Raw genomic sequence first — 124,868 nt, 5'->3', positions numbered from 1 at the left:
GAGAGAGAGAGAGAGAGAGAGAGAGAGAGAGAGAGAGAGAGGAGCCTAACATTAGGAATAGTTGGAATGTGAGTCATAGAGATCTTGGCTGCAATCGCCCACAAACAAACCCAGCTGGTCACTTAAATGTGATTGCAAAGTAATCGGCTGCATTTCAATAAGCTGTAAAGGCAGCCGTATGGACCGTGGGATGGCCTGAAATTCAGACTTAATGCAGACCTGTCAAGTTGCATCATTTCAAGCCAGCAGTGTTTCCAAAGCAATGTGCAGCCAGTCCAGGAGAGATTAAATGCCTGCACGCACATTTTGTGCATAGCACAAGTGGACCACCAAGCAGCTGAGGATAAGCATCTTGTTGCATGACTCGTAAATGTTCTGGCTGTTCCATACGCATTTTATCTTCATTATCCTCCATATAAAGCATCTAGGCAAGGGTGAATTAGGAGTTCCTAATTTTTGCCTAGACTGTGCATAGCATATCAAGGTGAGAATGATTTACCTTTCGAACAAATGATTACACAACTTCTTTCTTTCCTACTAATGATTCATGATAGCAAGGTCAATATTGCATCCATTTCCTCTGTATAGCATATTTATTTAAAATACTTACTCTGCCTCTCTGCCAGGTCTAAAGAACATAGCTAAAACTAATTTCAAGCTGTACGAATGCAGAATTCCAAGCTCTAAAGCCAGTACAAGCAAGCAGCATCTGGCTGTGTGTTTAGAGGCTTCACCATCTTCGTCCTATTCCCACCCCCCTGATCATATAATTTTGTTTTACCTGACGTTGGAAAGAGAGAAAGGAAAAGGCCAAATGGACATCACCAGCCTAGGGGCCACCGGAAGGGCCCTTTCCCTGGTTGCCCTCTGGCTGATGAGAGGCAGACTGGAGGAAGACTCCTGATTAACTTCTCAGAAGACACACAGGTTCTTATGGTGTTTCTGCACCAGGCATCCTCCAGTGAAATCTCCAAAGAGGTATCCAATGTTGTGCCCATGGACACCCATGTCTTCCATTTTTTACACAAACATGAATTTGTTTGATGTGCATACAATGTTCCAGCAATTGTACATAGACTTCAACAAAAAAAAAACACAATTAGACATATTCTCTTAAATTATTTACCTGTTCTTTGAAAGGTAACACAAGGTCAAAATAAATAGCTTTTCTGCACCTTGGAGGTCATCCAGGAAAGGCAAGTGCAAAATTAAAGTCCCACCTCTTGTCTGACACTTCTTGCTTACTGTTGTGATCCATTCAACTCCACACAAGCATCTGAATAACACCTTTGAATACACCTTTCTGAGCTGTAGTGATAGTACCAGAAGACCACCTGAGTTGTGAGCTTCCTTGAGGGTCTTTGGAACAGCTCTGTTCAAGGTGCAGAAGGACAACCCTCCATGCTTGCAATGAGTAATTATAAGACTGGAAGGAATAACACTCACCTCCTATAAAAATGAACTGAATACCTAATTATGTTTTCAGCATAAGACTTAATGTTTGGATGGGTGGTATTTAGATGCCACCTGTGAGTGGAAACTGCCCAAAGGTCAAATTCCATGACTACAGCCTCCATTGAGTTGATCAGTGCACCAAAGTATATAAACCATTCCAAATCGATATGACTACATGTTAGCCACTTTGCAGTTCCAAAGGCCAAAGCAAATTGATATGAAATATATCCATATGTCAAAAGACTAATTTCAAACCTTCAGGGACTATTTAGCCAATAGTCAGATGCTGAGAGAGAACATCCAATGAAGAGATTATATCAAGAACCTTACAGAAAAATTTGGGAATCAATTTGAATACTAATCATCAGCAAATCTTAATTCCTTCCATGAAAGATTCATACATTTTTTTCATGTACCCGGCATGATGTCACACCATATAGGATTTGAATTTCACATCCCAAATACACCATCTGCCTTTTTAATAGTGTATAGTCTAATGCTAAGTTGCTCAATGGTGAAATATAGACACAGTCACAATTAAGGTATCAATCGAAGCAGAAAAACTGGGATCAAGAGATGAAGTGAATTCTTTATCCACATTTTTAGAGTGTAACATCTGCATTCTGTGCCTAATCTGCCATTCTGTGCTACTCTTGAATTCCTGTAGAATCATGGCATACTCACTGTGCTCCTACACTGAGGTTTTCCTTTCAAATGCTCATCATTTATCAGCTACAATTCTTTAAATTCTTTAAATGCTCATCATTTATCAGCCCAAACTTTAGGTAGGCCTTTGGCTTAACAGCAAATTCCAATGTGCTTCTCTTAAAACTAGCCTTTTCCAAAAATCCGAAACTTAATGATCTGTCACTCCTCAAGGACATACAGGTGACTATTACTTCTGGCTAGCTCTTGAATTCTGTAACAAAAGAGGACCAAGGGACAAGATTTCAGATAAATACATCTAACTCTGGTTAACCATTCTATATTTGCAAGTTGAAGTGCTTGAGCTTGCTCCCTTGAACTAGGACTGCTGTTATTGCTATAGCAATGCATTTTTAGCCTCATTATACTGCGAGTTGTGGACACATATCTCCCCCTTTCCAGCAGAGTAAGGCAAAGGCTTCTAAAATACAGTCCTTTACAGAGCCAGGCAAGGTTTGCAATACAGAGTGAGACATAATAAAGCTGTTAACAAGAAGCATCTATCTGAGTGGTAGTCAACTCTTGCCTATCTTCAGAGTTGATTCCAAATGGAATCCCCCTCCTTCCTCTCCAAAAAGGACTGGCTCCACCTTCAGGGAGGTTCATGCTGCTTCTGGACCAGACGGTGGGAACACCAGAAACTACTTAATTGATCTGCTTATTTGGCTTGACAACAAACCACTGGGTTGATGAACTCACAGTCCTGCCCTCTCTCCTTCCTTGTTCTACAATATCTCACCCTGAGTCGGAAGAAACCTGGTTCTCACCAGCAACTTGGCAAATTTCATTTGTTAACCCTGGTATTTAAATAAGGCATTCCAACCCCCCTCTTCTTCATCTAACTCACCTTCACAGTTTAAGCTTTCTAGCTTGGAGTGTTTTGAGAAAAGTGGGCCCAGTTCCTACAATGGACTTCTTATATCAGTAAGGCATTTAACCCAGTTTTACTGGGGCTTCTTCCATTTAATGTGCAGGAGGAAGAGTACATCCTTTATATATTTACACTCAGCAGCCACCCTATCCCACCCAGAAATTTGTTTTCTCTGTCTGTCTACATGTTTCAGTATCCAACCAGTTGCCCTTGTGCTTTAGCTGCGGTGTAACAGAATTCTGACAATACACAAGGCTTTCATTCTGGTTTGTTCTGCATTAGAATTTTGGTAACTGATGTGTCACACTCTGAAAAAAATAACGTGATGGAAATGGCTGGAAAATATGGGAGAGGCTCTGGAAGATGACTATGTTATGAGAAAGACCCACATACTTCCGTGAGTCAGAGCTCACAAGCAGACAATGAATGCCTCATGTATATTCATCCACCTTTTGCACTTCCACTTTGCTTGAAATTATTTCAGTGTACTGTCGGCTACCTGTTCACATTATGTTCTTACAATTCAGCCACAGCTGTAGGAAGTGGAATGTGTACCTTCAGACTAGGTTCCACAGTGTGCTAATCCCAAGAGGACTTCTACATTCCAGTTGTCTCTCAGGCGCTGTTTGGCTTCCCTCATTGATTATCGCTCTTCAACTCCAGTGCATATCTCTGGGCACTGCCTTTGATATACCTTGACCCTCTTCATACTCCGTGCCCATTCCCCTCTCTCCAACCTGGAGTCAAGAAGTCCAAAGTGCTAGTCTGGAAATAACCCTATTGCATCCTACAAATTCAATGCAACTCAGCCAGAAACACATTAGTTTATCCATGGAGATGTTTGCCCTGTGGTAGCCAATGGGTCTCCTCTTGCCAACATTTTGAAGAACTCACCCTGCATATTGGTGCTTTCAGGTGGAGACTTCCTGATCTAGTGATATGGGAACAAGAATGCTATCTTGTTAAGAGAGAGAAACCATGGATGCTTGGGAGCCAGGGCATAGCTAAACTTCGCTCAAGCGTGCAAAACAACATTTGTGTGGAAGGAAGACAGGAGCCCAAGTTCTAGGAAACCAACAAAGAAACACCTTTCTTGCTCACCTGTTGGATCCCCAACGTACATTTTGTGTGAGTTCCCAGTAGAGTTTATTCAAACTCTATACAGTTCTACTGATGTATAGAAAAATATTTCTTCCATCAGCCTTCATTCTCTCCTCTCCATTATTTCTCCATTTTTATAACATAAGATTGTCTTCCATCTGGTCAATGTCTTTGAAGGACTTTGAAAACCACTGTACATATGGTGTTATTCCACTAATCGAATCACTAGGGAAATAACAAAACACCTGCATTCCCATGCTTAAATTAACACCATTGACATTTTATGACTAATCCAAGGTCCTATTTATTGTGTACCTTGCTATTATTTTTTTAAAAACAGCACTTGAGTCAAGAGGGCAGTTGTCAGATTTTCCTAAATCATGAAATGGAGGCAGAAAATCAGGTAAGCATCTGGATTTTGCTCTCAGAAGCAGTCTAAATAATGCAAAATATTTTCATTAATTATTATTTACACATAACTTTGTTACTTTAGCATAAAATATGAAACCAATTCCCCTCCAATGATGAAACACACATTCAGGCTCATGCATTCCATGTTCCATGTGTTGCTGGTGACGTGGATGCTTCTGGGAAGGGAAAGAACTTGTTAGTAGCTTTATTGGCCATTAAATGAAAATACATCATTTTTTTCAGGGCTGCCTACAGAAACATCCCAAGATTCTTTAGCATAAGCCTAACATCTTAAATGGCATCAACCATTTCATTTCCTTTCTGAACAGAGTCCCTGAATCTACACTTGGAACGTCTCCAGTTTGGCGGAGGGGACACTGAAGCTGAAGACCAGATTATCCAAAGTCTAAATGGAATACTTCAAGCTCTGACTGAAGACAGTTAAGTATTATTGAAACATAGTTGGTTAGTCTGGACTGTGATCCTACTCAAATTCACTAAAGCCCTGTAGTAATAGCACATGACCTCTTGAAAATAAGTTGTTCACTTTACAAATATGATAGCCCTCAAAACTCTCTTTGGTCCTTTTCCATAAAGCAGGGTGGGCAACTTGTGGTTTTCTAGATATTGTGACCAACAGGTCTCATCAGCACTAGCCAGCAGAACCAGTGCTGAAGTGATGGTGGGACCTGTGGACCTGCAGATGTTTCAGCCTGCAAGTTGCCCACCCCATCAATAAGGCGAGATACAATACCCAAGGCTGAGATGTTGGCTAGTAGAGCTGCAGGCTGATCCCATTAATGGTGGGTCACAGAAGGACATTACCTTTAAAACATGAAAAAGCGGCAACCATCATTCATGGTCCTCATGCTGCTTCTGGCCAGGGAAAGGCTGTGCCCTCAGCACACACACACAGAGATGTTGCACTACTGGCTGCTTGTGAGAGGGAGGGAGCATTGTGACCTCATGCTGATGTAGCAGCCTGGAGGAAACAGACTGGCCATCGTCACCCAGGCTGACCCTGCCTGCCTGTAAGAAGAACCAGGGAGGCTACATGTTACCCACTTTTCAAGGAAGGTGTCCTTTGCATTAAGGACCAGACAGAAGTGTCTTAACAGTCTTTCTTGCTCTCAGAGGAATGTTCCACCTCTCCTCTGGCAGGTAGGTACCTCCACTTTCTGGGACAGGCAAGCAAAGTGCCTTCCAAAATCCTTGGCCATTGGCTACCTTGGGCTTATAGAAACTGCTGTTTAAATCATTTGGAGGGTCCTTGAGGTGTCTCTTGCACACACATCAGTCCTTACTCACCATAGTTTGTGGGTGCTTTACACGATGCCATCACTAGGGATGTGCCAAAATCCCATGGACTCCACCCCGCTAGTGTGTGTGAACTGCCTCTTGTGCTTCCAAGGCCATGCCTTGGAGAGCGAGCCAAGCTGAGAGGAAGTGTGCGAATCCTGCAGAATGAAGGTTGGGCAAACAGCAACCTTCTGTGCCCTGTGCAGCAGCACAAGCAAAGGCCGTTGCGCATGGCATGGAAGGAAGATGCCACTTCCACCATTTTCGTGCAGCACTCGGTTCCTCATGAGGGCTCTGCAAATGTGTGTGTGTGTGTGGGGGGGGTGCTTACCAAGAGCTCAGACTCATGGCCATGTCAAAGCAAACCGCAGTTTGGGAAACAGGCCAAAGAATCTGAAGGGTTACCATAATCCAAATAGGCTTCTCACACATCCCTAGCGGCCCTTATCTGGGCTCTCCTGTGCTTTTCAAGCATTTCCGCAACTTTTTGTGGAGTGAGGAAAGGGCCGCATTACCAGAAAATGATGGAATGAAACACATGTAGTTCTGCAACACTGCTATAAAGGAGCATCACCTTGTGGCTGTGTAAGGCAACATACTGATAGGCAGAGGGAAAACCAGCAAGAACAGCATGTAAATGAGCCAATTAATATCCTGCTGAGAATGCAGAAGCAGAAATCTTAACAAAATGGAGCAATAAGAGCCTCACACAGAGAAGTCCCTGGCTTGTAGACATCATTAGAGGGTGAGAAAGCATTAGAAGGCCAACTTGGAAAAGGATGTCATTCTCATAAAAGGCAATGGGAGACTAAACCTATACCTCCTGTATAGTCCACAAGGATTTGCACCAGCTGTCCCTATGTGTTAGTTAGAGTCTAATTGTTGTCTTATACCTGTTCTTGCTAATGCATTCTCCCAATGTTATCTTCTGGGGATGCCTTGGAAAAGGATTTTCCGCAAGCTCCCAAATGAGCTCCAAGTCTCATCCTCTTCATCAGACCTCTAGAAATACCACGTACATGTAAAATGCACATGGACACAAAAATGCTGGTCGCATAGCAAAAGAATCAATGTACAAACAGGACAGGAATTACCTCTAGAAATGTGAAAGTAAATATGGCACTGATCCTACATAGAAGAAGAGTAAACGCAAGTGATGTAAAATGTTGGTAGGTATAGGCTTCAATCCTTTATTTCTGCATGTTACCCCTCTTAAGGCTGATGACAACCTACTGATATCATCTGGGGTTGTTATGTTCTAGGCCCTGAGGCGAGCAGGACAAGTCATGGAAGTAAGAAAGACTGATTGGCTCATGAGCATTCTGCTCAGGTACTGCCCCCAGTCCTTGGCGGACAAAACTCTTATCTCCATGTGGCAGCTGTTTAGAGATAAGAGTTTTGCCCTGCTATACCCTAAGAAGGGTGGATTTTTTTTTCCAGAGTCCAGCATAGCAGGGAAAAGGTCTTATCTCTGAGCTTTCTCTTGCTAGAAGATTGGCAGGGCTAACAGAACACCTGGTGAATGGATCCACAGGACTGCAGGGAAAAGGGGGAAGTGACTTCCAGTCACATATGGTTGCAGGTCATGCGCATTTGCTATGGAATGATTTTTTAATGCAAATAGAATGACAGCAAAGTCCAAAAGGATGTCTGGTCCACACTTTTGAACTAAGCATATGCCATCCCCATCCCAGAGGTTCTGCAGACAATTAGATGCAGAAAGAATATCTTGAAAATTCAAAGAGTTCAGAAAGCACTGGTTAAGTGGGAACATTGGCCTTCTACTCAGTCATTCATCCCGAGGAGGAGGAGGAGGAGGTGGAGTTATACAACTGTTCAAAGCTTCTAAACCCAACTTTTGGTTCATATTAGCTTCTCATTAACCTCTTAATCATGCCAACTAATCTAAAAGGTACAATAACAAAGAATTGAAGTTAATTTTCATATGGAAATGCCTGCCTTATGTTACCTTTGTTCTCTGGAAACACAATAAAATGAAATCAGTTGGTAATTAGTAGGGAGGTTTCACTGAAGCAGTTCAATTACTTATTGTTAGCTCAACCTATGCTTCACAGGGCTGGCAGGAGGTTATTTTATATGTCAACCTTCACTAAGCAGCTGTCACCTGATTTTTCAAGCAAGGAGGTGTTTTGTGTGGTTACCATAACAAAATAAGCTAGGACAAATGTTCTTTTCACAGCCCAAGAGCAGGAACTTTTCTGTAAGGATGTGCCAATCCTTGAAGGATACCCCAGCCTCTGCAGATTTGGTGAACATCACATCCCCTTTCTGGTGGGACATTAGAAGGGAGGCTCTGCCTCTTACCAGTATCAAAAACTCACAAAGGTGGTCCTGAACCCATGCAGTGACTAACAATGTCATTCATTTAAGCCCACACTAGAAGCTGGAGGCCACTGAGTGGTCAAGCTGATGCAAAGCAGGGCCAGTTCCATGATTTTGATTCAAGACCCACCTAAGCAAGAGAGTGGGCTTCATCCCTCAGTGAGTCCACCTTCACACCTCTGTTGTTCCTCACTGCTGTCACTCTCCATTCTCTTCCTCATCATTGTTACCACTCACTTTCTAGATGGGCAGTAAACCAATGTGCAAATAAGCAATAACATCTCTTGCTCCTCTTCTTCAGTACTGCCTTTGCCTTGGCCACACTAAGAGATAGCTGGAAAGCAGGAACAACTCCAAGGGGCTCTTGTCCTTGGACTTCTTCTAGAGTGTAGGTCATTGCCAGATGCCCAACTATGCCTCCCCTTGACACAACCCCAATAAAAAGCACACCCCTTCACCTCAGTCACCAGTCATGCATCAGAAGATCTGCTGGCCACCAAAGGAAGCCCTGTTCCTTACCAGCAACCAGCAATGGAGGCTGAGTTGCAACACCGTGCTAGCAATGAGCACAGATACAGGTCATGTCATTGTCATTCCATGCTGGTCACAGGAAGCCACCATGTGGGCACAAAGAACTGTCATACCCAGCATACATTACCCCTAATAATTGCTTGAATGACAGGGAGCCTGAGGCGAACTGGGCCTCCTTACCTTCCGTGTTGTTTGGAAGGCTACCAGCAGCCTTAATTTGATTAGGATGTGGACGAAATGAAAGTCTCCCTCTCTGACCTTTGACAGTTACAGCTGTGATTTCAAAAGCTACTCGAGGTATGCTCAAAGAGTTTGTGCCTGCCTGGAGGAGGAGGTTCTGGTTTCCCACAGCACCAGAGCTCAGAAGCACAACTCCTGTGCCATCTGCAAGTCATTTGCAAGAGATATATATGTGTCCTGTATCAGAAACATGTGTGCCCCAATGAACATGCAAAGCTCCATCCTGAAGGTGCAGGATAAAGAAGGTTCCTGCAGTTGTTGTCTAATTACTTACGTACATATATATAAAATACTCCTTCAATGTAACTCTGATCCCTAACTTACAGGGACATTTAACAGTTAAATGTTTTCCCTTGCATTTTAATCCTTGCAACAACTCTGAGAGTGGAGAGAGATCCAAGGGAACTCGTTAGGATACATGCCCAAGTGGGGATTTGAACTCATAATTACTCAGTTCTAGGCCAGTGCTTTGACCATTCCGGCCCTCAAAGGCCATCGACGATCCTCCTTCAGAGGATGGCCAATGAGACCATAAAACTAACTTTAATGGGACTAGCAAAAGTATTATTTCCTCCTGGCTTCACTTTTTTTCCCCAGGAAACCTTTGCAATGGATTGTGGCACCGGCACCACCTACTGCCTGGACTGGAGCAACTGGGTGGTAATGCTGAATGGCTCGCTTCCCAGTTTCCCTCCCCTTTAACCAAATTGTGTTCTGTATTGTTGCAGGCCACAGAGCCACTGCCTCTCTTCTGGCTGAGTGTGAAGTTTTGCAGGCTTTTGCCAGACTTCTGCAAAGCAGTCCACTTTCTGCAGTAAAGGCAGCGCAGGTGCTGGCAGAGATAGCTAAAAATGGTATGTGCCATGACATTTAGGAAAGAGAATCAATGTTTCAGGATTCCTAGACACCTCCAATGTAGCTATCTGTTCATTAGCACTGCCTCTGTGAAGCTGAGTCACCTTTCAGGCTTGCCTGCACTTCCTTGGTGTCAAACCACTCCCCCACTTCGATTGGTCTTTCAAAACTTTTTTTAATTGAATCCTGTCTCACTTTCTATGTTGCTGTAGGCTGAGTCTGAGCTTCTCTTCCCCCAGCATGCGGTGAGATTGTTCCTCACTAGAATTCAGCAGTGGGGGGATTATTTTACAAGATTGTAAGCTTTCAAAGACTGTGAGGAACAGCGGAGACATGGCTTTCTTCACAATGCCACAGATGTTTTGTGTCACGGGGATACTGTGGGGAAAACAAAGGACAATCATTTGACTGGTGGGAGGTTTTCCTGCACTGGCCCCACCGCTCACGTAATGGCCTGGACTGAGGCAGTTTCTGAAGTGTGCAGAAGACAAAATGGCATCTACCAAAAATCTGTAGGCTGTGGGGGTTCATTTTCTCAGGGAAAGGTGCAAGGTTTTCAGTGCGGTGTGCCCTGCTGAGGTACTCAAAGCCCAGAATTTGTCTAAGGATATAGCACACTGATGCAAGAGCAGAGTCACCAGAAGTATTACAAGCTGTCTAGGAAGGAAGTTTCCTGAACAATGGAAAGCAAGTGGGGGAGTATTGTAAGCAAGTGGAGGGAGGGACTGTCAAGATCAGTCCTGCAGAATCAAACCTCATTTTGATTTCCAAATCTCATTTACTTCACGTAGATTCAATTAATGTCAGGGGCAGTACAAAATCCCACAGTTAGCAGGTCTTGGCTCTGAATCTAGGTCTGTTGGTTTGTACCCATTTGGTAGAGCAGGTAGAAAGCTCCCTTGCTGGAATTAGCCTTAAAAAGAGCTGGAACAGGACAGGTCTTCCTAAAGCCCCTTTGCAGTCCATATGACATCAATGGACTCTCAAAGGGGCATAAAGGACTCCATATAGTCGTGTCAGAGTCCATTAAATTGGGCCTTCCCAAGCACCAGCCCAGTTCACTGTGCTTGAGGGGTGGGGTGAGGGTGGGAAACATCTGGCGCTTTAGAGCTCTTTGAATAATGCCATGGAATATGCAAAAGGGCCCAGTCAAGCTTTAACCGAGCCAGGAAGAACTGGGTTTGCTTTCTGATGTCCAAAAAATGCACAGGAAGTTAATTTTCCTGGAGTAAAGACCAGAATCCATGGGACATGAATGGTTTATTTAACATATGTTAATGACCATTCACCTATTTAATAGCACACAATGTGATCTACTTTCATCTTAAAGCAAGCGCCACAATCATCCTCTGAATGTGTCCAGATTTGGAACACCAACCTAGTTTCAATGCCTTTTCCTTCATGATAGTCCCGAGATTTCATTTCTTTGAATTGTACACAGTTGGCTTGCAATTTCAGATTGATGGGTGAACTGGACCTCTGTCTTTTGTCCATGCAGAGGAAATGAAGACTGCCTGCATAGATGCCGGCTTGGTGCCGGTCTTGGTTCCACTGCTGGACAGCACCAATGAAGAGATGCTGCTTCATGCAGGGAGGGCCATGGGTCGCATCTGCTATGACAACAGTAAGTAGCCACAGTCAAGTGGTAAGGACAGGGAGTGGTGAGGAGTGAGCAATGGAGCTGCCTCCCACCCACCTACCTGTTTCCAATGATCCAAAGTCTAAATCTAGATCCCAATGATCTAGATTCTACACAACCTGAGGACGGAGCATTGCCGTCTAGGACATCCAAAGGCAGAATTGTGGGTTGCTTGCAGAAGAACCGCACACAAGGTCAGGTGATACCTTTGTAGTTTGTTTGTTCCTTCCTTCCCTAACAACCCGCAACGCCATGTTCCAGTGTCACAGCCAACAACCCAAGCACAGAATGCCCCTGAGTAGTTTGGCTCATCAAGAGCGCTTGCCTGCTCTTGGGTAGCCAAGATGGTGTGAATCAGATCTACATTTTGTCAGAAATAATTTATTTTTAGGATAAGAGTAGTAATATTTGGATCCTTCTGAAGTTCTGTTTCTGTTCCACTTTGTCTTGATTTGTTTTGTGTTAACATGCTGCAAAGCCAAAATTTGTTCCTACAAGCACCATCCAAACAGTCATCAGATAAGGCCATTCGGCGAATGGGGCGGCATAAAAATGTTTTAATAATAATAATAATAATAATAATAATAATAATAATAATAATAATAATAATTCTTCCTTGGCTCTAAGCAATTCTGCACAGATTCCAGATTTCAATCCAGTTACCCTTCCTGTCTATGTAACAGCCTTCCAGCCATAGAAAGCCAGTTTAGCATAGTGGTTGAGTGCTAGATCAGGGTTAACCTAGGGTTAAATCCTCCATCAGGAAGGTCATTGGGTACCTTTGGCCAGTCACTGTCCCTTAGCCTAACCTACCTGGCAGGATTGTTGGAGGGATGGAATGGGAAGGGGGGTAGGCTGCATGTTTCCCTCAGCTCTCTTAAGGAAATAAGGAATGGACATAAAAAATAAATATTCCAGAAGAATGCAAAGAAGGGTAGGCAAAGGATTAGGCCAAGATCAGTCAGGAATAGCTGAGCTTGCACCTTCTGCTGCAGCTATGGGGTGTTAAAAGGACAGAAATGTTCTCTAGTTTGAAACATGGCCTTTTTTGGATCATTGGGTTTCCTAAATTCTCATGGACGTGTTACCTACGCCACTTGCAGATGAAAGAGGACGGTGGATGGCCTCAGCCAGACCATTTTTTATGGCAAGATAATATCTGCTGCTTCCTTTTAACAAGTCTGCACATTATTAGGTGACTGAGTTATACGATGAGCAAGACCAGACGCGTACGCTCAATTACACAAGCCACACAGAAGTGGGAAAGGACATTATCGTCCAGCAACCAAGGGGATCCAATCATTGGGGGCGGGTTGGGGAAGTGGATGAGTGGGTTGCTGGGTGGGAGAGTTGGTTTTCTTCATCATTTCTTTGTGGCCACCAACATCCCCATGTGGATCCTTTGAGTTGGTTAGATTCAATGGAAGACAGCTGTATTAATTGCTCATTGCAAGCATGGAGGGTTGTCCTTCTGTCCCTTGAACAGTGCTGTTGCAAAGACCCTCAAGGATGCTCACAACTCAAGTGGTCTTCTGGTACTACTACTACAGTCCAGAAAGGTGTGTTCAAAGGTGTTATTCAGATGCTTATGTGGAGTCTAATGGATCATAACAGTAAACAAGAATTGTCAAACAAGAGGTGGGACTTCAAATTTGCACTCACCTTTTCTAGATGACCTCCAGGAACAGCTGGTGGAGGCCAAAGTGATACCATCCCTGGTCAGGATAATGGCAGACTATCCAGACAATGAACCTCTTGTCCGTGTCGCTTTGCTTGCCTTATCCAACCTTGCAGATCTAGGTAAATAGTCCTTTGCTTTGACTGCAATTTTCCTGTGGCTGTATTGGGTTGTTCTTTGTCTGAAAGAACCTTAGCTTGAAGCATCACCCATCCACCATCATGTCCATGACAAGAAGCACAAGACCATAAGAGAGGCTTGGTTATTGGGCAGTAGAGAAATTAAATGAAATAAATAATGGACAAAAAATTCCCCACAATGGAGGGAGAATGTTGTGTATATGCTATCTTTCAATATGATATGTTCTCTCCTTTGGTCACGTTGCTCTGTGCCCTTGTACATATAGGTTCCTGAATATTATTTGGTACGGTTTTTACCCCACAGTCACAGAATACTATGCCAGTAACTGAGCTATTAAGGAGGAGACAATCTAAAGTGGCCACATGCAATGGTTTTTCATAATTGAATATACAACTTATTATAAAAGTGAAAGAATCGGTGCATAAACAGCATCCAGATGGGACAGGCAATTATTTGGTTAATTCTATAGAGATACATGGGGCAAGAGCAGGAACAGGCCAAGAGAAATGGAGCAAGCTGTGGGCATTATGGAAATCTGGAAGAGGAGAGGAAGCCGGTACTTCATAAGGAGATAGGAGGGTGATGGAACCGGATAGACAGTAAGGGGTTGCCAAGAGAAAATGCAAATAATGCTGTGGCCCAAAGTGACATGGGTAGCTCCTCCATGGACAGAAGAGAATTAGAGAGATGCTGCAGTGAGGATCTTACCCAAGCCAAGTAGGAGGTGAGAAGACCCATCCTTAGTGGTGGGATATGAGCCAAGTCTTTTCAAAAGCCTGGACTCTTTGGATTGCTCCTTGCAAGTTGCATGTGAGTGAAATCATGCTGTTCGTCACCCAGAAAAATACAGAGAAAAAACTGAGGTGGGGAACCAAGAGTAGTGGTAGCCTAGAGAGTTCCCCCAAGCCCTATATGGCACGGAATGTAGAAACCAAAGGGAAAAATGGGTTCAGCTTGAACCCTCCAATACAGTGTAAAAATAGAATGTACCAACCAGCACAGGAAACATAGAAACAGAGTGAGTCAGGGGTCTCCCAGGCCATCTAGTCTGACCTCCGGCACCAGCCGGCTCTGTTCATGACATGATGCTCACTTGCTCTCAGAGGTGGGTAGATAAATTGAACTTATTACTGAATAGGAGGCTGAATCTGATTTTGGAGGAGCCATCAGGGAGCATATTTCAGTGGTAACTCCTAACCATCAGTTGAAGACCAATGTTCTAGCAAACTCCCAGACCAGCATCTTTGTGAATTGGAATGGTGGACTCCACAGACCTTGGTCTGACCAAGCAAATAACTTCTTATTTTCTAAAATGTAGGAAATGATCCATCCTTCGCCACATGTTAGGTGTAGGAAGGTAGTCAAACTTGTTTTCCAAACAATAAGGCATAGAATCGTGGTGAAAGTATAGGTATAGTTCTGCTGAATTGTCAAAGTAGACCCATCAAAAGGACCATGCAACCTTTTGAAGTCACACCAAAACTCCCCAGTGGTCTTCTTCTGAGCCTTTGTAGACAGTCCTTTCCACCATTCCCAAACCATGGGTGACTCTTCCCTTCCTAGCCAATCTGCAGTTCACAAAACAATAAAGACAAAAAACTTGCAGAAAGACAATTCCCACTATCAAAGCAGCCATTTCCCACCTCTAGGCTTTCAGTGAATTATATTTAAAATCAAGTAATCCATGTACAAAATCTTTTTTAAACAATCTAGATTCTGCTAAGGAGGCGCTTAGCAAGACAAAAGTTGCAGAACTCTTGGTCTATCAACTGCGAAGCACAACCCACCATGAAAAAGTAGAAATTATCCTTGAAGTTCTACAGACCCTAGCAGAGAATGGTAAGGCCCAGGCTGATGTGACATCTGGTGGTTGTTTCATGTTTTTCCACACAATCATACAGACAAGCAATGTAGGCTAACTGAAGCAGAAATTGAAGCTATAATCTAAAAGCATGTTCCAAGCAAACTTTGCACATGTCTGTCTCCTGAGGTATCGAAGCAACTTTCTTCTGCTTTCTTTTTCATTGTTTTTCTAGGGAGCTATCAGCTCCCCACCCAGAAAATTAACAAGTTCTTTAAGGGCATTTTAACTACGAGTAGAAAAGCTTGCTGCTGGTGTTATAATTTTGGAACCTGGGTACTGGGCAATCAGACTGAAAGCTGACCAGCCACCAATAGCCCAAATGTTAAAGAAATGTTCAATTTTAGGACTGAATTGCACATTCTCTTAATAAAACCTGATGGGTTGTTTAACTTAAGTCCTAGTCATTTCAATGGGTCTCACATTGGGTACAGCCCAACAATTTCCCTGAGGCATCTACTGGTGTTGTATGCATGACATAAAACATGTTTGCAAACCCATTTGTTTATCATGTTCAACATATGATTACATGTTGAAAATGTTATATGAAAAGCAGCAGTGATGGTGAAAGGTTAGGTAAAAACTGCAAGCAAAATAAAGAGGTACTCAAAGAGACTGCCAGGTTTCTTTGTATATCCAGCCCATAGAATGCAATTAATTGCATGCATTAGATTTTAAAAGCGCCCAAAGTTTTTGCTTTGACCAGATCACAGTAGACATTAGTAGTTGATGAATGCAGCATGGTCAGCTTCAGTTAAGCAAATTAAGATTAATGTAACCACTTAAGAAAGTGTCCCAGTGGTTCATATTTGAAATTCCAACTCTTTCCTCCCCTACCATATTTGTTCATTCAAAATAGAAAGGTAACACTGTGTCCTGATTTTAACCAGGATTTTTGACCCATCTAGAATCTTTAAAGCTGCCTTTGACAAACAAGACTTTTTTAAAAAAAAATCTGTTATAAAGTTAATAGTTATCATATTTTCCCTTCACCCTCATACGGCTATTGAGGTGCTCTTGGTCATTCCAACAGAGACAGAAAATGAACTCTGTCCTTCTTCATTTGCCTTTGCCAGTTAATGGAGGACCCAAAATGGAAGAAAGCTAGTGCTGTTTGACAGCATCCTTCTCCACCCAAAAATATTTTAATGTAGATGTGTTGATCCTTCACCCACAAGAATCACAAGTAATAGGCCCATTTCATAGGTTATCCAAGCAGCCCTTATATAACTTTTTTATGGCTGGCATTCATATTCACAGGTATGAGGCAAATAATATATCCCTGCTACAGAATTAGATGGATTTGATAGCTATTTTCCCCTCTTTCTCTGGAGAATACTGGGAATTGTAGTTGGGGATTAACAGAGCCCTTTCTCCAGACTACAATTCCCCAGATTATTGGTGGGAATTCATAGCTTGCTCATATTTATCTGATACATATAAAGGTAAAGGTTTCCCCTTGACATTACGTCCAGTCATGCCTGACTCTAGGGGGTGGTGCTTATCTCTGTTTCCTAGCCAAGGGAGCCAGCGTTTGTCCGTAGACAGTCTCCATGGTCGTGTGGCCCGCATGACTAAACACCAAAGTTCACGAAGCGCTGTTACCTTCCCACTGAAGAGGCACCTTTTTATCTACTTGCATTTGCATGCTTTCGAACTGCAAGGTTGGCAGGAGCTGGGACGGAGCAATGGGAACTCACCCCGTTGTGCAGATTCGAACTGGCGACCTTTTGATCAACCAGCCCAGCAGCACAGTGGTTTAAACCACTGCGCCACCTGCAGTCCCATCTGATACATATAGGCATAGGTAAAAATAGTTCAGGAGACCGCACATGGTGGGCGAAGATCATGGGGAGATTTTATTGACTTGGAGAATGTTCTCCTTCCAGCTAGCACAACTTCCCACATGATTTGCACCTCCCATGCAATGTCATATCCCATGTTGCCAACGTGGCATGGGATAGGATGCAGATCATCATGTGGGAACAAGTCCTCACCCATCTACGTAATCAGGTTTATAATGCTCAGTGAGATGTGTTCATTGTATAAGCTTATGATGACCTCCACAGATGCTCTAAAACTGCAGTTGACTGAAGCTGGTATCCAGGAGGCTGTGGTGGAAATTTTGCAGCGGCTCCAGGACAGTTCCAAGCCAGAAGACATGTGTGGCTTAAAAGCCGCTTCAGATCTGATTGTGTCATTGCTACTTGGAGGTAAGAATGAGAACAGCAAAGGAAGTCCCGAGGCAGAACACAAGAATATCCAGAGAAGCATCATCTGGCCTCTTTCCTTACTATAGATGAATTTCCGTTGTCGCCACAGATGGCCTTGCTGTAAAAGTGATGCTACAGTTGTAATGTAAATGCAGTGCTCATGCATTGCACAGGCATTTCATTCAAAGAGGTTAGCCAGAGGTTGCAGGAGAAGGACTAAGTCAATTACTATGTCCAGTCAATTACTATGTACTATACTATGTTGTGCTATAGTATAGTATGATAACACTCACTCGAGGGCTGAATAGAGGCTGAACTGTGGGGTGTTGTTGAAACACAGGTTATCCTATTGTCTGAACCCATCTGCACTAAGAAGTCTTTGCTTGTTAACCATGACTGACCCTAAAGAGATCTCACGTTTGCTTGTTGGGTTGTGAACTAAGGGTTGTTCCCCATGCTTTGCTACCTCTGCTGTGTTCAAGCATCCGACTTTTCAACAAGAACCCTTGAATGCAGGTTGTTCTCTGAACCCAGTCAGCCCAGGTTTCCCGCAGCTTTTCACAGCCTTGCACGAACATATAGCTAAGCTCTAAGATAGACGGAAGAGCCTACACCTGCCCAGACGAGAGCCCAGTGATGCCTAGTCTGCTTTGCAGCAGCCTTTCTGGGATGTTCCTTAGCCATCCTACCCATCAGTCCTTGAGTCAGAGAGGGTGAAACTAAGAATGCAGGATAATAGGCACAGGAACCTTGAATTTTATCTCAAAACAAGGGTCCCACATCCCACGCTACCCAACGTGGACACCCATTTGCATTCTGCCTTTCCTCCAAGAGACTCAGGCCAGTCTGTGTGCAGGTATCCCCTGTTATTCTCACAGCGACTCCATTCAACTGAGGTGCAATGACTGCCTCAAAGTTGCCCTATAGCTAAATGGATGCATTATTTAATAGCATGCAATAGTGGGACTCTGAACCTACATCTCCCCAGTCCAATTCTCCATCCACAGTATATACTGACTGAGAAAACCAAAATCACACACAAAAAGCAGCCCCCAATCAAAGTAGTCAAATGCTGGTGCGCATTTGCATTATAGCTACAGTGCGCTCTCCTAAGAGCACTTACATGAGAATAAGATCCATTGTACTGAGTGGTACTTTCAGCCAAATAACGATGCGAAGGATGCAGTGGTTCAGCTGTTTCTATTCTTCCATATCATGGGTTAGTGACAGCAAACCAGCCTCTGCCACCACTGTTTTGTCCCTGTAATCCCGTGCAAGCTGATACTTGTTTACTCTTGCCAGCCAGACTACTAATAAGAAGGTTGCTAGGAACTTTTCTTGAAAGGAGAAATTCTAGTGTCTTATCTTACGGTTTTACACTTGGGTGATGTGTGTATGTGTGTGTGAATTCCTAGAAGGAAATCCTGCTGAGCACAGCAGGGCTTACTCCCAGGGGGATGAGTAACTGTTTGCACTTTTACTGGGCATTTTGTAATAAACATCATTTACAAGAGCACAGGCTGAGCAAATGAGAAGCAAGCATACATGCAGATATTCATTAGTTCCAAAGCACATCAGCTCAGCCTCTCCACACCGGAGGAATTGCTTTTGTCAGTGGCAAGCCTTTTAGCTACCTTTTCTTGTAAGCACCAACCACCCAACCAGGCAGGATCTTTCATTTGCCCCATTCAAGATGCAAATGCTTTTGTTCCCATCCCAGTAGCTGGAATCTTCCTGCGGTTCAAGTATTCTTGCCTATCAAAGCTGATTAGCTGGAACCCCACGGTTTGCAAATAATGTACAAAAACTGAGAGAGAAAGGGCCATTCTCCATAGTTTAAAATGCTGTATCATGAAAGGCAGGGCTGGGGGAACAGAAGCAAATCATGGCTGGAGTTCTTGCATTGGTAGACTCATCCATACCCCACTTTTTAATTAGCTTGGTAATAGAAAAAATATACCCAGGAGGCATTGCAGCTAAGAGGTGAGCTCTAGGTTTTGCATGAAGAAAGACCAAATTTAATCCCCAGCAAAAAAAATCCTGCCTGAATCCCCAGAGAGCCAATGCCATATTGGATTAGCTAGACCAATGCCCTGATTCAATATAAGGCAATAGATTACCACCTCTAGTTCCTCAATACCGATTTATTCCTAAACCAGAGTAGAAAGAAAGCATGAACTAGCAAGACCCCAAGGAAGATGTTGATACAGCACCAGTTTGAGAGCAGTCTGTGTCACATCCTACAGGAAAATGAAGAGATCCTTGGCTATTAGGTGGTATAAATGAAAATGAATCAAATACATAAGTATTAAATAAGAAGATGCTAGCCAGTTTTTGACCTAGAGGAAAATTCCTACTAGAACCAAGTGTAAAGGAGACAGAGACAGTCTGTGAAAACTTTCTAGCCATTAAAGAACAGCTGACATAATCACCCATCTGCATTTGGATTTTCAGAGAGCAAACACAAATACAGCTTGAAGAGATTTCCCTACAAAGGCAAACAGTGCCAACAGATCTGATATAAATCCATCTGGTAACAGTATGTACAGTATATGTTGAATTTTCCCTGATTTGATTTGCAGTTAATCTGAACAAAGATTAATTAATACCATGTCTGAAAAGCAATCTGATTTCTCAAGGACTGAATGCCAGATTGAGTCTGGTTCTTGGGCTTGAGCCCTGATGACATTTTTGATGACATCCAGGGTTCTGTGGATATCTCTTGACCATTCATGACTGTTTGCCAGTACCTTTGCTATCAAGTTACACAGAAGTCAAACAAGATCATGACAATAGTATCCACAGTCTCTGTCTTTGTCTCTGTCTCTGTCTCTCACTCATCCCCCCCCCACCCAATCCTTCATTGTATTACAGATGAATCAATGCAGCAGCTGTTTGCTGACGGACATGGCATTATCTTCCAGAGTGCTCGTGCATGGCTCACCTCCAAACACACCCAGTTACAGCTGACGGGAGCGCTAGTCATTGCGAATTTTGCCAGGAATGGTAAGCATCGCTACTGAGGTTATTCATCATTTGCCTGAAGCATTTTCCCTTCTGAAATTCAGCCCAAAACGGCTTTACATAAGTTCAAAAACAAAGAACAACAACAAAAACTTAGCTGGCCTGTTGTTTATCTGTTCGCTTCTGTATAACTAAGTTTTGTCTCCTGCCTGCAAGAACAAAATGTATAAAATGTCATCATTACAAGGGTTAACACCAACATTTTTTTTCCTTTGAATCGTATCTTCCACGTTGCAACAACCAAGCCCTTACCTCCAGATTATATTTGTCATTGTTTAGACTGTCCCCAAGGCCGCAATTCTGTGTGTGTGTTGAATCAGTGTAATATTTGTAAACTATTTATCTTTTCAAATAAAAGGATTACAATCCAAATGAGAGGACAGAAAAGAAAGGAGGAGGGGAGAGGCAAGAAGGAAAATAGGAAAGCACCAGCTCTATGTTTCAACGTTCTTATAAGGCCAGCTTGGACAAAAACCAATCAGGGAAGAGAGGAGTTGGTGGGAGAATTGATGGAGTGGCACTGAGGTTTTCTCTTTGCTACAGGCCATGGAGCCCTGGGGCTGGATTTTAGGGCCAAAGTTCAGGGCCACATAGAACATTACCATTTTATTCCCATAGCCATGGCAATCTAAGATTTAAGCAAGTTCCAGATGCTTACAATAAATGAGTAGAATAAAACAAACCTCACAGCATCCGACCATTAATATACTAAAACCCCAGTTAAAATCAATTAACCATTAGAATAATGGGAAAATAAAAAGGGGGTTGCCTGACACTGAAAAGAATATAACGTTGGCGCCAGGGAAACCTCTCTGGGGAGCGTATTCCATAGTCAGGGTGCCACCACAGAGAAGGCTCTCCTCCAGGTACTCTCCCTCCTAATCTCCTTCAGGGAGGGCTCCCAGAGCCCTGCCTCAGATCTCAAGAAGCAGGGGGCACACAGGGAAGAAGATAATCTTTTAGATATCCAGGTCCTAAGCCATTTAGGGCTTTGTAGGTCATCACCAGCACCTTAAATTGAGCCCAGACTTCATTTGGTGTAACCAGTAGACGACCGGCGTTATATGCCCATACCTGCCAGTCCCGGTTAACATCCTGGCAGCTCCATTCTGAGCCAATTGAAGTATCCAGACCATCCTTAAGGGCAGCCCCTTGTAGAGCATGTTACAGTAATCTAACCAGGAAGTTACCAGAGCATGGGTCGCTGTTGCAAGGCAATGTTCATCCAGGTAAGGTTAAATTCTTGGCCTTGCACAAATACAGGAGTAGCTAAAGCATCTGTTCTTAAGACCTGAGTTTATATCATTAGTATAAACCTGATTCTAATCCTTTGATGGCTTGCTTGTTTTCCCTGCTTGTTCAAGACATCAACTGTGTTCGGATGGTGCAGCTGGGAGTGGTGCATCAGCTTCTGGACCTTTTGGAGAAACACGTGGAAAATGGAGATGTCTCTGTGCAACATGCGGCTCTTAGTGCACTCAGAAACCTTGCTATACCAGGTATAATGAAAACCTTGAAGAAACCATCTAATTGAACTAAATCCACAATCTGATGATGTTGTAGGAAAGAATTGAAGCTGGGAAGGAAATGCAAAAGATCAGGGTGCTATTTTCTGGTTCCTGTTGCTGATAAACTCTCTTTGTTTATGTTCAGAAGGGATGTAGAGAATGACCTTTGGTTTTAAAAAATGGCGCAGTGGATACCTGAGCATTGGAGCAGTTTGGGTTTCAGGCTCCTCTTACACAGACATGTAGATGCTAAAACTCATGGAGAGAATGCACATCATGACATCCATGTGCACTCACGCAAGTGCACACCAATGGAAGCAAAATGCAGATATTACCTTTCCATCTCTTATCCATATCCTATAAAAGGGAGGATTGTGGCTCGGCAGCAGACCACCTGTTTGCATACAGGAGTGTCCCTGTTTAATATTTGGCCTCTCCATACCAGGTGAGACGCTTTCCAGCCCCAGGCTCTGGTGAACCATGACCTGTGAGAGACAATGTGGGGTGAACTGGACACTGGACAAAGTGTTTGAGATGGTCGATGTAGTTTCCCATGGCCTCTTGAGCCACCTATTTGAATAGGATGTGTTTCAGTCACAACTATTGTGCAGTATGTGCTTTGGAGAGCTTCCAGACATGATCCACTGCCTTGCATGCCTCCTATGCATTGTAGAAAGGGCAGGGGTGGTCATCTCAATAAAGCAGCAGGAAGGGAGGAAGAAGCAGGCCAGGGTGCTGATAGGAATCAGGGCCAGGCCTTTGCTCCGGCATCCACTCCCTGCCCCTCAGCTTGTCCCTTTTTCCCACCTCTGAGGCCCAGTTGGAACTGGGAAGGGAGTAGTCAGCACAGTTCTTTCTCTGTGAGCCATAGGGAAGGTTGGGAGAAGTTGGCCTTTGGAGTCACAGGACCTCAGATCTGGGACTCCGAATAATCCTATGGCCTTCCAGAAGATGCCAGGAAGGCTTGGGTTGTGCCCCAGGATTGTGCCTGTTCAGAGAGAAAAAAGCTCTACAACTCCAGCTACACTTGGTTATGGCTGGGATGTCTGAGGAATTCCTGGCTCCCTGGACTCTGGCCCACTTTGCAGGGGTCCAGAGCCCATGTTCCTTGTGAGTACACCCAGCGTTAAATGGGTGCTCACGAGCAATCAAGTCTCATGCACTGTGCAAGCAGCCGCTGCTCCTCACACTGAAGAAAGGTAGCCTCAGGACATCCACCAAAGAACCAGCCCCTGAACCCTGTACCAGATCCTCCTCATGACCCAGGGCAGCTGTTCAAATGGGGGCCGTTCTTCCTGCTGAAGAAGGACAGTTGTGGGGCAACTGGTTGTTGGGTACCCACCACACAAGTGCTGGTAGCCGCCTTTTGGGCTGCTGATGCTAATGCAGAAGAGGCGACTGGGACTCCACAGGCACAACTGGGACTCGGCAAGCCTTTGCAGAAGTTCTCTGGATTTGTCTCTCTTTGGAAGACCAGGCTGAGTGCAAGAGAATGCCCAGGAGTTCTTTGAAGAACGGATCCTTCCAGAGTTTGTCCCATCCGTAGTTATGGCATTGTGTTCAAGAAAACATTTGCCGAAGAATGGCTAAACCCATTCTGTACTGACAACTGACAGGCCCCACAAGACGGTGTCTTCACTCGCCTTCAGTTAATTGCTGCAGAAGAGCTGCGAAGAAATGATGCCAATAGGGGGAAGATCAAAAGTACCAAAAGTGATTTTCTCAGAGAAGAAAGATATGTACGAAAATTAACCCCGCAACACCCAATGCACTACTGTGTTGTTTCCAATCTAAAGCACACCATTTGTGCAAGGTACCTCCTTGGGCCTTCTGGTTTAACCATATTCTCTGTCCATTCAATAAACATCCTTTTTAAAAAGGATGAGCCAAAACGCAACTAATGATGAAAAAGTCAAGCCGAACATGAAATGAAATCAATTAGATACAGTCTTTTAAAAATGTATGGACAGGTACAGGGATTGTTATTAATTGATTAAACCTTCATCGTTCTGCCCAGGGAGATCTCTTTGAACATTCTAACACACTCAAGGGCCTAGGGTTTGAATTTCTGCTACTGAAGCTCAAGGAAATTACAAACAAATTAATTAACCATCAGATTCCCAGCATGATAAAGGAACCAGCAAGGGATGTCAACCTGCTGCACTTGCTCTAGGCCAGAAAAAGTGCACACCACCTGTCAGGAAATTGCTTGGTAGGTAATATACGTCTCTTCCCAGGGAAGTTTGCTCTTAATTATTACCTGGAATTGCTTCACCAAAAGAGTCAGGCATGGACAGGGCAGAAAACTACATTCAAAAGTCAGAGGAATAATCTCCTTAGACAAAGCGGAGGTGTTGACCTTGAAGCAACAATTATTGGGTTATTTCTCATTCTATCTTTTAGGCTATCTTTTTCATGTAAGTTCTCAAACCACCAATAGGTCTTCATCATTCCCAAGATGTAACAAAAGAATTCAAGCTTTTGACTAGCACAATTGCTTCCATCTCCACCAGGGCTGCTGGTGACTTATTTCTGAACTGGTAATGCTACTAGTCTGAAACTCCACTTCTTTCCCTGAACTTATACAGGACTCACAAAGCATGTGCAGAATTTTTTTATTTCCCCACAAAGAAACATCAACCATTCTCTACCCATCAACAGGCAGGAAGGACCGGCTTTCATGGATGGCCCTGACTCACAGAAAAAAAATGAGATCCACCTCTAGAACAGTTTCTGTGTAAAAATCATGACCATTGTTATGTGCCCTCAAGTTGTCTCTGACTTATGGAAATGCTATGAATGAAAGTCCTCTAAGGTGTCCTATCCAAGGCAGCCCTGCTCAGCTCTTGCAAATTCAAAGCAGCGGCTTTCTCTAGGGAGTCAATCTGAACTGCAAAAAAGAGCCCATGCTATAGGATGACTTAATTTAGGTATACTTTCAGGGCAATGCATACCAACCAAAACAAGGGAAACATAGATTTAAAATGCCAGGGAGCATCTGCCCTGTGGTTTTGTGCAGTTTGTTTGCTTTTCTTTGGAAGCCATTTAGCCTCCTGCAAATGAAAACACTTTACAAAAAGAACAAATTATTTCAGCCACATGGAAAAAGGGCAGGATTGGATCTGAGGCAGGCCAAAGCAAAATATACCTGCATAGTCCTAGCAATATGAAGTACCCTGATCATGTGCAGGGTACTTTCCATCACTGAATAATCATAACCAGCCGCCATATGCTTGGGACTCAGCGGGTGGGCTTCTTTCAAGATGGAGGAGAATAGGATGCCATCCAGGCAGCTGGTATCCCCTGCTTTTTATTTTAGAAATTCAGTGAAAAATTGCTGCTGAAGTAGACCCACCAAGTGGAGGAACTAAGCAAGCAACCCATGGAGAGCCAAATGAGCTGCGAAGCTGTGGGGAAACAGGCCTTCTCTGTGATCTTGGCTTACCTAGCTGCATTTCATGGACAAGAGAACCTGATCCCCCTCATTGGCCAGTACAGAATTGAGCAGAAGGTTAGGGTCAGAGACGAAAAACGAATTAATTGGTGATGCACTGGGCACTCATTTCAATGCATTCCCCTGCCATGACTTTTGCCTCCACCGTACCCACTCGCCTGCTTCACCACCTCTGGAAAGCACTCTGTGGGGTGTCCAGCGTTGCTCAATGGAAAAGTCGCATACAGCAAATGTCGGGAGTCGGAGAGCCGCAAGCAGGCACCTGGGGGTGGCATCAGCAGGCGGCAAAGGGCAGGCATGCCGTGGGTGGCAAGTGGCAGGGGGGTGCCGGTACCCATGGGCGGCTGCAGCAGCAAGCAGAGAAATAAACTGAAAGAGCTGCATGTGGCCCCTGAGCCGCAGTTTGGCCACCTCTGCGCTATATGAACGTTGGAGCTGATCTTGGGTTCAGACGCTTCCCAGCCCTCTGTTAATTTGGGTAAACAAGTCCCACAGCGATGATCAGAGATGCATTAAGCTGATCTTGAGATTATTAATCACACATCCATGTACCTGTATGTGCATGCATCTGTTTAGAGTTCCTGTTCCACATCACTAAATTATACATTGAATACAAGCAGCTAAGTCACTGGGGTTCCAAAATCAGGTTGAATTTCTTGAAATCATTGAGACATGAGACTCAGTTAAATCACTGATGAAAATTGCATTTTGTATTTGTATGTCAGAGGTTTCCCAAACCAAGTCCGTACTAGTTAATTGATATAAATCTTATAAAATGCCGAAGCTATCTGCATAGAATTGTCAGTTCCATTTAGCAGGTAGTCCAAACCATTTTGCTGCAGCAGCCATTGCCTGGACACATTCTGCAAAGCATAGCCATGGCTTCTATGGTCTCCCATCAGCTGAATGACAACCTGACAGTAAAATAGCAAGAACCAGATCACCAATCATCACACCTGTCATCTTGTCCCGTTTCCCAGTGGCTAACAAGGTTCAGATGCTGGATGAAGGGGTCGGCAAACGGATCCAGATGCTTTTGAGGTCAGAGATGCCTCCTGTGCAATTTAAACTTCTCGGAACACTGCGGATGCTGATGGATGGCCAAGGTGAGAGAATGCCAGGAACTGTCAAGCTAGTCCATCTTTTAAGATTTATTGGCAAACGTCACAAGAAAAGGAATAACTGTATTCTAATAGGGCAGGTGCAGAGAAGCAAAAATCAGGGGCTGGAGCGGCTCCCCTGTGAGCAGCAGCGACAAAAGCTGGAACTGTTCAGCTTAGAAAAAAGGCAAGTAAGGGTAGACATGCTGGAGGTCTTTAAAATAATGCACAGTGTGGAGAAAGTAGAATGGAGACATTTTTTCTCCCTCTCCCATAATAACCAAACTCGGGGTCATCCCATTAAGCTGATTGGTGGGAGGTTTGGGACAGATAAAAGGAAGGACTTCTTCACACAGAAAATAGTTAAACTATGGGATTTGCTGGCACGCGAAGTGGTGGGGGCTGCCATTAGGGATGACTTTGGACAGATTCAAGGAGGCCATCTGTGGCTACTGGCCTTGCTGGCCATGTGCTAGCCCCTTCACCAGAGGTGGCCTGCCTGCATGCCCCAGTTGCTGAGGGGCTTGGGCGGGAGGAGGTCTTGCACCCACCCTGTGGGTAGCTGGTTTGCCACCTTGTGTATGGAGAGCTCAACTAGAGGGTCTGATCCAGCACGGCTTTTCTTATCTTCTTATATTTTTGCCCATGTGAATGGCTCAGGTTTGGCACATCTTACCAACACCATAGGAGCCTTTTGGGCTTTCACCAGCAATGGAAGGCAGTGTTCTCTCCTTCACAGAGGGCACAGTTAAAGCATGGCTTTTGCCGTCACCAGAAGTAGTGGTGGATAGATTTAAAGGGACAAATTCGTGGGAGAGAAAGCTATCCAGAACTATTTGCGTTGCTGGCACTGCGTTACCTCCTATACCAGAGGCAACAGGCCTGCATGCACCCGCTCCTGGGGAACTTGGACAGGAGGGAACGGCTTGCTGCCCGCTTGAGGGCCCCCCGGGCAGGAGGTTGCCACACGTGAACATGTGCTAGCCTGGGGGACCCTTCACCGAACTCAGCACGGCTTTTCATATGTTCTTAAAATCAGTGGCATGAAATGCTGTGGTTGATCTTCCAAGGATCAGGAGGTCTGGGTCAGCAGTGTGGCACCGGAATAGGCAAAGAAGCTGGGAAGTGAGCATCGGACGGTAGAATCTTGCTCGTGTCCACACAAAGATGCAGGCCAGCCCTGAAATTGTAGTGTCGGACCAGGCCAAGTTGGACCCTTCTCTGAAGCTTACAAAGGACAGCAGAATGCAGTTCGTCCCCTGTCACACTTCCTCAGCCCAATTTCAATTCGCAGTCACCGTTCACAAGCTAACCAGGAAGTGATCCTTGGTGTGAGAATAGGGGCATTGTTGGTCCTAATTTGCACCTGTGAAATCTGTAGGATACTCTGAATGAATATTTTCATTTATATACTCCACTATCTGCTAAAAGGCATCACAAATGTCTGACTTCTTATAATTGCCACAAGGAGAAAACTAACATCAAAGGAGTAGGTTGACACAAGAACAGAAATAATACACCACCCCTTGTGCATCCCAACACCTCCTAAAGATAAACTACTTTTCTTTTAACTAAACATTTGCTTCCCCAACTTCATAATCCAGCTCTGGACTCCAGCCCATCAACATTAACTACTTTTGGAATTCAATGCCACATTAAGCTCTCCTACCTCACATAAAGCAAGGAAAAAACCCCAACTTGCTCTCAAGATTTATCCTTCCGTGGCAGTAAGCACAGAGCTTCCCACCTTAATAGCCATCTGTTCTATTTACCCGTGAGCCAACATTGACCTTAATTAACTCCGCACAATACCCTCCCATGAACATGTGTCTTCTAATAAGTCCCTGCTAAATTAGTTGATTGCATTATCTAATGTAAATTCATTACCGTGACAATCGCCGTGTGTGTTGATGCCTGCAGAATTTAGAAACATAGGTTCCTTTTCTTAATTATACAAAGCTGAACCCTCCGTGGAAGTAGCTAACTGAACAGCAGTCTAAGAGAGAAATTCTTTCCTGTCTGCCTGCTGCTAGAAGGGAGCTAGTCTTCCCAAGTGCATAGGCATTAATGGCATGCCACTGTGGCCTCCCAGCGTTGTCTGGGAAGCCCTGGGTTGTTTCAGATGCCAGCTCCAAGCTCCTGCAGCCTCAGTGCTGGACTTCCAGAGGCCAGGTCCCTGCCCTGGAGCAGCAGGAGCCATGCTGGCCTTCTCTCCAAGGCTGTAGCTGGGCCTTGGGGAAGGCAAAAAGAGGTGTGTCAGGGATTCAGGTTCAAGTTTCACCCTCCTTCTCCTGGACACTTTATCAGGACGGCTGAAAACGGCTCTCAAGAGGAAATTTGGGTACAAAATGTGGCAGTGGCAGAGTGCAACATGGACCTGGGCGGGGGGGGGGGTGTCGTAATGGAGCAACCCTATCATGGGTGGAGTTGGGGGATTAATCAGCTCCCCATATCCAAGGAGGAAGACAGATCTTTGAGCAGAAATGCCAGGTGGGAGGTGCAATGAGGCAGAGATGACCTCCACCATTCTGCACTGGATGTTTGTAAGCACTTGTGTTCAAGAACTGGGGCCTGAATTCCTCTTGGGAAACATCACTGCAAGAACCCAAATTCCATGTGCCCACCATAAAACTACAATTTCAACTCTAGTCACGCCTTCCTCATACTGGTGCCTTTTCATGGTAGCGTGTTTCTCATTTGATGGCTGCAGTATTTGAGTGACAACCCATATGTATGAATGGGCGATTGGATAGCAATGCTGCAGACAGGATATGCTCATGGGCTCAAAGGCAATGCTTTCCAGTAGAAACAGCTTCTGTGTTCGGATGCAAACAGTTTGGGACTTGTTCACACATGCACTCTGTCAAAGACAATGCTTCCCAATGAAGGCAACTTAAACATCCATTTGCAAGTCATGAAATCAGGAGCTATCCAGTGATGCATGTGAATGCATAAGCTGGCCTTTCTCCAGACCTCTGTAAAAATCATAAAAATCACCCAGTGAGCTGCTGTGATGTTTATAGGGCATTATGCCGTTTTTTCGATCCCTGGCAAAACATCCTCTAATTGTCTCTCTCTCCTGCACCAGTGTACACCCCCCAGGAAATGCCACTCAGAAATGAGGTCCCATTGATGCTAATAGAGGCTTTTACAAAGTCTAAATGCACCCAGGGAGGGAGAGAAAGGGAAAGAGTTTGTCTCTGGTTCCCCTGCCTGAAGCAAAGGAAGAAGCTGGCAGGATGGGGAGGAACCATGATAGAATTGCTGGCCAGGAGCTCCCCACCACCTTCTCCATCTTTCTTTCCTGAGCATACTGCTTTCCTTGGCTGAAAAACATAACCTTTGTGATGATCCAAAAGCTCTGTCCACAGTATTTTCACTGTAAAGACCCACCCACATACACCAACCTGTTTGTGCCCTTTGGCAGTTTGAAAACTCTCCTGGGCACCCCCACAAAAAGTTTGCCATGGGGGTGTGACAGAGGACACCTCACTTGCCAAAAGCCTCAGTGTGAAACAGGGGTGGGGTATATCTCCCAGTGCACCAAGTCATCCCTCGAGTCCCAGTTTGTAGCATTCTCCGAGCCTCTTTTGCAGCAATCTCAGTTACTAAGAAATTGTGTTCCTTGTTCTAAATTAGGGCTTACATTTAAATCACTGGCATTTCAGAGGGAGGGCACCTTGGTCAGTACTAAGCGAGTTGGCTGCTAGTGCCTGGGCACCCATGGACACGTGTGTGTGATTTCTGGTGTATGTAGACCAGTTCTTGATGATGCCGGCACCAAGCAGCTGGTACAAGAACATGTCTGGGAAGAAGTCCCATGTATGTAGGTATAACTGAGAAGGGAGTCTAGGATATGCCCAAGCTTCACTACGCTGCAGTCATTAATTAAAACGAAGGGGGAGAGCTGCCAGCTGCTGCCAGGCGGCCATCTACAAAATGTTTCAATCTTTGTCTTTCAGCTGATGCGGCGCAGGAACTGGGCCAAGAGCACTTGCTGCTGAGCAGGCTGGTGCACTGGTGTGATTCAAAAGACCATGCCGGCGTCTGCGGAGAAGCAAACCGACTCTTGGCATCGCTCATACGCCACAGTCGCTCTGAAGTACGCAATGCGCTGGTTTTGATTAGTTCTCGGGAACTGACGTTCGCCTTCAGTGGTCTGCTGTGAATTATTTGGATGGGACCTTTCTGAGTGTATCTGCTCACAACACGGGTTCCTCGCAGGAGGCAAAAAGGAGGGGTACAAATGCAATGTAATAACAACAGTATATTTTCCTGCTTGCAATAGCCTCACTCTCTTGGGAAAATCAGCAGCTCCTACCTTCAGCAATTAGTTTTGCTGGAAAGCAACTGGGAGGAAGGGACGCAGACTAGACCTGAGTTGCCACGCCCAGAGTGGACTGCCAGGAAGGTTTGTGGCTGCATCCACAGCTTCTTCCCTGCACATACTGTTTCTTCAGAGTTGGTACCTGAGCAATGGCCATAGTAGTGGAATAAGAACCAGCTCACATTTGTCCATCAGATTTCGCCTGAGCTCCTCTGTTTGCAAAAACTGTCTCCCAAAAACTGTCTCCCAAAACCCACATGCAAAAAAGCTGATGACTCATCATGTCCCTTTGATCACCACAATGTCAAGGGGTGCATAAAGGTCGCTGTCCCACCTCTGGGTTACAGGGACAAAAGATGTCACTTACCAACATTTGTGTTTCTTCCATCAAGCAGACATTGGTGTGATAGCCACGTGAATTCCTGGGCCATGTTTTCCCATCTGCTGGTCACAATCACAGCATTTAGTGAAGTGGAATTTTTGTTGGGTGTCCACAGATTACAGATTTTGAGACAGAAAAAAAGGAAATTCATAAAAATTAGTAATGGGTAGTCCAAAACAGCCATTAAAAGGCACCTGAATCATCTTTGATTACCTGCTATTCCTTTAATTATTTCTTTATTTACTTACAGTACTGTTTACTCTGCTCTTTAACTAAAAGGGGGCTGCAGAGGAACTTGCAAAGTTTACCATCCAAAAGACATGGCACAAAAAGAGGCAGAAGGGAGGCAGAAGAGAAAAAAGCAAACTGAAACACCAGTTCTTCATTTTGAAGCATTTACAGGCATTTTTTTTCTGTCAGAGGAGGGTGCAAATGTTTCCTGCAGCTGTTGCTTCTCCGACTGATGGGTGGTAGGTAGGCTGGTCTCCTTGTCCTGGCAGTCTTCCTGAGAGGCAGGGGTTAGCTCGCCAGGGAGCCATGGTCTCCGGCCACGGGTGAGGTCAGAATCTTCCATTCCAGGTTGCAATTGGTTGGAGCATGCCTTCTACTCTAACTGATGGTGGATTTGGTTGAGCACCTGCTATATACTTCACTGACATAATTTATGACAGCTAAATTGATTTCTATTTTTCACTCAGTGAGTTCCAAAAAAGGAAGAAGTTAAGCTGCTCTCCCTTTTTTCACAAGGCAGTTCACTCAATATTTCATTCTAACGTGTTTAAAAAGTCGCAATAGCTGGCCTCCTCAATAAAAGGAAGTTATTCCAAGAATAAACTAAGACAGGTTTGATGCGTGGTTTGCTTAATACTGATCCTCTTTCGGGACATAGGCATGCAGAACAAAGAAACGGAAACATACTCTGAGAAGAAACACTTAAGCCCCCAGGAAACCAGAAAATACAGGGACATGGGGGGAGATAGGGTTTTCATAGTTTTTAACAGCCCTTACTTTTACACTGATAGCAGCTTGATAAGGAGACTTCAGCAGCAACTTCCTGATTGCAGAATCTTCACTTGCTGGCTTGTATAGGCCAAACTTCTGGTCCAGAGTAGTCAGCCTGGATTTTTTTTTTAAGTGGACAATTCTGGGTGGGCAGCCAGCTCTCCATGTGGAAGGGGGGACTCTTACAGAATGCACTATAGGAGGCAAGAAGGTTCCTACTCCATCCTCGGCCATGGTGGACAGACACCACTTCCCTGTCTGGTCTTCAGAGTGGGTGATAATTTGTACAAAGCAAGCACACTGGAAACGTAAGGGAGATATTTTGGGACAATCAGTTTAAGTAAACCTTTCAGGGTATTCAGGCAAACTACAGAACTCTTGGAGCAGTGGCTTCCCTCTCCAGTGGCACAGACATTTGGGGCAGGGAGGTGCCAGGCTGATGATCTTCCCTGTTCTGAGACAGCCGTTCCATTCCCAAGCTGCCCAGATGGGGTCTAGAATGCCACTGTTACCCATAACTGCCTTTGTTGTTCAGTGTGAGCTGTTTTAAGAAATCTGATCCTCCCCCCTCTGTTCTGTCAACAGAAAGTCATCAGAGCTGTTCATGAGGCCCAGGCAGTGAAGTACTTGGCATCCATGGCAACCAGCGAGCACGTCATAATGCAGAATGAAGCACTGATCGCATTGGCTATCTCTTCTGCAATCAATTTAGGTATTCAAGCCCTTCTGCGACACTGTTCCTTAAGTGGGCATCCCATAGAATGTGGGGCATTTCAAATGGACTGTTTGCACAGACCTTTATCGGTCAAGCTATCCATTTTATACTCCAACCCCATCATCATGTCTTGAGTAGGCTGATGCTTTCCCACAGACCTGGGGCCAAGGTCGGCAAGCAAAGGTACGGGCTGAGCTGGCAAGACCAAGCCAAGAGTCTGAAGACAAATCCCTCTGAGAAGTTACCTCTGGGATGGTTAATGAGCAACAAAGTGCATGGAATTATGCATGGTGTGAGAGGAGAGGCAATTTTCTCCCTCTCCCATAATAGTAGAACCCGGGATCAACCCATGAAGCTGATGGCTGAGAGATTCAGGGCAGAGGAAAGAAATACATCTTCATACAGCATATAGTGAAACTATGGAATTCGCTTGCTCTAAATGTTGCAATGGCCACCATTCTGGAGGGCTTTGAAAAGGGATTGGAAGGATGTGTGGGGAGAAGACTTGATGTCTACTGGTCATGGGTGCTCTATGTAGTTTGCAGTATTGGAGTCAGGATGCGTACGCACATGCATCTAAGGTGGTGCTATTGCACCCATGCCCTTTCCACCAGTAGCAGGTTCGCCATTATGTGAACTGAAAGCTGGATTAACTTTCTGGCTGCTTTTATGTCCAGCAAAACTAACAGAGAAATAGTGGAGCTGCGCTACTGTGTCCAAGCTGTTTACAGACCAAGATGCGCTTTGTTTCACAGACAAATGATATTGAAGGGAAGAGGAAGTATCTACTGAAACTGAGAAAGGCAGAAATAAATTACTTTCAGAAAGGGGTGGTCCCGCTGGAGTTCATGCACTCTCATTAGTCCTAATAGCTCTAGACATTTTTTTGGTGTGAAAATTCTCCAAAAAACCAGCCTGTACTAAGGTAGAAGTCTTATGCCAGCTTAGGGTTGGAGTTTTGTGTCTGCATGTGGGGGGAATAAAATCCACCTGCAAGCATCTACAGCCCTAGAAATGTCTTACATGCCTTTAAACATTTCCTCTCCTTTGCAGAAATCATCAAAGAGGCCTTTAAAGAGGCAAGGCTAGTTCAGAACATACACAAACTTCTCCAGGATGAGAACACTGGTCCAGAGGTGAAATATAATGCAATAGGCTTGTTGTGCAGTCTCTTAAATTCAGGTAATTTAAGTCAAATGGATGCATGAATCAGAATGTGCTACTGTATAAGGTGAAGGAAATGTGCACAGTTGAGCAAGTCAGGAAGCAAACTAAATCTTTTCCCAGATGTCTTTCAATAGCCACCAACTCTGCACAGTGAATAAAGATCATGTTTACTTTATTCACACATGGTACCTTTCAGTTGTCTTGGACTGCAACCCCATCTCTGGGCCAACATCACCAGTGGCTGGTTGTAGTCTGATTTCTGGTGAACATTATTACCATTTCCATTATTACAATTACTGTTATGTTACATGTATACCCACTTTGCTTTACCAAAGATGTTATCCAGCCAGAAGTAGCACCATCCAATCAGTGCTTGGCATGGCCTCCCAGAAATGGGCTGGGAAGCTCAAATGGGTCTTCTGTAATTCAAAACAGAAGAGCTAACCAGGACTCAAACAAAATGTCCACAGGTAATTAGAAGGGAACTTGGAGGTCATCTAAGCCACCCCCCTGCTCAATGTATCCCTGACAGATGACCCTCCAGTCTTTGCCTCAATGCATCCAGTGAAGCAGAACTCACTGCTTCCTGAAGCCATGTTACTTTCTCCAACCTCTTTTAGTGTTAAGAAGTTTGCCATACTGTTAAAACGTTAAAGAGGCAACTCCTTTTGGACTGTAGAGACCTATTCATTCATACTTTGAAAAGCCTCATTCATATCACAGAAATGAGTAATTCAAGAATGGCCTGAATGACGATCGGCACTTTCTGATAACTTTCAAAGAGGTTGAGTGGGGCACATTAACGACATCACACCCACATCACATACAGAGATCAGAATATTCCTGTTTTGTCAGTGGGTCTTTAACATTTTTTACTGCGTATCTACACCTTTTGCTGCCCAAACTAACTCGGGCTTGAGTTTTGAAATGTGGCTCAACCCAGTAAGACACTAGACCAGAAGGGGAAATGAGCTAAAGGTGCATGGAAAATAAGCATGCCCAAGAAACAAGCTCTGGCACAAGAGGTTATTGGAATGGCTGATGCAAAGGAAGAGGAGCTTGGAATGGCAGCTGCCCAGGACCCATCTGAGTAAGAAGACAGCAGAGGTGGAACCTTCTTTCCTTCTCAAGCCAAACAAAATACAATCCCTAGTTCAGGACACCTACACCAAACTTTTATCACAGTAGCGTGTCACCTGAGTAATCCCATGTCACAGGCCGCTGCTGCTTTCCAATTCTGTCTTGTTGTCCCTCTCCTTTTATTCCAGAGTTTTCATGCATGTTGCCAGTTCCCCATATTTGCACCACTGTATTAGAGCCCTCATTACTCCATCAACAAAGAATCCCTAGACTAGATAGACCCTTTCGCTTCTTGACTTAGCATTTACTGTGACAGGCTGTCCCTCTTAAAAAATATTTTATCCCTTTCAGATGAACTAAGACAAGAAGCTGAGGAGGACAAGATGAAAGAGACCCTTGAGAAACTCTGCGGCCACACCAACAGTAACGTGGCCAAGCAGGCATTGATGGCATCTCAGATACTGAACAAAGGGCAGTAAGTCATGATATCCACGTGCATCCCCACCATCACTTTCTCCACAAAATGGATCACTGCAATTAAAGTCCTGCCTGGCTAACACGCTGCACTTCGGAGTTGATCGCCTCCATCCAAACATCCGACTGTTGCTGGAGTTCATCTTTACATAGTTGACTCATGTGCTGTGTGCATGCCCTCCCATGGGTGCTTTCCCTTAGGATGAATGTTTCAGGCTCTTTCCATCCGCATGCCTGTTTCACACACACTTGTTCAAGTCTCTGTTCCATCAAACTGTGAATATTAAAAACCATGGAGCCACATGGACATGCTATTTTGTGTTTCCCCAAGAACATGAGAACTACATTTCGATCCATGTTCTACTCAGGAAAGTATCATCAGGTTGGTTCATGGAAAACTGCAGGCAGAATGAAATCCTTGAGAATCCCTGTCTCCATCACTTTGGAACCTGCAGCACAAACAATGCTGGCAGTATTGTGCATGAGTGAAACACGCACACACGCACACACCCTCTGCTCCATGGGCATTCCTGCCCGAATGCTCTATACCTCAAGGCAAAACTACTCTGGGGCAGGAAATAGGAGCATGGCTACCCAAGGACACATCACAGTGGCTCTCTTTCATCGTGCAGACTTGCTACACACGAGCCAGAAATGTTGGCCACTATCAAGTGCACTTAGATCCAGGAGGTACACAAATTGTACAGGCAACTGGCCGTTCAAATCCAGGCTGAATCAATTTGACTTTTTTGATAGCATGTCTTAGGTTTCCACCCTTCTACCACTCATTTGTTCCTCAGGTACTTTCATACCTTGAATACCCCTTTCTCTTTAGCCGGAATGTAACAGCCTTCCCATTATAGCATCTTTTCTAGTCTGCAACCTCAGGATCCCAAAACACAAAACTGCTTGTGATCGCCGCATCATCCTGATGGGGTAGGTTGGTGCCTTCTTAGCTCACTCGTCTCTCGGCAACTCTTGCTTGAAGCCCTTTTCTCTTCTTCTCCATTCACTGCCCAGGGTGGTGATGTCCAATTCTTAAAAACAGAGCTAGGCTAGCAAAGGTCTTAGGCAGAACCTCGTGGACTGGAGCAGAGCTTGCCGTAAATTGGAAGTCTGCTGAATTGCAGCATGGCACTAACAGCACTGATCAAATGGTGTGTCTTGTAATAGGATGACTACATGGAAGGGTGCTGAACATCTGAACACCCCATGAAATTGCCCAGTAGATTGTTGAACTATATGCTGTGGATACAAGGTTGGATGCAGGGTTTGTTTTCTGTTGACAGGACTCTGCTCATACAAAATGTCTGAGTTTTGGGGTCCCCTCCCTCACACCATCCGGTGGGCTCTCCTGCTCCTCTGTGTGCCATTTTCAGGAGCTGAAGGAGGTCCCTTAGAGAGGAGGCAGCAAAGAAGTTGGCTTCCGCCAGGCCAGGTGCACTAGTTAGACATGGAGCCAATTTACAGGATGCAAGAACAGGGCTTGACAAATATGGGGCAAAGGACAGCTTCTGGAAGACATGTTGTGTGATTTTGCAGAAGACAGGTAGGTAGTTGTGAAGATGCTTGGAGGGTCTGCAAAGAAGCACAATTTAAATAGCTATACATACCTCATGTTTACATGGCATATACTAACTTCATTTTGTAGACTTCCATACTGTTTCCTTTGCTGCCACACTTGAGGATAATTATCCTTTTCATCAAAGGGCGAAAGCCATCAAAAACAATTCACTTCGTTTATGGGCTAAGTGATCTTTTCTTTAAAAAATGCTATAAAACAGGATTGCTTATTTTTCAGGTGCATTAAGGAAACTCTATCAAAAGAGCAGCATTTTCATGGGTTTGCCTACAAATGACCTAGAGTAAGGGTTCAGTACAGGTTGTTGTTTAACCATGGTTGTTGTGACATACAAACCCTGCACTCTGTTGAACTACGGGTTGTCAACGAGCAAAGAACACACGGTTTGTTGTTGTGTTGTAAAATATGGTTTGTGGTCAACAACCCATAGTTCGAGTGTGGTGCTCACACAGAACTCCACCCAACATAAAGGCTTACAGAAACCTAAAATAGCAACCTTCTGAATGACTGCATTGATTGATTGGCTGCTCTGGGCTTGCCTTCTTCCCATTAGGTGGCATGCTCAGAATGGTGACTCTGGAATTAACATAAATGGCAAATTTATGAGACGGATCCATTCAGAAACAAAAGCCACAGCCTTGAATTTACAAGGGCTGAGCAAGGCTGCCAAGTAGGGGCTACTTATTAAAGTCAGATGGCATGTAACCATTGCTAGAGACTTAAAAGGGTATAGAACCAGTGCCTCCTAGAAATTGTTGGGCTACAAGTCCAATCACTGCATGCTGAATGGGACTGATGGGAGTTGGAGTCCACCATACCCCTGCTTTAAAAAATGTTCTCTTTGACTTGAGTGAAGTACATATTATTTTGTTTGGGATACAGGAGTACATTATTTCATGAACTTCTACTGTCAGAAGTTCATGAAATAATATCACCAATGCAACCATCTTCAAGGAGACAGACTCAAGTGGAGCCCCTTCCACTTGTTCAACTATGATTTATTGCAACAACATCAGGAAGCACTTCCTGGGGATCAGGCACTGGTCTTGGCCTTTGAACAAGCACGAGGAAAGACTGGTCTTACTGGGGAGAGCTTTAGCCACACTGGTTGTGGACTGCTAAATACACATTTGTACTTTGTATTCATCTGCAGAAAAATTTGCTGTTGGTGGTTTAACACTTCCAAGCTCTTGCTACTGCCTTTTCCCAGACAGAGCTATGGAATTTATCCTTCAGAAGTCATCTCAGCATTATCATTTACAAGCCTCCCGCATTCTTTCTTGAACCTTCAGCCCATCAAACAGATTGCCATGAGGTCTGAAGTCCTGCAGAGTTTGTTGACGCAAGCTGTCCCTTGGTGAGAAAAGAGAGGGAGAGAAAGGAGTCCAGCAGAAGAAATAAATCAGTAACCAGGAAATGCTCTTAACAGCAAGTACGAGTTGTACCATTTTTTAAAGGCTGCGGTTTCAGTAAATCAATGTAGAATGGACAGCCTTCCCACCAGTCTTTAGGAGCACTATTTTTCTGAGCGGTAGAACAGAAGTTGAGACATATGCCTGGAAATCTGACCAGTGGTCCAAAGCTTCAGAAGCTCCTGCTCTAGAATGGGCTGCATCCCTCAGCCAAATTCCATGCAGCCTGTGGGCAAGGAGAGATAAACAAACAAAAGGGTGTGGGGGCACAGAGTAGAACCCCCCCCCGGTGCAGGCTGGCCTCATCTACTGCCAGCATGTGGCCCTGACAGATTGCCCTCAAAGGAATATGACCCCATCTGAGCAAATGGACCACTGTGTCAAGCCACTCTTGTTCATTACAGGGATTCCCACTGCAGGGGGTGTGGTCATCAGGGCTCCCAGGGCACCTCCAGAGACACCCGTAAAGTTCTCCACTCCCTGATCATCAAATAATAATGTTCTAATAAAATGTTGGACAAAATTAGGGCATCAGCTGTCCAGTGGGCAGGGAGAGGAAAGCAAGGTCCAGAGAGGAGAGAAACTGAGAGGCTAGAAAGAGAGATAAAGAAGAAAACTAGGAACCGGGGAAGGGAGAGAAAGAGGGAGGAAAGGAACTGCTGGAAGAGAGCAAAGTTAGAGGCTGGGAATGGAAAGAAAGATGGCATGGGGAAAGGTTTGGGCAGGGAAAAGAAGCGACACTTCCCATTTCCCCTTCTTCCCTCCATATAACGGCCATTACATGACCAGCCATATCCTCCATGGGAGCCATTTTGCAGTGGTGCCCACAACAGTGTCTCCCATTTCAGATATGCCCACACATCCAAAAAGGTTGAGGAACCCTGATCGCCAGTGCCTCTGGGGGTAGATCTACCCTCTGGCACATGCAGTCATGATCTTGTTGCTTTCACCTTGGCCCAAAATACCCAAATTACACAACCCATCACAAAGGGACTGTTCCCACCCCATGGAAAACTCCTCACATGTTACAGGAACCTTTGCTTGCAGCAAGAAATCGCTATGCGTTACAGTTCTGTTCTTAACGAGTTAGCTTTGTTAGTCCATGAAAAGCTCATAAAGCCTCAAGGTCATGTTTGTATTAAAACCAGCTTTATATAAAACAGCCCTGATAGTGTTTCCTGCAAAGAAATCTTCCACTCAAAACACAGTTTCACACAAAAATGATTTCGGCACGGTTGTTGAAGCTTATTCTAAACGTAGTAAAAAAATAAACAGTACAAAATTACACAAATACAGGTATTTTCCTGTCAGGCCGTGCAGGAGAGCCTCATGGTCCCTGAAAAAACAGGCAATATGAAAAGCGGTAGCAATACAGCCAAAGTTAAGCGGTTGCCATCCCATCAGCTCCCCACATCACCTGGGAGGCCATGGGTGGGTCCAGCACCTGTCATCTTGGAGTGGGGACAGAAAGACCCATGCCAGCTGCCCACCCCCAAGGCTGCAGTTGGGCCTTCAGTGGGGGCAAAGGGGGTCTGGCAGGGCAGGGAGGTCTGGGGCCAGAGAATTAAACCATGTTGAACTGGTGTCCCAATCTTCTTCCCCCCATACTCTCAGGCACTAAAATGCAGGCTGTCCTGTTTTGCACCTTGCACAGGGTAAGCTTGGAAGCTCATGAGCTTCTGCCACAAGAGCTCTTGGATCAAGCCCTTTGTGTCCCGCTGCTTTCCCAGAGGGACTTTAGAACCTCTCCCCTTGCTTTCAACTGATGCAAAGTACTTTGTTTTCAGGGCAGTCCTATGCGTGCCTACTCTGAAGTCAACACTAATAAGTTCAGTAAAGCTTTCTGTCAGATCTGCATGCATAGGATTGTGGCCTTTGGCTGCATCAAGCCCTTTCACAGGACCGAGTCCAAAGCAGGGTTATTCCAATGGGCCTTCAGGCCTATCACTGACTCCATTGTCCAGTGCTGTATTCTACCAAGGCATCTATGCAGAAGGACCAAAGAAAGGTCTGAAAATCAGAAGGCACATGGCATCCATTTCGGTGAAGCTGATTGCATGAAGGACAGGTCACATGGCCCAAGAGCCCAATACTCAACTCTACTCTTAAAAGAGAAACACAACAGTTTTCACTTGCATTTTTGAGCACACTTTGCAGCTGCCCTCTTCATTCGGTGCTCTCCAGATGTGTTGGACTACATCCCCCAACATCCCCCAGCTAGGGTTGCTGGGAGTTGTGGTCCTAGCACATCTAGACAGCATCAGGTTGTAAGAAGGCTGTTGAAAAGCAGAGCTGGACAGAAGGTCATCTTTTAAATGATCTGGACTTTAACTCGCAGGCACCTCCAGCAACACAGCCAACAGTGAGGAATGCTGGGAGCCATTCCCCTACCAAAGAAGGTGCCTGGAGTGAAAATGAATTGGCACCCAATTCGTCATCTTCTGAAAAGCGCCTTGCATTATTCAGATACTGCTGTATTGCTAAATGCATTCAATAATATCTGGTATTTCCTAAAAAGGCATTCTTCATGTATCTAGCAAAACAAGCAACTTTAGTTCAGCACATAAATGATTTCGGGAACAAGCACTCCGGCGAAAGAACACATTTGCTTCTTCATGAGTTTATAAATAAAACCATGTGACCAAAGTCTGAAAGGAAGAAAGGGTGTGAGAATCCAGCCTTAGCCTGATCCTACTAAACATACACATTACTATGTCTTCATAAAATCCATGTAGGCAAGGATTTTCCATACGATGCAAGTCCTCCAGAAAAAACTCCAGTGTTCTTTTCAGGTCTGTTGCACCTGAAATGGATGCACCAGATTTGGCCTGAGAGGAAGGAACTCCCTTCGGCATGGCTGAGACCTCCGTTAAGATTTGGGGTAACTTTCCAAGTCTCTCCCACCACCCAGGTGTACAAACATGGCTTCGCATTAAAAAAATTGTAGACTTCGATTTATCAGCATGCATGATGTTCCCCGAACAAGTTTTCAATATCAAAGGTGATTCCTAATTCTTCCCCCACCCCAACCCCGCTAAGATGCAATCATTTGGTATTACTGGACATTCTTCTAGGCAATGTCAACATTTGGAGTGTTATCATTCTGATCTAACTAAACAGGGCAGCTTTCCTTGGACAGCATTCGCCTTAGGATAATGTTTTTAGCATTTTCCATTGTGGCCCACTGAAGTTGGCACATCTTTGTACAGAAGGCTGAAGATAAAGATCTGATGTGTAGATCACATCCAGCTATACTTTTTAAGACGAATTATCATGGCTTCACGTGCTAGATGCGTCTAATCTTTCCTGGGTCTCAGGTTTCATTTCCTTTCTCTTTTAAACATCGGTCTGTCTTTTATCTTCAGAAGCGAAAGCCTGCCTTCACAGCTTCAATGTCAGAAATCAATGCCCTGGCCAGGTAAATCCCAGCTATCTAAACAAAGGAAAGAGAAAAAGCAACACATGAATAAGTATTATTGGGAAGAAAAAACGGTATGACTTGTGCTTGAGAAGGACTTGGGAGGTGCCACCATGAGAATCTGGACAATACGCCTGGCCTCTCCAGCCCTCTCTGCTGCTGGAAAGCACCTTTGAATGCTTCTCTCAAATGGAATCTGCCTCTTGGGCTGGGAGAGATTCTGCATTCCTGGGATGAAGCTATCAGCCGCTCAAAAAGCTTATTAATATGACCCACCCTACAGATGTTTGCCACTCCAAGTGCACAGGAGGAAAAGGGGGGTTAGATGTGGGTACGTGTTGTAGCTGGGCTGCTAGGAAACACTTTAGACTTGCAAATTGCCAATGACTTCCAAATTAACAGGTTACAATACTCACTGCTCAGCCAAGGGTTGTATTTATGCTGGCATTTGGCTCAACAGTCTTAGACCTTAGGGAGAACTGCATGACCCAAGAATGATTCGACGGACATGCTCAGTCAAGAATAAGCCAACCCCAGCCACTTGGGTGCTTCAGAATGATCTCCTTGTCTGCTCCATCCCCGAGTGACTGTGAGACTCAGCGGAGTCTCACAAAATCCTTTGGGCCCCTACTGCAGAGCACATAGAGACTTGACTTCAGCCTTGGCACTGCCTTCTGTCCACGTCTGGAGGTTTTCTGAACTCTGGCCTAGCTCAGGGGGTACAAAACTCTCCCATCAAAACTCTCCCATCATGAACTTCCACATGACAAAGAATGGTCAACACCAACCTTCTGGAACCTTGCATCCAACCTTGCATCCAAACCTGCATCCAACATATGCATCAACTTCAATTCCTATAATACCCAGGCCACATGGCCAAGGTGGGATTTGTAGTCCAATGCATCTGGAGGGTTCCAAGCTGGGGAGGTTGATCAGTACAGCTTGACAAACTAGATCTATCATGATGGTGACAAAGTTCAAGGACAGAATGGAAGAAGTCAAGGAGCACCCATACCCCAAAAATTCCAGGGGAAGCCACAAAGCTAGCATCAAATCTATCTTGGGTGACATTCAGGAAGAGCTTTAAAGAAAATTAAGTGGAGACCATTCATCAGCTGTTTTATACTGCTCTTCTTCTCTAAAATATGAGATCATTCTCAAAGCATGAGCTACCAGAAAGAGGAAGATATGCTCATAAGCCATTTAGAAATGAGGTGTATTCTCTGAATAGACCAGCTGCCACTCACCTGCAGTAACGAAATTGCGACAAAGACTCCTGCCACAATGTAAATATTCCGGGGCAACCAGGCTTCCAGGGCAGGGATACAGCCTTTGGTGAAGATGCGTTCATGCAAAAGAGACTGGGACTAGCAGAGGAGAGTGGAGAGGTGGGAAATTATTAGTCTCATATATTTCATGGTTGGGGTTCATCCCATTTCAGGAAAGTGATTCAAAAGACAAGAATGGGAATCCAGCTGCCACAGGCAGGGCTGCGCTACAGCAGTTTAAATTCTGCACCTAGAAAAGCCGAGCAAGTTGCAAGGTTTCTTCCTTTGCATATAATGTTGCCGTTCTCATTCTCCTGCTACATTCATTGGAATTATTTGACTTCTGCCCTGCTCCTTTGCAAAGACCCAAAAACAGCTTGCAGTGAACGAAAGAGAGACATATCCTTATCTGTCCAAGTTATGAAAGATGCTCAGCCCTGGGAAGCTGGAGGTTTTATGCAGCCACTTCTTTGGCTTCTAGATTTCAAAAGGCCTTATCCATACTCTTTAAACCATTTCTTCACAAATGTAACTGCTGGAAACTGGCTCTTGAAAAAGGGAAGGGAAGGGAGGGGATATCCTAAGTCTAAACAGGAAATCTGGACAAATGTATGTGCTACAGGGCTGGGCAACATCTGTCCCCAACCTTGCTGTGTTGTGCAGTAAGATAGGTAAGGGGCTTTTATTGGTGTTCAGTTGAATGTGGGTAGAGTCCATTGAGCAACTGAGAACTTTGCTCAACCAGGTGAGGAAGAAAGAGGGCCAGGTGAGTGGATGTACACAGCCCTGCACCCCCTACACTGTATATTGCCTGTTCAGGTGTATCAGCTGAATAGGACTCCAGGTATGCCGAAGTCTGAATTCCACACTTGTTACTATCTGGCCTGTTCTCCTGCACTCCTGTGGAATGACAACTTTCACACAGCCCTGATGGTAGGCTAGTTCACTTTATTGTGTCCTCAGTTCCCGAGAACACACACTGATGAGAGATGGCCATATAAGGATAGTGTGCAAAGGGAAGATCTGCATATGCAAATGAGCCACCACCAAACACACACCATAACTAAAACTTTTACATAGGCATTACAATTTTTTCAGCACCAACCAAAGGCTATTCCATCACAGCAATTCTTGCTGCTGATTGAAACAAAGCTTTGTTTTGTTGCAAACTAAGAGGGGTAGATAAGGATGTATAAGAAATTCCTTTTAGACTGAAGTTGAAGTCTGTACATCTGTGTTTGCAGTGTAATACACCCTGCCCCCCCCACATGCACAGTGTAAAATGCATTTGACAGCCATTTCAGAATGAGTGCATTTTTAAACATTTGCACAGATATGCATTAGTCATGAGAAAAAGGTCCATTTTCAAAATGCACACAGTTATGTGTGTTTGGAAAACACATGTGGAAATACTTGCAGAAAGAAAAGGCAAAGCTTGCAGTTGGATAGGGAGCTGAGTCAGAGCAACCTTCAAGGAGGACTTTGCCAAGCTCGTGCTTTGCTGATCCACCCCTCCTCGGGGCACAGCAAGTAGGTGAGCACCAAGGAAGGTGCCCCAGTCGCCTACACCTGCCGCGTGGAGTCTTCAGAGCATGGAACAAGACCACCCATCATTCCTTTGCAGTTCAGAGGCCAGAGATGAAGTAACATCTTGCATCCACACATCCTCTCTCTGCCAACTGAGTAAGCAACAGAGCCCTGGAATGGAGCCAGGCATCTACTCCCTATTTCCAGCACAGGTTGGCAGTGGACAGTACAGATAAGCAACGGAAAGGTGGACCTGCCTGACTACGACATGACTCTGGAAAGGCTGCTGCTATGGCCGTGGATACAAAAGGATGTGTTGCACCCCTCCTGGCTTCTCACACAAAATCTGTGTGCTTCACTGGCTGATGCTTTCTTTAAACTGGCCGTACCTACAAAGTCACTGCAGGTTAGCAAAGGTGGGGAGGAGGAGATCGAAAAGGCTTACCATATTCCTGACATCATAGCCACATTGTGTGTTCACAACATTTTGCTGGAGAGAGAGAAAAATGAAGAGTTGGAAGTATTTATCAGCCATGATGCGAATTGTATTCTTGTTTTCAACTTAGACATATAGAGCATCCTTTGGGAGGAACCATGCATTCCAGAGTTTAGAGGACCCCCCACTCTCTCTTTCATTCTGGGAAATAATCCCCTTCCCCATCTGCTGTGTTACTATAGAATCAAGAAGACAGGAAATAGCTTACAGCAGGATCTGGGACACAGCAAGAGAAAGGGACTCCACACCGCTCACGGCTTTTGCTTGTGCTACTGCAGTTGAAGTAAATGTTAAGGTTCCAATCATTAGGATTCTCGGCACCACAGCATTGATTCTGCAAGATATAAATCACTCTGCGTAACAATAGGGATGTACTAAAGTATTCAATACTCACAACCGCTCTTCATGACGGGAATCAAGACATGAGCATAAACAACATGAACAAATGGGCTGTAAACATTCTCCTGTTGCAAAACATGGTTTGATGGGGAGCATTTGAGATCGGCATCTAGCTTTCCTATTAAAATCATCATCATAGCCAGTGTTGTGTAGTGGTTAGAGCAAAGGACTGGGGATGCAGGCAGTCAGGGTTCTAGTCCCCGCTCAGCCATGGAGCCAACTGGGTGACTCTGAGCCAGCCAAACACTCTCAGCCCAGTCCAACTCACAGGGTTGTCGTTGTGGGGATAAGTTGGAGAGCAGGAGGAGGAGAATGATGCAAGCGGCTTCGAGTTCCTTGTAAGAAAAAAAGCAGGATCTAAATCAAATAAACTGCCCCACAGTCAAAGCTCTCTGGGTGGTTTACAACAGTGCATGAAACAAAACAATACAATGCAACACAAATATCATAAAAACAAACAACATTAAAACGAATTCAAGATGAGTTCAAAACAGTAATAAACATTCAGTAAAAATTGAGCTTGCAAAACCTGCAAAGAGATGCAGCCCCATCAAGCACTGGTCACACCCCCATTCTGGCTCAGTGGCCCTAGGGGACTCTACCTTTCTGGAGGAAAACTCTGGTTCAAAAGGCCTCCTGCTTCTTTAGCATCAGAGGAGGACAAGGGGTGAGCGTCAGTGATCCCACCAACCCCGTACTGCAAGACTGTCTCCCACTGTGCTTTTGCATGGAAGTTAATTTGCACCATTAGTAAGACAGAAGCCTATGGGGTCCCATTTGCAGATAGCCAAGGGGTCCAACAGGAGAGCCCCCAAAAACCAACCTGTGGGATGTGATGGTCAAGTAAGGCCACACCCACCACTTGGCAGTGCCACCGATTCCCATCCTGGACATGTGCCTCAGAAGGATGGAGACGCTCCTGCCTCTGGACACAGATTATCAATTCAAACCATACCACTTCTACAATTCCATGGACAAAACTGGCCAGAGAATCTGACAGATGGCACAGAGATAAAGAACAGTCATTTTCTAGTCCTTTTCCTGCTCCTTCCTCTCTCCCTGTACCACTCCCTCCTTTTTCTCTGCGGCTTTGGGGAAGCACTGATCAGAACTGGTGCTAGGCCTGGCACAGGAGGTGGACTCTTGTTTTGGACTGAACAGAGAGTTTTGCAAAAGTAACTGCAGAAGAAGAAAAGCCTGCATGCTTCGATGGCTGTGCCTCGCCTTTTTGGCTTCTGCCATGCTGCCAATATCATCTCACTGGCTACTCGACCTTGCCTACGCTCCTTTCACCCACGTATGTTCAAGGGAAAAGAAAAGGACTGCCCTTCGCAGCTGGTTTCTCACTTTAAAACTGCTTGGGGCCATACAGGACAGTTCAGCAAGACAGCTTACCAATTTCTGCAATGAATCTATGAGGTTCTGCAGGTCGATGTCATCTCGATAAGACTTGATATTGTTCTTGAAGAATGTCTCCACCCGAGCCCTCACCCAGTCTTGGAACAGGAAAGCCAGAACAGCCACCGTCAATTCCATAAGGAAAATGAGCCCAATCGTGCCACAAAACTGAAAAGGGGACACGGTGAGAGTTAGGGGGTGATGAATGAGGCTTAAAAACAGAAGCAGGCTGCTTGTTTCTCAGCTATGTTCCAGGGACAGGGAGTTAAGCCTCCATAAGATGGGTAATGGTATCCTCTTGTCCACAGCCTAGCACTGATCTTCTGCTCCAATAGAAAGATACAGGGATGGGAGTCATTGGGTATACACTGAATCCATGTGTACTTAGCAAATTCCGCAACAAGCATCTTAAAACAGGCCCAGAAGCCTTCTCAACACACTGCAGTTCCTTGGTGTACAACAACCCAGCTCAGACACGTTGAACAAATCCAACAACAAACCCTGGGTTAAAATTCTGAGTAGCTTAACCCCAGACAGCCCATAGTTCTGAGATCACACACCATGACATCCCAGGAATAGGGTTGTTTTGGTGCAAGGATGCAGGCAAGCAGATGGGAATCGGCATGCTTACTTGCCATTACCCATGAGTTAAGAACATACAGGATTGCTAACCCAGAACTGATTCATTGTCAGAATGGGGTCAGAGTGAATTGGATTTTTTTTCTTTTTTTTGGTGGAGAGGTACAATACCCATAAAAACAGCTTTAACAAAAATAGCAAAACCAGAAAATGAAAGCAAAGGCTAAAGTACTCTTGCAAGGGCAAGAGAAACTGTATTTCCTGTGGCTGTAGCAATCTGTGAAGTGTGTTCAAATCCTGTGACCTAAAGCACAACTGTACTTTACAACGAAACAAGCAAGTGAAGCAGAGAAAAAGGTATCTTCTGAAATATGTGAACCTGCAAATCAAGTTAACACTTTTGTTAGCTCACATACCACATTTATTTGAGTTTTTCAAAAAACAGCATTTGTTTTTGCTCTTTAGAAAGATTCTCAGCGCTCTTTGACCTCTTTTTCTTCGTAATTATTATTAATTAGTGTGGATTTCCAAGAAACAATATGTTGCATGTATGCTTCATGTTTTACTGTCTTCCGTGTGACTGAGGTTAATTTCAAAGAAAGAAGGCAATTAAAGATAGATGCAATTAAAACAAAGATATATTTAATACACAATCCAGAAGACTCAAGTAACATATGGATCTTTAACAACCTTAAGTGACCACAAAGTGAAAAAAATGTACTTCAACACCCACTCTCTGAAAATATTTCTTCTCATTAATCACTTTTAGTTGATTAATAACCTGCCATCTTAGCTATTTTATAGGTCAACCAATTATATAAAACCAATTCTAATGTTTATTGCTGATTGCCTTTGATGTTATCCTATAGAATGGTGATTCATACATTGTATGTATAAATAAAAATGGCAACTTAGAAGCCTAAAGATTGTGCTGGAGGGAGACAAAAGATATTTAAGACTTCCATCAGGAAGGAAAGAAAAAGGGTCATTCTTTAACATTTTTTATGTTATTACACTAATGCTTTTGTAAGTTATACATTACTATATTTTATATGTTATTACACTAAGAGTCCCAAACCAAAATGAACTCTTAGCTCACACCTGCCCTTCACTGACCAATCCACTAAAGCTTGTTTTGATGAACCTTCTGTTATAATTTGGAATGCTTTGGTTTAAACTAGATCTATCAGAATTGCACAAAAACCAGTTTAAATGCATTTCCACATACCAGGCCTGGACTAATGGGGACACAGCCCTGTCTTTCTTTGTGGCTTAACCTTTTTCCCCATAACTGCACCCCGAAGCAGCATAGTTAAACAGAGAGCACACACCACATAATCTGACAACTTACGAATTTCAGGAGGCAGATGTTCTCTCGCAGGGCTCCTATGCAGCCAGCAAATCCTAGAATGAACATGATTCCTCCAACAAACAAGATAAGGACCACGGGGTCAAAGCCAGGGAGACGAGTAATTTTGGATAAGTCACCCAGCACACCCTGAAACAGAAAGAGAGAGATCAGTCATGTGAATCTGTTCTGTCTTACACAATCAATTCTGAATTTTGTTGCATAAACACTGAAAGAACACCAAAAGCATGTGAAGGCTTCACAGAAGTGTCCAGAAAGAGTCCAGGAAGTGGCAGGGAAGGCAGGAGACCATTTCCTTAGGTCAGCTCACTCACTTGCCCTTTAAAAATAAATATAAAAAACCTGGATGCAAGTATCTAGCCCTCATGACTGCAAACATTTTCCTGGAAAATGTGTAGGAATGCATGTCGTTATCGCAGACAAAAGGGGTTGAAGAAGAGGTCTCTGGTTGGAAGCGTAACTTCAGTGCCATTGCTCTTTCTTGGAAATGCTAGATTTACACTAATTTGTATAATTTACACAGATCTCAACTTGGCTTTCTAGCTGGAGCATTTTTGATTGCCTGGGCATTGAACTTGGTGCCTCCAAACAAAACAAGCAAAAATTCCACCCCGCCCCAAAGCCATTGTTTTAATGAAAAACAATGTAAGCTGGATTTTTTCCCATGTATCTTTATTTGCAGTTATAACAAAACAAGCCAAAAAGCAGGGGAGAAACCACAAACACAGATGGAAAGAACAAAACAACACAAGAGTAACCATTTGCAAGAACAATTCCTCACACCATTTTTTTAAAAGTAGGGGGAGATTGACACTTTTGTTTCAACTATATATATTAAAATAAGCCGACGAGATCACCAGACAAGCACTCAGGTGAAATTGAAGAGATACATTCTAATGTGGTGAGATTAGCAACATCCTCCTGTCACTGAGTGAGAGGGAACAGACATTTATCTTCTCAGGCTTGAAGCTTTGCATCCCGGCCGTGCTGGGACTTTCAGCGTCCCTTTTTGCTATCTATTGCCTCCACATCCCAGGAATCTCTCTTAAAAGGTACCTCTGCAATTATCTCAGATTTTTCGAGAACAAAAGGATGCGGGCAGGTGGGAAGTCCAGTGGGAAGGCAGCCAGCACAGGGTCTTCGCTTTGTGATGAAGTGTTGCAGAATCTGTCCCTCTTCCACTCAGACTTCCTCCAGTCTTGGGAAGTGAGCCCAGCCGAGGGGAATTCTGCACACCCAGCACACTTCTTCCACAGCTTAAACAAAGGCTGCTGCGTGTGGAAGAAGAGTGGTGGCAACCGAACCGCATTTGCACAGGGCTCGTTTCCTGATACACACATCGCACAAACGCTGGCTTGCTCACTAGAAACGTGGATTCACAGCTGCAACAAAATGGACCAGAGTGCAGGGAACCCAGGGAATTCGATGGATTCTCGCTCCCAAAACAGATCCCTTTACATTTGTAATCTACGAGAACAGTTTATACGGAAGGTGAGGCGAGTACATAGAAATGGTGCTGCACAGAACACCTGAGGTCCCTTTTCAGCCTTCTCTAAGGTGGAGGGCATCTGCTTCCTTGCATCCCACAAGACATTTAGAAACAACTCGTTTGTTCCTTCAGCTGAAACACACATTGCTGAGGGGGCACATGGAGACGCCAATGGCTACCGCAACTGGATCCTCAGCGTTATCAGCCTGGATAAGAGTTTTCTGCAGCACAGTGCCAAAAATTATAAACACTTGCTGTCTGATGCAATTAACTGAGCTACAGCATAAATTCCCCTATCAACCCAATTCCTCGATAAAAAGGAATTTTTCAATCCATTTTTTAAGATCAGGTTTCCCCCTTCAAATTAATTCAGCATGCAAATATGGATTAAACTGCAGCTGACAAGAGAGTCTACAACACCCTGTCCCGTTCCTTCTTTTCACCTAGATCCTAGTGCCACCCAGTTCAAGAAGTGTCAAATAGCTTGACTTCAACCGACTCAAGTAAAACCAGCAGAGCGTAGTGGTAGAGGTGCCAAAATGGGACCTGAGAATCCATGTTCTAGTCTCCAAGTTGGCCATTAAGTTCTCTGGGTGGCTTTGGGCCAGTCACAGATTCTCAGTCTAACCTACCTTGCAGGGCTGTTGTTGCAAGAATAAAACAGAGAGGAGGAGAAGCTTATCAACTGACTCAGGTTCCTTGCAAGAGGAAGAAAGGTGGGCTTTAAATGTAATATCATCATCGTGGAGGCATATTAAATGAAAATGGTATCTTTCAATCAAAGGCATGAGATAACAAAAAGATCATATGCGGTAAAGCTAAGATCTGGAAAATGGAATCCTTCCCCTCTGATTGGCAACTCTGTCCCTTAACATGAAAAGCAGGGAGGAACCAGTGTGCCAGTGTCCTACTCCATAACTTTTCTGAAATGACACACAGAGTGATACATAAAGGAACAGAGCACAATAGACAAATTAGCTCTGGTAAAACATTCATTAAGTATATTAACCTTGTCCTTGTGCACTTAATTAAATGATGCCCCTCTTACAGGATCTGCCTGCAACATATGCAGATTCAGGCTTATAATTTGAGCCCCTGTATTCCAAGATACATTACGACTTCGAGACACCAACAGTTATTACCGCTCAGAAACCCAAAATGGTAATTTAGTACTTCCTACTTAGTAGGAATCTTATGAATCTTCCTATTCATACAATCAATAGTATTACCTGAAAGTACACTAATGGAATCAATTAAGCTTATTAATTTGGCAAGGATGTCTCTAATCTACTGATCAATAACACTTAGTTGTTCTAATAATAAGGTTCAAGATGGTGCACAGCTTTGTATGTTGTTGGAAGCAACATAACTGAAACTTAGTGCTGATGTGGGTAAGAACTGAAGCTGTAAGACATTAAGTTAAAGAGGTCCGCCTGGCACCGTCGTTACTGGTTTTTCGGTGCCAGGTAAAGACCTTTTTATTTAAACATCATTTCAATTGTTAAAACATATGATCTGGCCTGGGCAACTTCTTCTTCCTTCTCTTTCTCCTCCTATATTTTTATTTTATACTGATAATTTTAATTTTGTATTTGTAAATCAATGTATTTTTTGTATTGTTATATTTAATGGTAATTTATTATGTACTATTGTATTTCAATGTATTTTATCATGTTGTAAGCCGCCCCGAGGTTTCGGCAAGGGGCGGCATAGAAATGCTATAATAATAATAATAATAATAATAATAATAATAATAATAATAAGTTCACCATATATTTAAAAACATTCCATTCTGCAAATTGACTGTGTATGAATTTAATTCTATAATTCAGGGATGTGTGACCTTTTCAGTACCCTAGAAATGCATCCAGTGTGGGTGTGTGGCATTCTTCCAACCACTACATCTCAGCACACAGGGATCTTCAGGTTTAAATCTTTCCTCCCTACAGAAATCTAGGGATCACCAGGGGCTGGAAGAGGGTTTCATCTCCCATTCCCCCACAATCTATGTTTCTTTGCTGGTACTAGCAATGAGAAAATCGCAATCTCAGAAGCAGGGTTGGGAACCTTTCACTTCTCCAATCACCCAGTGATCTCCACTGAAATTGCTGCCTTATCCCACAAGCGGCAGATTACCTGGCCTTCACAGAGAAATGGGCTGGCTGGCACAACCTACGGGCCAAAGTCCATTGTGCCTGTGCGGCAATGGAGGAACTAATCTTTTTGACCAGGATATAATGGATGAAATGTTTGTGTAGTATAATAGGTAACTTTATTTTTAGAATTCAGGAAGAAAGAAAGAACCTTCCATTTGCAAAAGGTGCATTCTGGAAATTGCATCTTCTGGAAATATTCTTAGGCAAGAGAAGAATTTGGACACTTACTAAATCTTCAGGTGATCAGAATTGGACTTGGGGGCAGGGGCTCCCCAAGCAGAAAAAGTAAAGAAGGATATCTCTTGAAGTTGTTATATCAGCAAGTGGTGCATGAGAGAGAGAATGAGAGAATAACCAGATGGGGCATTTAATTACAAAAGCCTTCATAGTGATCCTTATTTCAACAAGAGCAATTAAAGATCCCTTCACACATTACACTGTGCCAGGTGCCTCCTTAATTATGCACCTAAATATGCAAATGCATGTGTAACCAGCATGTCTGGAAATATATGCATCATATAGGTAATCGTTCAGATCTCTGTCAATATGCATCAGGTAGCAAAACATAAGAGTCACTGTAAAACAGCTGTAAAAAGGTCTGCTCTTCCAGCCCCTTGGCAAAACCTGCAGCCAAAAGGAAGCAACTTCCACTAGGTGGCACTCAGAGGCTGGGCAGTCCAGGCATGACTTTTTCTCTGTTTCAAAAGCAGCAGCTGCATGCATCTGTTTGCTGTCCCGAGGAAAAGAGACACAGGATCCTTTCTGGGCAGAATCAGTAGCTGACACGTATCACCAACCAAGCCATGGGTTTGCAAGGCAAGGCCAAAGGCAGGCTTTTGCTTTCAGACTCCTAAAACCAGAGCATATACCTAGTTGCTCCATCCAGCAGGGCAACTGTTAGAAACTCGGAGAGGGTGCCTAGGTGTAATGGGGTGAATTGATTAGTTAAGGACGGAGGGCTGGCTGTCCCGCTAATTGTTCCACAGCACCAGAGATGACCCACTTCACAGGAAGGCTATTTTATCAAGAGCACATTCTTGGCACCAGGCTGGGGTTTCCGATAGTAGCAGCTATCAAAACAGAGCATTGGTCCACGTGAGTGCTAACCCAAATGACGCGGGGTGTTGACTTGACTGCAGGCAGGATGCTCAGGGTTAAGATTAAGCGAGGACTTTATCAAAGCACACATGGAGATAAACACCCACAGCATGATGCAAAGAAAAGGGAGTGGAAGCAAAATAGTTCTCTTTTCACAGAACATAGCACAGAATAGTACAATATTCACAGAAGCTTTTGCCTTGTACTATAATAAGAAGAATAAGTAGTAGCAGTAACGGTAATAGTAATAATAATACTGTTATTATTTGCATCAAACTGTGGATGTTAATCTCCGTGTGTGTTTTGATAATGTTCTTCATTTAATCTTAACACTGAACATCCTGCCCGCATTCTAGGCTACACTGTTTCATTTGGGTTAGCTAATAATCTTAATAGTAATAATAATAATGATGTGGAGGAGAGGGGGACACTTCTTGTATTTCTGTTTGCACAAGTGAAAGAACATCTTTGGGTGTGGCTTCGCTTTCTCCAGCCTAATGCAAGGCTTAATACATTTCCAGTGGTCGGAATATGCCTTCCCCTTGAAGCAGGGGACCTCTAGACCCAACCTTTGCAGTGAACAGATGGCTGTTTGCAGGAATAGGGCCAGTTACTGGGGGTGGGACCGGTTATATGGGAACCAGTGAGATGTACCACAGCTTGGAGCCTATATACTAATAATCCCCATTTTCTCCTTGAAAAATGGTTGCAGTGTAAGAGGCTGTGAAGCCTTTTAACTAGAATGCTGAGCTTCAAGTGGAGGCACATGGGTTGGACCTAAGGTCAGCAACTGGGAGGCTGTACCCACATTCACCAACTGGGACTCCTGGAAGGGAGGGTAGGAAATCATAAATAAAATGAAGGAGTTTGTTTTTAAAATTCAACACATTCCTGTTCTTTCAGCCTGGTTTCTACTCCCTTTCCATCCTCTCTCCTCCACCCATCACACATAAATAAATTTCCTGCACAGATATCCTCTTTTGCAATGTCAGATTTCCTAGGCTGCAGCTGTTTGGGGAGGTGCCAGTGAAGTGGTGAAGAATGGCTGACACAACAACCGCAGTTCACAGGTTACATATTTCTTCTACACACGGGGACAGTAGGGAGAAATCGCATATGGGCAGGGAAGCATTCCATTAGAACATATGTGGTTTCCTGAGCTTTTTTAGCACAAAGCCCACCAGGTAAATCTTTATCAGAACTAGCAAAATCAGAAATTGAAAACAAAGATTCGATTGCAAGAAGACATCAGTTTTACAAAGGAGAAGACAACCATTTCCAGTCCTTGCTCCCTAAAGGCTAGCCAATAAAAACATTCATCTCCCTGTTAAAGGGCTAAATGGAGTACGTGTATGTATGCGGAACTGGTGCTTGGTCCCTTTAAAAAGAGCAGAAGGAGGAAGAGGAAGAGAGGAGGAAGGTCACTATGGCAGCTGTTTTCTCCTGTGCCTGAAACTCTGCCTGCTTTGCATAAGGCTTCAGACAAAACCTCTAATTTAGCTTAAATGTAACTATGCCAAATGTCCCTTTGCCTTTTTCTCTTCCCTACATTGATCTGCAAATGCCACCATTGCCTTGGGCTCAGCTGCAGAACAGCCAACATGTTTAACAAACTCAAAACCCACAATGCTATAAGAAGGAGTCACTGAGAAGGGAATCACTGGAACACAAGCAAAAAGTAAAAAGAACTGAGAAACAAGCCTCACAGATAAACGCCAAGTGGCCTGAGAGGTGAAAGAGGCTGGAAAGGATCAGCTTCTTCATGGTACCTCCAAGACTTCAGATTTTCCTTGCAGGAGCTTGAAAGAGGGGCAGGATGATTCCCCAGTTCCAAAACTGCCATTTAATTTTCTACAGTCTGATCCTCTGATCTCAAACATGCTCCCAGTGACTCGAGTTTGTTTTGCACCACCGCGTGGCATAACAGGAACACATGTTGCTCAAAATTATGAAACGTGTGTACCTACAAAGCAGTATAGGAATCCAGGTATCCCTGTGTCAGGATAATTCTATCATGCACATGGTGGGCATGTCATGAGCGGAGCAGGCTATTGCTGGAGTTCAGACGAGATGGCCCGGGAGGCCCCTTCTGACTCGCTCTGTTTCTATGTTTCTATAATGCCAAGCCTCAGTTGAAGCACTATCGTGATGCAAAGAAGCCATCCGGGGGACAGCCTCTCATGCCACCCCAGTAATCACTGGCTATCTAAGTCACCCACAGGACAAATATAGCAGGGGTGGGATTAAGTGCACCGAATCACCAATCCAGCTAAGAGGTGTAGGAGAGAAGAAAAGACTGTGTGAGAAAGGTCTGAACGTGCCTGGAAACATGTTCTTCTTCAAATCTACTTAGAAGAAAGCCCAAACGAATTCAGTGGGGCTTATTCCCAGGTTTGCAGATTCAGGATCGCTCTTGAAGATTACAACTCTGTACACTCTATTTGTTGAACTTCATTGCATTCATTTCTGAACAGACCTGTATAGAATGTGAGTATTCCTATGTTGCATTAAATCCAGCCTTTCCTTGCTGAGGAAATATCACACATTCAAATGATTTCCTTCTACAGAAAGGCTCACGTGTGAAGAAATTTTCATTGCTCCTTTTTTCTCCCTTCTTATTTTTGATAAACTGGAGCAAAATCAGTTTCGCTTTCAAGGAATACATGGAGAGCGATAGCTCATTTCCTTACCTTTTCACTCCAAGCCCAAAGACCAGCTCCAAGAAAAGCAACTCCGGCTAACTAGGAAAAGGGGGAAAAAGGAAAGATTTATTATTTGCCAGAAAGCATTGACGTTTGCTGGAAAGCATTCCTGTTCCCCACCCAGAAACAATCCTCCTAATCCAATATGTGCATGTTTTCCTAACACATGGACAAGATGCATGGTCATGAAGTACGGGACACATGCCAGCTGGCACTCTCGTGAGAAAGCTTCATCTCCAGATGTCGCTGTTGGAACTGCTGTCCCCGCCTTTAGATAATGAAAGGATTCAGTACAGAGCTAACCCACACACATTGCTCGAAACTAAATCCAAACTACATGCAGAAGAATGGAAGAGGCTGGGCCAGTCCTGAGGCTACGGCGAGCAGTTCAATAAAAACATCAGTTCAGAGGGAGAGCAAAAAAAAGAGGAAATCCATGTTAGAAATGATTAGGAAAGGAGTGGAAAACAAAACTGCCAGTGAGTGATGACTGCACAGAAATTAATGATGCAACTGAATTTGGAATACTGTGTGCGAGCAGCTTCAGGAAGGTTATTGGAACTGGGAAAGGGCACCCCGCCCCCCAAAAGGACAGTGAACAAAGGAAATGGGAGCCCTTCCTTATGTATCTGGGTTACCAGGCTCCCTGTTTTCAAAGAGGATCCTCTGTATGAGAGTGGAAAAGTGGAGGGAAGACAACCAAAACAAGGATTCCGGTACAGTTGGAGTGAAACAGAGGTTCTTTCCTCTTGATATAGAGGGAAAACAAGGAAAGATATAAACTGCGCTGAAAGTCCACGCCAGTTCAGTGTAGTGTGTAGTGTGACCGAGGGTGAAACCTCTGAAGTGGAGGGAGCTGATGGCCTCCAGCTTGATTCCCCCTCTCCACCCAACTGCACAGTTTAAGGGGCATCTGGCCAGCTGAAGCCCAGACATGGGGCCCTTTTGCCTATGGGCACAAAGGGAGTCAAGACAGGTCGTTCAAGTCAGGCACAGGCTGACAGCGGCACTGAGGTGATCCATGGGGCTGTGAATGGTAGAAGGAGGTTATCCACGGGGCTGTGAAGTGGGCGGTAGAAAAAGGGGAAAGGGGACAAGACCCCCTCTTCGCATTCCTGCCTGGGAGGAGCAGGGGATGCTTAGATTTCCTGATGGAGATGCAACCTCCAACTTGGATTTCCCCGTACTAATGCAGGCATTGTCCTCTTGACTATGCAAGGGGTGCTTATTTTCATCTCTCAGATATGGATGCTGATGCTGCTTATTGCTGTGGTGCAGCCCCGGGTGCAAACACTTTCACAGGATACATGGCTGGAATGAAAAGCAGTACGGCTCAAGAGGGAAAGCAGGACAAGATACGGCATGAGCAAGGTGAAGCTGCATCACTGGGCCCATGGTAGAACCAGGGCAAGGATGTCCTGAAAAGATTACTTTATGTAGGAGATACCAGTTTAATGTTCCCACAGAACTGTTTGCCCTAAGTGTGACTAAATGACCCTTCCATGCCCTTCATGGCTTTGTTGGGACCAGTCTCATTTGCTAGGCACTTATGCAGAGCTGAGAAAAGGATTTCTTTTGCTTTCTGGTTATAGAAACAAAGACGATGCATGCATTTTATATTTGATTTGAACAGCAGTCTGGTACTCTAGGGTTTGTTTTGTAAATGCAAGGCTTTCATGATGCTTTGTTGGGGGGGGGGGGGAGGGACGACACACAACAGGATCATGCGGACTGTGTGTGTCCAGTTCACACATTAGACCCAGCTAGTGTCATGAAACACGCCACTTCCTTTGCTACACTAAATCACGACTGCACCCATCTGCAGTGGTTACAGGCAGTGACCTCAATTTAGGAGACTCCTTCAAAGTGTTGTGATGTCTTCTGGGCTACTTTGAGAATAATTTTGTAGAGCTGAGTATCCTTTTCTAGTTTAAAAAAAAGGTGGGGTCCGCATGAAATAAATGTTACTAAACTGGTGTGGTCAGCAGTGGGTGCTTTCACATGAGTTAAAAACTATGACTCACTGCCAAAACACCGAACACCTCTAATTATGACAATCCCCACCAGAGTATGTATTTATATTAAGGTATTTTTTTTAGAGTCTGTCAAAGCAAAATACAATAAAGCCAAACAAGGCTAATGATTTGGACAGCTGCTTTCACTTCCACATTCAGTGGGAATATTTTGCTCCAGGGTTTTGAGGCAGATGCTGGGAGCCAAGAAAGTCACTGAGAAGGTGGAGAAAAGCCCTTCGCCAGCTTTGGGATTGCTGAGCAGTCTTTCCACCTGCAGCCTTCCTAGAACTGGTACCCTGGCGCCAGGCACCTGCCTGCAATCTTGGAATTCACTATTCCCGATGTAGGTGGAAACCAAAACAGGGTTCATCTACAGATGAAAGTGAAGGGCTACATGCTGAGATGCTGTGACACAGTTCCCCAGTGCTCCATCTTTCTTTTCTAATTTTATTTTAGCAAAAACAAGACTTGGAGTTTACACAAACATAAAACAGTACAAATAATATGATCAATAATGATGGACCTAATCAAACAATACAATCATAAGGGTGCTACCTTCCATCAGGACCAACAGATATGTGCTACTTAATGTAAAATCATTTATTCATTCAGGTTGCTTTACTCCCATTCCCCTTCCAGAAGTGTACTGAATCTTGTGATGGCTCACACTCCTTGCTGCAGTATCTTTCTAACATAGAACACATCTCCAGCATACAGTTCGCAGCATTTTGTAAGTGTATAGCCCTTTAGAATCCTAGAATCATAGAACAGTAGAGTTGGAAGGGGCCATAAAGGCCATTGAGTCCAACCCCCTGCTCTTGCAGGACACGACGTTACACCATCCCACTCAGATGGCTGTCCAGTTTCTTTCTGAATGCCTCTAGTGTGGGAGTGCCCACCACCTCTCTGGGGACATGGTTCCATTGCTGTATTGCTCTGACAGTGGGGAAGCTTTTCCTGATGTCCAGCCTGAATCTGGGTTGTCGCAACTTGAGCTGATTATTCCGTGTCCTACACTCTGGCATCAGCAAAAAGAGATCTTGACCTCCTTCTTTGTGACAGCCTCTGAGGTGCTTATAGAGGGATATCATGCCCACCCCCCAGTCTTTACTCAATAAAGAACGCATGCACACCAGGGGGTGCATCCAATTGTGGCCACTTGATTAGGCATACTCTAAGTGGGACAAACATTCCATACAACTCATTTAGCATCAACCCAGCTAAGCTGTCCAGGTGGAGAGATCAACTCTTGGTAGCTTCAACCACCCAAAGCATGGATGGTGGCCCAAAGCGTCTCAAATGACTACCTGCTTGAAAGCGTTTCATCTTTCTTCCTTTTCCTTCCAGCACACGGGAAAGTTTCCACAGCCATGATCTAACCCTTTCTGAAAGCCAAAACTAGCACTGCTGCCCGGCAGAGATGCAGGAAATGCTGACAGTGTGCTGTCTTTGATAAGGATGAGGAGGGAAAGAGGAAGGAAAACACAACATACTTGTGCTAGTATTAAGCCAGGAGAGGCCTGCATTGGAGACCCCAGCCCAGCTCTAGATGGTGGGTGATGGGCTAGTAAAAAAAACCTCTCCACTAATATGCCTACTCTAAAGCATTTTCCACTCACAATATGACAAGCAACCTGGCTTGGCTACCATAATTCATGTTTTTTATCATAATTGACCTGGCAGACAGTCAAGCCGTTTCTACAGTATCACGGTTTCCAGCCTCCTTGTTCAGTTCTCCCACTGTTGGCATAAATCTCATCAGCCACTGCACCTGAAATTCATTCCCAAAGTGCTGTGCTATTTGTCTGTGCCACCAGCCTCTTCTGCATTAGTCCACGCGGAGAGGTTGGATCGCTGGAGAGACACCTGCACTTGCTACTCTTTCCAGGGAACTCTGTTGTAGTTGCAGACCAGGACTTTGAAAACCACAACCCTGGGTTCAAGACATCACAACAAGCCATGGTGGTACAGAGAAACCATAGAACAAACCATTTTTTCTTACTGTGGTTTCTAAAGACCAAACTTACCATGGTGAAATAACACAACTGGGTTTCGATAACATGGAATACCAACCATGGCTTGTGTTGTCTGAATCCACCCCATTGACACTTCTGTGGCTGTTCTTGCCAGCAGACTCTATGGTGTTTCCACACCAACAATGCTATCGTGGCAATCCCAGGTACAGAGGATTGGAGAACCACCTTAGACCAAATCATGAATTCTTTGGATTAAGAAAACTACTCCTACTATACAGGAATTCCAGAACTGCGGCGGGACAACACCATGGCTTCTTCTTCTCACCCACCCCCTGAGTAGGTTCATACGATCACAGTGCCAAGCCATCAAGGCTTGTTTAAACCATGGTATGTGCCATGTACCATGGTCTGTTGTTCCCCCTCCAACAAGCCTTGACCGTTAGGGTTTGATAATACACTAAGCTTCACCCAGGCAGGTAATTAGGTAAATGGTGCCCAGCCTGCCATGGCTTTTTAAAGCTTCAAGACCTCGCTAACTGGGTCACGAAGACTGGAACACAACTCCAAAGTCTCCATACACTAGGAAACGGCTTTTCTGCAGACTCAAAACACATCTTCCTGTGTCTTTCAGGACAGAATAGCAGGGGCCTATTTACTCTGCAAGGCTTTGTGAAACCAGCACGCAAGCGGGCACTGACAAAACGGGGTGACTCCCCATGCTTGCTCTCATTTGCAGCAGAGCTTCCACTGCTTCCAGCGGAGCCTGTGCAGCCACCAATGGGACTCACCACGTGCTTGGTAACCCCTTGTTTTCACAATCGCGCACACCCAGTGAAGCCCGGAGGGTTTATCAAGGCGTGGTGGCTTGGTAGACCACAAGATACATAGGCCTGGCTTTTAAAAGCCCAGCTCCCTCTCCGTCTTCTCTGAGCAAGGCCTAGGTGTTTTTAATTTCATGAGCACAGAGACGGCTCCCACTTCCTTTCTTCTATGCACAGCAGAGCGTGCTGTACAGGCGTGAGCAACAGTTCAAAAGTTTAAAGTATTGTAAATGGTCCTTTGATCCGGGAAAAGATACTGTTTCAGTCACATTCTGTGGGTAAAATAAGGGACTCGGAGGAACCGCTTCCTTTTGTTTATCACAAAACGTGTCCTATTGTGACATCAAGTGGCACTGAGCAAAGGTCACTTGGGGCACAAGGAGCGTGCACGTGAGGGAGACAATGCGAATGTGCAAAGCCGTAGCAGCCGGGCAGGGGGCTTCTTTCTTTTATTATTTGAGGAAGGGTGTGTTGTTTTGTTTTACCGAGAAGGCGTTGATGATGAAAATCCAGCCAATTCTAGGCAGGGATTGCCTAAATATGCATGTTTATTTTCTTTCACAATAGCATGTTCAGAGGATTTTAAAGAAGTTTTAAAGCACTTCTCAGTCCAGCCTCCAATATTCAGCATGAGCGGGGTGAAGCTGAGAGGATGCTGGCCTTGCTAAAGATTCTCCACCATGTGTTACCTGACAAGGTGAGAGCTGAACCAGGAAGTTCCTAGCTTATAAATGTCCCTACAGGGTTTACGAGTCGTATTCTAAATCCTGCCATTAAAAAACATTTGCATAGTTTCTCAGTACATTATTTTTCTAGACTCAAAGAGGGGTGCTGCCACCCCAGAACGTGTAGAGCAGACCGAAAAGAAGAAAGATGTAGTTTGGATCTGGTTAGGACTGCTCCCTGGTGCACGAAGAGCGGTATGTCCTGGATCAGCCTCCCAAACATGGCACCCTTCCAATCTTTTGCCTGGAATTCCCACTGTTCTTGACCAGTGGTGCATGAGCGCTGAAGTCCCAAATATCTGGAAATCACCATCCCGGGAAGGCTCGACCAGTATGTTATGGAATTGCCTTAAGTTCCCTCTCTGAGAAAGGCTTATATGTGTACACAGGGGGTGTCAATTTTGGAGAGGCTCCCAAGGGCCCTATTTTAGTAGCAGCAGGACCAAAGGCAGAAGGGCCAAGGTACAAAATATGAACATATTCTAGCTTAAAGATCTTACTTGTCAGTAAATCAGCCTTAAGAGAGGTCTTTCCACCTTTTAGAATGGAGCGGGCACACAAAAGCTGGGGTACCAAATCAATGGTTGGTGGTTAGGGGGAAGGTGAGGCAGACCGGGGGAAGGGGTGGCCTTTGGGGGGACCCTAGAAGGCTGGATGGTGACTCCCAAGTCACCATCTGAGATCTGAGGCTTTGCACCCCTCTTTTAAAAACAGCCGCTCACCATGAAAATAAGCAAGTGAAATGTTCTGAAGCCTGGAGAAAAATGAAGAGGAAAACACCTCCAGCTAAGCTTGTGCTTGCAACAATGGAGCCAGAAACAAAGAAAGGGGCAGAGCTAGCTAACCGGTTCTGGAAACCTGGAAATCCAGATTTTGGGGGGGAGGATGCTCCAAGCACGTTCCTTTGTTCTACACATTTGCTTGGAAGCAAGTCTGATTTCCAGAGGGTCCTCTTTCAAGTTAAGGGGCAAAACACCAAGTAATGGAAAGAGTCTGTACTTACCCAGAAGATTATGTTGTAACTGAAGAGCAAGTATTTGTACCAGCAGTTGATCTCAGCAGAAGAATACCGGTAATAGTGCATCTTTTACCGAACTGTGACTGTACAGAATCAGAAAAAAAAAAGAACAGAAAGTTCTATTTAGAAAAATGCAGTAGCAATCAACTTTTCCAAGGCTACAGAATCACAGGCTTTGTGTAGTTCATTATTTGATTTTAATCGGTTTTCAGCAAAGAGCGCAACCTAGTTTCAATGGAACAGACACCCACTCATACGCCAAAAGTACAGGTATGAAGATGGCAGATTCCGTCTTGCCCACACCAGTATTTGATACCCTTGCAGAACCTCTTACTATTTTACAAAAGAACTCCAAAGCGGTCAACATTCAACATAAGGCTGGGGTTATGAGGTGCTATTCACTCAGTGTACATACCTGTAATAGAGAACATAATCTTAATGGATATTCTACATTGCTCACACTTTTGGCCTTTCATAGGACTGCAGACTTTGCCCTGAATAATGCCTAACTGGGGGTTGTTTTGAAGGGTTATGACCAGTTTTCTCCTGCTTTCAATATTCAACTTGTTCCTCTCTCACGAAGCAAGCTTCAGCCCAGGAAACAATGATTAGCAAAGTCTCTGGGCTGATGGGAATGCAGTGGGCAAGCTGGCCACACACGTCTAAATCATCCTTCCCTATTGCTAGAAAAGTGTTCAGCACACCACTCGGAGCCAGTTTCCTGTCCCCTCCTCCCCACAGCAGCCCTGCCCTCCCTTGTCCAGCCACTGCCCTCCTGACCCCACAACAGACATTTCCATGGGTCACAGATCGCTTCAGGTAGAGGAAGGGGCAGGAGACTGTCCTTCCCTGAATTTCCTTCCGTTAACTGATCTTGGGATCCATGCCAACACCTTTAAATTAAAGCACTGCTCAACCATAAAGAATCTATCCTGATAAATTTCACTTCAAAGGCTCTTGGTTTCCCAGGAGGTGTTTTGATTTCTCTCCCAGTAATTAATGGCTATGGTTGATTTACATGCAATACTGGCCTACATTTTGAAGCAGTTCATTTTTTTAACACATAAAAGCTGAGAAAGTTGCTTTCATCATCCACACATTTACAAGCACCCCAAAATCTTCACCGTGATCTCACCAAGGTAGCCAGGACAACAATACTCCTGCAACTAGGAATAAACTATCCTGAGCAAACTTTGATCACAATTGATGAGAGATCTATCCTTTGTATTCCATCATCGGTCTATTTGTATAATTATGAAATGTAAACATTTCATTCCCTTGATGCAGCCTCCCATCTCCAGCATCCCAAGAACCAGAAACTTCTGGTTTCTGGTGAACTCAGGATATTCAAACAAAATATGAATACAGCAAAATGACAAAGACTCAGAACCAAATTCCTGCATTTAATGGTTTGGGATGAAAATATTCCAATCCTTTATTTTTTCCATGGGAAATCTTCCATTTCATAAGATCAGAAAGAAAGAAAGAGAAGAAGGGAGGGAGGGAGGGAGGGGATGGCCATTAGAAATACAGTACCAGGCATGCTTGGAAGTGCCAATGTTGTGAATTAATTACAAGTTCCTTGCTTTTAACAGTGATATAGTTTAATAGAAGGCAATTCTGTCATGATTGACTCCATGTTTGGAACTGCTGTACCTATTGAATAGAGCTGGATTCAGATTGGTGAGAATTCTGTCTGGTTTCAAAACAAATTTACCAAACTGCACAAAGTTCTTCGTATTCAAAAGAGAAAGAAATTGAGATGTTAAAAAAAGAAATCTGAAAAGTGAAGGAGAAATCAAAACTGACTGATTTGCCCAACCCCAGTTATAAACCTGACGGGTTTATCCTCACTTCTGAAGGTCTATTCATTTGTTCAAGATGCTATTCAATTTTATGTTCTGTGGCAGCCGATACTATGAATCTGTGAATCTCAGCTAACTCCATCCCTCTTGAGGGTTCCCAGCTAAAATCAGATCTACAAGTTAATTAATCTTGTGCAGTTTGAAATGAGGAAAGAACTATTTTTCATTTTTTAATCCCACCTCTCTTTCCCAAAGGCTTAATAAAGTACACAAAAGTACGAAACAATAATAAAGCTGTATATGAAATAGTATGTTCATTTATGAATAAAAAGTGGGTGCTTTGGCAATAGTTCCAAATCATCTGGATGTGTTTTTCATTTCAGAGGTATAATGGTTTTATACTTGTTTGGAATCACTCTTACATGGGTATCTGCATTCCATTCAGACTATGGAGTAGTAACGCACCTACAAGCCAAGCAGTCCTTCTTTAAAGGATGTACTTGGGTCAAGAGAATACTTTGTAGGAGAGAAGCAGCAGGTGAGAGGACAGATACTTAACAGATGCTTAGATTCTTCTTCCTTTCTAAAACTTAGAAGAGCTCTTTCTACAGTCCTCGTTGTGTAAGTTGATAGAAGGCAAAGGAGCAAAATGATCAAGGCAGTTCTAGAGAAAAAATGAAGTGGTGGCAGAAAAAAGAAAGCGGAGTGCCCCACAGCGAAGGGGCAGAACGCAAATTTCTTTGGGCCTTCTCAATCCTGATGGTGTTCTTAACTACAGCAGTAATTTCAAGGAACAAGATAGTAGCAGAACACATTTTTTGCATCTCATTCACACTGACAATCTCTCAGATGTAGCTATCATACACTCAGGGTGAAAAGTAAGGTTTAGTAGCAGAATATATTCTTCATTTTTTCAGGCACAAACACTGATGATCTTTCCTGAGCATTATCTGAATTTCAGATAATATGTATTTTGCTGAACAGTTTTTATATTTTCATTGTGCCCTGTAAATCACAAAAGCAGATCAATATCTTAGAAAAACAGCACCGTGGCCACCATGAGGTCTCGCCAATCTGTCTGGAGGAATGCAACCAATATAAACCAAACCCACTTAGAGCACAGCATCTTAGTAGCACAACAGGTCAAGTTGGAGTCCCCTACCTTACAAGATGCAGGGGAGGCCACAATTTTGACCATTCTAAGCCAAAGTCTAGCAGTGGAGAAAAGTGTGAAGTGTGACCAACCATATCTGTGTATGAACCTTTAGTTATGGCCCATCAAAGATCTTGACTTGGCTTGAAGTTGATTTAATGGCTATTCCCCAGAGAAATGTAGTTTTGGGAGAAGGCTCTCTAGCAGAGAATGGTCAGCATTCTCACAAAAGATGGCAATTCCTAAGAGTCTTTTGGGAAAGCCATGGAAGTACAGTGAATCTATACATCAGCCTTCCTCAACCTGGCACCCTTCAAAATTGCTGGAGTAAACCTCACATCATCTAAAGACAGGATTTCCGCACGGGAGTTGTGGTGCAAAACTTCTGGAGGGTATCAAATTAGAGAAAGCTGTCATCTGTGGTCATCACACAGACTTTTAAGTCTCCTCAGGGTTCAGAGGAGGTACCATTACATCAGGGTACCTTCATCATATAGACAGGCCACTTGCCTGGTCACTCCTCTAACTTATTTTAGATTTGGATTTATTTACACAAACAAGAAAGTCCACAGCACAGTGGAACAGTGGTGAGACAAGAGATAGGCAGTTGATATCATGTGTTGTTTATATATTTCGCCATCACCACAAAAAACTTTTCTTGACCACGGATTTCAGCGACTGAATCACATGCACAAGGCAGGCCATGATAAAAATACAAGGTCATGACTTGAATCCAGGATCTGTCTTCTGTTGGTTCTCATGAAAGATACCCCCCACCTTGATTTTGGAGGGTCTGTCCTCTCACTCACAGCACAGTGCACCCCCATTTGGAAGGATCCCCTTTCCTTTGTTATAGCATTTTAGGGGACTAAGGTCCACTCTCCAAAGCTTAAAAGTACATGACTAAATCTGGATTGAAACCTATATATTTAAGAAATGGCTTTATCGGAGAAGGAAAAGACTTCCCAGCAGATGAGTCGTATGTTTAAGTAGGACTCAAGCCATCTCTATCATCAGCAACTCACCTCTGGATAACCAGGGGTGAGTGGGCAGAAATAAAAATCGCTAAGCCTGCATTGCATGCATATCATCAGGTGTGGAAAAAACACCTGTAACAATTTGACAGGATGTTGCTGACAACCGTGTCTGTGACATCCTGTCTAAAGGTTACAGGTGGTTTGCCCATGTCTGATCAGAAAAATGCGATAAAACCAAGGATAAGCACAGCACCTCAGCATGACAGAACCTTGCAGGTGGCAACATATCACAATGTTATCTCAACACCATAGCAAGTTCCACAGCTAATTTGCTGGTATATTTATGCAACACACTTGTGGTTTCCTCCACACCACCTCTTTTGAGATTCCAACTACTTCTGAAAGCCCAAAGTGCATATTGAGAATGTTGCTTCAAGGACAAAGCTTTCCTAAGGAGCATGAGAACCAGTGCATCATGGCAGCTGGAGTGTTGGATGGAGAACTGGAAAATCTGGCTTCTACTCTCCACTCAGCTATGAAGCTCACTGACGACTGTTAGCCTGTCACGAATTGTCTTCCTGAACTACCTCAAGGAATTGTGACCAGAAAATGGAGAGGGAGGAAAGGGTTCTGTAAGCTACCTTGGGTTTCTTGCAATATAAGTGCAACAAGGAATCCAGTTATGCTCAATAGCATGCACAATAAAAATGAACCCACCACAAGCCTTTGAAGCAACTGGTCTCAATTTTGATCAGAGTGCACCCATCTAAATCAAGAGGGAATCAATGGAGCAATTTGATTCTGGCCAAATCCAAGACAAAACGGACACATGGAAGCTATAGTCTTTATTATGCTGAGAGGAATTTCAGAAAAAAGATCTGTCTATGCTTTGCTTACTACAGCAAAGCCTTTGAATGTGTGGATGAGTAGAAGCTGAGAATGGTCCTGAAAGAAATGGGGGTGCTTTAGGACTTGATTGTCCTGATGTATAACCTGTATCACAAACAAGAAGCTACTGTTAGGAGAGGATACAGAGAAGCAGGATGGTTTCCCATGGACAAAGGTATCAGACAAAGATGTATTTTATCTCTGTTCAATCTATATGCAGAACATATCATAAGGAAAGCTGGATTAGAACCAGGGGAAGGAGTGAAAATTGGCAGAAGACACATCCATAATTTCAGATATGGAGATGACACAGTACTACTGATAGAACACAGCAAAGACTTCAAATGACTCCTGATGAAAGTGAAAGAAGAAAAACAAAAGCACGTCTGCAGAGGAATTACAGAACTTAACCATCAACAATGAAAAAACTGAAGTTGTGAAAGATGTCACATATCTCAACCCAGTCACCAATTCAAAGGGAGACTTTGGCCAAGAAATTGGCAGGAGACTGAGACTTAGAAGGGCAGCAATGAAGGAACTAGGAAACATCTTCAAGTGTGTGGACTTTCACTGGAGATCAAGGCCAAGATCATCCACACGGTTGTATTCCTGATTATTATGTATGGGTGTGAAAGGTGGACAGTGAGGAAAGCTGACAGGAAGAAAATGCTTGAAATATGGTGCTGGAGAACTTTGAGAATACCCTGGACTGACTGAAAGAAGAACAAGTGGGTCCAAGATCAAATCAGGCCAGAACTTGCCCTACAAAAGGAAACTTCATGCCTCACCATGAGAAGGCAAGGTCAATGGCACTCATGCTAGGGAAAGTCAAAGGCAGGAGGAGAAAGGGAAGACTGAACAATGATGGTTTGATTCCATAATGGTGAAGTTCACAGCCTTAAACTTAGAAGAGCTGGACAGGGCTTTTGTAGACTGGAAGTTTTAGAGGTTTTTTCTCATTGGCTCACCATTAGTCAGAGATGACTGGGCAGCATGTGACAATAGTATCAACCACAATTACATTGAGGAGAGCTGGCTGAAATGCCAAATTTCTGTAAGCAAGAGAAGAAAACGAAGGCGCAACCCCAATTAAAATTGACAGAATTTTGATGCAATCTTCAGTTCCAGCGTCCTACTGACAATTTAAAGTGACAACCTCTTTGTTCAGTAACTGTACAGTGTCATCCCTAAGCAGATAAATCTAAACTATCCGAAGCTGGGAAGGCCATTCATGTTCAAACCACTCTCTCTCTGCCACAGCCCAAAATAGAGTTCTTATCAGTAAGGGGAGGCTTGTTTCAAGCCACGGTGGCTTATTTAAGCCATGGGTAGTTGTAAAGAATGCCAGGTGACTTTTGAAATATTCAAGCTCTGATAGGCAGGCCTCCCACCTTATCCTGTTATGCTGTTGTGGCTTATGCAAGGGTTAAACTACCCTAACACAGCCCATGGGTTGTGTGATGATTGTTTATCCCTCACACAAGCCACCTTTGCCAGGTTCACAGAACTCATGGCTTGAATACTCAAACTGACTGCTGGCGTACAGAGCAATCTGGTGACTTTTGAAAGTGAGCCCTAATGAATGAATGTGTGAACCAGTCCATCAATTACATGTCCCTAAATGTTCCTGGGGTTTTCCCAGTTGCAATGTATGGCTGTAAAAGTTGAACCATAAGGAAGACTGAGCACTGAAGAATTGAGGCCTTTGAATTGTAGTGTTGGAGGAGGCTCCTGAGAGTCCTTGGGCTGCAAAGAGATCAAACCAGTCAATCCCAAAGGAAAGCAACTCTGACTGCTCTTTAGCAGGCCAGATACTGAAGATGAAGCTCAAATGCTTTGGCCACCTAATGAGAAGGAAGGAGTCCCTGGAGAAGAGTCTAATGCTGGGAACAATTGAGAGCAAGAGAAGAAGGGGGCGGCAGAGGATGAGGTGGCTGGATGGAGTCACTGAAGCAGTCGGCATGAGCTTGAGTGGACTCCGGGGGATGGTGGAGGACAGGAAGGCCTGGAGGAATGTTGTCCTTGGGGTCATGACGGGTCGGGCACGACTTTGCAACTAAACAACAACCAAATGTTCCTGCGCTTCAGTATCCGAGAGAGACACGCAGATGGATCGATGCAACTGCTTGCATTTCTAACTCTCCTTAGGTGCACAGCTATGGAGATGGCTGTGGTGAGCGCCCATGCCCACGACATCATGCTGCCAATCAGTGCAGAAAACACCAGGCTAGATCAACTATTGGCTTGACTCATCATGAGTCCATTGGCCAATCTGTTCCACAGCTGGATACAGGGATAGATGCAGCTAACCCTCCGCACGTCACTGCTGCCGCCTAAGCAGCCCAAACCTGCAATGCTGGAAGGAGGGGAATAACACAGTAGGACATTTATAAGCTCTTCTCAAACCACAAACATCCAAACCACTGGATCGCTGCTCCTCCACTTTCACCAACCCTTGGATCTTGGACGGCTACTGCAGAAAACAAGTTGCTGAACTAGGCTGACCTTTAGTCTGAGCCTGGAAGGCTCTCCTTAAATCCGTATGTTTGTGGCGCCACCCTTCCCTCAGGCCACAAATGCCTCACATCAGAAAGGGATGGCAGACAACTTTTTACAAGGCACTGCAGACCCCCAGCTTTGGAGGTTTGTTTAAATAGCTAAAGCAAGCCCCAAAGTCCCCCCCTCCCCTCCCCTTCTCAGACTGCCTTTCAAAAACACTAGTCTTCCAGGTCTGATACACTCTTTACACCCCCTCCCTGCAACATGGCTTTGTCAACTGCTCTGAAATGTTATTCTCCAGAAGGCAGAAAGTAGCTCAAACTCCATAGGCTAAGAGTGTAAATAAAACATGCGCTTTTACAGGGTGAGGGATACGGCAGTGTGGCTGTTCCAAAGCAAAGACAGTTCAAAATAGCCCAGAGGAAAGTAAGAGAGAGAGAGAGAGAGAGAGAGAGAGAGAGACCTTAAAACTTAGCTCTGTGAGCGTATTCAGAAGCTGGCTCTCTTCTGAAGGCACTAGCTGGGATAGACTGTCCCCCAACCCAGAGTTGCTTTGGACCTTAACTCTCCTCAGGCCCACACAGCCAATAATCAGGAGCAGGGAGCTGGGAACGGAAGGTGCCAGCTCCAGTAAGGCTGCTGGGACAGAAGGAACAAATGTGAAATTTGACAAAGTCCAAGTACATTTACCTGCTCCTTGGCCCCTACCGAGATGCTTCACAAGTGACAGGTATCAGAAGAATACTGGCCCAGAAAACGTGCTCTTGCATCTTGTTGTGAGTAAACAGTTCAGCTGAATTCCCCGTCACAGTTTATGCAAGCTCCTTGACCCCCCCACTGGCCAAAAAAAGAAAGAGGACAGGCGGCAAGCAACCTTTGTTCCTCATTTTACATGTTGGCAAAAAATATGCATGCAAAGAAGAAGTGGCTCCCAGAAAGAGAAGGCAGGTGTGCTTGTTCACGGCAGGAAGTGGCACATATTCAGAGAGCAGTAAGGGCAATAGAAGGTCTTTCTTCTGGTTCCAGGCCCATGGAAAGACGTTTTGGCTTCTGTACTTTGTGGTGAATACCCTTCTCTAGACAGATCAGCTGGGAATACAGATGAGCTCATTGACCTGGTTGCCACTGACGGACAGGCAAATGTCGGGGCAGGTTTTGCCTTCCTGTTTTCACACTTCTTAGGCCTTGGGATGAGACATACGCATTCATCCAGGCATCGCTGGGCAGCAACTGCCACCACCTCTTGCCACTGGCTATTCTGGAAAGAACTGGTGGAACCTGCATCCAACCTCACCTGGAGGGCTGCCACATACTCCCCGTCGCCGCCCGAACCCATCCAGCCCTACCCTAGGCCAATCAACTGTCCTTTCCATTTGCCTCCCAGGATCCCGTTTGCCCTCAGCTTCTAAACTCAGATGGTTCAAAACTCGCACTCATCAAACGGAGCAACCTCCTAAATCTCAGATAAACAAATACTAGTTGTAGCTGATGAGTGGCGAGGGAATTACATGGTAACACACCTGGAAAATGCTCACCGTTCCAAAACAGAGACATGTTATCAGCAAATTGCTCTGCTCTGATAAAAACGTGCTTTTCTGCAGAAGTATTTAGGGCAAAAGCGCCAGCTTTGACACTCCATTGGCCAGACGTGGCCTAAAAGAGTGGATCTGGCCAAATCCTTTCCCGCTGTTTTAATATATAAAGGAACTGAGCTTGCATAAAGGAATTAGGCCTAAGTTATACACTGACTGTATTTAAGAATGCAGTATTAGTTCACAGATGTTCTGTCTGGCCATGGACAAGTCAATTGTGTATTAAGGCAGGAGAGGTACGTAGATGAGAGGCTGTGGGTGAATGACAGGAGGAAAGAACTGGAGGTGGTGCGAAAAGCACCAACTGGAGAATGGCAACAAAAGCTCAGCTAAAAGGGCCTTAGAGGAATACAGTTTCTTCAGCTACATCGCAGCAACCACAGAAACCCCAAATGATGAAATGCTCGCTCTCTTTCTATGCTTTACCAAACCCATGTTTCAAAAAGGAGGTAAGTCAAGTTTTTTCCAACACCCTCCACCTAGTACCCAAGCCCACAATACCAGAAAAAGAAACTAACATTTAAAACAAGCAGACTCTGGTACTGTGTTGTTCATCCTGGCCTTCTGCCAATTGAAGGTGCAGTGGCCCAAAACATAGCTTGAAAATGAACTCAAATTCAACCCCACTAAGTGTACAAAAAGCCTAGGGTGCATCCTTTCAGTCCTAAGGTGAAACCTTTGAAATTAGTGGGACGTAGCTAGGAAAGTGGTCCTCCAGTAACAGGGAGACCTCAGTAGTGGGAACAACTCCTTTGTAACAGCAACCCCTCAGAAGAAATCAAGTAACTAGCAGGACATCCAAAGCATTTTTGAATAAAAGAATGACTTCCTGGATTCAATGCACAACTTCACAGGAATTGCTGCAGTGCCTTGGATGGAATGCAAACATGGCCACAGTTATTTAATTATCTGTATCCTCTCGTGATCCCAGCTCCTAGTTGGTTATCAACTGATATCTGGAAAATGTTGCCTATGTCAGCTAGGGGAGACACGACGGAGGTGTTCGCAACTGTGCACGCTGTAAAGAAAGCCAAGGGGGAGACACTTCTCTCCCTTCTGTAATCCTAGAACCCAGGGTCATTCCATGAAGCTAATTAGTGAGAGATGAAGGAAGGACTTCTTCACAATGCATACATAGATAAACTATGGAATTCACTATCATTGAACGTAGTGATGGTCACCCATTTGGCTGGCTTTAAAAGGGGACTGGACATGGTCATGAAGAAGGCTACCAATGGCTGCTAGCCATTATCAGAGGCAGCACGCCTGCATACACCACTTGCTGAGGAGCCTGGGATAGAGGAGGTCTTGCACCCATCCTGCATGCAGCTGTCTTGTATGAACAGAGTGCTGGACTGGATGGGCCACTGGGCTTGTAATAAAGAGGAGGGGAGGTTTGATTCTATGCAAAAACAAAGCAGGGGCAGGTGAGGGAATCTACCATCAATACAAGGGAAGAGGAAGAAGGAGAGAAAAGAGAGAACAGAGAAGCAGCAGGTGCAATGCAGAAGATGGGGACATGGGAACAACAGCTACTGTTCAGGACCACTCCACCCTTAGCTTCTTCCTCTAGTCTGCTCTGTTGCAACCTGATGACAAACAGAATGAGAAACAGCAGAAGCCACAGAGAGGAAGGGAGAGCCACAAAGCAAGAGGCTGTGCGGGACGCAGCAGACGTGCAGAAACTCTTTCAGCTGCAGGACCAAATTCTGTTAGGGAGAAGCCCTCTGGGTGGCATTTCAGTGGTAGGCAGGGCCAAAAATTGAGCTGAACTGTTCTTCCTGCCAATAAGCAAGCCTTAAGAGAAGCATTTCAACCTTTAAGCATGAGGAAACAGCTGCACAAAAGCTGGGAAACCACCAAAATAGCAAAGGTTGGTGAGTAAAGGGGCTGGACCGGGGAAGGGAGTGGCCTCCTAGGAACTCAGAGGGCCAGATGAGGTTCTGCACCACTGAATTCAAGCTATGGAAATCAGTAAAACCATGTTACTTCTCCTACGGGTCTGGGAGCCACTGCCCTAGACAACTGAAACAGTCATAAGCTACACACTTGTGTTTTTCTGCACTTTTTTTTAGAAATGCATCATAACATAACTGATGAACCCAACACAAGCCAAAACGGACAGAAGGGCAGCTGAGAATCTAGAAGACAAAAACAACATTCAAGATGAAGCTGATAGGTTAGAAAACAGAGCAGTGGAATGGAAGATGGCATTCCTCACTTTGTAATCCTACACGGCATTGCAGTGGGCCACACACCGAATATGACTCGGGTGCATAATGTGGCTGCAGAAACAGCACGTGCAAGTTTAGCTTGTGCCAACACAATCATTGTTTCTAAATCACTGGAAGGGAGAGGTCCCTCTACTCTGAGATGGTCAGACTTCACCTGACAAACTGTGTCCAGTTCAAGACATCATACTTCAAGAAACCATGAACCATCCATTGAATTGGATGGGAGTACTGGGTATGCTTAGCCTTACCATAAGAAAACTATGGTGGATATGACAATACCTATCAACTACCTAAAAGGTTAGCCCACAGAAGAATCATAGACTCATAGAATAGTAGAGCTGGAAGGGGCCATAAAGGCCACAGGGTCCACCCCACTGCTGTTGCAGGGCACCATGTTACACTATCCCACTCAATGGCTGCCCAGTTTCTTTCTGAATGTCTCCAGTGTGGGAGAGCCCCCCATCTCTCTAGGCAGCTGGTTCCACTGTCGTGTTGCCCTGACAGAGAGGAAGCTTTTCCTGATGTCCAGCCTGGAACAGAGACACAACCTGTTCTATGAGCCTCTGAGATTCTAGGTGATCATATAATGGGGTTAGGTTAAAAGGTAAAGGGAAAGGTTTCCCCTTGACATCACGTCCAGTCATGCCTGACTCTAGGGGGCAGTGCTCACCTCCATTTCCTGGCCGAGGGAGCCAGCGTTTGTCCACAGACAGTTTCCGTGGTCATGTGGCTGGCATGACTAAACACCGAAGTGCACGGAACACTTTTACCTGCCCACCGAAGTGGCACCTTTTCATCTACTTGCATTTGCATGCTTTCGAACTGCAAGGTTGGCAGGAGCTGGGACGGAGCAACAGGAACTCACCCCATTGTGCAGATTCGAACCGGCAATCTTTTGATCGACCAGCCCAGCAGCACAGCGGTTTAAACCACTGAGCCACCTGCATCCCTGGGGTTAGGTTACAGGAAGGCAAATTTTGAGTATCAGAAAAAACTTCAGAATAATCAGAGAAGTCAGACAGTGGAAACAACTACTTAGGGAGATAGTTGGTTCTCCATCGCTTGGAGGTATGCAAGCAGAGACTAGACAGCCCTCCATCAGAGACGCAGTAAATCAAATTCCAGGGTTGGACTGGATGGCCTTTATGGACTCTTCCAATTATGATTTCCAGTGCCAACAGACCTTTCCCTTTAAAATTAAAAAAAAACATAATGGAACAAGCATAAATATATACAAAACATAAATATAGAAACATTTATTAGTATTACAAATATTTATAAGTATTACAATAAAATGAATTTAATGCATTTATATGCTTTTACGAATTTCACGAATTTATACTTGAGCATTTCATCCACATTAAGTGCACCTCACTGATTTTTTTTCACCTTAAAATGTCGCTTACCTATTTTTGGCTACTGGAAAATCTTTTTGTACAACATATAAAATTAGCATAACATACTCCAGTGTGCAACCATGCACTTTCACTTGTCCCTGTCAGAATATCAGCCTAGAGGTACCCTTGCTCCTTACTTACACAAGAGTAGAAACTACCAGGCCTAATTCATTCCCATTGTTGAGCTGGGGCTACTCCTAAGCTGAGGAAATACTGGCGCGCCGGGAGAAAAACACTTGCTAAGTCTACTAGTCTCTGCCAGCCCTGAATCAACCTGTCAGTCTTGTTTACCTTGGAAATATTAATGCAGCCGAGTAGTTAGGTGTGTGAGCAAGATGAATTCTGAATGCAATGCTTGAGGATGTTCACTTCAGTCTTGTTAAGGGACCCTAACAAAGTTGTAGGGAAGCTGCAAGTGGCATTAAAAAAGATTTTAGTACTGTTCAACTAAACGAAGATTGCTTTGGTCTTAAGCTACTTTCCAGAAATTGTATGCAAAACGCTCTTGCTTGATATTTTCAGTATGGGACCGCCCTTGGAGGGGAAGTACCTGAGGGTTCCCACCAGGTCTGACCAAGACTGACCAAGCCATGTTGAAGAGCTTGCTGTTTTTATGCGGTAATGGGTGTTTTTCAGAAAATTTTGAGTAGAAAGATCTTCTGGATAATTTGCATAGGATAATTCACATCAGAAAAATGTTCAGTTTGCAGATCTGATTTTGTATGCTAATTATACTTGCATTTAATGATCACAAAAGTATCAAAGAGTCGCATGTTAATTTCCAGTCCCAGGAAATCGAAATATTGGGCCTGAACTATTGGGGGGGGGGGTGGAAATTAAAGCACAGAATGTGATTTCAATGCTATATTATGCCAATTTTGTACACTGGAATACTTATGAACATAAAGAAATAGCACACACTTTCCTTACATCATCTAAATTTAAGAGGAGACATAAAAATAAGGAAGGCTGCTGACATGCTAATTCATATTAGCAAGCAAAGCAACTGTGCCTGAGATGCCAATTCATCTGTTTCAACAAAATTTTACTCACTTCTATGGAGATTCTCAATGCACTTTCTATTTCCCTCTCACTATTAGTTGTTCTTCAATCTGAGATGTATATAGATTTCAATGTTATACATGTGTTCTCTCACAGGGCAGTCATTTGAGAAAATACAAATTATCACTTTGAATCTACCAAGGTTTCCAAATATTATGTTTGCAATTAGCAGACTTTGGTATTAATGAACTTACAAAGGGGATATTTCTGCCCTGCAGACAAATAACACACTGGAAAGTTTTTCAACCCACATTAGTGTTTTTAGGAGGCGACTGAAGTCTGAGGGTAGGAGACGAGGATGCAACCACCTGGATTCTGTCTGTATCTGCAAACACAGATACTTAACATATTCTCCTGGTTTACTGAGAGACAGTGTGGTATAGTGGTTAAGAACGTGGGACTAAGGCTCGGGCAATCCAGGTTCTAGTCCCCATTGAGCCAGTGCTGTTGTTAAGGGGATAAGATGGAGAGCAGGTGGAAGAAAAGGATGTAAGCCACTTTGAGTTTGTTAAAGTGGGCTATAAATCTAATAAAAAGTGGGCTATAAATCAATAAACTTAAGCATGGGTCACTGTTGAATCATGGGTTACACTATGGGTTAACTATAAATTAACTTTGAACAATCCAGTTATAGAATCGAAAATTTGTTGTTGCGTTGTGAACTCCGGATTGCCGTTGTTAACAGCCCAATTTTAAACCACAGTGCAGGTTTGCCTGTGATAACCTACAATTCAACAACAACCTGCACTCAATCCAAATTCTGGGTTGTCGGTTCATGCAAACCAGGTTGGTACTGAACTCACGAAGGCAAGCACAATTAAGATTTTTTTCTTCTTTCCTTCCCAAATGTACTAAACACTGTGTCCCCCTGAGGGTTTGGATCGCAAATTGTTGGGAGAGGGAGTCCCTACGCAAAAATTGAGGATTCTAAAAAGAACAGCCATTCCAGCTCTTCACAAGCACTACCTTGTGTTCTGTGACTATAGAAGGGTCTCTAGCCCAATGCCGATAGCACCAGCTGACCGATCAGAATTTCCGGGAAGAGCCATCTCACCAATGAACGCAACTAGCATTGTGCTAGGGGTTTCTCACACTGGTGCAATGCATTAGTGGCCACGACGACAGATATTTGGGCTTTACGTTAATTACACATATACCTCGTAAACATTTTAAAAAGTCAAACAAATGTGTAGAATGTCCAAAATGTTCGAATAGCCCCACATTACCACTGGCAGCAGCTTTGTGTGTGATGTTATTTGAGGATTTTGAGTTCACCTTTGTTTCTAAATGTCTTTTCTGTTGTACAGTACAAAGGACAGGATACAATTGTGATGGTTGCTCTGAATACTTGATGGAAAAGCAATTTATAAATAAGGTCTGGAAATAAGACTTTTTGATGTTGTAGGCATCAAGGAAGGGGCATTCTTTGTGGAAGCTATTTTTGTGTTTTCCCTCTTTGTGGAAGCTATTTTTGTGTTTTCCCCTTGTCAATCATCAGCAGGAGGTGTATCTGTCCAACTTCCTCTCCGTTTTCCGCAGTAGGTTAAAATCTCAACAAACAAGGTGGCCATCTGGCTACCTCACTCAAACTAATCTTGTAGCTTTATTATTTATCCTTTAAAGAAAGCATGAAGGGAAACGGTTCCTCGCAAGACATCTTACCAAAAAAGCTGTTCTAAAAACCATAATAAAATATGCACGAAACAATGCACAAAGCGAAAATACGTGCACTATCGTCAATCTGCTGTGCAGGGCAGAACAAAACACGTCTTGGCTGCCTAAACATCCCAAGTCACTGGGTTTGGCAGACACTTCTCAGGAAGGACTTTCGTAACCATGGTCCCATGACACTGAAGGCACTGCTCTGGGTCACCAGTGGTTCAATGCCTGGAAGGAAAACATAGCATGGGCTTATCCTATCATACATTTGTAAAAAATTGCAAATGTCCCCTGTCTCCATCCAACTGTTGTTGGACTTCAACCAACTGGACCCTCAAAGGCTAGGTAGCAGACGCAAGTGGACATACCAAGCTCGCTGCATCGATTTGACTCATCCACCCCTAGAAACAAGCTACTGGTGAAAAGATCTGGCTTTAGCCATCCGATCCCTGCCCGCTCAGAAAGAGATTCCACCACATTGAGTGCCAGGCAACTTGTTATGGGATTACAGCCGAAATATGGGAACTGTCCAAACAGATGGACAGAGCTCCCCCCGCCCCATTTTTTCCTCTTTTCAGCTTCACTCTTAGTCCAGTCTTGCCCTCAAAAACACAAAGTAGGGAACAAAAGTGAAATGCTCGTGAACAACGGCTCAAAGCCATGCAGACGCGCTCAGTTCATCCTCATGCTTGGATTGGCCCTGCAAATAAAAAAGGCTTCACTGCACTCAGTTTCTCTGATACAGACTGACTCAGTGGAGAGATCAACTTGATGGCTAACAGTCTTCCATCCAGATTTAACCGAGCTACTATTTAAAGGACAGTGTGGTGCAGTGGTTAGTGTGACGGACTGGAGATCAGGATTCTAGTCTCTCTTTATTTCTACACCACCCATCAGTCCATTCAGACATTAAGCTCACCGAAGAGTGACTTTGAGTCACAGACTCTCAGTCCAGCCTACCTCACAGAGCTTACAGTCCTTACAGGGCTGTAAGGATCAAATGAAGCTATGTGCTCTATTTTGGGTTCCTCACAAAAGAAAAAAAGGATATATATAAAATCTAATAATATCTAAGACAAATTCAGTAGTAACATTTAAAAAACCAACAAAAACTCAAATTTGACTTTTGAAAAATCCTCTGTGTGTGTGTGTGCATGCATGCATATGTATTAATGTATTTTTATCCACCCTGAATTATAGCCCCCACCCCACTTCCACCGTTTACAAGTATCTTCCAATGATGGTGGCAGGAAGGCCAAGTTCATTTTCTCAAGACATCAAGTCGTTGCCTGCAGGAGTCTTCAGCTTGGAGAAACACAGAACAAAATCTTGCAGGCAGAAACAGTCTTGGCTGTCCATTGAGAATGTGTCGCAAATGCTCCCTTTGTTTCATCTATGGATGGTCCACATATTTTCATACAAGGTCATCAGAAAATGGACCCTTGATAGGATACTTAGAGAACCACTTCAGCCCATTTCAGCATCACAAGGTGAAATCTCACATCTCAGGATGACAGTCCAACTTATTATTATTAATAATAATAATAATAATTACATTTCTATACTGCTCATAGCCAAAGCTCTCTGAGCAGTTCACAAAGTATAAAATGGATAAAAACATTAAAATTAATTTAAAATAGATTAAAAGCATTAAAAAGACAACAAACTACTTAAAGTTTGGCTTGTTCCAAGGCTGGTATAGTGAACCCCAAGTTCCTTGAAATGCCATTAGACCTAAACAACAAAGCATAAATGTATAAAGTACAGAGAAAGGAGCTCAATGCATAGAGCATGGATGCCAGAACAATGAATGCTTCCAACCTTTGAATAAATCCCATTTCAACAAGCAGGAACACTCATAGAATCATAGAAAACTAGAGTGGAAGGGGCCATGAAGGCCACCGGGTCCAACGCCCTGCTGTTGCAGGATGCCAATTTACACCATCCCACTCAATGGCTGTCTAGTTTGTTTCTGAATGGCTCCGGTGTGGGAGAGCCCACCGCCTCTCCAGGCAGCGGGTTCCACTGCCGTGTTGCTCTGAGAGTGGGGAAGCTCTTCCTGATGTCCAGCCTGAATCCGAGTTGCCTCATACCCTAGCTGAGCCCAGTACAGATCTATCTCTCCTCTTCCCACACCCCAGAGTTTGCCTCCAGAAACTGCAAACCTTCCAGTCACTCCTTCAGCTTGACTCAGGTCTGACACACAGCACAGACCTTCGCTTCTCCCACAAACAGATGCTTCTTCTGCGGACACGAACTGTTTCTCCAAGCAGCTTGCTGTGGCTTATTTTCCTCCTTGGCTGCCTAATCAGTGTGGTCACCTTTGCTGGGCGTGGGTTGCCGTCACATCTGAACCCAGCAGGGGGAGAGGCTGGCTGGCTGGCCTGGGTTGCAAAGCACCCAAGCAACCTGAGAACTAGCCACGGGTTCCAGCATGGCTTGTAAACCGCCCCAGCCACACAGCCTTGATGGGTTTGGGTGTCACAACCTCCTGTGCTGGCTGAGGGTAATAGTGCTATTAGTCAGCTGGCAACCGGCCCATGCAGGGGCGGAAAATAAACCCCCAAATTGTTTTCCAACAGTGCAGACTTGGTTTCTCTTTAAAACCTTGCACAGTCAGTCGCTGCTGTCTCCGATGCAGCTTCTGGGTTTGTCCCACTGTCTCAGGAAGCCCCTCAACCAGCCATGACACCCTCTTAAATGCAACTCAGGCCAGCATGGTGCAGTGGTTAAGAAAGCAGGACTGGGACTCAGGAAATCCAGGTTCAAATCCCCACTCAGCCATGACACTCACTCACTTTGGGCCAGTCACAACTCTCAGCCTGACCTACCTCCCAGGGTTGTTGCTGTAAGGACAAAATGGAGAGGCGGGTTCATTTCACCCTCCATCAGTCTGGCTGCCCAAAAGATCAGGGTCACTGGCAGCTTCCATCCTGGACATCTGTAGGGCAACAGGTTGGGAAAAGCTGCCATGGAGATTCAGAGATGCAGCAAAGGAAACTTTACTCATCTTTTCCACTCGATTCATCCCCCCACTGCTCCTGATGCAGGAGGGAGAAAAGGACAAGCAAGCAACGAAGACCACAGCATCTGGGCCATCCCCGTCCCCCAGGAGGGCCATCTGCAACCCGCTGCCCCATGGGAAGGACCGTGTTGACTCGCTATACTACAATATTCTTTATTGTATTTTTTAAAAAAAATGTTTTGATGTCATTTGTAAGAAACCTAGGAAAGATCTGTGCCGAGAGAGAGAGAGAGAGAATAGGACAGCATAACAGTCATAGGTAAATAACAAACACAGGACCAAGAAAATGCCAAATTGACATACAGTCCTGCACTTCGGATAACTCAGCGGAGGCTCACCCTTATGGAGCTGTTCCACAGTCATGGGTGGAGTGAACAGCTGCTTGACTGGCATTGCTTATCAGTGAAAAGCAGCATCCAAGTCCATGACCAGCCCATGGCTCAGGGAGTCCACCGACTGGCAATCACTCAGTTGCCAATCGCTGTGTCCTCAGTCATGGCAGCTGTTGGAAATGGGGTAGAGCCATGATTCAGAATTTAACAGGGGAACTCACACACCGATCTTCTAGGAAAGATGAGGGTTGCCTGCTGGGAAGAACCCATTCTCAGTTGCGGCCTTTCTGTGCTTCGGTGCCTGCCTGGTCCATGGGAGGCTTCCAACAGACAACTCAACAGGCTTCTTTGAAGCAACTGCAGAATCCAGCATGCTTTGACGCAGCCTTGTAAGTGTGCCCAGAAAAACTAGTAGCCTGCACATAGTTTGACTAGCCTGCTACCAAACTAGTAGACTGTGCTTCTTTATTTATGAAGCAGCAGCAGTTTCTTCATTGTCCTCTACCAACATGGAAATACAGAGCTGTTCACACTTCACAACAAACCTTCAGTTGAATTACAGCCCCGATTGGCTACCATGCATGAACAACTTCACAACATAACCCACGATCCGCTCATTTGCAGGTTGTGCAGCATGACACCTGAACCTGGACCACCGGGTTGTTTAGGGGCTAAACAGCTCAGCTGCTAACCCAACAATAAGCCTGGACTGGGGGCTGGGCTGCTTCGCCAGCCCCCAGGGAACCTGGCAGAAGGGATGACTGCACTGCACCAGCCATGCAGGAGCTGATCATGGGTTGTAGCCAAAGCAGAAGTGGGTGCGCCGCAGACAGTGGGCCCGTCCATGCATAACTACATGTGAACTGGATTGCATAGCAGACTAGAAGAAAAAAGAGAAGTGCTCTATGAAACCAGGGGGGAGGGAGGGCAGAAGAGAGGCAAAGCAAGGTCTTTTGCCTCCAGCAGCCCAGAATACTTCAGTGGAGGAGAAGATATCCCTACCACTGTGATCAACATGGGAACCAAGCAATCCGAAGGAAGAAAGATCTGTTTGACCTACCGGCTCAGTAATTCAACTGCTTGGAACTCATTGTCACCTACGGAGAGCAAGCAAACTGCTAAATCCACGGCTACTTTAACCCAGACTATCTTCTAACCTGGGTCTGTTGGAACTTAGGATGTTCCACCTCTAGTTCAAAAAAATAAATGGAAACTGCCAACTAAAAGTTTCAGGACAAGTCACTTCCAGCAAACTAGGAAACAATCAGAAGACCTGATGAGTCAATCAGAAATGCAGGAAAAGGAGTGGCTGCTTGTCCGGGCAACTCTGGAGACTCCTGGAGCACCCCGGCCTAGTCAAGAAACCAGAATGGCCACAGATAAGGAGGATGTAAGGTTTTGTTTGCTTGTTCACCAAATCACACCCCTCTACAAGCAGGTGTCATCGACACATTAAGCCTCGGATGCACAAATGCAATCCTGAGCAGCAGCAGTGCCTAAACTGCAAGCATGAATCTTTGTGAGAGCCAGTGTGGTGTAGTGGTTCAGAGCATGGGACTGGGACTCAGACAATCTGGGTTTGAGTCCCTGCTCGGCCAGAGAGCCAACTGGGTGACTTCGGGCCAATCACAGGCTCTCAGCCCAACCTACCTCACAGGGTTGTTGTTGTGGGGAGAAGATGGAGGAGGAGAATGATGGAAGCTGCCTTGAGCCCTTTGTAGGAAAAAGGCAGGATAAAAATTGGAAAATAAAGAAACAATTCAGCATAGGTTGGATCCCTCTCCTTTGACCTGCATTTTGCCTATCCAGGAGCATCTCCTGAAGCTTCCATTTGTTCGTCCACATTCCGTCCATTACAGATATCAGAACTTTACAGGGTTCAGAACTAGAACAGCATCCTTAGATCTGGATAGAAAGGAGATAGAATGGGGTGTCATCAGAACACTGGTGGTACCAAATTCTAGAACTCCGAATTACCTTTCCCAGTGGTTCCATGTACATGTTAAATAGCATGAGGGACAAGAGCCCTGAGGAGCTGTGAGCAGGAATCTCAGCTAGAGACCTCCAGAGCTATTACAGGCACCAAACTCTCTTAAGAACGGTGTATCAGGTCAGCTGGAAATTAGGGGGTTTAAAACAAACCAACAAGCAAACCAACCCTCACCATTACTTGTTTTAAGCACCCTTCCCACCCTGACTACTTTAATAAGCCAAGAAAGGCTAAAGTCCACAAGTAGTCAAATTGACGCAGTAAGCGCCTCTCCACCAAGAAGCTTGTATAACTGGAAAAGCATCCATCATAACCAGACAAGTCCAGGCCAAAATGACATTCATCAGACTTGCATCAACCCTAACACCCAACCCGGCATGGAGATGGTCAATTTTATCTGCAAGTGTTGGACGAACTGGGCTACCAAGTAGTCCACTTTTTTCTCCTTGGAGGTCAGAGGGCAACCGGCTCCCAAGCACCCAAAAAAGCCCAATTGTTCTACATATCGGCACTCTGTGGGTCATAAAATCCTCTTCATCACCCAACAGGACAAGCTGTTGGAAGCTTGGTAAGCTGTAGAGTCTCACAGCCGAGGTCCTGCCTATACCATCACAGAAATCGGTGTTTTAATTTTTCCCACCTGTTGAGGTGTACAATGGTGATTTTAACACAAAGCTTTGCAACCGCATGCAGTTAAGTTTTAGGGATGAAAACAAAACGCTAGGGGATTTCAGCTAGAGGACTTAAGCTGCAGTCCGGAAAGGAGTCCCACTGCACTCAGCGGTGTTTACATATAAGTAGACACATCTTTGCAATGTACGGCTGTGAAAGCTGGATCATAAGGAAGGCTGAGCGCTGAAGAATTGAGGCCTTTGGTGCTGGAGGAGACTCCTGCAAGTCCCTTGGACTGCAAGGCGATCAAACCGGTCAGTGCTAGAGGAGATCAACCCTGACTGCCCTTCCGAAGGCCAGATACTGAAGATGAAACCCAAATACTTTGGCCACCTTCTTAGAAGGAAGGACTCCCTGGAGAAGATCCTAATGCTGGGCACAATAGATGGCAAAAGAAGGAGGGGACAGCAGAGGATGAGCTGGCTGGATGGGGTCACTGAAGCAGTCAGTGTGAGCTTGAGTGGACTCCGGGGGATGGTGGAGGACAGGAAGGCCTGGAGGAATGTTGTCCTTGGGGTCACGATGGGTTGGACACGACTTTGCGACTAGCAACAAGACACATCTAAGGAAAAGTTTTGAGTGTACTACTCTCGGAATGGTCATTCTCTTACAGACATCCTTCCCTGCCTTGTTCTTGGATGTAAAGTATCTAACCCACATACCACTAATGCACTCGTCCTAACTTATCAGACTCAAGATAAGAGATCACATAGCAGCTTTCACCTGAAACCAACCCGGTGATTAAGCAGTTCAAAAAGACAGAAGTCAGGGTGGGGCAGAGAAGAAATAACTTTCCAATCAAGCAGCTACACAATGCTTCATGGGACAATAGGAAGTTTGTCCAGGAGAAGGAGAAACAGGACTTTGGTTTTATGGGAAGGTCAGTATGAGGAGAGAAGTCCCCTGTAAGAAGCTCTCACGGCATCTTAATTTCCCTTTAATTAAGACTGCTGAGTTAGATAGTATTTTAGGAGTTGTCTTAAAATACAAAGAAGAGCTGTCTTCCTAAGCACATCATAAATGAAACATTTCATGCCTACTTATATTTCTAGCATAAGATTTCCAGAGATATTGCAGCTTTATTTGTAACAGCGTAAGCACTTACGCGCAATTAGGCGATCGACGCCGTTTATTCTTTAAGATTACAAGAGAAGGAAGGGCCCCTTCACAAGTGCCCCCTCTCCGGAGGGGCCACAACACACCGAGTACGAAAATGTTTTTGTTACTTCGAGAAGCCAGGCGCAGCTCTGCATAAGCGAACTTGTTACACCGACCTCTCCGAACGGCGCTTCATTTCCTGAAAGGTTTTCTGGCTTTTCGAAAGTAAATCCCAGCGGAGCGGAGCGAAACGCACGCACAATGGAAAGCTTGGATCGGCCGCGAGAAAGACGGCAACGCGGAGACTGCCCGGCCGGCCTCGTAGGAACGGAGAGCGGAAGGATGCCCCTCCGTCCGACCTCCCCCCAGCGGCAGCGAGGAGGGGGCGAGGAGCGAGGAGGGGGCTCCGGGAAGGGAGAGCGCCGTGGGGCTTGCAAGCGGGGCGGGACGCGCAGGCTTTTTCTCGCGGAGCAGGAAACCAGCCTTACCCGCTCCGTCGGAAGCGAAGTTCACCAACTCGGGGGACGCCAGCCCAGCAGCGGCGCTGGAGGAGCGGGTTCAGTTGCCGCCCCGCGGCCGGGGGTCCATGAGCGCACGCGCTCCGCGGTGCACGGCTGGCGCACGGCGATCCGGGCAGGCGAGAGCCGGGTCCCCAGGCGGCGCTGCGCTGCGCTGCCCTGCCCTGCGCCGCGCCGCGCCTCCCTCGGCTCCCTAGCAGGACAGGAAATCTCCTGCGCCGCTGGCCACGCCCGTTTTACGAGCTGTCCGCGCCGGGGCGGCTCGCAGCGAAAGGGAAGTGCCAGCCAGGCAGCGCGTAACATCCGCCAGCCTGCTGCGCCGCGCTAAGGCTCGGCGCTCGAAAGCGGCAGGGCGGGCGAGCGGGTCTGGGAGGCGAGGCGAGCCACGGAGGGCTGCGAGCCACGGAGGGCTGCGCGCCCCTTCGCCGCCCGCGCAGCTCTTCCGAGCTCGCGCCTGCAGCCCCTTCCCCGCCTGCCTTCGACTTTCCCAGGGCGGGTTGCTTCCCCCGCGCGTCTTCTCTCCATATGCTGTGCCCCGAGGACGGCGCTCTCAGGCTTGCCCTGTTTCCTTCCAGGGAACGTTCCGGGCTAACCGATGCAGGATCCACCTGTTGCTCCTCCTCTTGGTCTCTGGGACTGGCAAAGTTCTCCTCCTGAAACATGTTTCCAATGGTCCATTTTCCTATCCTAATCAGATCCGGCTGTTTGCGAAACACTCAACAGTGTTGCAATATTTGTGAGTGCAAGACAGTGGTTTTGTTTTTAAATAGGAGTTTGTGGAGGTTTTCAAAAACAACACACACTCAAGGAAAAGCTTGTATCAGCTACCAGAAAATGGCTGGTAGTTGATACAAGCTGACCTTTCCTCGGGTCACTGGCTTTCAGTCCGGCTGTTTGGTGCAGTCAGAGGAGGGAGAGTGGCTAGGACTGCCTGGAAGGGGTGGCAGGCAAGTTGATCCGCTCAGCCCCTTTTGCAAGAGGGGAGCTTCTTCCCTTTTCTTGCTTTGGCCTGCAGATCATTTCTATTCTGGACCTATGATTGGCTATTCAAAAGGCCTTCCCTAGGAGGAGCTGATACACAGCCTTAAAGGCCGGTCCAGGTGAAACCTGGAACTGTTACAGGATCACTCAGCAAAGTCCTTCCTGTGCAGGTTTTGCCATGTCTGAATCCACCTTCCTTTCTCCACCTGCTTTTTGTAACCTCTTCCTTGGCAGGACTCCTTGCTTGCATGTTTTTGTGTGTGTTTGGGGGGTGGGCTTTTAAATTGGCCTAATAAAGAATTTGGTATTTTTCTTACTGCTTACTCTGCTAATTTTTAGTTTTCTTCAGCAGCTGCCTCTCTCAAATGTAGCGATGTGGGGTTGTGATGGGGAAAACAACCTACGCTGAAATTCAGCATCCCCTCAAAACCGGTGCCAAAAATGCCTGCAGCTTCATGCCACTGATTGTATTTTGTGGCCGCACCTCTATGTGTGTGATTGACACCTCTTGCTCAGGGCCCTGCTGAATGTTACACTGTTTAAAATAAGTTCATTCTGGATTTATATTGTATCTGTATTTTTATTGTACTTCTGTTTTGTATTTTTGAGAAATTGTTGAGAACTGCCCAGAGAGTTTTAGCTACTGGGCAGTATAGAAATAAAATATATTGATGATATCTCTGCAATATTTTGTGACATTCTTGGCTCTGAATGGCATATCCAGTTGGGACTTAGCTGGGGATTTGAATCTGGAACTGCCCAGATTTAGTGCAGTACTGAAACTACTTCAGGGTAGGCAAATTTGATGTTCTGGGCTACTAATCCCCATCGGCCCCAGCCAGCCTAGCCAATGGTGGGGGTGATGGGAGTTGTTATCCCAAACATTGTAAGGGCACCAGGTTAGGGATGGTGGAGTCAATCTAAACTTGCAACTGGGAAAGAGCCGATCTGCCTTTTGCAGTGCTGCTGTACTGCTCTCATGAGAAACTCACATGGGCTGGATGATTCCTCTTTCCTGGACTGCAGTAGAAAAGCAAAGATGTGAACTCAGCAGAAAAGGGGTGTGTGTGCAACAACTCTATGGAGAGGTGGAAATATGGCTGTACCAGAGATGGGGTGGCTTGCTGGAGGGAAAACAGGAAAATGTGTGAGGGGGAGAGGGAGACAGATGTTTCAAAACATTTTCCGCTGCCGTGTTTGGAATATGCTGTGGAGTCCCCCCACTTTTCCCAATTTCTTCCCATGCTTTCACTTCTCTGTGGGGGTCTCCTCAGTAAGGCCTTCCACACCTCACCCTCCCACAGTCACCTGTAACATCTTCTATCATTCTTTTCTCACAGCAGAAAAGCCATTAAAAGGAGGGGCAGGAAGTGAAATGTCTGCCTTCTGATCAGGAGTGTTAGGTGCCCTTCATCCAAAAGTACCTTTGGAAAAAGCAGCTCCAGGTTGGAGTTCAGAAGCAGCTGGGGAAAGGGTCCTAAACCTTCTCCCCATATGCCATTCTTCTTCTGCAGTTCCTTCTCCCTGCAATTTTTCCGCTAGTAGCATTTCCAAAGTATGTTTTCCAGGTATGCACCTTTGTGGTACCACCTGGTGGGTGATGAATGGGAGGTAAAATCATAGAATAGTAGAGTTTAGAGGGGCCACGAAGGTCAACAGGTCCACCCCACTGCTGTTGCAGGACACCAATTTACACCATCCCATTCAAGGTCCAGTTTCTTCTTGAATGTCTCCAGTGTGGGACAGCCCACCACCTCTCTAGGCAGCTGGTTTCACTGTCGTGTTGCTCTGACACTGAGGAAGTTTTTCCTGATGTCCTGCCTGAATTGCTGGGTTGTCACAGCTTGAGTTGAATATTCCATGTCCTACACTCTGGCATCAGCAAGAAGAGATCTTGACCTTCCTCTTTGTGACCGCCTTTGAGGTACTTCTAGAGGGATATCATGTCCCCCCTCAGTCTTCTCTCCTCAAGGCTGAACATGCCCAGTTCTCTCAGCCTCTTCTCATAGGGCAGGGTTTCCAAACCCTGGATCATTATTGTTGCCCTCCTCTGGACCCGTTCTAACACTTGTTTGTCTTTCTGTCAGTCCAGGGTATTCATAAAGCTCTCCTCCAGCTTCTTAGGCACCAAGTTGCTGGACATTTTATAGAGAAACACAATTTTCCTGTATCCTTATTTTCATCCTTGGGCAGTTTTATATATTCCATCTACATCTCAAGAACTACCAGCTTCCCTCTTCTCCAAGTTTGGGAGGAGGAGGAATCATAGAATAGTAGAGTTGGAAGGGGTCATGAAATCCAGCCCCCTGCTGTTGCTGGACACCAATTTACACCATCCCACGCAATGGCTGTCCAGCTTCTCTCTGATTGTCTCCCGTGTGGGAGAGCCCAGCACCTCTCCAGGCACCTGGTTCCCCTGTCGTGTTGCTCTGGCAGTGAGGAAGCTCTTCCTGATGTCCAGCCTGAATCTGGGTTGTCACAACTTGTTATGTTGGAGGAGGTGAGTTAAACACCCTCGTTTTGCTTCTCTGCCCCAAATTACCCCTTGAATCTGCTTTTCCCTCAGAGGCCATGGCACTTTGATGAAAAGGTAATACACAAGCAGTTTGTACAGATGTTGTTTGACTCCTCTGCAGCAGCAAAGAAAAGCAAGTGCACTTGGCCAGCAGAGGTCACTGTTGTAACACAACTGCCCTGAATATAAAAAGATTTGCTACTGCTGATGTTTTAATTCAAGCAAAACTGAAAAGAGCTTTCAAAATGTTACTAATCCAATCCATATTTTGGCTCTTCCAATAGAGCACACTGTTAATGCATTCTTCAGCTTAATTTATTCCATTATCGCTCAGATATCTTTGTTTCCTGTTCTGTAGCAGAGAAGTTGTAACAATTCAATGAGCAAGCCATGAATGTTTAGAGCGGAAGAATGCTTACTGGGAAATACCGGCCATGGACAACTATGAGTTATAAGGGACTATTCCTGTCTACATTTATAGGATTGTGCCTGGAAATTGTCTTATTCTGAATTTACAGCTCCCACTTGGTTAAACCACAAGAGCTCAAGGCAAACTCATATCAGTGAAGTCCTGCAAATTGGAACAGTGTTTAGGCAGAAGAAAAGCTGGCCAAACCACACACGGTATCTCCTGGCAGAATGGCATCCTATAGTGTAGTTATAGGGCAAACTTCACATTGCAAAGTCAGAGCCCCCTTTCCACAGCTGGTCAATGTTTTTGCACCAGAGTGTGCAAACAAGAGTGTGGGAATGCAAACACGTACCTCTAAATCCAGAGCTTTACAACAAATCGACAGACTGGCAGGAATACAAGAAGGCATTCTGCCTGATATCTGCTAGTTCAAGCTGATGTTTCGTATTAAGGAACTGGTGTGTCAGCAGCTGTAAGGTCAACATGAATATTGGGGAGCTTGTCATGACAAAGTTTGAGGATCCACCATCCTGTACTTCTGAAGCCCTAGCAGGGGCATAGTACCAAATGTTGGGATGCAGGTGCTCATCTTTCCCCAGGGCTGTGTGCCAGAGAAGAGTCCCAAATCACAGGTAGCTACAAACCACTTCTAGCAGACTTTCCCTCTCCCAGAAGTGGATAGAAGTTGCTTGTCTGTTCAAGGTCAAGGCACCCCAAAATACTTTGCATGGCAACAAGGAATACACTGTTGCTGGGAGAATTCTTTCCCCAGCTCCTGTAAGGATCGCAACCAAGATGAAAGGAACAGGGATTTTTAGCGGGGAGGGAACAGATATGGTCAAGGCCTCTGCTGAGAAAAAGTGCCAACGCTAGATCTCTCCAAGCTTTGCCTCCATTGCTCACAGCTTAATAGCTTTTGCTCCGGATTTCTCTTCCCGTTTACATGCAAAACCTCCTGCTGCCAAAGGCTTCTGCATCAGGGACCCCACATGGTTCCCAGGGCCGTCTTGACAGCATGATGGGCCCCAGGCAAAGCAGTGTACTGGGGCCCCTACGACAACTACGGTTAATTTTGGAAGTTTTCCCATTTTCCAAGGGTTAACATACACAAATTAGTATGGGGCCCACGGGCAAGTGCCCATTAGGCCCATGCGTTCAGACGGCCCTGATGGTACCCACAGGGGCCTCCAAAAAGGCCCTTCCTCTTTCAAAACCAGACTTCAGATATAAAACTAAAAAACCTTAGGCTGCCTGGCTCTCTCCTTCTCCCTGAATCAGCTGCTTTCAGCAAGCAGGAAAAGAAGGAAAGAGCTTCTTTCTGCTCCATCCAATCATCTTCCATCATTCTCCGCTCCTCAAGAGAACCATTTTGTGGTGGTGCCTACGGCTGTTCCCAAATAGAGTGACAGGTCCAGAAAGCTGAGGGATCCCTGCCCTACAATTTAGGGCCTGCATCTAGGTAATCAGCACACTTCTGGCCTGCACTGTTTCTTGCAGTGTGGATTATCCCAAAGGTTTTCTTTCGGTGGGAAAAATGTCTCCTGTATGCACTTAATTTAAGCCACGCAACCTAGAAGTGCAGTTTCTGATAGATTTGTTCTCCTGGTGCCCACTCTCTGTCTGTCCTGATTTTTATTCCCTGAGATTTGTTTAAAATTAATTCTTCCTTATTGCACCTCTAAGCTACCCAAAACCCGTAGCTCTTGGGAAGGTTAATGTTAACATCGGGAAACACATTAATGAGAAAGGTGGCATTCTTGTTGTGAGCCAAAGCGCTACTTTCACTGCCAGGGTTCCGTGTGGTTTTGTCTTTTGCACCTCAGGCCCAGTTCTGTCCTGCATTTGTTTTGGGGTATGCAACTTTCCATTTGCCTTCTGTTTTGTGACTAACCCGGACAGCTATTTTTTGAACTAGCAACATCTTCCCATGGCAGCCATGTTGTGTGTGCACCCACAACTTTTTCAACATTCCAAATATGCCCACTGACCCGAAATATTGGGGAACGCGATGGAGAACCATTTTCCTGGTCCACTGTTTTTTCTGTGAGAGACCAGATGGAGCATTGTTGTTTATGCACACGCAGTAAAAAGTGAAGGTGATCTAACATAATAGACAATGCCATCAGCGGGGTTCCTAGCGGGAGGCTGCTACTGCTACATCAGTCCCAACAAACAGGATGGATTAGGCCCATGCCAGATGCACCTACTTGGCTCTGGCCTTCCAGCACCTGCAGGAGCCACCTGGCATCTCAACATGGAAAGCCGCTGTTTCGCTATTGGGGCAAGCATGTATGTCCCACAGACCAACCTGAACAGGTTCTTGGTGCCCTCAAGCAGACAGTGGCTTGACCTTCTGATGCTCACCATCTCTCCAACGGTGAAGGCTTTGAAGATGGACAAGATGGAGGAAGGAAATGCTGGGGAGAGAGGAGCTCAGCTCACCCCACTCCCCAGGGAGCACTCCTGATTGGCTACCGAGGCAACGATCTCACAATGAGAAACTGTGACATCAGCCCATGAGGCAGGTCTGAGGTATCTCCACAGCCTCCCAGAACAAAGCAAACTCAGCAAGCAGCACCTGGAGAGCATCTGGACTTTTTATATTTGTGGAAACAGAGAACCTAGAGGCTGTCTATGAGGTCTTCAGGTGTTGCCACCACCAAGACGATGGTCTGTTAGTGGGGAGTACACAATGCAGCTGAGACACACAGGCGAGCAATGGGTTTAAGTAGCACACATAACTACACTGCAGCTATGTGTTTACTCAGAAGCAAGCCCTGTTGCAGTCATCCAGGCTTACTTCCAGCAAGCACAGGCGGGATGGCAGCCCATGCATCAATCACACAACACCCCTGCATGGTCGTCAGTGTAATTAATATCATAAACTGGGTACAGCCTTGCCTAAAGGGATTTAACAGAGGACTTCCCAGCTTGCGCTCTTAACAAAGAAGTGCATGTCACATGTAAGGATTTGGAAGTCAAACCCTGTTGGCAGTCCTCTTTCAGTTTTAGGGTATTGGAAAGCAGCGCAGCACGTGTTATGTTAAAGAGGTTGCATGCAACTTTGTGTGGCAGCTTTTAAAATGTAATAGTAGGCAGAAACAGGGGTGGGGGGTTGTTCTGAACAGGAGCAGAGAAAAAGAAGAGTAAACCCCTCTCTCCTCCAAGGAAACCCTTTCAAAAGCTGCCCCTTTGCTTGCTACAAGTTGCAAGAAAACTACTCCTGCCCCTGCCAACCAATTACAGCATGGAGGTTGATTCTGGTCAGGAGGGAAGGCACTGCAACTCCAATTAAAATGATGCATTAACAAAAATATTACTTCCGAATCATGAGTAGTAGTAGGTCCTTCATACTTCTCATTAATCAGAACTCATCTGGAATACTGTGTCCAGTTCCGGGCACCAAGATTTAAGAAAGATGCAGGAAAATCAGAAAGGGTCCACAGGAGGGCAACAAAAATGATCCAGGGTTTGGAAACACTGCCCTGTGAAGAGAGACTAAGAGAACTGGGCACGTTCAGCCTTGAGAAGAGAAGACTGAGGCGGGACATGATATCCCTCTATAAGCACCTCAAAGGCTGTCACAAAGAGGAGGGTCAGGATCTCTTCTTGCTGATGCCAGTGTAGGACACAGAATAATCAAGTCAAGTTGTGACAACCCAGATTCAGGCAGGACATCAGGAAAAGATTTCTCACTGTCAGAGCAACACGATAGTGGAACCAGCTGCCTGAAGAGGTGGGGGCTCTCCCACACTGGAGACAGAAACTGGGCAGCCATTGAGTGGGATGGTGTCATGTGGTGTCCTGCAACAGCAGGGAGTTGGACCCAATGGCTTTCATGGCCCATTCCAACTCTATGATTCTATGAATTCTCCAGGGCTTCCTAGTGACTATGTTTACACTGAAAACAGTGCACCGAAAACCAAGCAATATTCACTTTTGTAATGATTTTGAATGTCTTTATTAGCTTTCTCTCATCCATTCTCTGCACAGATACCCAGATACTCCTGGCAGTTTTGTTCCAACTGGAAACCATCCTGGCCTGATCTTAAAATTTTAGATCAAGCCCTTCATCAAACCAGTAAGACAAAGACACAAAGAGACACTGGATATCTGGAGCCAAGAGAACTAAACAATGGGACCTTGTGCTCAAGGTATTTGCAAACAATTTAGTGCCTAGCATAGATACAGTGTGAGTTTATAACCAAACATTCTAGTCCAGTTTTATAACTAAGAGGTCAATGTGTATCTATTTTTTATCTTCTGAAGGTTGAGGCTTGATTTTCTTAAGCGCATCAATGACCACATCAAGGCTCACTTTGTCTCCAAATTCCTTCTCACGGTGCTCCAGCAGAACACCCTAAAAGGGAAGGAGAAAATATGGGTTAGAAATGCACCTGTGCACAAGATTTTATTACAGTACTGATATTTCCCTAGCTATCTGATTCTTGCCCCTGAAGGATCTGATTGCCAAAGGACAGATCCCCAATCCTCTTTAATAAACCCAAAGTTTTCTAGTCCTTATTATTGAGATTTAAGAGCAAAACAGAACGCCAGTGTTCAGAGGTTCGCATTGTTGCAACGTATCCAGTCCTACAAAAGTCACGATCTATAGAAGTTTTCATCCGCCAGTCGACGGACCAGCACCGTTCTGCCAGATACCCCGTCGGTCCATGAAAGAGCTGCATCCTGCTCACCGCAGACCAGTGCGGGGGCTCACTGTGCTCCACCACCTCTTCCTCAGTTCACATCATGTTCGTGGGGGGTGTGCTGGTGCTGCCAGGAGGGCTGGGGAAGGGAGACATGGCTCGAAGGGAGCCAGCGGGGAGCTGCCCAGCACCAGGTCTGCCTCTAGCCAGGGCTCCAAAGGTCAGGCCTTTTTCTGCTATGTTGCGGTAGGGGAAATGTTGCGGCAGGGTTGTGTTGAGTGTGTTCTCTTAGCCAATCTGTTCTAGTGTGTGTGGCGGTTTGAGTGGGTGGGATTAGTTGTACTTCACTATTAAAGCAAGTTATTTCCGGTGTCAATGTCAATGTAGCACTTCATCTATCGGAAACAACACTGCAGCCATGAGGATCAAGTATTCGTAAAAGAAGCAACAGAAGATTTCGCACTAGCCTTAGTAGAATTAAATGTTACTCTCTGAAAATTTCTGTTGTATTTGATTACATTTAATTTCAACATTGTATTCTTCTATTAGTATTTTTACCGCTTAGTTTCTGGTTATCTTAGAGAATTTTCATTTTTTGGTATTTAAAAATGAATCCACAAAACACTATATTAGGCATATATTGCTCTTTCTTTCTGCCTCAGTGGTCCTCAAAATGATTTTCTTATTTTCGCCAGCCCCCAACTATAAAAAGGTTGAAAACCGCTGATCCATATGGAAGCGGGCACACCAACGCTCTTCCCACTGAGCCCCAAACTGGTCCAGCCGGCAGGTGCATCGGCGGGCCTTGCATCCACATCTCCTGGGGTGTCAAGTTCTCCCGAGAACCCCTCCCCAGCCTGTTCTCCGCTGGCTTCTTTCCCACCATCAGGAGTAGAAGGGGGCTCTGTGGTTGCCCTTGAAGACCTTTAATCCAGAGCTGGCTCAGGTGGGAAAGTCTGGGCAGCCGAGGCCTCACTAGTCTCAACAACTCCCATATCAGAGTGAGAACTCTGAGCCATGGCTGGTTCAGCTCTCCACTCCCCCTCCTCCGAGTCTGAGTCGCCATTCCCACCGGAGCCCTCCATCTCTCGTGCGCACCTGGGAATCTCATCTGAGCGCCTGCGTAAAACAGACAGCATGTTTCTGCTGCAAAGCACAGTGTGATTCTGTTGCAAAGAAGGCACACTTATTCTCCCATGCAGTGTGTTTCCCAAAAGATTTAGCAGGATTCCACGGGGGAAAGAGGACTCTAAACATTGCTGGGGAGCCATAAGTTAGCCGTACCTGCTCTGCAGAGATATTTGCCATCACGATTAGTTAAGTGGCACCTTACCCAAGTATCAGTTCCTCCATGCAAACAAACAAAACTACATTTTGCATGCCCTCCAATTCATGATTGCGCATAGGAACGAGGAGTGCACAATGCACACACATGCAAATACCTGTTTCCCAGGACCGAGCACAAAAACGCCTCCCAGGATAATGCCTTCTCCGTCCAAGTTCCCCGTGAAGCCACTCCTCCAAGCACGGAAGAAGTTCCTCCAGACATTGTAGCGGATCAGGCCCATGAACAACATCTTTCTCTTTTGAGGTCCGTAGAATCGTTTCTGCAGAAGGGGACCAGACACAATGAGCCAAGACAGAAAGATCAAAAAGAGAAGAGGAAAATGAGAGCCATCCAGGGAACTATCCTGACACGGAAGAAGTAGAGGCAGGTGTAGTTACCACAGCACAAACACGGTTCAACACGCAATACACAAGACCGAGCAAATGCTGCCGTGCTGCAAGAGTGCAGAGTGGGCAACATGGTACTTGGCACACACAAAATTCACCTCCCCAGCCATCTCTGCTTTTGTGAGAAGGAGGCAAGGTAGAGTCAGTGCAGCGCAGGGCCACAAGGTTGCTGGCTGGGTTGCAGGGGAAGCCGTATGAGGCGAGATGGAGGGAGCTGGGCCTCTTCAGCCTGGACAAGAGGAGACTCCGAGGGGATCTGTTGGCGACATGCAGGTATGTGAGGGGGTGTCACACGGAGGTGGGTGGAGATCTGTTCTCCCCTGCAGAGGAAGGCAGGACGTGTTCCAAGGGAGCCAAGCTCAAGGAACCAAGGTTCAGTTTGGATCCCAGGAAGCACTTCCTGACGGGACCCCGAGGGTGTGGAATGGGCTTCCATGAGAGGTTGTTGAGGCCCCAACGGTGAGGGTGTTCAAGGACAGGCTGGACGTCCACATGGTGGGCATGTCGTGAGCGGAGTCAGCTGGAGCCGGGGGTCAGACTAGATGGACTGGGAGACTCACTCAGTTTCGATGTTTCTAGCCCTAATGGCTACAGACCTGCACTTAGGTTGAAGGATGTGCTGAAATCAAAGACAGCAGAAAAACGATTAGGTAAGATCTTTCATGCTTTGGGGTGTGACTTCAAACTGCATAACTTGTGTCAGTTGGCACCGAATTTGAATTCCCTGGTTGCAGAATATTAATTCCCTTTCAGCACACACTGTTCCAAGCCCAGGCAGTTTTTTACTGACACAAAACACACCTTCTTCTCTGAACATGTCTCTTGATGCTTGTGTGCCCATCTCTTTGTCCCTGACTGTGTTTATGCACGCACGTTCCATCTCTGTGAATCTGCACTCTGAATCTGCCCTGCTCACTGAGCGGCTTCATCACCGCAACCAAAAACACCGAAAACCACAAAACTATACCACAAACCTGCTGCTTGGAACCATTCGCTTTTTTGATGTTATTAGATAGCTGGATGTTTTTGCTAGGCATCTTGTATGAGAGACCAGGCACTTTAGAAATCTGGTATCTGTATTGTGACGTTCAAATTGGGGTCAAGGATAGCAGTGCTGGAGTAGCAGAGACAAGCTGAGAAGGAAGTGTTTCAAAGCAGAGCAACAGTGTGTGTCCACCCTCTTGGCCAAAACTTTACAGCGATGGGGCGTGATCTGAGAGCGAGGAAATTAAATGGGCCTAAATCTGTGCTGGACAGTTGCTGGACAGGTTCCTGCAGAATGTTTGTGGAGGAAACCGGGATGTATCTTGTAGCAGGGGGATTCCGTGTGGAAACCGCGTAATCTGCACAGTCATGCGTGGATGCTGGAATGCAGGGGAAGGCAAAGAGGCTGGACTTGCCACAAAAAGTAGATTTGTTTACCATCCTGCCCAATTCAGAACCCCCAAATGTGGCTCCTGGTCAGAGTAAAAGAAGCTTCCCCCCCCCCCCCCCCCGAGAAATGCAAATTGCATTCAAGAGGTACTCCCTGCTTTCGTAAACATAGCAATATGCTCTTATTTATCCCTCCTTGCTATTTTCCATGTGCGCTTGTATTTTTAGCTTTCCCCTTTTAGAGGACTGGATGACTAATTGGGACATGCAAACCTCTTGCTCTAAAGGATTAAAATTTTGATGGGAGTAAATAACCGCCTTAATCTTTCTGTTGATCTATGCATGCTTATAGGGAAATCATGCAAAAACACGCCCCCGTTTCAAAGCTGATCTGTTTTTGGCATGCATCTGTGAGTGGTGTGGAAATAGCAAAGTTAAAGCCAATTAACCTATTATGTTTCAGCTCGGCTAAACTGATTTCCGTGCCTCCAGCTTCCCTCAAGACTCTCCCATGGCAGTGGAAAGGGCTTGCCAGGGCTGAGAATGTTCCTTTGCACATCTGTCAGCAGAAGTGGGGCATTTAGATATCATGCAATGGGACTTCACAGGTGGGGTCACAGATCTGGTTTCCGACCCCACACATTCCCCATGGAGAAGATAGTAAGAGAGCCATGCTATGCGGCAAGAAAAAGAGGGTTATACACAGCCATTAAAAAACAAGACTCTTTTAATGCACATTGGCCAGGGTACCAATTTGTCTTACAAAATCTTTCTCTTCTGAATGGACAGGGATCGCACATTCATCAGCAGTAGGTGAGCTGAAGTACTTTTGCTCATAAAGCCATCTTTGATCTCTCCCAGGGATGGGTGTGATTCTGGCTCCAGGAGAGAGGCACTAGCAATGTGGGTGAATGAGCCTTTTGGCTGTGTTTGACACCAGCAGCACAAACCAACACATGCCAGGGCACCCGTGAGCTTCATATGCAAAAATGCCTTTCGACAGAGTGGTTCAAAATCTCACAGGCAGACAGAAAATTGGGGGACAGAGAGAAGGAAGAACAGCCAGGACACCAGCTGGCAATTACCTCACCTTTTCATCCAGAAAGATTTCCCCTTTGAAATAGGGCTGGAAATCCTCCACTTCAGTCCCGATGTTCTCTTTCACAACAGCATATAAGGGGACGCCCAGCTGGTCAAGCTGCGGCTTGAGAGAGGACAGCTCAGCGGCCTCCTAAAGGGAGAGAATGGCCGGGTTTACAGGGTTCCACCGACAGGCACCCCTGCTTAGCTGTGGCATTTACATTGCTGTGCCAAGACATGCCCCGGAATTAAACACAATGCCTGAACTTTGCTGCTAAGAGGAGCCCTGGCCAGATATAATGGAATGAATTCGTAGAACTGGCGTTCCAGTCCATTACCGCTTGGGGGTGTACCTGAGGACAGAAACTCCCAGAATTCCTCAACACTGGCCATGCGGGCAGGGCCTTCTGGGAGTTGAAGCCCAAAACATCTGGAGACCTTCTGATCTAACAAGACTTTCTCAGGTTTTTTTATTGCGGTTGGTCATCTTCAGCTTCTCACTTTTAATTTTGTCATCTGCTGTTATTTCAATGTCTCACTATATCAAAACCGTAAAACATTTAAACCATTTTATTGTTGTATTTGTATATTGTAAACCCCTTTGATTACTACTGCAGTATTCATCTGGATAGAGATTTCAGCCTACTTATTACTACATGGCATTTATATTCCACCTTTTTTCTTGTTGCAAGGAAACCAGAGCAGTTGACAAAACTCAATTTTTACCCTCACAACAACCCTGTGAGGTAGGCTGGCCTGAGTGTCTGTGACTGTTCCAAAGTCACCCAGCTGGCTGCATGGCCGAGCGAAAACTAGAACCTGGATCTCGCCAGTCCCCAGCCCAACACTCTAACCACCACACCAGCAATCTAAGACTAAGTAAGAGAGTCTCAACCTAGATGAAGAACAAGACTTCACTTCTGCATTACCATTAGGTGTTGTTTGGCTGTACACTGCTCATTAATACACTGGCCTTCCTCAACTAGAATTCTCCAAATAGGCTGGAAGGCAAGTCTCGTGGCAGATGGCAACATTGGCTGGAGAGAACAGGACACTGAGGAAAGGCTCTTCAGAGCAAAGGAATCTTAGTCCTTAATGAATAACAAGCCCAGTGGCCAAAGCATCTCTCCACTGGGTCATGCCACTATCCTGGGACATCTCCTCAGCTCATGACCCATCTTCTGGAGCCCAGGGAAGAGAGGACGAGGAAGTCAGATGTAGGAGTGCATGAGCATTGAAGAAAAAGTGCCAAAAGGCACAGGCTCTGGCATGGAAGATTCAGAAGAAAAAGCGGAGGGGAACAAACACGAACCAAAACTTATCAAGAAGGAAACATGAAGCTCTTCAGCATAGTGCAAAAGAACTGGCAACGTACTTGGGGTCTATAAATGTGGTCCCATGGAAGCGTACATTTCACATAAAGAGAAGAGACCTACTGGGTAGGACGAATGGCTTATCTAGTTCAGCAACCCATTTCCCACTGGCCACCTGGATGGTCCTTGGGAAATGCACAAGCAGGACATGGGGCCACCCCCACAGCTGTTCCCCAGCAACTGGCATCCAGGGGTGTGACTATGTCTAATCCCCCTTTAAAGGCATCCAATCTGTTTTAATTCTGGTGACCAGCTGGAATGACATCTACCACAGGAAGGAAGCATTTTAAAAGATGCAAGATGGAGAATCTCTGAAAACAGCACGAGGCTGACCGTGTGACATAATATGGCAAGTGTGAGCAACAGGTCATCTTCCAGATGCTTTGACCTTCAGTTCCCATCATCCTTCACCAGTGCGTATGCCAGCTAAGACTGAGCAAGGAGTGCTGACCTTGATCAAGTTCTCACTGAGGTGGAGCACTGTGTCTGGACTTTGCTACATCAGAAGCAGGTTGAGGCTGACATAAACAAACATCCCACAAAGCACAACCGAAAGAGGAAAACCTTCCACAGAGACAGGCATTAGGGGAAAGGATTCTAGAGTAATCTTTTCCCTGACTCCTAGCTTTCTACAGGAAGGGGGCTTTGTAGAGAGGGGCACCTAGGCAGCCAGATGCGGGTTTAACACTTCAGTGGAAACTAGACCCTCATCTCTGTCCCGAACCCACAAGCTTCCGGAAAGATCAGCTTTCTCACCCCGTCTGTTCTCCAGAACTTCCCACACAGAAGTACCCACAATACCTCTCTGCACAAAAATCATCCGGGGCGCCGAACTGCCATGATGACCGCACCATTCTTCTTCCACAGCTCTCCTGCTTTGAGTGTTCTTTGCTCTCCTAAAGAAACAAACAGTAGGGTACTCTGAATTCACTCAGCGTAGAGGCAGGCTTTGCAGATGATCTGAACTCCAAGGCCCATGAGCAACCTCATTAACCATCACCCACAAGTCATATCTCGGTAACAGAGGATGGTTGAGCCTTTCACTGGATAACAAGTCCCCTTTCTCCACACCTGGAAAGCTCGGCTGGCCACCCCATCCCAGTGCTCAGAACATGCTGTGCCTCTTCCTAGAATGCTCTGCTGGGGAAGGAGCCCAAGTCTTACCGTGTCCCAGCGTCTTCAGGTCAGCCTCCGCAAGAAAATCCAGCGAGGCCTTTTCCGCTTTAGGGAGAAAGAGATCTGTGTTGGCCAGGATGATCCCTGTCACAGCAGCCCCGATGGCTCCCAGGCCAGCGGTCCACATGGCCATGGAGAACGACCCCGGGTCCAGCTGCAAACACATGTCTGGGAAGAAAGGAAGCGACATGTCACTCCAGCCAGAGCATGGCTAGGCCTCCAAACGAAAGCACTGCAAAACACCACCGGGTCCAAAAGCAGAGTCTCGTATCTTGAAGACTGACACATGCCTCATGGCTGCCATAGGTTAACATGGGTACCATCGGGGAATGCTTACAATTTTGTCCTGAGTCCTGGTGCAATGGGCTTCCTAGAAGCATGGGCTTGATGCTCAAAAGTGTTCTCTACCTGCACCAGCATGGATGTTTCAAGCAAGTATTGTCAAGCTGGTGCTGAGCTGGGTCCATCAAGAGGCGCTTTGGAAGTGAGGGGGGCATGTGGAGGAGGTGGTGGTGTAGCTAGGGCTGGACCACAGGGCCCCAAACCAAGACTCCACAGCCCAATAGCCTGTCCACCCAGACGAAGGGCTCAGCATCAGTTCCTGCGTGAGCATGTGCAAAGTCACCTAGTGAGCTTCATGGCCATGTGGAGACTATCACTCAGATTTCTCAGGTCGAAGACCAACACTCTACTCACTACCCCACACTGCTGCAGTTGCAAGGTAATCTTTATCACTGCAATTCTACCTATTAAAGTGAGTTTTTTAAGTACTGGTAAATAATTAAGTTGCATTCCCCTGTTCATATTTTTTTGGCATGCGTGCTCCAAATTATTCAAGTGCCTTAGAGGCTCTTAGGCCAACCACAGCAGTAAGTTGCTTTCATATCCTTGTTTTGTTTATGCAGAGCATCTCATTGGCATCAGCTCTTTAATTCCGCTTGATTGCTTTATCACAAAATTGCATATTTCGCTTCTGGGAAGCGCTCGTTTGGCCGAGAAGGGAACGCTGAAGCTGCATAATTCTAAGTCCACCCAGGCCAGCACTGATGGAAAGTTACTTTCCCAAGTGTCGCTTCGGGTCCTTTCCTAGCGATCGAGCCAGGCAGCTCGGACCTATAGAGCTCATCTCTGCCCCAACAGCGTTCTCAGCGAAAAGGCTGGTGACATGCTTATGGCTGCACTCTAAACAAGCAGCAGCTTCTGGGAAATCTTCCAAGTGAGTCCTATGCAGAGCATAATTGCAATCTAATGTGGCCATTACCCAGACATGGATAACTGAGGCCAGACAAACTCTCCCTTTCCAGAGAGTCATCGCTGGTGCTGCACCAGCTGAACCCGGTGGAGGACCCAAGTGAAACTCAGAGGCAATCTGAGCTTCCAGGGATAAGCCTGGCTCTCTGAACAGGTCCGGAGCATAAAAGTGATCCTCGAAAGGGCCTGCATTGTCCTCAAAAGCAAGCTGAGCAGCTCTTCCCTGGGCAAAGCAAGCACCTATTTGGCTTGTGCATGTGTGAACCTGCCTGTCCTCCAGCAGTGCTGAGATCAGTCTTAATCTTGGAGGAACCCCTGTGCAAAGCAACCTGCGTTAGAGAGCGATAACATCAAACTGAGCTCCTTCTAATCTGTGACACAGTTTGAAAGAGAGAGAACCAAATCGGGTGCCCCTCGAGCTTGGCCTCGGAGGCTACCAAGTTCTTGTTTGAAAAAGATTCCAAACCAAGGCATCGCAAATCGCAGGGGATTCTCTCCAGGCTTGGTCCCACTGAAGTCCTACTATATGAGGGCTGAAGACTCCCTCATTCATCACAGTGAATTCATTTGCAACCTACAGCGCGGAAGGGTGAAGGCGGCAAGGGCTGGGTTGCTGGAATAGGTTTTTTTAAAAGGATGTTGGGAGTTCTGAGATAGGACATAAATAAAGCCATTCCAAAGAACGTGTAGCGGGACGAAAACCGCAGGCATGTCATGTGCTAGACCCAGGAGGGGATTCCGAGCTGGAAAGTCTCCACGTGCATAGTGCAACTCCTGACACATCTCCTCGTGACATTTTGGCGCAGATGTGCTCACACCTGCTTCAGCGGTAGCTACTGCTAACTCTTCCCCTGTCCCAAGGGCAAGCAAGGGAAGATGAAGGGAGAGCTGCAGTCACATCTCCCAACCCTTTAGAACCCCAAGACAAATACAGACCTAGATAACCCAGGTCGGTTACCATCTGTGCCATTTCCCCTACAACTGCTCTTAGTCCCATGAGCAATCACACACAGGAACCCTCGCAGTTGCAGGTATAAAGGACTACGAATGGTTAACATCTCCTTTGCTGAATTGCCATGTCAGTATCAAGTAGCTATTGTTTCTTGCTCCTTAAAGTTTTGCTTATGCAAAAACTGCAACACTAACGTTTTGCTTATACAAAAACGGCAAGGCTAAAGTTTTGCTTATGCAAAAACTGTAACATGTAAGGAACAAAAAAATTAAACAAGTAAGATGAGCAATTCAATCCACCATACGAAAGATAGCCTACTACTGCTGCTGCTGCTGCTGCTGCATTGGATTTATATACCTCCTTTTTCCCTGTGAGGAACCCACTGCAGTTATACTCTTACAATATTACACATGCATTCACATGCTAGCAAGGTGTCTCTCTTTTATACTACGCCAAGAGTGGCAAAAGCCAACCTTCCCCAACCTGGTGTCATACAGATGTTTAGACTTCAGTTCCCAGCAGCGCCAACTGGCATGGCCAATGGAAAGGAATGCTGGGCCTTGTAGTCCAAAACATCGGGCAAATACTAGGAAAGCTGGTATAAACCATAGAATGGGATGAACACACGTCTGTAATTTAGGCATAAGCTGCTGTTCACCTTAGATACTCCCAATTCACTTGAGAGAGGACAATATCCTGTTCATGAAACACTCCAAACACACACAGTCATGCACACAATATTAATTGCCAGGGGTTAACCCCCCGGAGCAATCTGCTCCGTTATTCTAGACTCCCTGCAGCATGTAAGAGCACAGAGTATATTGCTGCACGGAAGGTCTGCTCTTGCTTTGCTTTACTTCTTTGGGATCGGTAACGATTCCAAAAACGTGTGAAGAGAATTCACTTACCGGCACTCCACACGACCCGTACGCCTGCAGATACACACGCTTTTTAACATCCAAGGTCCATCTGGAGGAGAGGAAAGCCAAGACTTTGTGGCTCAGCAGACCGGCTGCTGGTGTGTGATAAGGCGAATGCAAGCACGATGCCTTCTGACCTGCCCTCCTCCAAGACGACAACGTGGGCAGGCCCAGGCCCATTACCAGCGAGAAAGCCCTTGGCACCGGGCCCAGCACTTCACTCCAAGCTCTGTTAGCCAACACAGGCTGTGTTGAAACAGTGTCGGCAATTTATGAGCATTGTGCAAGAAGCCTCGTGGTGGAAGCGATCTTGATTGTGTGGGCGAAGTTCCCAAAGTCACTCGCAGACCCCCGAGAACGGATGCTCTGCTTAGAGCAGCCTTGCCAATGAGCACAAAGGTCTTACGTGGCCATGGGATGTTATCGTGAGCCCGCCCGCCCACATGCGCTTCCTTACTTGGATGCGGCTTGGCAGAAAAAACACTCAAGCCTCTTTTGTGAAGGTTTCTCAGTGGCTCCACTGCCCTGGAAGTGAGTTTTACTCGCCAAAGGTGACCACGCCAGCAGCTATGTAGGAAGTGTCATTTCATATGAGCGAGCCAGGAGCAGTTATGGACATGTCTACGCTGGGGGCAATACGGTGAGAGTTCTCCTCTCAGCCTTCCATGGCATTTACCTCCACAGTTGCTTTCAGACTGTACCATCGTACAGGACAGAGGAAGAGCTGCGGGAGCACAGCTTATCCTGGACTAGAGCATGCTAGGAGTTTTAGCACTTTTTTCTGCCTAAACATGCAGGGGGTTGCACCCTGGGTACACCACAAAGACCAGAGAAAGTATTTTTGTGGATTAGCAGAGACAGAAAATCTGGGTCATCCAGTGGTGCTGCTAGTCTAGAGAAAAATTAACTCAAAGAAGGGAAGGCATTGGTGACTGATTAAGCCACTGGGTGAGGCAGTGGCGCACAAGAGAGTCATAGTATTAGTTTTAGTATTAGTATTATTAGACTCGGAAAGGCAAGATTGTAGCCCACAGAGTGGCTCGGTGTGGCCACATGGCCAAAAAAAAAAAAAAAAGCAGCTAAGCGAAGTGAAGCGAAAAGTGAAGCGAAGCAAAAAGGCGAAGCGAAGCGCCCTCATCTAATAATTGCACATGTGCTAAAATCCAATCGAATGCAGTGCATCTACCCCGAGATGCTGGGCAGCACTTTGACAGCAAAACCCCGTGCATGTTTACTCCTCAGCAAATCCCTCTGGGGTTGATCTAGAGCAGAGGTCTCAATCTCACGGCCCGCGGGCCAATTGCCGGGACGGTTGGGGCACAGGGGAGGGGCCCTGCAGCCTTCAAAGCGCCGGCGGCGCCCGGGCCGGCCTCTGGATGAGCGGCCCACCCCCACCACGGTGGTGGAATACTTGATGTGGCCCAGCCTCACCCAGACTCTACTTTCAGCGGCCCCTGGGTAAGTTGAGTTTGAGTCCCCTGGTCTGGAAGAATGGGAATAGGACCATGGCTTTATGGTGCAATCCTATGCATGTTTAGACAGGAAAACGTCCCGTAGCTCCCAGCAACAGTGGCTGGGGAATACAGGGAATTACAGGCTGCCGCACTTTGGGCACATCATGAGAAGGCCAAACTTCCTGGAGGAGATGATCACGCTAGAGAAAGTCAGTGGCAGAAGAGGGCAATGACCAGAAATGAGATGGGTTGACTCCGCAAGCAATGCTCCAGCCCTGAGTTTACAAGAGCTGAGCAGGGGGTGAAGGGCTGGACATTCCAGAGGGCTTCTCTCCACAGGGTCACCAAAAGTTGGAGATAACTTGATGGCACATATCAACATAGGGCTTCTAATGTCTATACAATATTTGCATTGGATTTTATTTATTTATTACACTTATATCACACCTTTTTTCTACTTGCCAAGAGCCCAAGGTGACTTACCTAGCCTTCGTCCTCTTCTTCTTTTTATCCTCACAATATCCCTGTGAAGTTAGTCTAAGAGTCACTAACTAGCCCAGAATACCCAAGAAACTCCATATCCAAGTGGGGATTAGAACCCAGATCTTCCTAAGCCCCAGTCCTACACACTGACCACTACACCACACTGCCACCATAACAGCTTAAGCTGACTAATGATGGTATTTTGCCAACCTGTTACAGATTTAGTGTTTTATCAGTTGTTGCTATGCCGGGAGCTATAAGGATTTTTTTTCTGTCTAAACACGCAGAACATTGTGCCCTAGGAATCTCGTGAAGACCACAGATTGTATCTTATGGTTCAACAGAGACTGAAGATTTAGATCTTTTTGTTTTTGTTTTACTTGCATTTTATTGCATTGTAAACCAACCTCCAAGGATTTCTGCCCTGAAAGAAAAACTAGAAAGCCCTTGTTTTATATAATATAGACACAGACAGTAAAGTTACACAATCAAATTAAGGCTACCATTTCCACATTTCCTTTGGAGTCAATCTCATTGAACTCAAAGGGGCTTATTTCCAAGTGGATATGCATAGGATGGCACAAAGCATTTAAAGGCATGTGTTAATAAAGGGTTTCACCCGGTACCAAAAAGCCAGCACTAGATGTGCCTTTTATGGAGAGTAACAGTACAGGCCGTGAGGCCTATCAAGGTGTCCTTTTCTCTGAGAGCCATCTCCTCCTACACAGAGGAAAAGCCACAAGAAGCAATCTCCCATCACAGAAGGCAATTCTTCAGTTTACCTGTGCAATTCTGTGATGCTATGAGCCTTCAGTAACTTTGTACGGAAAAGAAAGGAGAGCTTCTAAATCGGTTTCAAATACAGCACTGCAGAAAAAGGGATGTGGCTTTCCAAACCAACCTTCACTCCAGTGGCTGTATTTCCATTGAGTGGTACAACCTAGCTAGCAAGAGCTATACCACGTGATACTCTGGAATATGTAGTGGGGATCTCTCTAACTGAGAGGCAAGTGATCTCATGGGTTTTTCTGAGAAGCGAAATTTAATGTCTCCTTTCCCAACAGTTCTTTATTATGCCTTTGACTCACTAACTTGAGATGCATTGCAAGACAAGGATTTATCTCTAGATTATGTTAAACGCTAAAGGTGAAAGTGCATTAAGAAAAGTGTTTTCCCAAGAATACAATCAAGCAAGGGAAACTGTATCAAGTTCCTTGCCTAAAGTCCTTTAAATTTCGGCAATGAATTTAGCATAAAAGTTCCATAAAATTTCAAGGCAGCCAATCATAGAAGAGTTGGAAGAGGCCAAGAAGACCATCGGGTCTAACCCCCTGCTGTTGCGGAACACCACGTTACATCATCCCACTCAGATGGTTGCCCAGTTTCATTCTTTTTTTTTTGCACATTTTTTATTAAGATTTTAAACTAAAAACTAAAAAAAAAAAATCAATCATCAAATACATCAGACGTACTGGGTCAGCCCCTTATAACATATCTTTTAAACATTCTATAATCATATTCAAATCGATTTATAAAAATGTAAAGACATCTTTAAATCTAAGCCAAGTCCCGTTTCTCCAGCCACTCGTAAAAAAGGTCTGTTGCCCAGTTTCTTTCTGAAAGTCTCTAGTGTGGGAGAGTCAGGCTACAATCATAGTGTTACACAAATTATTATTATTTACATTTCTATACCACTCATAGTTGTTTACGTTCTGATCCCAAAGAAAGGCCATGCCAAAGAATGTTCAAACTACCGCACCATTGCACTCATTTCACATGCTAGCAAAGTTATGCTCAAAATCCTACAAGCTAGGCTCCAGCAGTATGTGGACCGAGAACTGCCAGAAGTACAGGCAGGATTTTGAAGAGGGAGAGGAGCTAGAGATCAAATTGCCAACATATGCTGGATCATGGAGAAAGCTAGGGAGTTCCAGAAAAACATCTACTTCTGCTTCATTGACTATGCTAAAGGCTTTGATTGTGTGGATCACAACAAACTGTGGCAAGTTCTTAAAGAGATGGGAGTACCAGATCATCTTATTTGCCTCTTGAGAAACCTATATGCGGGTCAAGAAGCAACAGTGAGAACTGGACACGGAACCACTGATTGGTTCAAAATTGAGAAAGGAGTACGGCAAGGCTGTATGCTGTCGCCCTGCCTATTTAACTTATATGCAGAGCACATCATGAGAAAGGCGGGGCTAGATGAATCACCAGTTGGAATTAAGATTGAGAAATATCAACAACCTCAGATATGCAGATTTTATTTTCCTGAGCTCCAAGATCACTGCAGATGGGGACTGCAGCCAAGAAATTAAAAGACGCTTACCCCTGGGGAGGAAAGCTATGGCAAATCTAGACAGCATACTAAAAAGCAGAGACATCACCCTGCCAACAAAAGTGCATATAGTCAAGGCTATGGTTTTCCCAGTTGCAAGTTATGGCTGTGAAAGCTGGACCATAAGGAAGGCTGAGCACCAAAGAATTGAGGCCTTGGAATTGTGGTGCTGGAGGAGACTCCTGTGAGTCCCTTGGACTGCAAGGCGATCAAACCGGTCAGTCCTAGAGGAGATCAACCCTGACTGCTCTTTAGAAGGCCAGATCCTGAAGATGAAACTCAAATACTTTGGCCACCTAATTAGAAGGAAGGACTCCCTGGAGAAGACCCTGATGCTGGGAACAATAGGTGGCAAAAGAAGAAGGGGACGGCAGAGGATGAGGTGGCTGGATGGAGTCACTGAAGCAGTTGGTGTGAGCTTAAGTGGACTCCGGGGGATGGTGGTGCACAGGAAGCCCTGGAGGAATGTTGTCCATGGGGTCACGATGAGTCAGACATGACTTCGTGACTAACAAGAACAACCAACCATAGCTGAAGCTCTCTGGGTGGTTCACATCATTTAAGTCACCCATCCAGATTTCAACCAGGGCTAACCCTGCTTAGCTTCCAAGATTAGGCAAGATCAGGCCTTCGGGCTATATGGAAGCTATATATGGAAACCTCTGATCACTATCCCAAAGAAGGCCATTTAGTACATTTTCATGCAACCTTTTCTCCAAGGATCTCAAGGCAGAGGACATAAGAGAGTCAAACTAGTCCAAGGCCTCCCAGTGAGCTTCATGGGTAAGGGGAATCTGAACATGGGCCCTCCGAGGTCCAATCCAGCAGTGTCATCATGGAGGTGACAAACGGGACTGTACAGGTTCAGACTGAAGGTGCGGGCTCACGAGATGAGATGCTCCTACATACAAAGCACTGTATGCTAGCCCAGGGGTGGGCGAGAAGCAGCTTTCCAGGTGATTGGGACTTCAGCTCCCAGCATTCCTTTGGCATTGCTGGTAGGGGCTTCTGGAAGCTGAAGTCCAAAACACCTGCAGATCTACCTTCTAGATTTAGGCCAGGATGGGGAACATGCGCTTCTGCAGGTGCTGTTGGGACAGCAACTTCCATCCACCCACATGAACCCATACCCACACCCACCCATATCATGAGATCCAAAGGGAACTGGAGCCATACACAATCTGGAGGGCCACACATGTCCCCCCATCCCCCCCAGTCTGATACAGGCCATTGACTGGAACTTGCAATAATCTGATGAAAATCTTGGATTCACTATTAGTTGGGCAGCCCAAGCCTTTGATGAGTTCAGTGTTTCCTAAGCTGGCCAGAAGCGGCTATGGCTTCCCTGTCCTTAAAAGCCACCTAGAAGCAAATTGGTCAGGGTAGCTTCTTTCACCCACGTGTGATGCAAAATGTACCCACACAAAATTCTTCCTTCCATCATTTCTGCCTGCCTTACTGTAACGCCCGTCGGGATAGGCATGCACACAGATGCAGAATTCAATCGGGACCTGCATGTTCGTATATGGTCACTACAGCATTTGCACAGAGAAATAATGTGAAAAAACAGATAGGCAAACAGCATCCTTCCAACATATGTGGCTTTTAAGAAGTCTGTCTTTCTCCTACCTTTGCAAGCCTTTCCTTCTTCAAACTCCCAATTTAAAAAAAAAAATTCAGGTCAGCGTGAAGCTGGTCTAGTCAGCAATGGAACAGAACATCCAGAACAGGTTGCAAACGAGACATAGTGAAGTAACCATGTGGTTTCTTTATCACATCCTTTATTGCACAGTGTCAATTAATTCAGAAGAAACTTGATGAATTAAGTTCCTTCTGAATTAATGTTCCTTCTGCACTGTTGCTCCAGTTCCCTCTCCATAAGCAGATCTTCTAGCATACAAGTGCTGGTGAGCCTGTGTTTGCAAGAACTGCATTTCAGGCACCTTTATGCAGAAGTTGGCCTCTCCGCACAGCTCCCACTCAGCACAGGAAGCAGCTGGAGGCAAGTTGCTCCAGTACACAAGCAGGGAGTGAAGAGCAGCTTAAAGTCTATGCAAGCTGGTGGTTCTCGGCACAGTTAGTGCCCCAAAGAAGGACAGGCTGGCAGTGTTGTGGACCGAGCCCCCAAAGGCATCCTTTTTAGACTACATGCACCTCCTCATGGAAAACACCATCATGTGGGCTACCTTGATTCCGGGGTAAATGACAGCATAGAGATACAGTCAATTACAAATTGCTATGAAAATACCTGCATTTTGTTTATAATTCAAGTTCTTGAGAGCTGATTCTCTGCTTTTGGATTCTGTGACATTTCAAGCAAGCATTAATTTGCCTGCTTGTATCCTATTCCTCTAGAAATAGAAATTTCAGGACCACATCAAGCAAGCCATTTAAAAAGGCATATAATTGAACCCTCTCCAAGGGTCTCTAAAAGAACATGGCATTAATGCAGCACAATAAATGGATTTTATAGACAGAGCCCTCCAAGGACTACAATCCAATAACTTCTCCTTGTTGGGTATACAGTCAATGGCAAATCCAACTTTGCTTCTGCAAAATATGTGAAACAGTCTTCCCTAATTTGGGCCCTCCAGCAATGATGGGACTACAATGGCCACCATCCCCAGCAATCAAAGCCATTAGCCACAGGGGCTGGAGATGATGGGCTCTGCAGTCCAAGACAGGTGAGGCAAGGTTCCTGCACTGGATGCCGGTTGGGTTTGTCTCAGGGAAACTTAGGTGTAAATCTCAGCTCAGCCACGATGAAGTCACACATGCTTGGCCTAGCCCACCTCACAGGGCTGGCGTAAACATGAAATGAAAACCATTAACAGCAGTCATCCGATGTTCGATACTTAGTGAAAACCAAAGCCAGCTGCAAAGATAACCTTCTTTACTTCTATCTCCTTTCATCTGCCTCTTAAGCCCCAAGGAGAACAATTAATAAGCTTTATTAGCTGAGGATAACTCATGTCTCTTGGATGACTCAGCCCTGATTGCTCCAAAGATTGTTCCAAATTTGACTGCGGTTGCGATTCAGTTCCAACCTGCTTTCCCCACCCTCTCTGGAGCAGATGCGCCTACATCAGTGCCCCAAGCACACAAAAAGGCATCTTTGTGCTCAGTCAGCGTTTGTCAGAAAAACAACAGCGCACTTTCAAAGCCCATGGGGGACCCATACTTAAACACTGTGCTGGCATTAGTAAAGGAGCCCTTGCTGGCTTGCAAATAACCCAGAAGCCTCGGGGAAGGGCAGAGTACATGCTTGGCATGCAGAGGGCCTTGGGTGCCATCCGAGACATCTACGGGGACAAGATGTCATACAACTAGCAGGGCTTGCATCCACAAGGCCTCTGTCTGGGGTCTTGAAGAGCTGCTCCCAGGCCGAAGAAAGCAGCTTTCTTCTTCAAGCTGGCACCCTCCAGCTGTGCTGGACATCATGCTGGCTGGGGAGGACGGGGCTTGTAGTCCAACAGGTCCAGGGGGCCTACTAAGCTGGGGGAAGGCTGAAATATGTAATACTGGCCTAGGTGGACCTAGAGGTTTAATCAGTGTAAAACTATGTTTGCAATCCTATGCATGTTTGGATAAAAAAAGCCCGATACTTCACAGCCATGCAGTGCTGGTGAGGAGATGCAAGCCCTTCTTGTGCTGCATTTCACTGATTTGTATATCGCTGCCCACCATGGTGGCCCAAATTATTTTCAGACTCCCTGATGGCTTGAGCGGGGGAACCAAACGAGATCTCATCCAGCGAACTTGTCCAGCTGAGGTACCTGAGTGGGATTCCTGCAGCATCTGTGCATGCGCACTTCCTTGCCCAGGTCATCCTCCTCGAGAAGTCTGCCCTATTGGACCCCAACTCGCATTCTGGGCCATGCCAGGTTTAAGTCCAAACTAGGACTTCAACCCAAGCCTTGTTCTCTACCACATCAGCTCTTACCAAGATTCAAGGTGGATGCCAAGAAGTACTTCCAGATGGCCAGGACCCCTCAGGTATGGAATGGGCTTCCACAGGAGGTGGAAGCCCACCCACCCCATCAGTGAGGGTGTTGCTGGACATGCACATGGTAGACAGGTCATGAGCAGAGCCGGCTGGAGCTGGGGGTCAGATTAGATGGCCCGGGAGGCCCCTTCTGACTCGCTCTGCTTCTATGTTTTAACACGATAACCCTGGAGTCTAACTATGGGGTTGCTACATTTTCCACTGGCCCTGCTCCTGTGCCTTTAACAACAGCCAGTGTCCTGCAGCAGAGTTTTGCTCCACAGGCTTAGTGGAGAAGCTTGTAGGCCACCCAGTCAAACTTGCACTGCATACAGGAAATCCAGAGCAATGGCACCCCTGCAACGGCCGCTGATCAATGAGGCCAAAGTGGGTGTGGAACTTGCCCCTTTGACAGTTGTGCAGCTCCGGGAAAACTTTGCGCCAAACTCTGGCACTTTAAATGGGAACATCTGTTGGTTCCCAGGTGACAGTCCAGAGGTGAAAAGGCTCTAGAGGCAATTGGTAACATGATTTGCCCATAGGCTTCATGGAAGCTTATGTGGCTTAGGCAGCTTGTAGCCCTCCAGACATTTCTGCCTGCAGCTCCCATCATCCCCATCCCTCACCATTGCCTACACTGCCGAGGGCTGATGAGAGCTGCAGGTAAAAACATCTGGAAGGCCCACACTTTGCTCCTTTTCAAGCCAGACTTCCAGAAGTACAAGTTCCTCACCAGTGACTTTTTCACACTCCAAGAAGGCCCTACATAATCAGTTTTTCAAACACAAAAAAATTTGGAACATCCCATTTGTGTGCATTGCACAACCAAAACGCAGCATATCTGATTATGAGGAAATGTACCACTTTTAACACAAATACCAAGTTTCAGTTCCCAGCTGTGCTTGCACTTCTTTTTTCACAGAGCAGCAGGGAAATCACAAGCACCATTCTTGTTTTACAAGGTACAAAGTCTTAGACTAGCTCTAAAGAGAGCAAAGTGGATTATTTTCTAGCATGCCATCCTTGACACAAGGGGATTATGCTGTTTCTCAACTGTATTCAGGTCACAAACAGTTGCATAATTCTAGATTCTGCCCTCTCTGTGTTCTAAGCAGATTCCCATGACAAGTCAAGTCCTATGCATGTATATTTTAAGTTCTGTATTTAACACCAGGGAAAGAAGACATCAGCAAAACCTTTTCATTACTCCCATTGTACTCCTACTTACAGAAGTAGATCTCAACCAGCCAAAAGCAAAACAAAACAGTAATACAAATATTACAATTCCACCCACTCAGAAACCCCATCCTGGAACAGAATGGAGAGTTTTATTGGTACCAAGTTTTCCAGCACAAAAAAACATCCAGCCTGCTTGCTTCAGTTCACAGTAAGAAAGCACCTCAAATGTCACACAATTATTTCACAGCAGCCACAATTTCTTGCACCACCACATCAGGGCACACACAACCGAGACAAGGTGCAAGACTGTGTCCTGCGGCCTCAGTGCATGTGAGCCCCCGAACTTGGAGGTTCACTCGCATCCTGTGCTCCAAACAAGGCACCGCGACAGCATTTCTACCGCTGCATCTTTTGTCAGGTATTGTATCTAGACAGCAGCTTTTGGCTATCTGGATAAAGCACCAGAGCAAATTGGGGCAATGGGAATTGGCAGAAATCAGCATAAATTCATGGGCCCAGGTGCCTCCTCTTTCTGACCCCCTTTCTTCCCCCTCTCCAAGGCTCGGCTGTGACCTGGGGAGGGGAGTGCTCAACACACGCATTTCGGCTGCAGGTGGGCCAGGGCAGGGCTCAAGATGAAGTGTGGGGTTGTAGGAATGCACCCTAGGTGGGTCAGCGTATTAGGCAGGCATACCAAAGGGACAAATCTCTTTGCTTCAAAAGAGGGCCCCAACTGACTTTGTTGCCGTTGTGTGCCATCAAGTCCTCTCAGACTTATGGCAACCCTATGAACGAAAGCCCCCCAAAATGTCCTATCCAGGACAGCCCTTCTTAGCTGTTCTAAATTCAAGGCTGCGGTTTCCTTTACGGAGAACATCCATCTCTTATCTGGTCTTCCTTTCCTTCTACCTGCAACTCTTCCCAGCATGATGGCCGTCTCCAGAGAGTCTTGCTTTCTCATGATGTGCCACAAGCAGGACAGCATCAGGGAAAGTTCTGCCTTGATTTGATCAAGGACCGACTTGTTTGTCTTTCTGCCAGTCCCAAGTATTCACACAGCGCTCCTCCAAGTGACCATGTCTGGAACACATCAATTTTCTTCCTGTCAGCTTTCTTCACGGTCCAGCTTTCACACCCATACATAGCGATTGCAAATACAATAGCACAGATGATCTTGGTCCTGGTCTCACACGATTACTGATGCATAAAGAGGGAAAATAATCTCGACTTTTAAATGGGGCTGACAACTTTTCAACCTGTCACTGCAGCTGTGTCTTTAACAGGTTTTACCAGTTGCCAGGCTGTGAGAAAATGGCACCGACCAATTTCTGTACATAAAGCTGTCGTTCATGCCACAAGAGCAGGCCAGGTATTTTCTGGTCAGTTGACAACATTGCTCGTAAATTATGCACTTGTTTGCAATTTGTGGCACATACATACAATTGAGTCTTGGGATTCTGCTGAATGTTGCAAAGGTCGAAATGGTGCCCAGAAGACCAGCACTCCTATTGGTAAACCAGAGAAAACGGACTATTTGTACCGAGGTTTGCCTCCTAATCATGAGCCCATGTATTTATTCTGTTTCAATGCATGTCTCTAATAAACTACTGAAAATTAGCAAATCCTTAATGCCGCACAAGCAACAATAACAAGCTAGTACTTATACATTCTAGGATAGTTGGCAGTGGAATTATCTATACAGGTTATAGTCTGATCTGATCTGACTCCACAAGCTAAGAATTTCTGGTACAGTCTGGTTCTCTCTCTGCTTCCTAAGAATTATGCTTTGCTGGTTTTCGCTTGAACTTCTTATTGAACAGTTTCCTAAAGCAAGCTTTGCACAGAACACTTTTTCAAACATTTATACCAAGACATGTCCAATCTACGTTGGAAGATCTCTTCTAAACTCCTAAAAGCAAAGGGACACACAGTTCCATTCACTTTGCAATTCTAACCAAAGCTCACCAATTTCAATACAGCTGCCAAATCAGGTCTGCCACAAGAGGAGGGTTCACCCCATTCATATCCAGAAAGTGACAGTTTAAATTGTTTGAGAGGCAAGAGCGGAGAAGAAAGGAGAGGATCGCTTCAAAATCGCCTCTTGAACGCCATATTTTTGGGGAGAGAATGGTGCGAAAGAAGGGTCACAAGCAAATTAAACAAATGTTTATAGGCCAAAGAAGCATACTTTCCTTTGGATGCTGCCTTTTAAAGATCCGAAACTCAGTCGGGAAATACTTTTATTAAGATCAGTTAAAAAGTCACAACTGAGTGTGTTTGCTTTCAAATTCTCCAGAACCTTTCACCATAAAGCAAGGGATGGGGAGGATGGGGAGGAGAGAAGGAAGGAGGGCAGGAAGGCAGGCCACTCTGCATCCATTCTCAAGATGGAGCTTACTAACTGAGACTCCGCAGGAGCTGCAGCATCAAAGTCCATCTCCACTCCTACAAAATTCAGGATAAGGAGAAAGCTGCCCCCTCTTTTGTCCTCGCCAAGGCCCTCCCAACTGCAGATTCTGGGTTATGTTTTCCAATTACGGAGCAGCACTTCACGGGATGGTGTTTTTGCTAGGGGGAGGGAGAAGCCTCGTGAAGGTGAGCGCCTCTTTGCGAACTCTGCCAGCGCACCTGCACGCAGCAAAGCAATAATCCAAAAGGCTTCCCTCCCGGGGCGCTCTGGCGCGCACGGCAGCGTGCCCAAGCGCGCCCAACCCCCGCGGGCAGGTTCCCGGGCGCCCGCGGCGATCCCCCCGCCCCATGCCCCCGTGAGCCCACCCACCTGGAAGCGGGGCTCGGCTCCCCTCGAGCTCCGGGATTACTCACGCGGCGCGCCGACGCGAAGGATGCTCTCGCCCACGCCGGCTGCGCGCCCCGCGGCGGCGTCTCCAAGGGGGCGCGTCCTTCCCGCCTGGCAAGCGCGGCCGGGCGCTACCTGCAAGCGGCACCGCCGCGGGCCGCGGTTTCTGGCAGCCTCGGCGCAGCCCGGGAGCGGAGGCTCAGGGTGACTAATCGAGCTCCCGCGCACTGATTCGCGGGAGGCGCCCGGGCTCGCCGCCACTGGGAAGGGCACTGCCCGGGCCGCGGGTGAGTGGAAAGCACGTGCGGGGAGTTGGAAAGAGGAGAGAAACGCGAGCGCGGAGGATTAGTTGGTTCCACCCAGAGCAAAATTAAAATTGGTAGGACGAGCGAGGCGAAGCTGGGGGGCAGCCCATTTTCCGTACGTATCCAAGCTGTTGTGTTTTGGCAGCTGAAGATTTTTAAGTCCCCCATTTTGTGGTCAACGTGACCATCTTTTGCAGGAGTCTCATTTTCTGTTCGTCTTGTGCTGCTGGTGGTTTTATTGGTTTTATGCGTGCATTGCACTTCTTTTCATAGTTGAGTATTTGCTTTTTGCTTCTTTTCATAGTTTTTAATTTTTCACTGTAGCCTATCCAGAGAATCTTGGTTATTGGTTGGGTTATTCTAAATACTGGCTTAGGTTCCAGGAAAAGGTTAATTGATCTTAAGTGTTGGGCAGCCATGTGCAAAAGAGAGCACTCCTGTACCTTTGAGAACTGGGGGGGGGGGAGCGCAGTGGGTATTTCTGACCACCCAGCTAGTCTCACAGTAGAAGCAAGTTTTTTGATTTAGAATTTTCTATTCTGCCTTTTATTCCTCCCGGTAAAGGGCCTCAAGCTAGTTTCCAAATTAAAATGCAAACATGCAATAAAAATATTGAGGTAAATGCAAATATAAACGCAGTGCAGTATGTTCTGAGAAGCACCCCTCAACCCAAGAAACGTCCGGCTGCTGCTGGTTGTATCAGCTGGTTTCCAAACACTGTGCAATGCAATGTTGTCTCATGTACCGTGTACTGCAGTACTTCAATCTGAATGACACAGGGACTGAATTCACACATGACAAGCAGCCCAGCGTGATTATTATGGTTCATTGCTTTTTTCCATGATGTGCCTGACAAATGATCAAGTGGTTTCTATTCTATCATAGTTTCCATCCTTCCCACTCAGTCCACACATATCCCCTTGGCACATATCCTATCAGCCACTGTCCCTTACCATGGTAAAGTGTCATGACTGCATTTGGACAACACGACAGACCAATCAGGGTTAAAAAAAAAAAAAAAAAACCACTGCTTCTGGGAAGTCAGTTTCTCTTTTACAGTGCCACTTAACACTATCTCTGTTGACAAAAAATTCCTATCGAGCTCCCTGATAATTTAGGTTGAATGAGATTTGCAGTAGTCCAACAAGGACTCTACATAGGACCTGTGTACCTAAAAGTGAAGGCAAGTATATGTGACAGAAGACAAGGTTGCCCAGGTTCTCAGGAATGTTTCAGTCACTGTAAAGAAGCACATATGGTTTTTCCTCAACATGTTTACTTCAGTCTCTGAAAATAAACAAGCCATGGATCTTGTCAGGATAAACAAACCACCCTGTGGGAAGCAATCTTTGTCTGGACAACATAACAGCACACTGTGCTTAGTTACACACAATGGGTTGTCATGTACAAACCTAGTCCATAACAGTCTAGAAAGAGCATAAGCAGACAATGTTTAGCTTTCCTTCTAAGTTATATTTGCAAGCAGAGAGATTCTGCAAAGGTCAGAAGAATTGGTGTCTATGTAAAACTTCCCCAGAAGCCACAGTGCTTCCTACTAAGAAAATAGACACAATCTTACTCAAGACAAGTTCAGTAAAAGATGCAGAATGAAAATTAAAAGTAATAAAACATTTATTATCTTAAATATAAAAAATAAGAAGCATATCTCATTATTTCCATATACAATATAAACTAAAAAACAAAAACAAGATTTTCCCTTCATCAGTTCTATAACAGTTTGGCAACTGCTTGCTTTCTCTGTTCTGCAGTCATGTGTTCACAAGCTTCTAAGACGTTTGCCACTATTAAAGTCTGTTGAATTGTTTTGGCTTTCACCCAAATTCTTCCATTCATTCCCAACACCAACTCAAATGGGTAAAGTTGACCCAAATCCTGGATGATTTGACAGTCCGCAGCTAAGAGCCTGAAACCAAAATAAAAAAGTGGAGGAAAGGCAATGCATGATAAATTATATGTAGAGTTTGGATCTCTCTTTCTCTAACACACACACACACACACACACTGAAAAAGTGAAATTGTTATTTATTTATTTATTTATTTATTTAAACCATTTTTATGCCGCCCCATTTGCAAAAAGCCTCGCAAAGAGTAATGAAAAATCCCTAGGGTTTACACTTGACTCTGGAAGCTGTAAACCTAAACATTCATCCACAAAATAGTAGCTGAGCTATGTAAAACTTGTTTCCGGATTGTAATTCTTCAGAATGCTGGAGGGTGGAATGGGGGGGGGGGTGAGTGTGTGTGGGTGTGTCGGGGGGGGCTCTTCCAAATATAGATATAAAAATACACTTCACACAGACAAAGAGAAAAGTTCTTTCTTTTCTTCCAAATGTTAGGCTTTTAAATGGAAAATTTAGAAGAAGCAGCTTTTGATCCAAGCATCTTTAAATGTAATGTTTTGAGGGATTGGATGTGAAAACATAGCTCCATGGATCAAAAGAAGCAGGTTCATGTGGGAGCAAACAAGCACAGTTTTTTGCTCAGTCACCACTTCTTCAGCTATTGTTATAATGTGGGAACCCTACACTCTGAGCTCTTCAGGGGTGTAACCCAACAAGCCAGAGTTTCAGAAAGTGTGAGCAACACAGGAACCAGCACTTTCCTTCCCATTCAAGGTAGGATTTGCAAATTGGGCTCTAGAGTTAATTAGAGAGTCAAGACATCAGAGAAAGGAACTGTAGGGGTGCACACAAAGTATTGCTCTAAATTTATTGTACTTATTCTGTGGCAGGGCTCCACTGCTCTTGTTCAGGATGTGACAAAGCATGTGTTTATCTCAAAGCACATGTCTACAAATGTCTTTTTCTGGTTGCTATTCTAGTGCTACTCCTGTTAGAACAAAAGAATTACTAGGAAATGTTCTGGCGATTGTTATACAGAGTTTTTGCATATCTGAAAGTTTTCCTTCAAAACACAGACTTGGAAAACAACAAACTCTTTTGACAACCAGTCTGCTGAACCACTGGGATTCAATTTGTCATAGTCTTCAGTTCAACTAGCTTTTAAAAGTTATTTCAAGTACAGTTTCAGTATAGCAAAATGACATTAATCCTAGTCAATGAGTCACAGCTATACCGTAACATCAACTGTTTGCGTGATCTAGAAAGCGGCATGAAGGACATAACTGACGAATATTCCCGTACTCAAGAAGACAGAGTATGCTAATAAGAATTTATCTCACACTTACTTTCTTATTAAGCCCAACGACACCTTGAATAAGAAGCCATCTTGTCCAATTACTCCCATTCCATTTGCTCGGCCACTACTGTCTATGCAGGCCATTTCAGGTTCCATATCTTTATTTGCAACAATGAACTGGCCGTAAACAAGGTCTCCCACCTACAGAAATTAATACGTATTCTGGAATTATTTCTGTTTTGTTATTAAAACAAAGCCATATTATCAGGAAAACATGTTTACCAGTTATATAACTGGTGGCTGTCCTCATTAAACAAGAGAGCCAAAATCATGAGTTGCAGTCAACTCAAAAATCAGACCATGTCAAATGATGATTTGCTGCCCAGTAAGTAGTAGTCAAGGTTTCCCAAGTTCAGACATCCCAGGGAACTGTGGCTAGCTTTAAAGCTGGAGACTGTATCTGTTCCACAGGTATGAAAATTTGTACAGAGAAATGGAAGCTCATGAGCCTGACACTTATTCCAGAAATACTAACCATGATTTACCATTGCTGTTTAACTGATGGGCTGTACTGCCACTTCTCATATTAGCAAAGTACAATAGTGCATAGATATAGATGCTATTGCCACATATATTTGAAATACATGAGTATTCACTTTATATGGATGCTGTATATAAAGCACCTTATAATGCATTATAATATTGACTAGATGAGTCAGAGCTCTCACAGCTGTGCACTACTGGAAAACTCCACTAGGCTCTGAACTGTCTGATGCTCTATTTTTAAAAGGCCTCTTAAAAAGCAGAAATGAAGGCGAGTATTCCTGTTCCTCTTGGCTATTAAAGCAGGGCAATGAGTAATTTGTTATCACAGGCCTCTTCAAAAGGTCACGATCTCTTCCCAAGAATCAGCAGATAGAGAAGAAGCAATAAGCAAAGGCATTTAAACCCTGCCCAAGGCCTATGCTATTTGTTTAGGCATGTCCTCACACAGATACTCTTACAAAGTCTTATGACTAAGGAAGTGTTGACTCAACACTACTACTTTGAACAATTAACACAAGTTTAGCAGAGCAATCCTAGACACCTCCTCAGAAATAAGTCACAGTAAACTCAATGAGACTTGTTCCCACTTAAGTGTGACGAGGACTATGGCCTTCGAGAATCCCTGCTGTCACCATATTTTAGGTCCTCACCTGCACATTTGGCCTGTTTCTTTTGGTTGCACCTTCAAATGCCAGGTAGGATAAAGATGCTTGCTCGCTTCCTCCAACATCCAGTTTGAATATGTCCCCAGCTTTGGCAGTCACTATGCCAATCACGTGATCGCCCCTGACTGGAACATACTAGTCATGGAAAGAATATATTTGTCTTTTCAAAGAGGGGCCTTTAAAATGTGCATATTACTTTCATATACAAAACAAACAGTAGCAACAATTCTATGTAGCATTTTCCTCACACACAATCCACGATCTACTACTCAACCCTGCTACTAAACATCATACAGCTTTTTATAATGAAAACACTAAACACAGAATTCATGTTCCTAACAATGTTGTATCTGTATTAATTTGGATTGATATTTGGAATTAGAAATTAAAATAGTTCATGAATACTATTCACATGATGAAGATGTGTAAAATGTTAATCCTTCAATAATATTGTTGATTTTAACATATTAAAAGGCATTTTAATTTCAAAACATCAGAATGATATACATACATACATACATACAGCTTGCTAACAAGGTGTCAGAAATCCAAGCAGAATGAATACATGTATGCTTTCTGTATGTCTTTCAAATCCCTATTCTGTGGGGGAAACGGCACAATCCAAACTAGAAGAGCTGAGAAAGGGTCACTGCAGTATTGCTGCAAATGAAAAGAAATGCAGAAATGCAACAAAAATTAAAAAAAGGCATGATTCAGCCCACATAAGCACTTTAAGGAGCAATCAATAGGAATTAAAGCTGAATCATGTCCACTGTGACATCACAGCTGGGCAAGCCAGCAGTCACAATGGATGTTGATGGGCCTAGCTAACCACAAGATAAAGGGTATAATCCTCTGTTTCAAGGCTGGATAACTCCCGATGTCCCTGTTTGATGCCACCACCAAAACCTTGAAAATATCGTTCCAATCCTGAAGTAATAAATTATTTACACACTCCTACCTGTTTAAGATTCAGAGGGGAATTTGCTCCTCCAAGCACCTATGTTTTTCCATGGTAAGGCACATATATAGCCATTTCTGCAACTCATTTTTATATTATTTTTGAGAACGTAAATATCTGTGAAATGATGAGGATTCTTAATAACTTTCTACACAACTTGTCTTACAAAGGAAAACATAGCAGATATCCTAACTTCAGATTTGGTTTCTGTTTATTCTCTGAATCTGCCCACCCTTCCACACTTGGAATTACAGCACTTTAAAAGTATTAGTGGGATAAGGGCACAAACTGATAAACGTTAGACACAACAGAAGTCCTACAACTCACAGCATTCGCCTGCCTTTTCAATGTTTAAATATGCATAGGATTATGCCCAGAGGTGCTCACGGAAAAACACATACTTAACACACTTGAGTGTTAGATGCTACTAGCACTCACAAAAACAAAACTGCTCTGGAAATATGCTTCCTTCAGAACCATCTAAAGAAATGCTCCAGCTTTTTTCCTACTGATCCTTTGGAAGGAAGGAAAATGAAATGTTGAGACTATTAAAGCTTCCAGTAAAAAAAAAAAAAAAAAAGTTTGCTTTGGGCAGCCTTCCTGGAGTCTTCCAATGGGTTGGAATTCGTTTCCCATAACTGATTACCCAAGGATTATGGGATATGCAGTCCAACCAATTCTGCATGAGTCGGACTACATTTTCCATAATCCAACTGCCAGGAGAAATATGGGAAACAGTCCAACACATCCTGAGAACTAGCAGAGTGATTAAGCCAGAACAAATTTCTCCTGAGCCACATACACACTAAAGGAGATTTAAGGCAAGCCAGTCTTCTCTCTGCCCACATGCTTGCACAATTTGAGAACCAATGTTAAGTGGTGGTGAGAGTGCTGGATTGTAGACCTGAAATCTGGATTCTAGTCCCTCCTAGCCAAGAAGCTCACTGGATGTCTTTGGGCCAGACTCACTTTAAGCCTAGCATGCCTTACAGGGTTGTTGTGAAGACAATATAGAGATGGGTGGTTATTCAAGCCACCCTGAATTCTTAGTGGGGAAATGCAGGTTCTTAATGTGACCTATAAATAAAGGGAGCCAAAGGGATGGCTAGCTTGCAGGACCAGGAGAACCAGGTCTAGTTCCCACTTAGCCGTGAAGCCCACTGGGTGAATTTTGGCCGGACATTCCTTCTGAACCTAGCCTACCTTTGGATACAGTGGAGCTATGAAAGCGCGTTAGGTTTCTCACAAGAGGTGGAAAAAAGCGCGATACAAATATCACGTAAAAATAGTTTGGAAATCTAGAGACTAGCCTGCCTACAGGGCTGTCGAAATGCTTCGTTTGAGTAGTATAGCACTCTTGTTCGAATCTCCCTCCCTGCGTTCTTAGTCATCCCTTGAACACCCGGGCAGGAAAGAGAAGCCACCACAGAGGGAGCCCTCCCATCTCGCAGGCCCGCCTTCCCTTACCCGCTTTTGCTGCGAGTCCACCCAATAGGTTCCTCCGGAACCACTCGCACCGCCTCCTTGTCCTCCGCCGGACCCGCGGTAGCGCAACACCCCGCACTTGGTGACCAGCAGGCCCTCCCCGCCGCGCCTCAGGCCCGGCCCGCAAACCAGCCGCCCCTTCTGAGGCCCGCCGGTGGCCAGGCGCAGCCGCTCGCCGTCCGCCTCAGCGTAGCCCGGCAGGAGCAGCGCGTCCCCGGGCAGCACCACTTGCCCCACCCGCTCCGCAGCAGGGCGCGCACCGGCCGCCGCCATGATTCCGCCAAATGCCCCCTACCGCCCTTCCTTCCAGTGGATAGCGCCTGCGCGCGCAGGCGCACAAACACCTTCCTGCGCGCGCCCTCCTTCGTTAGCTTGAATGTCTTAGGCTCTGCGGCCATCCTGACCATAGAGATACATTTATAGAGGAGCGCTTCTGCCGGTTGTTCTTTGCAGGTTCTCCGTTTCACGTTGCGGAAGCGAATGAAAAGCGCACGTGTCTCCGTGCGTGTGAATGAGGCGCCGCCAAATGCTCCCCTCTTCTCTTTCTATGCACCCCTTTTCAGCTGAGGTGGCCTTAGGAGATAGGGTTGTTTAAACACACAGCACAACACACACTTCAAAGCCTGATTCTGTCTGAATCTAGATAAAAATACGAGGAATGTTATCCTTTGTAATTTAAAAATGAACAGAAACCAAAGTAGGGGAGATGGTTTTATTTTTATTTTTTCCATCTTTGAAAGAACTTGGGGGTCTTTTGGCCAAAGAGTGGGATAGATGTTGAAAATCAGCAATAAATCAGCCACAGATGCAAGAACGTCTCCTGCAAGAAGCTAAAAAGGAAAACTTTTAAGCCACCACTACTTCTGTCCCCAGTGAATGGTCAAAAGACAAAAAGAAATGTATAATCTGGCCAACACAGATTTTGATGCCTTGAATATTAGACCTGTGCCTGGGTATATTTGACCCGCTGATTCCAAAAATGGCACCAATTTTTCCCTATCAGCTCTAGTTTTTGAGATACAGCATAAATGCCATATACAGTGGTACCTTGGCTCACACACTTAACCCGTTCCAGGACTCTGGTCGTGAGCCAAGTCAAATTTTCCCATAAGGTACACTGTAAATAAGGTTAATCTGTTCTGTAACTATTTTTTTAAATCAGAAAAATA

General features: G+C 45.3%; 4 protein-coding genes and 1 long non-coding RNA gene across 7 annotated transcripts; 1 reads left to right on the top strand and 4 right to left on the bottom strand.

Annotated features, from left to right (window-relative positions):
- The first annotated feature begins 4,877 nt into the window (after positions 1-4,877).
- Positions 4,878-35,581, top strand: LOC123018202 (rap1 GTPase-GDP dissociation stimulator 1-like). The gene is made up of 13 exons (XM_044420059.1): positions 4,878-4,983; positions 9,685-9,810; positions 11,310-11,435; positions 13,122-13,250; positions 14,983-15,108; positions 17,200-17,343; positions 20,218-20,349; positions 21,732-21,866; positions 26,310-26,435; positions 30,392-30,531; positions 32,726-32,852; positions 33,909-34,037; positions 35,454-35,581. Exons 3-13 carry the CDS (start codon positions 11,315-11,317, stop codon positions 35,579-35,581), a joined length of 1,437 nt encoding a protein of 478 aa, XP_044275994.1. The 5' UTR covers positions 4,878-4,983; positions 9,685-9,810; positions 11,310-11,314.
- Positions 35,582-39,697: 4,116 nt separating this feature from the next.
- On the bottom strand, positions 39,698-86,041 carry TSPAN14 (tetraspanin 14). 3 transcript variants are annotated; one of them, XM_044420334.1, is made up of 10 exons: positions 85,896-86,037; positions 81,122-81,231; positions 63,010-63,107; positions 56,458-56,508; positions 49,007-49,153; positions 47,074-47,244; positions 45,488-45,613; positions 45,229-45,273; positions 43,236-43,355; positions 39,698-42,003 (listed from the first exon to the last, which is right to left on the bottom strand). In XM_044420334.1, exons 3-10 carry the CDS (start codon positions 63,088-63,090, stop codon positions 41,932-41,934), a joined length of 813 nt encoding a protein of 270 aa, XP_044276269.1. In that variant the 5' UTR covers positions 63,091-63,107; positions 81,122-81,231; positions 85,896-86,037; the 3' UTR covers positions 39,698-41,931. The 3 variants fall into 3 exon arrangements, with proteins under 3 accessions (XP_044276269.1, XP_044276268.1, XP_044276270.1); XM_044420333.1 differs by lacking the exon at positions 81,122-81,231 and having other exon boundaries at positions 85,896-86,041; XM_044420335.1 differs by lacking the exons at positions 81,122-81,231; positions 85,896-86,037 and adding an exon at positions 85,415-85,562.
- Positions 86,042-93,778: 7,737 nt separating this feature from the next.
- Positions 93,779-104,483, bottom strand: PRXL2A (peroxiredoxin like 2A). The gene is made up of 6 exons (XM_044420332.1): positions 104,331-104,483; positions 101,208-101,387; positions 100,845-100,939; positions 98,681-98,821; positions 95,925-96,089; positions 93,779-94,193 (listed from the first exon to the last, which is right to left on the bottom strand). Exons 2-6 carry the CDS (start codon positions 101,383-101,385, stop codon positions 94,083-94,085), a joined length of 690 nt encoding a protein of 229 aa, XP_044276267.1. The 5' UTR covers positions 101,386-101,387; positions 104,331-104,483; the 3' UTR covers positions 93,779-94,082.
- Positions 104,484-113,880: 9,397 nt separating this feature from the next.
- Positions 113,881-116,849, bottom strand: LOC123018349. Its single transcript, XR_006413749.1, has 2 exons — positions 116,561-116,849; positions 113,881-115,286 (listed from the first exon to the last, which is right to left on the bottom strand). It is a non-coding gene; the product is annotated as an uncharacterized LOC123018349 (long non-coding RNA).
- A 1,648-nt stretch (positions 116,850-118,497) lies between these two features.
- Positions 118,498-123,972, bottom strand: EXOSC3 (exosome component 3). The gene is made up of 4 exons (XM_044420328.1): positions 123,682-123,972; positions 121,239-121,388; positions 120,092-120,243; positions 118,498-118,807 (listed from the first exon to the last, which is right to left on the bottom strand). Exons 1-4 carry the CDS (start codon positions 123,970-123,972, stop codon positions 118,612-118,614), a joined length of 789 nt encoding a protein of 262 aa, XP_044276263.1. The 3' UTR covers positions 118,498-118,611.
- Between the last annotated feature and the right edge of the window lie 896 nt (positions 123,973-124,868).

This window comes from Varanus komodoensis, unplaced genomic scaffold, assembly GCF_004798865.1.
Source record: "Varanus komodoensis strain SLA01 unplaced genomic scaffold, ASM479886v1 scaffold11, whole genome shotgun sequence".
In the NCBI taxonomy this organism is placed as follows: Eukaryota; Metazoa; Chordata; class Lepidosauria; order Squamata; family Varanidae; genus Varanus; species Varanus komodoensis.
Note: the sequence above shows the minus strand (reverse complement) of the source record. Positions and strands in the feature narration are given on the sequence as shown.

What these genes read in the sequence shown, in the direction of transcription:
- TSPAN14 (XM_044420333.1), bottom strand. Translation starts at nt 63,090, where the DNA reads ATGCACTATTACCGGTATTCTTCTGCTGAGATCAACTGCTGGTACAAA. An exon ending in GTTACAACATAATCTTCTGG is followed by an intron (nt 56,509 to 63,009) that starts GTAAGTACAGAC and finishes CCCTTTTCCTAG; the next exon opens with TTAGCCGGAGTTGCTTTTCT. An exon ending in TAGATTCATTGCAGAAATTG is followed by an intron (nt 45,614 to 47,073) that starts GTAAGCTGTCTT and finishes TATATCTTGCAG; the next exon opens with AATCAATGCTGTGGTGCCGA.
- EXOSC3 (XM_044420328.1), bottom strand. Translation starts at nt 123,972, where the DNA reads ATGGCGGCGGCCGGTGCGCGCCCTGCTGCGGAGCGGGTGGGGCAAGTG. An exon ending in TGGACTCGCAGCAAAAGCGG is followed by an intron (nt 121,389 to 123,681) that starts GTAAGGGAAGGC and finishes TTCCATGACTAG; the next exon opens with TATGTTCCAGTCAGGGGCGA. An exon ending in GAAACAGGCCAAATGTGCAG is followed by an intron (nt 120,244 to 121,238) that starts GTGAGGACCTAA and finishes TAATTTCTGTAG; the next exon opens with GTGGGAGACCTTGTTTACGG.
- LOC123018202 (XM_044420059.1), top strand. Translation starts at nt 11,315, where the DNA reads ATGAAGACTGCCTGCATAGATGCCGGCTTGGTGCCGGTCTTGGTTCCA. An exon ending in ATCCAACCTTGCAGATCTAG is followed by an intron (nt 13,251 to 14,982) that starts GTAAATAGTCCT and finishes TAAACAATCTAG; the next exon opens with ATTCTGCTAAGGAGGCGCTT. An exon ending in TGTGTCATTGCTACTTGGAG is followed by an intron (nt 17,344 to 20,217) that starts GTAAGAATGAGA and finishes ATTGTATTACAG; the next exon opens with ATGAATCAATGCAGCAGCTG.